The sequence below is a fragment of the Ranitomeya variabilis genome, chromosome 2 (assembly GCF_051348905.1).
Source record: "Ranitomeya variabilis isolate aRanVar5 chromosome 2, aRanVar5.hap1, whole genome shotgun sequence".
Taxonomy (NCBI): domain Eukaryota; kingdom Metazoa; phylum Chordata; class Amphibia; order Anura; family Dendrobatidae; genus Ranitomeya; species Ranitomeya variabilis.
Genome location: NC_135233.1, coordinates 1,080,554,839 through 1,080,694,140, shown reverse-complemented (window position 1 = coordinate 1,080,694,140; position 139,302 = coordinate 1,080,554,839). Strand labels below are relative to the sequence as shown.

At 45.5% G+C, this 139,302-nt stretch overlaps 1 protein-coding gene across 1 annotated transcript; it reads left to right on the top strand.

Annotated features, from left to right (window-relative positions):
* The first annotated feature begins 23,360 nt into the window (after window positions 1-23,360).
* LOC143808728 (cytochrome P450 2K4-like) lies at window positions 23,361-135,213 on the top strand. Its single transcript, XM_077291670.1, has 9 exons — window positions 23,361-23,552; window positions 34,630-34,792; window positions 39,919-40,068; window positions 80,855-81,015; window positions 90,740-90,913; window positions 121,684-121,825; window positions 123,977-124,161; window positions 133,932-134,073; window positions 134,624-135,213. The coding sequence occupies exons 1-9, from the start codon at window positions 23,379-23,381 to the stop codon at window positions 134,815-134,817; spliced, it is 1,485 nt and encodes a 494-aa protein (XP_077147785.1). The 5' UTR covers window positions 23,361-23,378; the 3' UTR covers window positions 134,818-135,213.
* The last annotated feature ends 4,089 nt before the right edge of the window (window positions 135,214-139,302 follow it).

Sequence of the window (139,302 nt, the reverse complement as noted above, 5' to 3'; positions counted from 1 at the left end):
ATGATGAATTTTAAGGGTGGTTGGAGTAAATGATGTATTTAATGTGAGGGAGAGCAGTTTATAATGAATAGTGGGTGGGGGTGGGAGAGAGAGAAGACGTGACAATGAATTGGGGCAGAAGGGGCATGTAAATATAATGAATCGGGGAGCTGGAGGCACATAGTGGGGGGCGTTGAGGATGCAGTGACTGGTAATGAATTGGGGGAAAGAGTACAGGGGCTAATTAATGTATATGTTTATTAAGTGGGGAAAATGGCTATTTATTGTTGGTGGGGGTGCAGTGGTGGGTTAATAATAACTAGTTATATATTAATGGTGGGTGCACATCTGTATTCAGATGTGTAGTGTAGAAGAAAGGGAAAAGTGGGGAATGTGCTCTGGAAGCGGTGCTCTAGATAACTGTTATTTTATGCAGAGATGAGTCCTGGCTTGAAGAAATGATGGCAGTCTGCGATGCATGAAAAAGAAAAGCAAAGATGAAGGACTTCAGCTAGACACGTCACTGGTGAGTCAGTGTGTTACCTGACACTATATACTGTACAGAGCTCCTGTGTATAATGTCACTGATGATCACTGTATTACCTATACACTAACACTATATGCAGAGCTCCTGTGTACAATGTCACCAGTGATCACTGTGTTACCTGCACATTAACATTATATACAGAGTTCCTGCATATAATGGCATTAGTGTTGTGTTTTTTTTATGAATGATCAGTATTGTAGTATTCGGTCACTATGTGGTGGTAGTATGTGATCTGTTTATGGTGGGGCAGTATTTCTCCCTGCATGTGTGTGGTATTATCTGGTCACTATATGATGGTAATATGTGATCTGGTCACGGTATGGAGGTATTTGTTCCTTGTATGTGGTATTATTCTGTCACTATGTGGTGGTAATATGTCGTCATTGCTCTATATTATTGTTAATTTTGATTATTTATTTTCACCACGTTTTTGAAGATAAGCAAGAAAGAAAGTTTACAATTGCACTAGTTCTTGTTGTATACACTCCCTGACAGAAGTTATGTCGCTTATCCATGTTATGTACATAAAAGTTTATAACCTGTTGTTAAATTCATCCATTAGTTGTATAAATTATTCTTTTGAAAGCTGAAACCCTCCGAAATGCAATTTAGGTTAAGAAAATAAATTTGGATCAATGCAGAAATATTGATCATTTAATGGACACAGAATGGTCAGATTTGAACAACCCCTTCTCATTTCCCAGGTTTGTTCCCATTAAAAGGAAAATGCCTATGCTGGCCCCTTGTGTTGGCTGCTGGATCTGCCGCTGATGTGAAAGTAGCCTAAGTCACTGCCGACAGTGTCTGCATTAGTCATACTCACCAATGGGAGAGGCAGCACTAAAAGTGCCTATGGCAGCATAAACTCTAAATACGACTGGAAGACCCATGATCTATGCTGCAAACCTAGCTTTATTACACTGGGCACTACATTGTGACCCAGTATCTGTTGGTATTTTTCCGATTTTATGATGCCTTACACACAATCAATGCACTCATTGCCAGAGGCAGCAAAACAACCTGAAAACATCTTGGAAAATTCACCATGCTTAACTGAAGGTACTCTGTTATTTTCTTTGTAGGCCTCATTGTGTTTCCTGTAAACAGTGGAATGATGTGATTTACCAAAAGGCTCTATCTATGTCTCTACTGTCCAAAAGATGCTTTCTCAGAAGGATTTTAGCTTACTCACATACTGTACAATTAGCAGTCTAGCTTTTTTATGTCTCTGTGTCAGCAGTGGAGTCCTCCTGAATCTCTTCCTATGGTGTTTCATTTCATTCAATATCGATGGATAGTTTGTGCTGACACTGATGCACCCTGAGCAGGCCCAGATTTAGGGAGGGGCCCATGGAGTCCGGGCCCTGGGCCACCCACCAAGTGGTGGCCTCCCACCAATATAGGGATAAATATCTCAAAATATGTAAAATACACATCTGTTTGCTGTGAACTGTTTCTTATGGTAAGGAACATTTAGCAAAAGAGAAACTATTGTAGGGACCTGGCTTTGGTCCTACATCTCAGTGGCTGACGAAGAGCGGCAGAGTCATGGCACCTGACCTGTGTCAGCATCCACTGACCTGGCTAGCCAGACTTCCTTAGTACCCTTCCTGTACCTAATGCTTAGCTTATGGCATGTAGCAGCCTTCTCCGATCCCAACAGAAGCTTCTAGGCGCTACCTATTCAGCTATATGATCGCTCCCTCAGATTGGATAAGATAAGAGTTTGTTCAGCTACCTTCTAGGAAGGAGGCCGAGCCACGATGTTGGTGCGAGAAGAGGATTCTCCACCGCGGAGCGCGGCAGGACTTCACTCTGGATCTTCAGTCACTGAAGATCCAGAGGTGAAGTGGTTCAGTCTTCAAAGTGTCGCAGGTGGGTGAGTATGATCTCTGCCTGTCTGTCTGTGTGTGTGTCTGTCAGTGTGGTGTGTCTGTGTATGTCTGTCTGTCTGTGCATCTTTCTTGCAGCTCCTGTCTTACACAGTACCATACTGTATACACAGGTCCACACTATATCCTGCATTGCAGTGTGTCTGTGTATACTGTATGTATATAGTGTGGACCTGTTTAGAGTATAGTGCTGTGTATACTCTTTATACAGCCCCTCAGCCTCTATTCTATATACAGCCATCACATCAACAGCCTTTGATATATACAGGTAAACAGCCTCTTATATATACAGCCCGGCAGCAGCCCCTCATATATATATACAGCCCAGCTGCAGCTTCTAATATATACAGCCCAGCAGCAGCCCCTCTTATATATATATATATATATATATATATATATATATATATATATAGCCCAGCAGCAGCCCCTCATATACTGTATATACAGCCCAGCAAAAGCCTCTCATGCATATACAGCCCAGCAGTACCCTCTGACTTATAGAGCCCAGCAGCAGTCTTTGATATAGACTGCCCAAATTTCTACAATAAACATACAGACATATGTACATATTTTATTCTTTAATTCTCTTTCAGGACTTTAAGGGTTGACAAGGTAATTTTGTTACATTTAGATTAACATCATGGAAAATCATGAAGGAGATAGGCACAGACATCGCACAAGAATTTGGGAGTCTGGTGCTTCTAAAAGACGTAAGGCAAAAGAAGCAACAATGAAATCAACAGAAGAAATAGCGAAGACAAGAAAATTGGACGAGTTCTTCACTGTTCATTCAAGGCAAGTATCGGAAAGGAGTAATGACCTTGTAGACTTTGATCAACCTGGCAATGCTTCAGTGGAAAAGGTTGTTGATGCTGGCAAAGAAAAGGCTGAAGTAGTAATGTGTACAACTGAAGAACACAAAGAAAAGGAGAATGATAGTGGCACATCTTATGAAGAAGGTGAAGTTGAGGGCTCACCAGGGAGCGATGACATTGGACTTTGGCCATCTATTATTTCGGAACCGATGCGAGATTACTGGCTGAAAGGGGTTGTAGCAACAATCCAGCACTGTGATGAAAGTTTGTTCATTGCACGCTCGGTTCAGCAACCTAGAAAGAACCGCAATATTCCAAGAATGTGCACACTTGGGCTTTTCCATCCTGAAAATCATAATGGAGAAGTCATAATGAGGAATTTATATGCTTCTCTCCCTCTAAATGACGCATTTAGTGCTTCAAAGGCTTTATTTATTACAGCATCTGAGTCTTCTCAGCTTTCGTCTAATGGATTCTGTGATTGGAAACATTCACAAGAACGTATAAAAAGTGATGAGCGGTCAGCGGAACTCTACAATTGCTTTCAAATATGAGGCTAAAAGCGATTGGGCAAATTGATGAGGAGCAAATGCAACAGGTCGAGGCTCAGGAGCATTATTGGAGGTCATTATTGAAACGAGTAGTAAATGTTATTCAGTTTATTGCCGAGCGTGGCTTAGCATTTAGAGGAGATAACGAATTGGTTGGATCACCTAGAAAAGGAAACTTTCTGGGCATTCTTGAACTCATCACCCAGTACAACGACTTTCTTTCACATCATACCAAAACTCAAGTCCTCAGAGAAATTGTTTCTCGAGTTAATAAATCAAAATACTACTCCATCTCTTTGGACTCCACACCCAATGGAGCTCACGTTGACTAACTAACCCTTGTATTGTGATATATGGAGAAAGATGGCCCTGTGGAACGTTTTGTAGCATTTATGGCAAATAAAGGCCATGGCGCTCAAGACATGTTCAATGCCTTGTTGGAATTTTTGAAGAGACATGACCTAGACCTGGTAAATTGCCACGGTCAAAGTTATGACAATGCATCTGCAATGAGGGGCAAATACAACGGCCTGCAAGACAAAGTGTGAGAGAGGAACAATCTTGTATCCTGGATTCCTTGTACGACACTCTTTAAATCTGGTTGCTAAAAATGCTGTAGTAAGATGCTCTAGTGCTGTACATTTTTTTTACCTCCTTGAAAAGCTGTTCCTCTTCTTCACAGTTTCAACGCATCGGCATCAGCTCCTGACAGAGGCTTTGAAAAAAATTGGCTCAGCAACAGCATTGACTCTCAAACGTGTCACAACAACTCGTTGATTCTGCAGAGATGAAGATACTAAGGCCCTTAAGCAGGACAATCAGCTGATTAAAGATGTACTTAAACAGATTGCTGATTACTTTGAATAAAAAAGCTGGTGTGAAGCAGAAGGACTGTTAAGACAAATGAATCAGCTTGAAATTGGTATTCACACCACCTTCTGGAATGATATCCTGCAAAGAACAGATGCTACTAGTAAAAATCTACAACACGCAAAACTCGATCTAAACACTGCTGTGGCATCACTGACCAGCTTAAGAAACTATATCGCATCAAAGCGTGAATCCTTCAAAATTTATGAGAAGCAAGGCGAAGAGCTGTCTGGTTTATCTGAGTATGTTTAGATGATAACTGGACACAGGCACACAGGCGCCGAAACGTGTGTCTCAATCCATTGGATTGTCGCCATACGGAAGAAGTACAACTCAGCCCTTCTGAAAAATACAGAACAGAAACTTTCTTGCCTATCATTGATCAGCTTATCGCTTCTCTTGACCAACGTCTTCAAGCATATAAAGATATATCAAGCAAAGATATATCAAGCAAATTTAGCTTTTTTAGCCATATGAAAGAACTGTCTTCAGACGAGCTTATGGCCACAGCAGAGCAATTCGTCTTATTCAGATGACTTGAACATTACATTTATCGATGAACTGTGTCTGTTTGTTACTAGTGTTGAGCGATACCGTCCGATACTTGAAAGTATCGGTATCGGAAAGTATCGGCCGATACCGGCAAAGTATTGGATCTAATCCGATACCGATACCCGATACCAATACAAGTCAATGGGACTCAACTATCGGACGGTATCCCTGATGGTTCCCAGGGTCTGAAGGAGAGGAAACTCTCCTTCAGGCCCTGGGATCCTTATTAATGTGTAAAATAAAGAATTAAAATAAAAAAATATTGCTATACTCACCTCTCCGACGCAGCCTGCACCTTACCGAGGAAACCGGCAGCCTTGTTTGCTTAAAATGCGCGCGTTTACTGCCTTCTGTGACGTCACGGCTTCTGATTGGTCGCGTGCCGCCCATGTGACCGCGACGCGACCAATCGCAACAAGCCGTGACGTAATTTTCAGGTCCTGAATGCCTAGAATTAGGCATTCAGGACCTGAAAATTACGTCACGGCTTGTGATTGGTCGCGTCGCGGTCACATGGGCGGCACGCGACCAATCAGAAGCCGTGACGTCACGGAAGGCAGTAAACACGCGCATTTTAAGCAAACAAGGCTGCCAGTTTCCTCGGTAAGGTGTAGGCTGCGTCAGAGAGGTGAGTATAGCAATATTTTTTATTTTAATTCTTTATTTTACACATTATATCGATCCCGATACAACAAAAGTATCGGATCTCGGTATCGGAATTCCGATACCACTAAGTATCGGCCGATACCTGATACTTGCGGTATCGGAATGCTCAACACTATTTGTAACATTTGCCAATTTATTCATAGACAAGGAGCCAAAAGATATCAGCACTGAACTTTTCATGTACAAGCTTATCATGGAAAAGGGTGTGCAGGACACTTTCCCAAATATTGAGATAGTTCTAAGGATGTATCTAATTTTGATGGTAACAAACTGCAGTGGTGAGCGTTCCTGCTCAAAACTCAAATTAGTTGAAAACCGATTAAGGACATCCAAGAAGCAGTAACGACTTGTAAATTTGGCTATCATGAGCATCAAGTAAGATATACTGGCTGAATTGGACTTTAGTGACATCATTAGTGATTTTGCAGCATGAAAATCAAGGAAAGTGCTTGGATTGTAAAAAATGAATCATTTTACCTGAATTACTCTGCGTAAATGATTTTTGTAAATAAAGTTGCATTTGCTTCATTTTGTGTTTTTGCATAACATATTGCAACACCTTGAAAAATGGGCCTCCCTCCAAAATGGGCCCCAGGCCACCCACCTCTTAATTCCAGCCCTGATCCTCTATATATCTATAGTCCCAAACCAAAAATTGATGGACAGCACTAACCCAGGGAAGAAAAGATGGAAAATTTCCTTTGTTACACAACCCACATAACAAATCAACATTTTGACCATTAAGGTTTTTTTTACATAGTTACATAGTTATTAAGGTTGAAGGAAGACTTTAAGTCCATCTAGTTCAACCCATAGCCTAACCTAACATGCCCTAACATGTTGATCCAGAGGAAGGCAAAAAAAACCCATGTGGCAAAGAGTAAGCTCCACCTTGGGGAAAAAATTTCCTTCCCGACTCCACATACGGCAATCAGACTAGTTCCCTGGATCAACGCCCTATCAAGGAATCTAGTGTATATACCCTGTAACATTATACTTTTCAAGAAAGGCATCCAGTCCCCTGTTAAATTTAAGTAATGAATCACTCATTACAACATCATACGGCAGAGAGTTCCATAGTCTCACTGCTCTTACAGTAAAGAACCCACGTCTGTTATTATGCTTAAACCTTTTTTCCTCCAGATGTAGAGGATGCCCCCTTGTCTGTCAGTCTTTCTCCAGTTGACTTGAAAGTTCTGAACAGTTGAAATGTTACATTGTTATGTGCAGGGCTGCCATCAGGGCATTACAGCCCTGACTGGCATATGGGGCCCTATGAGCAGAGGGGGCCCGCACGAGGCCCCATGTCTTCTGCTCATCGGGCCCAGAGGCAGGCTTCTGCTGGTGCAGAAACTGAACCTGAGTCCGAGACCCAGGTTCAGTTAAACTTTACTGCTGTGCGGGCCCGCACGGTGATAGTTAAAAGCCGCCAGCTAATCGGAGGCTGGCAGCTGATGTCAGCATGCACGTCACTGGCGTATGACATCATTATCATTCTCCGATGAGTCTGCGCTTGAAATGCCTGCAGGGAACATCACCGCAGGAATGCGGCCAGGTAAGGAGAAAGTTTTTGTTTTTATTTTTATTGAAAGCGGCAAGCCCGGGGCAGAATGTAGACATGGGGCAGATTAGAGACACGGGTAGGATGGGAGACATGGAGCAGGATGGGAGACACAGGGGCAGGATGTAACACATGGTGCAGAATTGAGATATGGTGGAGAGTGGCAATACGGGGCAGAATGTAGACAGGGGGCATATTGGAGACATGGGGCAGGATGGGAGAGACGGGGTAAGATGGGAGACACGGGGCAGGATGGGAGACATGGTGCAGAATGGAGGCAGAATAGAGACATGGGGCGGAATAGAGACATGGGGCAGAATAGAGACATGGGGGCAGGATGGGAGACATGGGGGCAGGATGGGAGACACGAGGACAGGATGGGAGACACGGGGCAGATGTAAACGCATGCTACAGAATGGAGACATGGGACAGAATGGAGACACGAGAAAGGATGGGAGACATGGGGCAGGATGGGAGACACGGGGGTAGGATGGGAGTGTCACGTTAATGTATAAACTGGTGTATAAGTTTCCCTTGCTATCACACACACTCTGGATCTGGCCCCCCTCGCAGCCCACTGCACTAGGGATATCTGTCCCTCGCTCTTGCAACTTGAAACTCTCTTCTGCTCTTTTCCCCCTCCTCCTCCTCCAAGCCAGGAATGTTAATTAGCCAGGAATGTGTGCAAGTTTGTATTGTCTAAACCGATGTGCTTGCTGAAAAGGGGAGTTACTAAATAAGCCCTAATGTACCACCAGTGTATGATAGAGATATGCCAGAAACATATTCAAAACGTGCATTAATAGAGCTTCACTGTGACACCTGTCGCTAAACATTAGCTCCAACAGAACCTGAGAAATGGATTTCTCCTACACCGTGTGGAATAGCTAGCCTGAGTCTGGACTCCTCAGAAAGCTAAATTCAGTATAAGATGAGGGATGTATGTGCTGTTACTCTGCTAGGTTCTCAAGCCAAGATATGATAACTATAAGCTTTGCAAGCAAATCTGTAGCTCTAAGGAAAGGTGTCATGAATCCCAATGGCTAGGGATAGCAAGGGACAAGCAAAGTAATACAAAATATCGGACGAGCTCTAGGGTGATGGAACCTGGGCTGACCGCTGCCCTACGCCTGACAAACGCAACTAGAGATAGCCAGGGAGCGTGCCTACGTTGGTTCTAGACGCCACGCACCAGCCTAAGAGCTAACTAGTACTGCAGAGAAAATAAAGACCTCACTTGCCTCCAGAGGAATGAACCCCAAAAGGTATAGTTGCCCCCCACATGTATTGACGGTGAAATGAGAGGAAGGCACACACATAGAGATGATATATATAGGTTCAGCAAATTGAGGCCCGCTGTAAACTAGAAAGCAGAACGATACAAAAGGGGTCTGAGCGGTCAGCAAAAAACCCTAATCAAAAAAACCATCCTGAGATTACAAGAACCCATGTGCCAACTCATGGCACATGGGGAGAACCTCAGTCCACTAGAGCTACCAGCTAGCATAGAGACATAATAAGCAAGCTGGACAAAAAAACCAACAACTGAAAATCAGCACTTAGCTTATCCTGAAAGATCTGGGAGCAGGTAGGCAGGAACCAAACAGAGCACATCTGAATACATTGATAGCCGGCAAGGGAATGACAGAAAGGCCAGGTAAAATAGGAACCACCCAGCCTCTGATGGACAGGTGGAAACCAAAGGCCGCAACCCACCAAAGTCACCCAGTACCAGCAGTAACCACCAGAGGGAGCCCACAAACAGAATCCACAACAGTACCCCCCCCTTGAGGAGGGGTCACCGAACCCTCACGAGAACCCCCAGGGCGATCAGGGTGAGCTCTATGGAAGGCGCGGACCAAATCAGTTGCATGAACATCGGAGGCGACCACCCAGGAATTATCCTCCTGACCATAACCCTTCCACTTAACCAAATACTGGAGTTTGCGTCTGGAAACACGAGAATCCAAGATCTTCTCAACAACATACTCCAATTCTCCCTCCACCAGCACCGGAGCAGGAGGCTCAACCGAAGGAACAACGGGCACCTCATACCTCCGCAACAACGACCGATGGAACACATTATGAATAGCAAACGATGCTGGGAGATCCAAACGAAAAGATACAGGGTTAAGAATCTCCGAGATCCTATAAGGACCGATGAACTGAGGCTTGAACTTAGGAGAAGAGACCTTCATAGGGACAAAACGAGAAGACAACCACACCAAATCCCCAACAAGAAGTCGGGGACCCACGCGGCGACGGCGATTAGCAAACTGCTGAGTCTTCTCCTGAGATAACTTCAAATTGTCCACCACCTGATTCCAAATCTGATGTAGCCTGTCCACCACCACGTCCACTCCAGGACAATCCGAAGACTCCACCTGACCAGAGGAAAAACGAGGATGAAACCCCGAATTACAAAAAAAAGGAGAGACCAACGTGGCAGAACTAGCCCGATTATTAAGAGCAAATTCGGCCAGTGGCAAAAAAGCAACCCAGTCATCTTGATCAGCAGAAACAAAACACCTCAAATAAGTTTCCAAGGTCTGATTAGTTCGCTCCGTCTGGCCATTCGTCTGAGGATGGAATGCAGACGAGAAAGACAAATCAATGCCCATCTTGGCACAAAACGTCCGCCAAAATCTAGACACAAACTGGGATCCCCTGTCAGAAACGATATTCTCCGGAATCCCATGCAAACGAACCACGTTCTGAAAAAATAAAGGGACCAACTCAGAGGAGGAAGGCAACTTAGGCAAGGGCACCAAATGAACCATCTTAGAAAAGCGGTCACACACAACCCAGATAACGGACATTTTCTGTGAAACCGGGAGATCAGAAATAAAATCCATGGAAATGTGCGTCCAAGGCCTCTTCGGGATGGGCAAGGATAACAACAACCCACTGGCCCGAGAACAGCAAGGCTTAGCTCGAGCACACACTTCACAAGACTGCACAAAGGTACGCACATCCCTAGACAAGGAAGGCCACCAAAAAGACCTGGCCACCAAGTCTCTAGTACCAAATATTCCAGGATGACCAGCCAACACAGAAGAATGGACCTCGGAGATGACTCTACTGGTCCAATCATCCGGAACAAACAGTCTTTCTGGCGGACAACGATCCGGTTTATCCACCTGAAACTCCTGCAATGCACGTCGCAAGTCTGGGGATACGGCGGACAATATTACCCCATCCCTAAGGATACCAGTAGGCCCAGAGTCTCCAGGAGAGTCAGGCACAAAACTCCTGGAAAGAGCATCTGCCTTCACATTCTTAGAACCTGGCAGGTATGAAACCACGAAATTGAAACGAGAAAAAAACAACGACCAACGAGCCTGTCTAGGATTCAAACGCCTGGCAGACTCAAGGTAAATTAGATTCTTGTGATCAGTCAAGACCACCACACGATGTTTAGCACCCTCAAGCCAATGATGCCACTCCTCAAATGCCCACTTCATGGCCAAAAGCTCCCGATTACCCACATCATAATTGCGCTCGGCGGGCGAGAATTTTCTAGAGAAGAATGCACATGGCTTCATCACCGAGCCATTAGAACTTCTCTGTGACAAAACCGCCCCCGCTCCAATCTCGGAAGCATCAACCTCAACCTGAAAAGGAAGTGAAACATCTGGTTGACACAACACAGGAGCAGAAGAAAACCGGCGCTTAAGTTCCCGAAAGGCCTCCACGGCTGCAGGAGACCAATCAGCAACATCAGCACCCTTTTAGTCAAATCAGTCAAAGGTTTAACAATACTGGAAAAATTAGCAATGAACCGACGATAAAAATTAGCAAACCCCAAGAACTTCTGAAGGCTCTTAACAGATGTAGGTTGTGTCCAGTCACAAATCGCCTGAACCTTGACGGGATCCATCTCAATAGTAGAAGGAGAAAAAATGTACCCCAAAAAAGAAATCTTCTGGACTCCGAAGAGACACTTTGAGCCCTTCACAAACAGAGAATTGGCCCGCAGAACCTGAAACACCTTCCTGACCTGTAAAACATGAGACTCCCAGTCATCAGAAAACACCAAAATATCATCCAAATACACAATCATAAACTTATCCAGATATTCACGGAAAATATTGTGCATAAAGGACTGAAAGACTGACGGAGCATTGGAGAGTCCAAAAGGCATTACTAAATACTCAAAATGGCCCTCAGGCGTATTAAATGCGGTTTTCCACTCGTCACCCTGTTTTATCCGCACCAGATTATACGCACCGCGAAGATCTATCTTAGTGAACCACCTAGCCCCCTTAATGCGAGCAAACAAATCAGTCAATAATGGCAGTGGATACTGATATTTGACTGTAATCTTATTCAGAAGGCGATAATCTATACAAGGCCTCAGGGAACCATCTTTTTTGGCCACGAAAAAAAAACCTGCTCCCAGAGGGGACGAAGATGGACGAATCTGTCCCTTTTCCAAGGACTCCTTAATATAATTCCGCATAGCAGTATGCTCTGGCAGTGACAGATTAAATAAACGACCCTTAGGGAACTTACTGCCAGGAATCAATTCTATAGCACAGTCACACTCTCTATGAGGAGGGAGCGAATTGAGCTTAGGCTCCTCAAAAACATCCCTATAGTCAGACAAAAACGCAGGGATCTCAGAAGGAGTAGATGAAGCGATTGAAATCGGAGGTGCATCATCATGAACCCCCTGACATCCCCAGCTTAACACAGACATTGTTTTCCAGTCCAGGACAGGATTATGAGTTTGTAACCATGGCAGACCAAGCACTAGTACATCATGTAAATTATACAGTACAAGGAAGCGAATCACCTCCTGATGAACGGGAGTCATGCGCATGGTCACTTGTGTCCAATACTGCGGCTTATTCATAGCCAATGGTGTAGAGTCAATTCCCTTCAGAGGGATAGGAACTTCCAGAGGCTCCAGACTAAAACCGCAGCGTTTAGCAAATGACCAATCCATAAGACTCAGGGCAGCCCCTGAATCCACATAGGCATCGACGGAAATAAAAGACAGTGAAAAAATCAGAGTCACAGACAAAATGAACTTAGGCTGCAGAGTACCAATGGCAAAAGATTTATCAACCCTTTTTGTGCGTTTAGAGCATGCTGATATTACATGAGCTGAATCACCACAATAAAAACACAATCCATTTTTCCGCCTATAATTTTGCCGTTCACTTCTGGACTGAATTCTTTCACATTGCATAGTCTCAGGTGCCTGTTCAGAAGACACCGCCAAGTGGTGCACGGGTTTGCGCTCCCGATCAATCTGAATGGCCATAGCCATCGACTCATTCAGACCTGTAGGCGTAGGGAACCCCACCATAATATCCTTAATGGCCTCGGAAAGACCATTTCTGAAGTTTGCAGCCAGGGCGCACTCATTCCACTGAGTAAGCACCGACCATTTCCGAAATTTTTGACAATATATTTCCGCTTCATCATACCCCTGAGAGAGGGCTAATAAAGCCTTTTCAGCCTGAATCTCCAGGTTGGGTTCCTCATAGAGCAATCCCAATGCCAGAAAAAACGCATCCACATTGAGCAATGCAGGATCCCCTGGTGCCAATGCAAATGCCCAATTCTGAGGGTCGCCCCGCAGGAAAGATATTACAATCTTAACCTGTTGAGCAGGGTCTCCAGAGGAGCGAGATTTTAAAGAAAGAAACAATTTACAATTGTTCCTGAAATTCAGGAAGGTAGATCTATCTCCAGAAAAGAACTCTGGAATAGGAATTCTAGGTTCAGACATGGAAGTGTGAACAACAAAATCCTGTATGTTTTGAACTTTTGCCGCGAGATTACTCAGGCTGGAAGCCAAACTCTGGACATCCATGTTAAACAGCTAATATCAGAGCCATTCAAGGGTTAAGAGGAGGTAAGAAGCAGCTAGACAGCAATTAAGGGCTAGGCAGCAAAACTCTGAAGGAAAAAAAAAAAATTTCCCTTAAACACTTCTTTTTCTCCTGCTTCAGCCCAAACAATTAACACTTTGTGGGCCGGCTATACTGTCATGAATCCCAATGGCTAGGGATAGCAAGGGACAAGCAAAGTAATACAAAATATCGGACGAGCTCTAGGGTGATGGAACCTGGGCTGACCGCTGCCCTACGCCTGACAAACGCAACTAGAGATAGCCAGGGAGCGTGCCTACGTTGGTTCTAGACGCCACGCACCAGCCTAAGAGCTAACTAGTACTGCAGAGAAAATAAAGACCTCACTTGCCTCCAGAGGAATGAACCCCAAAAGGTATAGTTGCCCCCCACATGTATTGACGGTGAAATGAGAGGAAGGCACACACATAGAGATGATATATATAGGTTCAGCAAATTGAGGCCCGCTGTAAACTAGAAAGCAGAACGATACAAAAGGGGTCTGAGCGGTCAGCAAAAAACCCTAATCAAAAAAACCATCCTGAGATTACAAGAACCCATGTGCCAACTCATGGCACATGGGGAGAACCTCAGTCCACTAGAGCTACCAGCTAGCATAGAGACATAATAAGCAAGCTGGACAAAAAAAACAACAACTGAAAATCAGCACTTAGCTTATCCTGAAAGATCTGGGAGCAGGTAGGCAGGAACCAAACAGAGCACATCTGAATACATTGATAGCCGGCAAGGGAATGACAGAAAGGCCAGGTAAAATAGGAACCACCCAGCCTCTGATGGACAGGTGGAAACTAAAGGCCGCAACCCACCAAAGTCACCCAGTACCAGCAGTAACCACCAGAGGGAGCCCACAAACAGAATCCACAACAGAAAGGGGCGGGTGATGGGAACTCAACCCTCTTTAGTGATGTCACAAGCTCAGAAGTATAAGTCACGGCACTCAACCCAGCCTTCATTCTTGCATGGGCCTCACTGCAGCAAGACTCCCTGATGAACTGGGATAATTTGTTATGAAGTAAAATATAATATTTACTAGCTTTGTTTTACTTGCTCTAAAACCCTAAGTCCGCTGAAGTTAATTATGCTACTAATTTGGGTTGGCTCGAATCCCTCTGTCGAGAAATCTGAGCTGGTGGCAGCGAAGTGTGCTCTGGGATAGGTGGGTACAGCTGGCAGCAACAGAATGGGGTTTTATAAGCTATTGTCTGGCTTCGGCCTGAGCATTTATAATTCCCTCGCTGCAGCATGCCTGCTAGCCAGTCCCCAGTGAAGCGGCCCATCCGGCGACTAATTATCCCGGGTTTAGTTTACTGACTGACCTGAGGGTAAGGGGGGTGCCGGAGAGCTGAAAGTTCTTAAGCAGAACTGGAAAGCGGAGTATACATAAATCCCTGCAGTTCGAGACATATTGTAGCAGCAGTGGGATAACTAAAATAAGCCCCTGCGTAAATTGTTAGGTCAATAGCCTTGTTTCTGTTTTCATCACATTGTAGCAGTGGTGGGATAGCTAAGATAAGCCCCCCTGCACATGTGATAGCTGTGTGCTGGCCAAAGGTCACCCCCGATCCATGACAGGGAGACACAGAGGGTAGGATGTAAACACATGGTGCAGAATGGAGACATGGGACAGAATAGAGACATGGTGAAGAATGGAGACACAGGGCAGGATGGGAGATGGAGGCAGGATAAGAGATGGGCAGGATGGGAGACATGAGGCAGAATGGGATACATGGGGGCAGAATGGGAGACACATGGTGCAGAATAGAGACATGGGACAGAATCGTGACATGGGGCAGAATGGAGAAAGGGGCTGAATGAGAGACATGGGGCAGGATGGAAACATGCTGCAGGATGTAAACATGCTGCAGAAAGGAGACATGGGGCAGAATGGAAACACAGGGGCAGGATAGAGACATGGGGGCAGGAAGGGAGACATGGGGTAGGATGGGAGACATGGGGCAGGATGGAAACACATGCTGCAGGATGTAAACATGCTGCAGAAAGGAGACATGGGGCAGAATGGAGACACACAGGGGCAGGATAGAGACATGGGGGCAGGATAGAGACATGAGACAGAATGGAGACATGGGGCAGGATAGAGACACAGGGCAGGATGGAGACAAATGGGGCAGTAATATAGGGCAGGATGGAGACTGTTGTGAATTCTGCTCTTGGGTTCCCTCCGGTGGTTGTTGGTGGTAATGCAGTTATCCCTGGGTTGCAATCCTGGGCAGGTGTCCCTGCTGATTGCAGTTCTGATTGGGGTATTTAAGGTTGCAGGATTCATTAGTCCTTGCCAGTTGTCCATTGTTCTTGGAGGGTTTGGATTTCTGTCTGTTCCTCCTGCCCTGCCGCCAAATCTACAAAGATAAGTGTCTGGTTTTTGTTTCTGCAGCACACATGCTGTGTGCTTTACAGATCAGTGCTATTCATTGTTTTTTCTTGTCCAGCTTAGACTGTGTCAGGAGTTTTTCAGTCAAGTTGGATTCTCAGGAGATGCAGATATACTTTCCATGTCTTTAGTTAGATGGTGGAATTTTTGTATTTTCTGCTGTGGATATTTTTAGGGTTTTCATACTGACCGCTTAGCATTCTGTCCTATCCGTTCCTATTTAGCTAGAGTGGCCTCTTTTGCTAAATCCTGTTTTCTGCCTGCGTGTGTCTTTCCTCTAATACTCACAGTCAATATTCGTGGGGGGCTGCCTATCCTTTTGGGGTCTGCTCTGAGGCAAGATAGGATTCCCCTTTCCATCTATAGGGGTATTTAGTCCTCCAGCTGTGTCGAGGTGTCTAGGATTTGTTAGGTACGCCCCACGGCTACTTCTAGTTGCGGTGTCAGTTTAGGGATTGCGGTCAGTACAGGTTCCACCTACTCCTGAGAAAGTCTCATGCAGCTCCAAGGTCACCGGATCATAACAGTACAACTGGCCAACAATGAGTTAAATGCATCTCAGAAGAAGGGAAGAAAGGTGTTGAGCCATTTTTTTTCTGTAGCCTGCTTTGTCTTTTCTTCCCTCTTTTTCTCTGGGTGGCTGAGTAGTCTGGTGCTAGCATGGATATTCAGGGATTAGCTTCTCGTGTAGACCAGCTTGCTGCTAGGGTACAGGCTATTTCTGATTATATTGTTCAGACTCCGGTTTTAGAGCCTAAGATTCCTATTCCTGATTTTTTTTTTGGTGACAGGTCCAAATTTTTGAGTTTTAAAAACAACTGTAAACTGTTTTTTGCTCTGAGAACTCGATCCTCTGGTGATTCCATTCAGCAGGTTAAAATTGTCATCTCCCTGCTGCGTGGCGATCCTCGGGATTGGGCATTTTCCCTGGAATCTGGGAATCCGGCCTTGCTTAATGTAGATGCCTTTTTTCATGCTTTAGGATTATTATATGATGAACCAAACTCTGTGGATCAAGCGGAGAATACCTTGTTGGCCCTGTCTCAGGGTCAGGAAGCGGCAGAATTGTATTGTCAGAAATTTAGAAAATGGTCTGTGTTGACTAAATGGAATGATGATGCTTTGGCGGCAATTTTCAGAAAGGGTCTTTCTGAATCCGTTAAAGATGTTATGGTGGGGTTTCCCACGCCTTTCGGTCCGAGTGATTCTATGTCTCTGGCCATTCAGATTGATCGGCGTTTGCGGGAGCGCAGAACTGTGCGCGCTGTGGTGTTGTCCTCAGAGCAGATGCCTGAGTCAATGTAGTGTGATAGGATTCTGTCTAGAACGGAACAACAAGGATTCAGACGTCAGAATAGGTTGTGTTTTTATTGTGGCAATGCTTCTCATGTAATTTCAGTCTGCCTTAAGCGTACAAAGAGGATTGCTAGTTCATTTACCATCAGTACTGTACAACCTAAATTTCTGTTATCTGTGTCCTTGATCTGCTCATTGTCATCATTTTCTGTCATGGCGTTTGTGGATTCAGGTGCCGCCTTGAACTTAATGGACTTTGAGTTTGCCTGGCGTTGTGGTTTTCCCTTGCAGTCTTTGCTGAACCCTATTCCTTTAAGGGGCATTGATGCTACACCTTTGGCTAAAAATAAGCCCCAGTTTTGGACACAGGTGACCATGTGCATGGCGCCAGCCCATCAGGAAGAGTGTCGATTTCTGGTGTTGCATAATTTGCATGATGATATCGTGCTGGGTTTTCCGTGGTTGCAGGTACATAATCCTGTGTTGGATTGGAAGTCTATGTCTGTGACTAGTTGGGGTTGTCAGGGGGTTCATAATAACGTTCCTTTGATGTCAATCTCTTCTTCTAACTCTTCTGAAATTCCAGAGTTTTTGTCTGATTTTCAGGATGTATTCGATGAGCCCAAGTCCAGTTCCCTTCCACCGCATAGGGACTGTGATTGTGCTATTGACTTGATTCCATGCTGTAAGTTTCCTAAGGGCCGATTTTTCAACTTGTCTGTGCCTGAACATACCGCTATGCGGAGTTATGTTAAGGAGTCTTTGGAGAAAGAGCATATTCAGACATCTTCTTCACTGTTGGGAGCGGGATTTTTTTTTGTTGCTAAGAAGGATGGCTCCTTGAGACCCTGTATTGATTATCGCCTCTTGAATAAGATCACGGTCAAGTTTCAATACCCTTTACCTCTGCTTTCCAATTTGTTTGCTAGGATTAAGGGGGCTAGTTGGTTTACTAAGATTGACCTTCGGGGGGCATATAATCTTGTTCGTATTAAGCAGGGTGATGAATGGAAAACTGCGTTTAATACGCCCGAAGGCCATTTTGAATACCTTGTGATGCCATTCGGGCTCTCTAATGCTCCATCTGTTTTTCAGTCATTCATGCATGATATCTTCCGGACTAATCTTGATAAATTCTTGATTATATATTTGGATGACATTTTGATTTTTTCCGATGATTGGGAGTCTCATGTGAAGCAGGACAGGATGGTATTTCAGATCCTTCGTGATAATGCTTTGTTTGTGAAGGGGTCTAAGTGTCTCTTTGGAGTGCAGAAGGTTTCTTTTTTGGGCTTCATTTTTTCTCCCTCATCTATAGAGATGGATCCGGTTAAGGTTCAGGCTATTCATGATTGGATTCAACCCACATCCGTGAAGAGCCTTTAGAAATTTTTGGGCTTTGCTAATTTTTATCGCCGTTTCATTGCTAACTTCTCCAGCGTGGTTAAACCCTTGACCGATTTGACGAAGAAAGGCACTGATGAGGCGAATTGGCCCTCTGCGGCTGTCTCTGCCTTTCAGGAGCTTAAACGCCGATTTACTTCTGCCCCGGTGTTGCGTCAACCGGATGTTTCTCTTCCGTTTCAGGTTGAGGTTGACACTTCTGAGATTGGCGCAGGGGCCGTTTTGTCCCAGAGGGATCCGGCTGGTTCCTTGATGAAACCGTGTGCCTTCTTTTCCCGTAAGTTTTCGCCTGCTGAACGCAATTATGATGTCGGAAATCGGGAATTGTTGGCTATGAAGTGGGCATTTGAGGAGTGGCGACATTGGCTTGAGGGAGCTAAGCACCGTATTGTGGTCTTGACCGATCATAAGAATCTGATTTACCTCGAGTCTGCCAGACGGCTGAATCCTAGACAGGCTCGATGGTCCTTGATTTTTTCTCATTTTGATTTTGTGGTCTCGTATCTTCCGGGTTCTAAGAATATTAAGGCTGATGCCCTCTCTAGGAGTTTTTTGCCTGATTCTCCTGAGGTCCTTGAACCGGTCGGCATTCTGAAAGAAGGGATGGTCCTTTCTGCCATTTCCCCTGATTTACGACGGGCTGTTCAGGAATTTCAGGCTGACAAACCTGACCGCTGTCCAGTGGGGAAACTGTTTGTTCCTGACAGATGGACTAGTAGAGTGATTTCTGAGGTTCACTGTTCTGTGTTGGCTGGCCATCCTGGTATTTTTGGTACCAGAGATTTGGTGGGTAGGTCTTTTTGGTGGCCTTCTTTGTCACGTGATGTGCTTTCTTTTGTGCAGTCCTGTGAGACTTGTGCGCGGGCCAAGCCTTGTTGTTCCCGTGCTAGTGGGTTGCTTTTGCCATTGCCGGTCCCTGAGAGGCCCTGGACGCATATTTCTATGGATTTTATTTCTGATCTTCCGGTTTCCCAGAGGATGTTGGTTATCTGGGTGGTTTGTGACCGGTTCTCTAAGATGGTTCATTTGGTGCCTTTGCCTAAATTGCCTTCCTCTTCAGATTTGGTTCCATTGTTTTTTCAGCATGTATTTCATTTGCATGGTATTCCGGAGAATATTGTGTCCGACAGAGGTTCCCAGTTTGTTTCTAGGTTTTGGCGGGCCTTTTGTGCTAAGCTGGGCATTGATTTGTCTTTCTTCCGCATTTCATCCTCAGACAAATGGCCAAACCGAGCAAACTAATCAGACCTTGGAGACTTATTTGAGATGCTTTGTGTCTGCTGATCAGGATGATTGGGTGGCTTTCTTGCCATTGGCCGAGTTTGCCCTTAATAATCGGGCTAGTTCGGCTACTTTGGTTTCGCCCTTCTTTTGTCATCTTGGTTTTCATCCTCGTTTTTCTTCAGGGCAGGTTGAGCCTTCTGACTGTCCTGGTGTGGTTTCTGTGGTTGACAGGTTGCAGCAGATTTGGGCTCATGTGGTGGACAATTTGGTGTTGTCTCAGGAGGAGGCTCAACGTTTTGCTAACCGTCGTCAGTGTGTTGGTTCCCGGCTTCGGGTTGGGGATCTGGTCTGGTTGTCTTCCCGTCATGTTGCTATGAAGGTTTCCTCCCCTAAGTTTAAGCCTCGGTTTATTGGTCCTAATAGGATTTCTGAGATTATTAATCCGGTGTCTTTACGATTGGCCCTTCCGGCCTCTTTTGCTATCCATAATGTCTTCCATAGATCTTTATTGCAGAAATATGTGGTGCCCGTTGTTCCCTCTGTTGATCCTCCGGCCCCTGTGTTGGTTGATGGGGAGTTGGAGTATGTGGTTGAGAAGATTTTGGATTCTCGCTTTTCGAGTCGGAGGCTTCAGTACCTTGTCAAATGGAAGGGTTATGGCCAGGAGGATAATTCTTGGGTCTTTGCCTCTGATGTCCATGCTGCTGATTTGGTTTGTGCCTTTCATCTGGCTCGTCCTGATCGGCCTGGGGCTCTGGTGAGGGTTCGGTGACCCCTCCTCAAGGGGGGGTACTGTTGTGAATTCTGCTCTTGGGTTCCCTCTGGTGGTTGTTGGTGGTAATGCAGTTATCCCTGGGTTGCAATCCTGGGCAGGTGTCCCTGCTGATTGCAGTTCTGATTGGGGTATTTAAGGTTGCAGGATTCATTAGTCCTTGCCAGTTGTCCATTGTTCTTAGAGGGTTTGGATCTCTGTTCCTCCTGCCCTGCCGCCAAATCTACAAAGATAAGTGTCTGGTTTTTGTTTCTGCAGCACACATGCAGTGTGCTTTACAGATCAGTGCTATTCATTGTTTTTTCTTGTCCAGCTTAGACTGTGTCAGGAGTTTTTCAGTCAAGTTGGATTCTCAGGAGATGCAGATATACTTTCCATGTCTTTAGTTAGATGGTGGAATTTTTGTATTTTCTGCTGTGGATATTTTTAGGGTTTTAATACTGACCGCTTAGCATTCTGTCCTATCCATTCCTATTTAGCTAGAGTGGCCTCTTTTGCTAAATCCTGTTTTCTGCCTGCATGTGTCTTTCCTCTAATACTCACAGTCAATATTCGTGGGGGGCTGCCTATCCTTTTGGGGTCTGCTCTGAGGCAAGATAGGATTCCCCTTTCCATCTATAGGGGTATTTAGTCCTCCGGCTGTGTCGAGGTGTCTAGGATTTGTTAGGTACACCCCACGGCTACTTCTAGTTGCGGTGTCAGTTTAGGGATTGCGGTCAGTACAGGTTCCACCTACTCCTGAGAAAGTCTCATGCAGCTCCAAGGTCACCGGATCATAACAGGAGACAGATTAGGCAGGGTCATAGGGCAGGATGGAGACAAATGGGGCAGGGTCATGGGGCAGGATGGAGACAGATGGGGTAGGATCATGGGGCAGGATGGAGACTGATGGGGCAGGATGATGGTGCAGGATGGAGACACATAATGCAATATCATGGGGCAGGATGGATATGACGGAGACAGATGGGGCAGGATCATGGGGCAGGATCATGTGACAGATGGGGCAGGATCATGGCACAGATGGGGCGGGATCATGGGACAGATGCGGCGGGATGGAGACAGATGGGGCAGGATGTGGAGATCATATGGGGCAGAATTTATACTCATGAGGGCAGGATGAAAGAACATATGGCTGGAGCCAGGAATGAGATGCACTGGGCCAGGACAGGGTATATTATTACCATAGGGGCTAATTAAGGGATATTATTACTGCAGTGATGTATTTATTTTATTTTTTGAGGATGCTGTTTTAAATGGGGGGCGGTCCTGTTACTGTGCAGAGCGATACTATGTCGCTTTTTTTCTTCATCTGGTGTAGTGTAGAAGTTGGGAAAAAATTAAGTAATGTGTTCTGCAAGTGGAGCTCTAGATAACTGTTATTTGCTGCAGAGACAAGCCCTGGCCGGAAGAAGTGATGGCGGTCTGTGCTGAATGAAGATGAACAGTGAAGATGAAGAACACCTAGAGACATCACTTGTGAGTCAGTGTGTTACCTATACACTGACACAAAACACTGTATACTATATGCAGAGGTCCTGTGTACAATGTCACCAGTGAACAATGTATTACCTTTACACTGATACTATATACAGAGCTTCTGTGTATAATGTCACCAGTGATCACTGTATTACCTGTACACAGACACTGCATACTAACTACAGATCTCCTGTAGATAATGGCATTTATGGTGAAAATATTGTGTTTTTTTTATTAATGATCAGTATTGTAGTATTCAGTCACTATGAGGTGGTAATATGTTTTCTGCCATGGTGTGGCGGTATTAGGCTACGTTCACATTTGCGTTGTGCGCCGCAGCGTCGGTGACGCAACGCACAACGCAAATGTGAACGCATGCACAACGCAGCGTTTTGTGACGCATGCGACCTTTTTTTGCTTGATTTTGGACACACAAAAAATGCAACTTGCTGCGTCCTGTGCGCCCTGACGCGTGCGCCGCAGCGACGCATGCGTCACAAAACGAAAATGCAACGCATGTCCATGCGCCCCCATGTTAAATATAGGGGTGCATGACGCATGCGGCGACGCAGCGGCACCCGACGCTGCGTCGCACAACGCTAATGTGAACGTAGCCTTTGATCCTTGTATGTGCTTTTATTTTCACTATGTGGGGGTAATATGTGGTCTTGTCATGGTGTGGCGGTAATATGGGGTCTGGATATGGTGTGGTGGTATTTGTCCCTTGTATGTGATATTATTCAGTCACTATGTTGTGGTAATATGTGGTCTGGACATGGTGTGGCGGTATTTGTTCCTTGTATGCAGAATTATTGGTCACAATGTATTGGTACTTTGATGTCTGGTCATGGTGATTTGTGAGAAGTGGAGTTTTTCCAAGACATAGCGGTGGGACTGTGGACAGTTCGAGGGGTGGAGGCTGGGGTGCAGTCTGAGTGGAGTCTCAAGGGGGCTCCGAATATTTTACCAGTATGGGGACACGAAATTCCTAGTGGCAGCCCTGGTTATGTGCATGGAGAAAAAAAATATTTTTTTTGCGGAAGCTATGTGAGTTAGAGAACATAAGTCTACACAATTTTGCATTTTTTACTAGTCACTTGCATCTGTCATTTTTTTGTTTCATGTTGGATAACCCCTTAAAATCCTTCACTATTTTGGCAGTGTATAGCAGTATAATTTTAAATTTGAATATCACGTTTATAACAATTTTATTTTGGTTAATCTGTAATACTAACCACAACCTGTGGGCATGGGTGGCATATTTTTGTGTAAGAAAGCAGCCTTGTGTAGTCTTATACAATTCCATTACCACCCCGCTATGGTAGTTCTAGTTGAACTCAACCTTTGGCATCAGTGTTTGCTCTCTTTCTATCTCAAAACAGATTTCAAAATGTTTACTAATGGCTCAAACTTTGACCTCTTTTAATTATTTATAGTCCTTAATTTATAATCCTTTTCAATCTCAAATCCCGAGTAAATTCATCCAGATAGAGTTACAAATGGAGGTCATAGCTATTGTGTTAATAACATTATTCACTCTCTATATTATACATTATTTATACAACTGGATGAATAACAAGAACAAAACATTTCCTCCGGGACCCAGAAAACTGCCACTGATTGGAAATCTGCATATTGTGTTCTTAAAGGGGCTTCATCAAACTTTATTAAAGGTAAGTGACAATCTTTTTTATATGACTTTTTATACAACTAACAAGGTAACTAAGGGATTTGTTGGAAGTGCTCGCCAATATTAAAGTGGAAAGTAAAGGTTGGGGGCACCCCTGGTCAAAACTACTGTTGTGCACAGTTAAGCAAGCAGAACATGAAATGATCTCTAAAAGGACTAAAGTTAAAGGTGACACATTTCCTTTGTATGTTAGACAAAAAAAATATATATTTTTTTCATCTTTTACATTTCTTAAAGTACAAAATGGAAAATTGGCCAATGCAAAAGTTTGGGCACCCTACATGGTTAGTATCTTGTAGCACCACCTTTTGATAGCACCACAGCTTGTAAATCCTATCTGTAGCCAGCTAGGAGTCTTTCACTTCTTTTTTTGAGGGATTTTCATCCAATCTTCCTTTTAAATTTCTTCCAGTTCTGTGAGATTCCTGGGTCGTCTTGCATGCACTGCTATTTTGAGGTATAGCCACATACTTTTATTTATGGTCAGATCAGTTGACTGCGAGGGCCATTGTAAAACCTTCAGCTTGCACCTTTTGTGGTAGTCTGTTGTGGATTTCATCTTTTAACCTTCAGATTTTCTTTATAGATAATGTTATGTTTGCATCAATAATTTGTTGAAATGTCATTAAATCCAGTCTTTCTTCTACTCATGAAAATTTCCTTGTGCCATTAGCTGCAACTAGTGTTGAGCGATACCTTCCGATACTTGAAAGTATCGGTATCGGATAGTATCAGCCGATACCCGAAAAATATCGGATATCGCCGATACCGATACCCGATACCAATACAAGTCAATGGGACACAAGTATCGGAAGCTATCCTGGATGGTTCCCAGGGTCTGAAGGAGAGGAAACTCTCCTTCAGGCCCTGGGATCCATATTCATGTAAAAAATAAAGAATTAAAATAAAAAATATGGATATATTCACCCGTCCGGTGGCCCCTGGACCTTACCGATGTAACCGGCAGCTTCCGTTCCTAAGAATGAGGAGTTTAGGACCTTCGATGACGTCGCGGCTTGTGATTGGTCACGTGACCACTCATGTGACCGCTCACGCGACCATTCACAAGCCGTAACATCATCGCAGGTCCTAAACTCCTCATTCTTAGAAACTGAGGCTGCCGGTTACATCGGTAAGGTCCAGGGGCCGCCGGACGGGTGAGTATATCCATATTTTTTATTTTAATTCTTTATTTTTTACATGAATATGGATCCCAGGGCCTGAAGGAGAGTCTCCTCTCCTCCAGACCCTGGGAACCATACGCTGGGAACTTCCGATTCCGATTTCCGATATCACAAAAATATCGGAACTCGGTATCAGAATTCCGATGCCGCAAGTATCGGCCGATACCCAATACTTGCGGTATCGGAATGCTCAACACTAGCTGCAACACAACTCCAAAACATGAAAACCCAATGCTTAATGGTTGGTGACATGTCCTTTAACTAATCTTCTGTGCCCTTTTTTCTTCATTAAAAACTGTTGGAGAGAAATAGCGCAATAAGGTTTTATCCGAGATTAAGTAGTCAATCCATGGTAATAGCCCTCACCAGATGTAGCTTAAGACAAGCATTGGAAAGATTCGCTGCCGCAGATCCATGAAGGACCGGCCGTTGAGAATACAATATAGGAGAACGTGGTCAAATTCTGCGCTGCTCAATCATTGTAGTCCAAAGGTATTATTAAAAGTGGTTTTTATTCAACTAGTTTCTGAGTACCAGATGAAGGAGTTCTTTGAAACTCAGAAATGTGTTGAATAAAAACCACTTTTAATAATACCTTTGGACTACGATGATTCAGCAATGCAGAATTTGACCACATTCTTCTATATTGTTTTCTTTTTTCTTCACACATACCTTTGATCATTGTGGCCAAAAGCGTTCTATTTTAACCTGATCGGTATACAGGGCTTGTTTCCAAAATGCATCAGGCTTGTTTAGATGTTTTTTTCATTATGGATTTTAGGGTGAGGATGCAGGAGAGGTTTTCTTCTGATGACTCTTCCATGAAGTTCATATTTGTATTTGTACAAGCATCTCTGAACATTAGAACAATGTACCACAACTCCAGAGTCTGCTAAATCTTTCCTTTCTGCTAAGTCTTTTGCAGTCAAGTGAGGGTTCTAATTTTTCTCTCTAGGAATCTTACAAGCATCTCTCACTGATATTTTGCTTGGTCTTCCAGACCTTATCTGGACCTCAACTGTTCCTCTTAATTTCTATTTCTTAATTCCATTTCAAACTAAGGAAAGGCAACTTGAAAACACTTTGCTATATGTATACAGTATATATGCATAACCTAAAATACAAAGGAAATGTGTCATCTTTACTTTAGTGCTTTTAGAGATCATTTAATCTTCAGTTTGCTTAACTGTTCAAAATAATTGTAGCTTTGACCAGGGGTGCCCAAACTTTTACATGACATTGTAGACTGTTCATCTGTGCTACCTCCTAAGTGATCAAGTGAATTAAGTAGAGGAAACCTATTTACAAATGTTCAATTGTCCCGAAGTTGCACTACAGGTAAAGTTCAGTTTTACACATTTCTCATAAAAATAAATAAGCTAAAGGTCATAATTGAAACTATAATTTAATCTCCAAATGATGTGCTTTAGTAATTATGACAGTTTAGGCACAAAGCATTTAGGCTTGTCATGTTTAATACAGGTAAGACAAAAAATAATTTGGCTTATGTAAATGGTCGTAGTTTGGTTTTCCCATTTTTTCAACATGAACAAGATAGCAGAAGAAGGTTACAACTGCTGGAGATTGATTCTAGAAATGTGTGAGTTTGCCAAAATATGATTTTGTCAGATTCAATCAAATTCAGCAAGCAAATTCAATTTGCATCAAATTTGTTTATATTTATTCAAATTTTCCATTTATCGATTCTTGTTATGCTCTGAGGTCCCTCCACTCCTTAGAGAGTAATAAAAGGGGTAAATAAAAGTGTAAAATTAACCTCTACCTTGCTCTTGACTAAGCCTCAAGATACTTTGACAAGGCCTCACGAAGTCTTGATAATCTGAGGGGTGATGCACATAATGACATTGCCTGAGTTCTAGGCTGTGACGCACATTATGACATGGCATATGAGCTAAAGTCCATTTACACTTCTTGACATGTAACACTTTAAGGCCTACTGATCAGCTACTTGTTTGCTGATTGACTGTTGTTTAATAGCCTCTTCAAACAGGCCAACCGAGCATCAGATGTGCAGTGAAAGAAGTGTAATAGTGCAGGTCTTAACACAGGATGATGTGCTGCTGAAAATGATGATCATATGTGCAACTCTAATGATCATTTCACAAGATGAATGGAGCTGTGAAACGAGCGTTCTTAAGAATGATACTTGTACAGTGTAAATTTACCTCTGCTTAGTGACAAATGTCATCATGTTGTGGGAAGCCTAGTCAGCAGCAGAATCCATTTTTTTTGGCAATTTGTTCTGTTGTTATCTAACAAAATAGTGGGCCAAAATTTTTCTGGATTTGTTTTAGAGATATAAAAGGGTGAAAAAAATATATATGTTAAGATTGGTGGATTGCGCTAAATAAAATAAATAATAAAGCATAATCAAAACCCGGGGTCCACCGTGCAGAGATGGAAAACTGCTGCTAGTGAATAATGATCGAATACACGGCAAATGATTACCCATACACACTGGGTTGAACACCACTCAATGTGAACAGCACATGAACTGAACTCGCACACAGAAATGAAACAGATGCTCTGCAACTGAGCTATGTCACTTGCACACAGAAACGAAAGAGATGCTCGGCAACTGAGCTGTTTCACTCATACACAGAAATGGAACAGATGCTCTGTATAATACCCTGACTAGAGTTGTGCCCTCTCTGGAACTCTACTGTGCTAACTGCACACATGTAGGAACCAGTTGCTAAGCCAACAGCTAATTGCCCCCACTGATGCTAGTTGCCTGCCTATGTATACAGTCCCAAGGCTACACAGGAACAAAACACATGCAGACAGAGTAGTAGAGTATCCACTGGAAAACGCCACGCATAAATGATACTAGCACACCGGCATGTGCCTCTGAGAGCCTTTTATAAACTAGACTCATGTCCAGATGGACAGGACCTTGTCCGTGGACTAATCCTGAGCTGCCACATCACCAGGGTAGCTGATGTCCATCTACAAATAAGAAGATGCCACCTTACAGACATGCTCAGTAAGGTAACTTCTGGACATAGACTCCAGAGCTTCAGGCTTTAGCTGCCTATCACTGATTGCTGTAGACTTGGCTGGAGAGCCAGCAGTAAGCAAACGAACACTGTGAGCTTGAGCAAGACATTGGGACCGATGTCTATGCTCAGCAGCACCCACAGTGGCCGAATCTGAATGGGAGACTGCAAAGGCAGATAAGGCTTTGGATCTATCCCATGCAGCGGGAAGATCCCAAGGCCTAACATTACCCCCCTTAACATCCCCTCCCTGGTGACGTTTGCCATGCTTGGTAGTCACCACAAGCTGGGAGGCGTGGATGTGCTCTTGCTCTTCGGCCAAAGCACTCCTTTGCTGCAACTGCTCAGTGGTCCTTTTAATACCACCTGGGGGCACCTAGGACTTAAGACACAGCGTCTCACAGAAACTGCCACATTCCTGTATGCTCCCTGTCACCCAATCAATCTGGGGAGAATGGCTGCACAGCCAAGGCATGCCCAGAAGTATCTAATTCATACCCTCAGGAATGACAAGAAACAAGACTGTCTCCTGATGTCTTTGAGACATATTGAGAGTAAGAGGTAGTCTGATGGAAAATCGGGGTGGGTAAAATAGACCCAATAGCCACTCGGATGGACATCGGCTTAGGAAGCATCACTACTGGGAATGCGTGCCATTGGGAGAAGGTAGCAGACATGAAATTTCCCTCTGCTCCGGAGTCCACGCAAGCCCTAGCATTGAGAGTTATCGACCCAAATGACAAAGAAACCCCAAAGGCCAATTTGCAAGACGCATCAGCTGGCACTAGTGAGCCTCTGCCTAAAGCCACCAGATGCTGTGATTGTCTCTGATGCTTGGGACATTCATTGGAAAAATGACTAGACTGCCTGCAGGCAAAAAATAGTACAGAGTGGGTGGTAGATTCCGCTCAAGAGACATCCATGGGCTCTACAGGATCATCTGCCTGAGTTGAGGCAATTATGGGTTTGGTAAAGTTCAGAGCCAACTGAATCCCAGAACTACTCTGAGCTCGCTCCAATCCCCATTCAACATGCCGGAAATTTATGTGAGAGGACACAGATGTTAATACCTCCAGAGTGGTGGGCATCTCTCTAGTGGCCAAAGCATCCCTGATATGAACCCTTCCAAAAGACAGGTATTAAAACCTTATCAGGCCACTCCACCTTTGAAGCCAGAGTATGGAATTGGATGGCAAATTGGCTAACGAAGGACGAACCCTGAGTTAATGCCAGGAGTTGGAGTGCGGTATCATGGGTTTCCTGTGGCCCAAAAAGAACTCTTTCAGGACACCCAAAAAATGAGAGGCATTAAGGATCAGTTGGTCACCTCCTTCCCATAACTGTGCAGTCCACTCCAATGCTCTGCCTGAAGAGAAGGAAATCACAAATCCCACCTTGGTTCATTCAGTTGGGAATCGCGCAGCCAGTAACTCCAAATAGATAGAGCACTGATTCACGAACCCTCTGCAGGCCTTGCTTTCCCCAGGAAATTTGTTGGGCAGCAAAAAACATGGCACAGAGGGAACAGGGACCACAGCAGAAACCATAGAAGCTGCTTTGCTAACTGCCTGATCTGCCACAGAAGCCAAATTGACAGCTGCAGCCGCCTGCTCAAGTGAGGACAACTTGCTCACCAGCTGTTGAATTGCTGGAGTTACTGCTCATCTGCCATCTCTAGCCAGACCCTGGCATTAGTATACTGTTAGGGTTGGCGGATTGTGCTAAATAAAATAAATAAAAAACCGCAATCGCAACCCGGGGTCCACCTTGCAGAGATGGAACACTGCTGCTAGTAAATAATGATGGAATACACAGCGAGCGATTACCTGTACACACTGGGTTGAACGCCACTCAATGTGAGCAGCACATGAACTGCACTCGCACACAGAAATGAAGCAAATGCTATGCAACTGAGCTGTGTCACTCGCACACAGAAATGAAAGAGATGGCTCAGCAACTGAGCTATGTCACTCGCACACAGAAACGGAACAGATGCTCTGCAACTGAGTTGTGTCACTCGCACACAGAAATGAAAGCGATGCTCTGCAACTGAGCTGTGTCACTCACACTCTGAAATCAAAGAGATGCTCTGCAACTGAGCTGTGTCACTCGCACACAGAAATGGAACAGATGCTCTGTATAATACCCTGACTAGGGTTGTACTTACTCTGGAACTCTACTGTGCTTACCGCATACATGTAGTAACCAGATGCTAAGCCAATGGCTAATTGCCCCCACTGACGCTAGCTTCCTGCCAATGTGTACAGTCCCTAGGCTAGGCAGACACACAACACATGCAGACAGAGTGGTAGAGTATCCACTGACAACAGCCACACATAAATTATACTATCACACCTGCAAGCGCCTCTGAGAGCCTTATATACACTAGACTCATAATCAGACGTACAGGAACGTGCCCGTGGACCAATTCAGAACTACCACATCACCAGTGCAGCTTACATCCATCCATAAATGAGAAGACGCCACCTCACAGACATGCTCAGTAAGGTGATTTCTGGACTTAGACTCCAGAGCTTCGGGCTTCAGCTGCCTATCACTCGTTGCTATAGATTTGGCTGGAGAGCCAGCAGTAACCAAACGAACACTGTGAGCCTGAGCAAGATGCTGGGACTAACGCTCTGACTGGGAGACCGCAGAGGCAGATAAGGCTTGGGATATATCCCATGCAGCGGGAAGATCCTGATGCCTTACTCTATATATATATATATATATATATATATATATATATATATATATATATACATATATATATATATATATATATATATATATATATGTACAGTGGGGGAAATAGGTATTTGATCCCTTGCTGAATTTGTAAGTTTGTCCACTGACAAACAACATGAACAGTCTATCATTTTAAGGGTAGGTTCATTTTAACATTGAGAGATAGAATATCAAAAATAAAATCCAGAAAATTACACTGTATAAATTATATAAATTTATTTGCATTTTGCAGTGAGAAATAAGTATTTGATCTCTCTGGCAAACAAGACTTAATACTTGTGGCAAAAACCCTTGTTGGCAAGCACAGCAGTCAGATGTTTTTTGTAGTTGATGATGAGGTTTGCGCACATGTCAGAAGGAATTTTGGTCCACTCCTCTTTGCAGATCTTCTCTAAATCAGTAACATTTTGAGGCTGTCGCTTGGATTAAGGTCTGTAGACTGGCTAAGCCACTCCATGACCTTAATGTGCTTCTGTTTGAGCCACTCCTTTGTTGCCTTGGCTGTATGTTTTTGGTCATTTTCTTGTTGGAAGAACAAGCCACGACCCTTTTTAATGTCCTGGAGGAGGGAAGGAGGTTGTCATACAGGATTTTATGGTACATGGCTCCATCTATTCTCCCATTGATGCAGAGAAGTAGTCCTGTGCCCTTAGCAGAGAAACACCCCAAAACATAATGTTTCCACCTCCATGATTGACAGTTCCTTTGATCAAAGGCAGGGTTTTTCTTCCTCCAAACAAGACGAGTTGAGTTAATGCCAAAGACCTCAATTTTTGTCTCATCTGTCCTCAGCACTTTCTCCCAATCACTCACAAAATCATCCATGTGTTCATTGGTAAACTTCAGATGGGCCTGTACATGTGCCTTCTTGAGCAGGGGGACTGTTGTGAATTCCGTTCTCGGGCTCCCTCCTGTGGTCGTGAATGGTACTTTGGTGAGTTCTGTCCTTGGACACCCTCTGGTGGCTTTAAGTGGAACTGCTGATCTCTGAGATTGGCTTTCTCAGCTGCCTCATTTATTGCTGCTGCTGGCTTCCCTATTTAACTCTGCCCAGGTCGTTAATTCATGCCAGCTGTCAATGTCTCAGTACTGGTTCAGATCTCTCTTGGATTTCTCTGATGACCTGTCTACTCCAGCAGAAGCTAAGTCCTTGCTAGTCCATTTGCTGTTCATTGGTTTTTTGAATATATTTCTTAGTGCATGCTATGTTTTTTTCCAGCTTGCTATTATGATATTTACTTGCTAGCTGGAAGCTCTGGGGTTGCAGAGCTGCACCTCCACACCGTGAGTCGGTGTGGAGGTCTTTTTGCACACTCTGCATGGTTTTTGTAGTTTTTAATACTGACCGCATAGTTCCCTTTCCTATCCTCTGTCTGTCTAGAGAAGATTCGGCCTCCTTTGCTAAAATCTGTTTCATTCCTGTGTTTGTTACTTCCTCTTAACTCACAGTCAATATTTGTGGGGGGCTACCTTTACTTTGGGGAATTTCTCTGAGGCAAGGTAGGCTACTATTTCTATCTTTAGGGGTAGTTAGCTCTTAGGCTGTGAAGAGGCGTCTAGGGAGGCTATTTCTAGTGTGTGTGATAGGATTAGGGATTGCGGTCAGTAGAGTTACCACGTCTTCAGAGCTTGTCCCAGGTTTTTCCATTTTAACCATCAGGTCATTTCGGGTGCTCCTAACCACCAGGATTATTACAGGGGACCTTGCGGGCACTGCAGGATTTTAAACATTTATGGTGTAATGTGTTACCATTGGTTTTCTTGGTGACTGTGGTCCCAGCTGCCTTGAGATCATTAACAAGCTCCCTTTGCATAGTTTTAGGCTGATCTCTCGTCTTCCTCATGATCAAGCATACCTCACGAGGTGAGATTTTGCATGGTGCTCCAGATCGATGCTGATTGACAGTCATTTTGCATTTCTTCCATTTTCTCACTATTGCACCAACAGTTGTCTCCTTCTCACCCAGCGTATTACTTATGGTTTTGTAGCCCTTTCCAGCTTTGAGCAGGTCTTTGATCTTGTCCTTTTAAAGCTGTTTGTTCTTGCCCATATTGTAGAGGTTAGAGTCTGACTGATTAATTGAGTCTGAGGACAGGAGTGTATTATAAAGGTGACTATGTACAGTAAGACAGCTGTCTTTGATGCAGGTAAGAAGTTGATTAGGAGAGTCTAACTGGTCTGTAGGAGCCAGAACTCTTAATGGTTACTAGGGGATCAGATACTTATTTATAACTGCAAAATACAAATACATTTATATAATCTATAAAGTGTGATTTTCTGGATTTTATTTTTGATATTCTATCTCTCAATGTTAATATTAACCTACCCTTAAAATTATAGACTGTTCATGTCTTTGTCAGTGGGCAAAATCAGCAAGGAATACTTATTCCCTCCCAATACTACTCAGTTGGGAGTGGAATGAGGTATCTCGGGAACCATTTCTTTAACAGTTATGCTGGTTTATTTCACTCCTCATAAACTACATGACAGGAAAACTTAACTACAGCCTTTGTTCTGCACAAAATTAAACATAGTAAAAATTCCATACAATATTGGGGGTTTGCCCACTTGGGTAACAGTTCAGCTTCTTAGTCCTTTAGCAACAGCACATAATCCTAGAGATCCGCACACCTCTATACACTGAACATGTGTGAGACAAACAGGCCCCATTTTACAATGAGAACCACACCAGGGGTTTTAATATTGTGAAAAGCTGTCCAACCAAATTCAGCTGCACACATTAACCCCTTTCCAACATCGGGTGTTAATGTGTGCGGATGTCGGACTCCCTCACTTTGTTGTGGGCTCCGTAGGTGAGCCCACATCTTTCCCAGCACATGTCAGCTGGGAAATCGCAATCCACCTATGGCTATTAACCCGTTAAATGCCACTCTCAAACTCTGACAGCAGCATTTAGCATTCGCTTCAGGAAATACGCCCATTGGTGACCCCCATCACATGATCATGGGTCACCGATGGGTTGACTTGACAACAGGTAGTCGGCCCTCATAGTAAGTCAGCAATTCTACATACAGGTGATCTGATCATCGCCTGTATGTATCAGAGCCGATCAGACAAGTGCAGCTTCTGGACCACCCTGGGAGACTATTGAAGCATGCAAAAAATAAAAAAAAGTTTTACAAAATATATATATATATTTTTTTTAAATATGAAAGTTCAAATCATCCCCCTTTTGCCCCATTCAAAATAAAACAATAAAAAAATCAAACTTACACATATTTGGCATCGCTGAGTTCAAAATCGCCCGATCTATCAATATAAAAAAATAACCCTATTGCTAAACGGCGAAATGAGAAAAAAACGCAAAATGCCAGAATCACGATTTTTGGTCACCGCAACTTTGCATTAAAATGCAATAACAGGCGATCAAAATATAGTATCTGCCCGTCAGCACGGCACACAAAAAATAAGCCCTTACTCAACCCGAGATCATGAAAAATGGAGATGCTATGGGTATCAGAAAATGGGGCAATTGATTTTTTTTTTATAAACTTGGGATTTTTCTTCACCACTTAAATAATTCATGTTTAGTGTTTATTAACTTGTAATCACCTGGAGAATCATAATGTCAGGTTAGTTTTAGCATTTAGTGAACATGGTGAAAAAAACCCAGTGGGATTGCACTGTTTTTGCAATTTCACCGCGCTTGGAATTTTATTCCTGTTGTCAAGTACATGACATGGTAAAACTAATGGTGTATTTCAAAATTACAACTCGTTCCGCAAAAAACAAGCCATCACATGGCCATTTTCACCCCAAAATAAAAAACTTATGACTCTGGGAAGAAGGATAGCAAAAAACGAAAATGCAAAACCAAAAATATCTCTGGTCGTTAAGGGGTTAAAACTAACCCTCTCATGGCCAATTAACCCCTCTTTGTACTTTATGTACTAGAGCATTACTCCAGGTTTACATCACAGAGGACATCCACATCTGTGATACATATCTCTCATACACTATGTGTTTGGCAGCCACCATATAAATATATATAATAGTCACGTCTTCATGGCCTGCTGTGTCTCATATCAGGAATTCAACATAATGAAGTTATCTAGTATTTATTTTACTATGATTGCCTTTTTGAAGCTCTCAAAGGTCTATGGTCCGGTGTTTAGTATTCAGATGGGCACGACGAAGATGGTGGTGTTAGCTGGATATGATGCTGTTAAAGATGCCCTGATAACGCATGCTGAAGATTTTGAAGAACGACCTAAAGTTCCAATATTTCAGAAAATGGATAATGGAATGGGTAAGATAGTAACAAGGAAAAAGTATCCTATACTATGACTTCTTCATACTTTACCATCATACTTTATTATCAGTTAATGACTGTTAAAAACTCAAAGGGACCTTCCAGAATTTTGCATTGACGACTTGTCCTCTGGAAATCAAAAAGAGAATCAGCCACACTCAAGTAGTTTGAAGATTATGCAAAAAATAGTATTTCCTTATTCATGCGTATAAACATCACCGGGGGCCCCTGATATATGCTGTAGTAGTTGTGGACAATAAGGTTAACATTTCCATTAGGGGCGGTCTTTGTCAAAACCTCACTGAAAAAATAAATACATAATTTAATATGCTGTACATATATACGTGAGCATACACATAAATCAAAATCAGGAACTCCATGTCAAATCAATAAATCCCAGTAGACAGAAATATAGACACTATATACAGTATTATATACAATTATCTGGTGTAGTGCAAAAGATATACAATTATACACTATCTCTGAAAAATACCATCACATATATGCAGGAGCAGCAGGAAAAACGCAAAAGAATCGCATACATTATGCAGAGGTTATATATATTCAGATAGCTCAGGTAAATTGATCAAGGTGTTAAAACAATGTACTGACCTTGTGACAAGAGAAAATGTAAGGGATAACGAAATGTAGGGGTAGGTCCCAACTGGGTTAAAAAAATGAAAAGAAATAGAGTATGTCAGGAAAAAAGCCATAAGTAAAGGAACAGGGGATAATGTAAGAGTCCAAGTTCAAGATAATAGGCTATCAATATTTTATTAGTAGGGGCTTGAACTATGGGACCTCTATGTTCCACTAAACAAGGAGGCAGTGGAAATTACTGAAGAGTCAACACCCCTGCAGAACCTGGAGCAGATGTGTTTGGTACTACAGCTCAACCCTTAAAGAGCACCAGAGCTCCAGATGTCACTATTTCCCTCTTGTTCTGCTAATTGATGGGGATCCAGTGGGTCTGGTCCTCTATGATTTTTCATATGAAAACCTTTAGGGAATTTTTTTTTTCACTTAAAGGGAACCGATCTAGTTATTCAGGGTAAAAATTATTTCAAGATCATTGGACCATAGCCAGAGATAAGACTCATCTGACTGTGCCCTCGTCTGGCTCTTCTCAACACTGCTAAAGGTTATTGACAGGTCTATTACTCATGTATACACATGGATCTTCAAATTTCTTTGCGATTTATACAGCCCGCGATTTGGACATCTTAAATCACCTGACAGATTCCCTTTAAATGCATGCATTTTTGGCCAGTAGAAAAATATTTAGAATTGAGAGTCCTCAGTGGTTGATGCCTTTTAATGGCTAACTGAAAATATGGTAACAAATTGGCCAACTTTGGTCAATAATCATTTTTGCATTTGGGTTTCGTTAAAACTTTTGCATCATTTTCCTTCAATCACCTTCAAGCTGCTCTGATTTGACATTGTTGGCTGCAGAATGAGTTTGCTAAGTATCCGATCATGTAGCTGGTCCGAACAGGAGAATTACTGACCCTTATTTTATGTCCTCTTGGCTGATTTATGATCTCAGTGTTCAGCTCAGCTTTCATCTGATCACAAATGAACTAAGGGTGTGTTTCCACGGTCAGGCAATGCTGCATGTTTGACACTGCGTAGAGCCGAAGCATCGAACCCGCAGTATCCAGATGTTACAGCATAGTGGAGGGGATTTCCTGAAATCCTGTCTCCACTATGCATTAAAAGACGCCTGCGGCAGACCCGAGTAAACGGACATGCGGCTCGTCTTTTTAGAACGCAGCATGTCTTACAATGCGGAGACGCTCCGTCGCCACACTGTAAATTACCCTTAGATAATCATTAGACGAAGTAGAACCGCATCTAATGATTAGTCACATGTGTAGTAACTGCGTAAAGCTTACTGCATATGTCTCCTAATTTAAATAAGGTGTTTCCTGTTCCACCGCCGGAAGTCCACGTCCACTGCAGTTCTCGCGATAACTTGGCTTACTGTGAGAACTGCCGTGCACGTGACCGGGGGTTTTCATCAGTCACTAGTCTGGTTCTCACGGTCAGCTGATCAGCTGATTGTGAGAACACTGCAGTGTAGGTGATCGCTGGAGAGTTATCTCCAGTGATCATCTACAGGCTCTGCTATGTCTGGATATCAGGTATCCAGAAGTAGCAGAGCTGGACTCATCGTGGGACACTCATTATTAAGGACTGCATTGGACACAAGGAGTATACTGTTAGTTTATTATTTTTTTCATTTTTTCCAGATGATCAATGGCTTCACTTGGATTACCAAAACAATAACGATGTCAAAACTGTGTGGTGTTTGATTTCTTTAAAATACTTTATTCTGCATGTGTGTGTGTGTGTGTGTGTGTGTGTGTGTGTGTGTGTGTTTTATTAACCCTTTCACTACTATATGATTAGTAATGATAGGTATCTTATTGATGCCTCTCCATTACTAAGCCAGCTTAATGTCACCTTACAAAGCTGACATTAACCCCTTATTACCCCATATCCAACCGCTACAGGGGAGTGGGAAGAGAGGGGCTAAGCGCCAGAATTGACGACATATCTGGGGCGGCTCCGGGCTGGTATTTGCAGCTAGGGGGGCAATATCCATGGCCCCTTTCTAGGCCATGAATTTCAGCCCGCAGCTGTCTGCGTAGCCTTTCTGGCTATAAATTATAGGGGGACCCCACGTCATTTTTTGGGGGTCCCCTAATTTATTAACCAGTAAAGCCTATATATACAGCTGCAGGCTGATATCCATAGACTGGGAAGCTTCATGGGTATTAACCCCTTTCCAAGCTACAACCATCTGCCCCCAGTCACTGGCTTTCCCTCTCTGGCGCAGAAAATTGCGTGCGAGCCCACACCATTTTTTTTCATTTTTTTTAATTAAACAGATATTGCGTTTAAGGCTGGGGTCACACTTACGAGAAACTCGCAAGAGTCTCTCACCTCAATACCCGGCACTGCCGCCGGCACTTGGACCGGAGCCTTCAGCTACATAGAAATACATGCAGCCGCACACTCTGGTCCCAAGTGCCGGGTATTGAGGTGCGAGACTCATGCGAGTTTCTTGCAAGGGTGACCCCGGTCTAACTCAAATTTCGTGTGTGTGTCTTTATTTAAGGCCGGGATCATACATGCGAAAAACTCAGACGAGTCTCGCAGCTTAAAACCCGGCACTGCCGCCATCACTGGGCTACATAGAAATACATGCAACAGCACGCTCCACTCCCTAGTGCCGGAGGCAGTGTCGGGTATTAAGATGTGAGACTCGTCCGAGTTTCTCGCATGTGTGATCCTGGCCTAACTCTTTATTACCATTATATTTATTACTAAACATCGGACTTGGTATTATCTATAGATCTATCTATCTATCTATCTATCTATCTATCTATCTATCTATCTATCTATCTATCTATCTATCTATCATCTATCAATTATCTTCTATCTATCTATCTATCTATCTATCTATCTATCTATCTATCTATCTATCTATCTATCAATTATCTTCTATCTATCTATCTATCTGTCTATCTATCTATCTATCTATCTATCTATCTATCTATCATCTATCAATTATCTTCTATCTATCTATCTATCTATCTATCTATCTATCTATCTATCTATCTATCTATCAATTATCTTCTATCTATCTATCTATCTGTCTATCTATCTATCTATCTATCTATCTATCTATCTATCTATCTATCTATCTATCTATCATCTATCAATTATCTTCTATCTATCTATCTATCTATCTATCTATCTATCTATCTATCTATCTGTCTATCTATCTATCAATTATCTTCTATCTATCTATCCATCCACCTACTGTATGTATCTATCTCTCTGTGTGTGTAAACATTATTCTTCAATGGAGTATGTAAAAGAGGTTGGGCAAGAAATGACATCACGAATCTTTTTTTTTTCTTATTTCTTTATTTAGTTTTCAAAATCACACACAAATCCACATGTAAAAATGCATAAAAAATGCAAGTGACCTGTCAGTGACCTCTGCTGCAGATTTTACCTGCGTCAAATCCTGATGCAATGCTGACCGTTCATACATACCCTAAGGGGAGCCTAGGTAGGGAACATTGCTGTTGCATAGTCTTCCACCAGAATGGGATCACTGATGGATTCTCAGTAAATTTATTCTGCAGCCTGGAATAGACAATACATAGCTTAGTCCATAAAAGGTACACGGTTTATAATTGTTAATGAAACCTACTTGTCTAACAACAGAAAAAAATTCATTAAAATAAAATAAAATTGACCCAGATGTTGTTTAAAAACATCCTGCAATTACTTTTCTTCTTAAATATAATTTTAATTGCCACACCATGATGGACACTATTTTATTTTTGCTGCCTCCATGTGCCGATGTGTCCACCTCTTTAACTTTCCAAAAGTTCAATAGAAGCCCTAATTTCTCACAATAAATACTCTCAATACATTTTCACGACATGCCAGCAAAACCCTATGCAGGCACCAAATCACATAAAAACTACTACACATATAACATAATCATCTCCCGACGGAGTATCACAAAGTCATTAACCTTGGAATTTATAACGGCAAAAGGAGTGATGAGGAAGGGCACCTCCATAATAACAGTTGGAATCAGAAAAATCTGATCTCAGCTGGTTAACTTAAAAAAAAACGTGATCTCTTTGACAAAAGAAGAGGCTGTCGCTTGGCAACTCAGAGCTTCAACGTCCTCCATAGGTTTTATATGGGATTGAGGTCTGGAGACTGGCTAGGCCACTCCATGATCTTAATGTGCTTCTTTTTGAGCCACTTCTTTGTTGCCTTGGCTGTAGGTTTTGGTTCATTGTCTTGCTGGAAGACCCAGCCACAACTTATTTTTAATGTCATGGCAGAGGGAAGGAGGCAGTCACTCAGAATTTTATGGAACATGACTCCATCCATTCTCCCACTGCTGCAGTGAAGTAGTCCTTTGCCCTTAGCAGATAAACACCACAAAACATAATGTTTGCCTGTTCGTGCTTGACAATGGGGATATTGTTCGTGGGGTCATAGGCAGCATTTTTCTTCCTCCAAACACGGCGAGTTGAGTTAATTCCAAAGTGAAATCTGATGGCTCCTTTGTTCTCCAGGTCTAAGTTTTTCTCATGGTGAAAACTGGAGGATCATGAGAAGATTCACCATTTCCACTCTACGAGACCTCGGGATGGGCAAGAGGAGCCTAGAGGAGAAAATAACTGAGGAGTGTTCACACTTAATAAAGAACATTAAAAATTTTAAAGGTTTGTAGTATAAATAAACAAATATTAAGTTTATTAAAAAGATTTATAGAATACTTTTTTGTAGCAGAAGGAAGATTTCAGAGTGGTCGCCCCAGGGCATACTTCACTATGGTAAGTATTAAATTTGTCAAGTAAAATGAATGGGTGTGATCATCAAAAGGAGACAAGACTGGGGCAGTTTTGGGAAAAAAAAATACACCAATTTTTTTATATAAATAGAAAAAATCTTTTATGATAACTTTGCATTTCAGTGCATTGAAAAGCCATAAATGACACCTGCAATATTAACGTTACTAAAACATTCTGTCCCATTTGTAGGATCTTCATTTTTTCTCATTCTGATTTATTGACCAAGTAAATACTTATAGGCAGCATGATTTAAAGTCTAGCTATAGTTTTAAATTACCGTACTTTACAGAATAAGCTGTGATGTGTATATATGAGGAGCAATCCCATGTTTGGTCATAGTATAGCTTGTACCCTGCATCTTTTCATTCTTTCATTTACAGTTTTCCTCTCTGTCAGGGGCGTAATGACCACAGTCGCAGCAGTCACTGCTGACACCTGGCCCAGAGGACCAGGGGCATGCCGATGTCAGCAGAGACTTCAACTGGATGTACATCCTTGGAAGCACATCCAGCTGAAGTGTATCGGGTACATGTGCAACAATACATGCCGCCATACGATCAAAGGCTAGCAGCTGACATCGGCATGTGACGGGCAAATGGCAGTGACGTCATACGCTCCTGTCGGACACCGAAGTCAATTGCTGACTTCACAAGAGGAAGCGTTTGGCAGGAAAGTGAAGAGAAGCTGAGTATTTATTTACTTCATGTTATTCACATAAAATATTATTCACATATAATATTACTAATATGTTTATTCCTTAGTCCCATACTCTCCCTTTGTCTCTGTTCTCTTCCAGTCAAACCTTCGTTCTCCTCTCCTTTCCAATTCCTTTCTCACCATGTCTAGGGGATCATTGCGCATACGCAGGTTCCGTATGTTTCCTCTTCTTCTTAATTCCCTTATCGCCATGTCCAGGAGATCATTGCGCACACCCAAGTTCTGTATGTTTCCTCTTCTTCTTAATTCCATTATCGCTGTGTCCAGGAGATCATTGCGCACGCGCAGGTTTCGTACACCCCCTCTGACTTCTGGAAGCGCAGACCCACCTGACCGCAGTGCGTTCCACTGTGTGTCACGATGCGCAATTTTGGAAGTCCCATTGGTAAGGTGGGACGACCCTGTAAGCGCGCCCTGATACGAACTCCTTGGAGACTTCCAGAGCTCAGCACCATAGCGTAAACAGTATAAAATTACCCCAAGCACCTTCCTAACCCGTCCACGCCCCTTTTGATGAAGCTATTGCGAAACGGCGCTCGTCGGGCGCTGGGGAGCAGCACCAACACTCCACACATAGCGCCCGGATTTGCTACATTAACAGCTGCATAGCAGGTAATTGACTTATTGCAGTGTATTTCTTTCATTCCCTTTTGACTTCTCAGGCGCTGTATAGGCGGTGTAGTGGTTGTATCACTCCCCAGTTCGAATAGCAATAAGCTTTGCATTGCTGGGCATACCTCCATCTGCCTCTCTGTTTTAGGGAATATAGTAAACCGCAACATATTAATATTCCAGTCGTCTTTTCCTGCGTTTACATTTATTGTCACTGTGCACTTTATCTATTTGTTGTAACTACAAATTTCAGCTGTATTGAGGTTTGAATATTTACAGTTACACAATTTGTTGGATTTGTGCCTGGAAATCTCGCCCTGTATTTGGAGGTTCTTTTTCCCCCCTTTTTTGTTGTGTATAAATATACAAACTTTTAACTATTTATAAGAAATATATAATTTTTAATTGTACCCTTTATCACTTCTTTTCTTTTGTGGCACCTACCATATCAGAATATGTTTTTGATGTATTGTCGAAGTGACTTTAGCCTCTACTACAGTAAATAGGACTTTGGGAATAAACACAGTATGATGGGCCCGCAGCTCCCCTATACATAGTATGATGGGCCCGCAGCTCCCCTATACATAGTATGATGGGCCCGCAGCTCCCCTATACATAGTATGATGGGCCCGCAGCTCCCCTATACATAGTATGATGGGCCCGCAGCTCCCCTATACATAGTATGATGGGCCCGCAGCTCCCCTATACATAGTATGATGGGCCCGCAGCTCCCCTATACATAGTATGACGGGCCCGCAGCTCCCCTATACATAGTATGATGGGCCCGCAGCTCCCCTATACATAGTATGATGGGCCCGCAGCTCCCCTATACATAGTATGATGGGCCCGCAGCTCCCCTATACATAGTATGATGGGCCTGCAGCTCCCTGTCATGATTTGGCAGTCTGCAGTTACTTAAAGTGACTGCAGACATTTATTCCAAGCCTTAATCAACTTTATAGTAATAAATTTCTTATTAATAAATTATTAAAGCACCACTCTAGGAGAGTTTTTTTTTCCACCGCTGGAGTGGTGTTTTAAGTGCAAGTCCCCTGCCATCGTCATATACTCATCCTCCGGCGTAGTCACTATTTGGTGGCACTGCTGCAGTGCCGCGGCTCTAACTTGTGAGTGCAGCTTCTGACTGGCCAGAAGTGAGAAGCTATGTCACAAGCGCTCAATGTAAGACTATGAGAGTGAGAAAGAGGCCAGAACGAGGCTCCCACAGACTCACACTGATTAGTGACCTCTGCGCTGCTCCATGAAACACTGGAGCCGCGGACAGGTCACAAACTGCAGGAGACAGAGCCGAGCGAAGACAAAAACAGATGAAAATGCCAGAAGGTACTCATCAGACAGGGAGCAGGGGACTTGGATTTTCAGCACTACTCCAGAGGTGAAATAAAAAAAAATACTGGAGTAGTGCTGTAAGTGGGATGCAGCTCTTGGTTACAGTATGGAGGCTTCTTATACTAATTTCCATAAAAGACCCAGGTGGTATGTATCAAAAGCCCCCTGCCCCCTCATCTCCAGCCTCCCCAGACAGCAAATTTTACATGTGATGGATATAATATCATAACAAAGCATTATAATATTCAGCCTCCAGTGCCCTATTCCCTTCCCCCACTTTAGCCCCAACAATACCCCCCATCATCTCACATCCACCCCCTCAGTGCCCTGTCCCACCTCAACCACTTTCAGCCCCCACAACACCCCCATGGTCTCACATTCACCCCCAGTGCCCTGTCTCCCCTCCCCCACAATACCCCCATGGTCTCACATTCACCCCCCAGTACCCTGTCCCCCTCACACACTTTCAGCCCCCACAATACCCCCATGGTCTCACATTCACCCCCCAGTACCCTGTCCCCCTCACACACTTTCAGCCCCCACAATACCCCAATGGTCTCACATTCACCTCACAGTGACATACCTGAATTTAGTAAACCTAATAAGTTCCATCCCCACTTACTGATGAAGTTTGCAGGCAGGACCAGGAAGTGTCTAAGTGAAATTAAAGGTGGGCACTAGGACCCAGCGTGCTTGAGCCAATCCCAGCATGCACATTGTAAAGAAAAGTTACAGCTGGGGAAAAGCATCATCATCAGGTCAGACAGGCAACACCATTCACTGCAGGAGGGAGACTGCAGCCGGCCACTGTGCTAGCAGCCTGCAGAGTCTCCGTCAGATGGAGCAGACATTATACTGCTCTGCTCCTATGCTGTGTTCTGCCTCCTCACAGATGTGGCCCCGCCCTGGCTCCCGGTGGGCCCCTTCATGTGACAGGGCCCGGGGCGACGGACCACTATGCCCCCCAGTACCTACACTACAGCGGTGGGGTTACTTTCCTTGGAGCCGCTGTGTACTCTGCACACCCCCACATGTGGGAGTACTGTCCTTTAAGCTGCTTTGTGTGCTGTGCACCCCATCCTGTAGGAATACTGTCCTTTGTGGGTAATTTATCTGGATTGGTGTCTGTTTTTCACTAGAATGTTAAATAAATAATTGCCATTAGCCATCTAGCTGCCCTTTCTAGGGTCAAAACCTAATGTTTGTGGACTGCTATCTGTTTTTACTAGTTTGTGAAAAAAATAATGCCATTAGTTGTCTAGTTGCCATTTCCAGGCCCAAAAACTAATTTTTCTGGACTGTTTTCACCTGTCTGTTTTTTACTAGTTCGTGAAATAATTATATGGCATCAGCCAACTAGTTGCCATTTCTAGGCCCAAAAACTATTGTTTCTGCCCTGGTGCCTGTTTTTTACTAGTCTGAAATAATTGACATTAGCCATCTAGGTGCCATTTCTAGGCCCAAAAAATAATGTATCTTTTGTCTGTTTTCTAATTCTGTTGCAAAAAAATAAATCTACTCTTCCGCCATCACTTTGAAAGTATCGTTTAAAAAATCCACTTGCAAAAATGAGAACATTAATTAAGGAATGTGGACGAGATCGCGGTGGTGCTGGTGTAGCTACTGATGGTTGTGGTGGTGTAGCTAATCCAGGGAGAGGACATGATCATTTTTTCCCTGCTACGTGCCCAAATATAACACCTTTTTCTGTTGCACGTTATGCGTCCTTTAAAAGGCTTGAATACCGCTGCATGAATGGCGAGGAAACAAGATGTTGAAATGTGTTAGATTGGATGGCTGAGAGTGAATCCAGCTCCTTTGCATTATCTTCCACTCGGTCCACAGTAGAAAGTGCACAGTTGGCATGTTAGGACCATGGTCATCTGGCTTTCACTTCACTCCTTTGCAAATCAGCCAAGCAGTCTGAACTACAAGTCACGCAGCAGTCTTTTCTGCTTTTGACTCCATCGGCTGGGGTTCCGTGGCTCATCCACCTACCACAGCCCCAGAAGTGGAAGAGACTAAGTGCACTGATGCTCAACCTCTTCATAGGTTGGAAGATGAGTGCATGGCATGGTTAGTACACATGGTGAGTGGACCATCATAGCACACATCAGAAGATGACAAAACTCAGTTGCCAACTGCAGTGTCTTTCTGCAGTGTGTTCAGACTGATAAGGAGGACAGAGTTGAGAAGTAGGTGGAAGATGATGCGGGAGATGATGAGTTATAATGATAATCTTTATTTTTTTATATAGCACTAACATATTTTGCAGCGCTTTACAGTTTTGCACACATTATCATCGCTGACCCCGATGGGGCTCACAATCTAAATTCCCTATCAGTATGTCTTTGGAATGTAGGAGGAAACCGGAGTACTGGAGGAAACCCACGCAAACACGGGGAGAACATACAAACTCCTTGCAGATGTTGCCCAAGGTGGATTTAGAACCCAGGACTCAAGAGCTGCAAGGCTGCAGTGCTATCCACTGAGCCACCGTCCTGCCTGCCCTGTTCCTAAACCCCATATGGAGCAGAGGCCATCTTTGTGATGTGCGCAGTTTGGAGGAATAGGAGATGGCCACGCTGCAACAGCAGCTCAGCAAAAAAGGGAGCAGGGTGAAAAGGCACAGTCAGCCGCTACCCCTGACCAAACCACTGAAATTAGCACACCAAAGTCAGCGTAAAGCCAGTCTCACACGTCCAGATTTTTCCGGTACATGAAGAAATGGTCCCGGAGCTATCCGTGTCCGTGTGTCCGGGTGTGCACGTAGGCCATCCATATGTCATCCGTGTGCTGTCCATGTATATGTGTTTCTCATCCATGTGCTGTCTGTGTGCTGTCCGTGTGTCCGTATCTTTAAACAATTTGTTTCAATTTTAACCCTATGACTTTAAAAAAGCACACGGACAGCACACGGCCGGCACACGGCCGGCATCCTTGTGCGGTACGTGTTTACACGCACCCATTGACTTGTATGGATCCGTGTGATCCGTGCTTTCCCAAGAACACTGACATGTCTCCGTGTTTTGCACACGAACACACGGTCCATGAAAACTCGCTGACATGTGCAGAGACACATTCATTTTAACGCGTCTATGTGTGTCAGTGTCTCCGGTACATGAGGAAACTGTCACCACCACACGTACCGGAGCCACTGACATGTGAAACCAGCCTAAAAGAGCTTCCAGGTGTGGCACTTCTTCAGGGTACATGCTGCCAACAAGCAACAGGTGGTTTGTACTCTGTTCCATCAGACCATGAAGCGAAGCATGAATGTTCTTAACCTGAGCACCACCTGTATGATGAGGCATCTGAATTCCAAGCACGAGGTGCAGTAGAGAACACACCTTAAAAATCATGACAGATTAGAGCCTCCTCCTGCTTCCTCTTCTGCTGCGGTCCCAGTCTCTTCCTCTCATTCACGATCAACAGGACCACCTGCCTCTCTGCATTAAGAGGATGTAACAGGATCAGCAGCACCAACACCACAGTGTCACCAAGCATCTCCACACCATCCCATGGAAGTGTTCAGCTATCCATCCCCTAAATACTCAAGAGAAAAAGGAGTTATCCCCCTTCCCACCCACTAGCTATGGTCCTGAATGAAAACACTTCCAAATTACTGGTCTCTGAAATGCTGCCATTCCAGCTGGTAGAGAAGGACAGTTTTAAAAAACTGATGGAGGTGGATGTCCCAAAGAAAGTTTTCCCCAGAAGACACTACTTTTCCAGGTGGGTTATCCCTGCCCTGCACAAACATGTTGTGCACCTATTCTGACTCTTCAAGGCAGTATGAGTCTCTAAATCCTTAGCAATCAATCCCTTAGATAACTGTATTATGTACTCACATGCCAGGCTTCCTCAGACAGTGCCAACTCAGCCATATTGACTTGCAATAAGAGTCCAGGAGAAAAAAGTTGATATTCTCTGAAATCTTGTATTAAGAACTAAGCAGCAAGTGGAAAGAGTAATCCCAAACAGAGGAGTATGCATGTGTATCCAAAGATGGCTACAGCAAACTGATAATGAAAAATAATGGAGGGGCAAGGGCTAACATAATCAACTACAGAAGAGACAAAAGGACTAACTTAGAGGGCAGAGCATCTCCATAGCAACAACAGAATGCAATGCATAATACAGAAAATACACACATTGTTCCCATTCATGGAACACAACACTCCCCATCTAAAATCTTCAGATTTCACAATGTCTCTGTATGACGTGACCAGTCATTGCTGTCCAACGCCAACATGGAACCTGAAAAGAGGAGAGAAAAGAAAACACTATGCAACAATAATGCAACAATTCAAGTCCATACTCAAGCGACGACGCGTAGTCCTTGAATAAAAGTAAAAAATATGAATATGAGTTCAGTAGAAAAAAACATCTTTGGGTTGGGGAAGCCGCAACAAGCCATCTATTCCTCCAACCCAACAATCCAATGATAACATTTAATCCAAGGAGAAGTGTTCCAGTCTGGTTTAGCACAGAGCATTTTATGTCCTAACATGGCTGGGGTATGAGGAAGTATGTTCCCTGCTGTGACGGAGTCCAGCAACAATGTTCAGTTCATGTGAAATCCTCCTTTGGTAGAAGTAGCATGAGTTCACTGACTGGGCGAAAGAAGATTCAAGTTGAACCTCCTTTTGTCACCTTGACATCTACCTTCCGAGTCTTTCTGTTATTGCTGGGCACAACCTTGGTGATAAGACCCATCAGCCAGTGGTTATGATGAGCTACTTTGTCTTTTAAAAGGACGAGATCTCCTCCTTGTAGGTTAGGAGTTGGCCTAATTTCCTTGTCAGATTCTGGATCCACCAGCTTATTGGTGTTGCTGATGTATTTATCGTAGGTATCCTCATAAAAGATACTTGGAGGTGTCAGCCACATGTTGTCACCGAGCTTGGATGCAGCTGTGAGTCTCGTTCCTCAGTCAGCTGGGTTTAGATCAGAGGGGATGTGATGTCACTGCTCAGGAGTAGCAAATAGTGTTGAGCGATACTTTCCGATATCGGAAAGTATCGGTATCGGAAAGTATCGGCCGATACCGTCAAAATATCGGATCTAATCCGATACCGATACCCGATCCCAATGCAAGTCAATGGGACGAAAATATCGGAATTAAAAAAAACCCTTTATAAACTTGTAGGTTCATTCTACATGAAGGAAAACAACTAAGAATAATGTAGGATGTATTGGGGGACGTGGCGGAGACATTAAAGGCACAGAGGTTTAGCCCAATGTAATAGAACAGCAGGATTTTGTTTTTTTTTATGACGTTCGGCGGTAGAAAGATTTTGACTATGTTAATTTTTTTTTTATTTTGTCAGATATTGATGTTTCACTACTTCCACGCCCTTCACCTTCCTTTTTACTTCTCCCACACTTTCTTCTTCATTATCCTCATCATCAGCTTCTTTGACATCAACTATCTTCACCTTATTCATCTTCTTCTTCATCTTCTACCTATTATTTTTTTTGGTTACATTGTTCATATTCTTTTTATTTTACTATTATCTTCATCATTTTCTACTTCTTCATCATATTCTTATTTGTGACAGGCATTCCCGTAGTTGTTATCTATAAAAGTTTGAAGATTACACCTTCCGTTCTGCCTTGGTCCCGAACCTTGCCCGGACTATACCTGTAACCTAGGACCATTTGGACGGTAGCTGACTGAGTGACGGTATAGGGTGAAGTATGGACGGTGTTTAAAACCAAACAATATGCCTCTGCATGTGGCTGTCTTATTCAGGCAAAGGGGAATGGATATACATATTTAATTATATCCTTGGATTTGTATACGAATTGGGACACCTGATGTTGGTGGATTTTGTCCCCTGTGAGACTTTGCATAATATACTGAGCCTCTCTGCCACAGGTCAAATGTGGATTTCCCCTTGACGTTTTGACCACTCTAGTCTGCACCCAATGGTCTAAATATATATGTATGGATAAATATGAGATACAGCATTGGTTTCTCCACCATACAATGATATCTGTGTAGTTGGGCAATAAGGTATACTGCATATAATCTACCTTATACATATATATTTGTGTACCTTGTTATTGGAACATGTTATTGTTTGGATCTAACAAATATTTTCCAATGTGGAATAAGTTTTAAATGTTTTTAATAGTGTGTAATGTCTGTTTTTCTTGTTTTGGGTGTGCTAAATAAAATCTATATTTTTTGAAATTATTGGAGTTTTGTGTGGTGATCCTACAAATATATGCATGTTTCTGCTTTTCTTATATGGTTGTTACTATTGTGTTTTACATGCATGGTGGTGATCCCAGACAAGTAGTATTCTTATAAGATTTTGTGATGGTGCCCACTTAAACAAATATAGTATATAACCTTCCGTTCTGCCTGTCACAAAAGAGTTACATTTGTCCGCGTTCAGTTTGGCCTGCAGCATCAGGCTTTATCCAGGGGCACCACGAGGAGGAACGGACTCACCCCCATACACTGCTTAGTCTTCTTCTGCTTATAATTTAGATAATATTTTTTGCTCTCATATTTAGTGTTATGCTTAATGTTCTTCTGCTCTTTGTTCTGCAGCCTCTTGTTCTTCTGCTTCTCGGTCTTCCAGGTCGTCGTCGTCTCCAGGGTCGTCGTCTCCTGAGTCGTCGTCATCGGGGTGGTCTTCAGGGTCATCGTCTCCAGGGTCGTCGTCATCACGGTGGTTGTCGTCTCTGGTGTCGTCGTCATCTTAGGGGTGGTCTTCCGGGTCATCGTGTTTAGTCTCTTGAACTTGGAAATGTAGCAGAAGGTACAAGAAGGCTGAGAAAATGCCGAGAACCAGCTGATGGAACTGGAACTCGGATGGCTACCCGAAGGTCCAAGAGCCAATGGAACTACCGAGGACCAGCTGACGTTACTGGAACCCGGTTACTAAGCAGGAGGTACCCGTGCCTGAAAGCACTACCAAGGACCACCTGACGTTGGTGGAACTCGGATACCCAGAGGGAGGCACCTAAGCCAAAGGCTCTGCCCGGAACCAGCTGACGGTACTGGAACCAGGATGGGGAGCAGAAGGTACAAGAGCAAAAGACACTGCCGAGAACCAGCTGACGGTGCTGGAACCCGGATGGGTAGCCGAAGGTCCAAGAGCCAATGGAACTACCGAGGACCAGCTGACGTTACTGGAACCCGGTTACTAAGCAGGAGGTACCCGTGCCTGAAAGCACTACCAAGGACCACCTGACGTTGGTGGAACTCGGATACCCAGAGGGAGGCACCTAAGCCAAAGGCTCTGCCCGGAACCAGCTGACGGTACTGGAACCAGGATGGGGAGCAGAAGGTACAAGAGCAAAAGACACTGCCGAGAACCAGCTGATGGTGCTGGAACCCGGATGGGTAGCCGAAGGTCCAAGAGCCAATGGAACTACCGAGGACCAGCTGACGTTACTGGAACCCGGTTACTAAGCAGGAGGTACCCGTGCCTGAAAGCACTACCAAGGACCACCTGACGTTGGTGGAACTCGGATAGCCAGAGGGAGGCACCTAAGCCAAAGGCTCTGCCCAGAACCAGCTGACGGTACTGGAACCAGGATGGGGAGCAGAAGGTACAAGAGCAAGTGTCTGCGTGGCTTTTGCAGGACACGATGCCGGCTGCACAGCAGGGGAACAGCTGGCGGTGCTGAACCCCACTGACACATTGGCTGGTGTTTTTCTCTGTGCAGCTAGCAGTACCGGGCCCCAACTGGCGGTGTTAGAGCCCGGGGTCAGCAGGAGGAGGAGATGGAGCAGAGTGTAGGCTGAAGCCTGCACTGGCGGCAGCTTTGGGTCTGTTGTGCCTGCGTGGCGGTCGCAGGACACGTTGCCGGCTACACAGCAGGGGAACAGCTGGTGGTGCTGGACCCCACTGACACATTGGCGAGGTGTTTGGCTCTGTGCAGCCAGCACTTCCGGACAGCAACTAGCGTTGTTGGAGCCCGGGCTCTGCCGGTGGAGCAGAGTGTAGGCCGAAGCCTAATTGAACCGATTTCAAAGGTAACCTTTAACCCCCCCTCAGGGGTTACAAACTAGAAGAGCCACAGCTTAGGCAGCAGTAGTGCCGCACAAGTCAAAGGTTGCTCTTTTAATTTTTCTCCTTGCACACGCCGAATGAAACACGTATTACATTTAGCCCTTTATACAGTCAAACTGTGTTGGAGGCGCAAGTTCCCTTCGTAATGAGACGCAGCACAGATGTCAAGAATCCCACCTTGGTGCTGGGTGCAGCCTCCTGAGCGTTGTTATTTGCTGTACAGGAGTCTGCGCTGTCGTGTTATCCCCCGGCCTAGCGCTGTTAGCGCTGCCCATCTTCTGACCTCATGTAATGTCGGCCGGTGTGGTTCGCGATGACCATGAATCCCAGCCCCGCAGTGTCTTAACATTGTTAAAACACTGCGGGGCTGGGATTCATGGCCTGGCGCAGCACATATGTTCGCCTCTGACACTCGGGTCCTTACACCCGCTTCAGACTGTGCGGCGTCAGCTGATCCCTTATCGCATGCCGCGGCCATGAAGCCGCACAGTCTGAAGAAGGCGGAAGGAGATGAGGGACAGGCGAAGATATGCACCGCTCCTGCCCATCAATCACACCCTCGCAGTCCCAAGAAATAAGACACCGAGGGGCGTTGTGTGGGTCAGGGCGGCCGCAGAGGCGCAGGCAGCCAAACAATGATGCCAGAAGACGGGCAGCGCTACCAAGGGGGTTGCAGCGTGTCATTACAAAGGAAAGTCACACCACCGGGACGGTTAAATGGTCACACAGGGGACACATTTTAGACGTGTTTTCAGTTCCACATGTGCGAGGAGAATACGTTTATGAGCCACCTTGCACACATGCAGCATTCCCGCTGTACAAGGTGGCCTTAAAAACGTACAAACGCCTGGGGGAGGGGGGACAGGTTCTCTTCAATTTCAGTTCTTGTGTCTGCGTGGCTTTTGCAGGACACGATGCCGGCTGCACAGCAGGGGAACAGCTGGCGGTGCTGGACCCCACTGACACATTGGCTGGTGTTTTTCTCTGTGCAGCTAGCAGTACCGGGCCCCAACTGGCGGTGTTAGAGCCCGGGGTCAGCAGGAGGAGGAGCAGGAGGAGGAGCAAGGGGGAGGGGAGTGTAGGCCGAAGCCTGCACTGGCGGCAGCTTTGGGTCTGTTGTGCCTGCGTGGCGGTCGCAGGACACGTTGCCGGCTACACAGCAGGGGAACAGCTGGCGGTGCTGGACCCCACTGACACATTGGCTGGTGTTTTTCTCTGTGCAGCTAGCAGTACCGGGCCCCAACTGGCGGTGTTAGAGCCCGGGGTCAGCAGGAGGAGGAGATGGAGCAGAGTGTAGGCCGAAGCCTGCACTGGCGGCAGCTTTGGGTCTGTTGTGCCTGCGTGGCGGTCGCAGGACACGTTGCTGGCTACACAGCAGGGGAACAGCTGGCGGTGCTGGACCCCACTGACACATTGGCGAGGTGTTTGGCTCTGTGCAGCCAGCACTTCCGGACAGCAACTAGCGTTGTTGGAGCCCGGGCTCTGCCGGTGGAGCAGAGTGTAGGCCGAAGCCTAATTGAACCGATTTCAAAGGTAACCTTTAACCCCCCCTCAGGGGTTACAAACTAGAAGAGCCACAGCTTAGGCAGCAGTAGTGCCGCACAAGTCAAAGGTTGCTCTTTTAATTTTTCTCCTTGCACACGCCGAATGAAACACGTATAACATTTAGCCCTTTATACAGTCAAACTGTGTTGGAGGCGCGAGTTCCCTTCGTAATGAGACGCAGCACAGATGTCAAGAATCCCACCTTGGTGCTGGGTGCAGCCTCCTGAGCGTTGTTATTTGCTGTACAGGAGTCTGCGCTGTCGTGTTATCCCCCGGCCTAGCGCTGTTAGCGCTGCCCATCTTCTGACCTCATGTAATGTCGGCCGGTGCGGTTCGCGATGACCATGAATCCCAGCCCCGCAGTGTCTTAACATTGTTAAAACACTGCGGGGCTGGGATTCATGGCCTGGCGCAGCACATATGTTCGCCTCTGACACTCGGGTCCTTACACCCGCTTCAGACTGTGCGGCGTCAGCTGATCCCTTATCGCATGCCGCGGCCATGAAGCCGCACAGTCTGAAGAAGGCGGAAGGAGATGAGGGACAGGCGAAGATATGCACCGCTCCTGCCCATCAATCACACCCTCGCAGTCCCAAGAAATAAGACACCGAGGGGCGTTGTGTGGGTCAGGGCGGCCGCAGAGGCGCAGGCAGCCAAACAATGATGCCAGAAGACGGGCAGCGCTACCAAGGGGGTTGCAGCGTGTCATTACAAAGGAAAGTCACACCACCGGGACGGTTAAATGGTCACACAGAGGACACATTTTAGACGTGTTTTCAGTTCCACATGTGCGAGGAGAATACGTTTATGAGCCACCTTGCACACATGCAGCATTCCCGCTGTACAAGGTGGCCTTAAAAACGTACAAACGCCTGGGGGAGGGGGGACAGGTTCCCTTCAATTTCAGTTCTTGTGTCTGCGTGGCTTTTGCAGGACACGATGCCGGCTGCACAGCAGGGGAACAGCTGGCGGTGCTGGACCCCACTGACACATTGGCTGGTGTTTTTCTCTGTGCAGCTAGCAGTACCGGGCCCCAACTGGCGGTGTTAGAGCCCGGGGTCAGCAGGAGGAGGAGCAGGAGGAGGAGCAAGGGGGAGGGGAGTGTAGGCCGAAGCCTGCACTGGCGGCAGCTTTGGGTCTGTTGTGCCTGCGTGGCGGTCGCAGGACACGTTGCCGGCTACACAGCAGGGGAACAGCTGGCGGTGCTGGACCTCACTGACACATTGGCGAGGTGTTTGGCTCTGTGCAGCCAGCACTTCCGGACAGCAACTAGCGTTGTTGGAGCCCGGGCTCTGCCGGTGGAGCAGAGTGTAGGCCGAAGCCAAATTGAACCGATTTCAAAGGTAACCTTTAACCCCCCCTCAGGGGTTACAAACTAGAAGAGCCACAGCTTAGGCAGCAGTAGTGCCGCACAAGTCAAAGGTTGCTCTTTTAATTTTTCTCCTTGCACACGTCGAATGAAACACGTATAACATTTAGCCCTTTATACAGTCAAACTGTGTTGGAGGCGCGAGTTCCCTTCGTAATGAGACGCAGCACAGATGTCAAAAATCCCACCTTGGTGCTGGGTGCAGCCTCCTGAGCGTTGTTATTTGCTGTACAGGAGTCTGCGCTGTCGTGTTATCCCCCGGCCTAGCGCTGTTAGCGCTGCCCATCTTCTGACCTCATGTAATGTCGGCCGGTGCGGTTCGCGATGACCATGAATCCCAGCCCCGCAGTGTCTTAACATTGTTAAAACACTGCGGGGCTGGGATTCATGGCCTGGCGCAGCACATATGTTCACCTCTGACACTCGGGTCCTTACACCCGCTTCAGACTGTGCGGCGTCAGCTGATCCCTTATCGCATGCCGCGGCCATGAAGCCGCACAGTCTGAAGAAGGTGGAAGGAGATGAGGGACAGGCGAAGATATGCACCGCTCCTGCCCATCAATCACACCCTCGCAGTCCCAAGAAATAAGACACCGAGGGGCGTTGTGTGGGTCAGGGCGGCCGCAGAGGCGCAGGCAGCCAAACAATGATGCCAGAAGACGGGCAGCGCTACCAAGGGGGTTGCAGCGTGTCATTACAAAGGAAAGTCACACCACCGGGACGGTTAAATGGTCACACAGAGGACACATTTTAGACGTGTTTTCAGTTCCACATGTGCGAGGAGAATACGTTTATGAGCCACCTTGCACACATGCAGCATTCCCGCTGTACGAGGTGGCTGTAAAACGTACAAACGCCTGGGGGAGGGGGGACAGGTTCCCTTCAATTTCAGTTCTTGTGTCTGCGTGGCTTTTGCAGGACACGTTGCCGGCTACACAGCAGGGGAACAGCTGGCGGTGCTGGACCCCACTGACACATTGGCTGGTGTTTTTCTCTGTGCAGCTAGCAGTACCGGGCCCCAACTGGCGGTGTTAGAGCCCAGGGTCAGCAGGAGGAGGAGCAGGAGGAGGAGCAAGGGGGAGGGGAGTGTAGGCCGAAGACTGCACTGGCGGCAGCTTTGGGTCTGTTGTGCCTGCGTGGCGGTCGCAGGACACGTTGCCGGCTGCACAGCAGGGGAACAGCTGGCAGTGCTGAACCCCACTGACACATTGGCTGGTGTTTTTCTCTGTGCAGCTAGCAGTACCGGGCCCCAACTGGCGGTGTTAGAGCCCGGGGTCAGCAGGAGGAGGAGATGGAGCAGAGTGTAGGCCGAAGCCTGCACTGGCGGCAGCTTTGGGTCTGTTGTGCCTGCGTGGCAGTTGCAGGACACGTTGCCGGCTGCACAGCAGGGGAACAGCTGGCGGTGCTGAACCCCACTGACACATTGGCTGGTGTTTGGCTCTGTGCAGCTAGCAGTACCGGGCCCCAACTGGCGGTGTTGGAGCCCGGGCTCTGCAGGGGGAGCAGAGTGTAGGTTGAAGCCTACTTGAACCAATTTCAAAGGTAACCTTTAACCCCCCCTCAGGGGTTACAAAGTAGAAGAGCCACAGCTTATGCAGCAGTAGTGCCGCACAAGTCAAAGGTTGCTCTTTTAATTTTGCTCCTTGCACACGCTGAATGAAACACGTATAACATTTAGCCCTTTATACAGTCAAACTGTGTTGGAGGCGCGAGTTCCCTTTGTAATGAGACGCAGCACAGATGTCAAGAATCCCACCTTGGTGCTGGGTGCAGCCTCCTGAGCGTTGTTATTTGCTGTACAGGAGTCTGCGCTGTCGTGTTATCCCCTGGCCTAGCGCTGTTAGCGCTGCCCATCTTCTGACCTCATTTAATGTCGGCCGGTGCGGTTCGCGATGACCATGAATCCCAGCCCCGCAGTGTCTTAACATTGTTAAAACACTGCGGGGCTGGGATTCATGGCCTGGCGCAGCACATATGTTCGCCTCTCGCACTCGGGTCCTTACACCCGCTTCAGACTGTGCGGCGTCAGCTGATCCCTTATCGCATGCCACGGCCATGAAGCCGCACAGTCTGAGGAAGGCGGAAGGAGATGAGGGACAGGCGAAGTGATGCACCGCTCATGCCCATCAATCACACCCTCGCAGTCCCAAGAAATAAGACACCGAGGGGCGTTGTGTGGGTCAGGGCGGCCGCAGAGGCGCAGGCAGCCAAACAATGATATCAGAAGACGGGCAGCGCTACCAAGGTGCTTGTTGCGTGTCAATACAAAGGAAAATCACACCTGAGGGACGTTTTAATGGTCGCAGAGGACTCATTTTTAGACGTGTTCACTTCAACATGGGCAAGGAGATTAAGTTTCTGAGCCACCTTGCACACATGCAGCATTACTGTCGTACAAGGTGGCTGTAAAACGTAAAAACGCCTGGGGGAGGGGGGACAGGTTTCCTTCAATTTCAGTTCTTGTGTCTGCGTGGCTGTTGCAGGACACGTTGCCGGCTACACAGCAGGGGAACAGCTGGCGGTGCTGAACCCCACTGACACATTGGCTGGTGTTTGGCTCTGTGCAGCTAGCACATCTGGGCCCCAACTGGCGGTGTTAGAGCCCAGGGTCAGCAGGAGGAGGAGAGGGAGCAGAGTGTAGGCCGAAGCCTGCACTGGAGCAAGTTGAAAGGGAAACTTTAACCCCCCCCCAGGCGTTTGTAGCTGAAAGAGCCATCGTGTACAGCACTAATGCTGGAAAAGGTAAACTTAGCTCTTTTAATTATGGTCCTTGCACATGCTGAACCTAACACTTATAAAAAGTGTCCCCTCCTACCGTGATACCGTCCGGTAGGTGGAACTTTCCTTTGTGATGTGACGCAGCACAGCCGTCATTCCTACCCCCTTGGCGCCGTGCGCCGCCTCCTCAGCGTTGTTTGAATCAGTCCCGGAGCCTGCGCTGTTAGGTTAGCCCTTGGCCATGCACACATTTTGCGCTGCCCGTCTTCTGACATCATTTGGTGTCAGGCTGGCTGCGCCTGTGCGGCCGCGCTGGCCGAGAGCCCGCCTCGTACTGTCTTCTGATTTAATCCCACTGGGGGCCTGAGATCCATGGACATGCGCAGTGCATATTTGAACCTCCACCTCTCACTCATCTCCCTACGGCTTCTTCTGACTGTGCGGTGTCACGGCCGTGGCATGCTATTAGGGACCAGCTGACACCGAACAGTCTGAAGAAGCCATAGGGAGATGAGTGAGAGGTGGAGGTTCAGATATGCACTGCGCATGTCCATGGATCTCAGGCCCCCAGTGGGATTAAATCAGAAGACAGTACGAGGCGGGCTCTCGGCCAGCGCGGCCGCACAGGCGCAGCCAGCCTGACACCAAATGATGTCAGAAGACGGGCAGCACAAAATGTGTGCATGGCCAAGGGCTAACCTAACAGCGCAGGCTCCGGGACTGATTCAAACAACGCTGAGGAGGCGGCGCACGGCTCCAAGGGGGTAAGAATGACGGCTGTGCTGCGTCACATCACAAAGGAAAGTTCCACCAACCGTACGGTATCACGGTAGGAGGGGGCACTTTTCATAAGTGTTTGGATCAGCATGTGCAAGGAGCACCACGAAAAGAGGCACTTTTGTCCCTTTGCATCATTACTGCTGCACAAGGTGGCTCCTTCAGTAACAAACGCCTGGGGGGGGGGGCAGGTTCCCTTAAATTTAACTTGTTGTGCCTGCGTGGCGGTCGCAGTACACGTTGCCGGCTGCACAGCAGGGGAACAGCTGGCGGTGCTGAACCCCACTAACACATTGGCGAGGTGTTTGGCTCTGTGCGGACAGCACTTCTGGATGGCAACTGGCGGTGTTGGAGCCCAGGGACAGGTGGAGGAGGAGGAGGTGGAGGAGGTAGGAGGGATTGCCACACACACAGCAGGGGAACAGCTGACGTTACTGAACCCCAATAGCAGAGGAGGGACTGTTGGGACTGTGCGGACAGCACTTCTGGACGGCAACTGGCGGTGTTGGAGCCCAGGGACAGGTGGAGGAGGAGGAGGTAGGAGGGATTGCCACACACACAGCAGGGGAACAGCTGACGTTACTGAACCCCAATAACAGAGGAGGGACTGTTGGGACTGTGCGGACAGCACTTCTGGACGGCAACTGGCGGTGTTGGAGCCCAGGGACAGGTGGAGGAGGAGGAGGTGGAGGAGGTAGGAGGGATTGCCACACACACAGCAGGGGAACAGCTGACGTTACTGAACCCCAATAACAGAGGAGGGACTGTTGGGACTGTGCGGACAGCACTTCTGGATGGCAACTGGCGGTGTTGGAGCCCAGTGACATGTGGAGGAGGAGGAGGTGGAGGAGGTAGGAGGGATTGCCACACACCACACACAGCAGGGGAACAGCTGACATTACTGAACCCCAATAACAGAGGAGGGACTGTTGAGACTGTGCGGACAGCACTTCTGGATGGCAACTGGCAGTGTTGGAGCCCAGGGACAGGTGGAGGAGGAGGAGGTGGAGGAGGTAGGAGGGATTGCCACACACACAGCAGGGGAACAGCTGACGTTACTGAACCCCAATAACAGAGGAGGGACTGTTGGGACTGTGCGGACAGCACTTCTGGACGGCAACTGGCGGTGTTGGAGCCCAGGGACAGGTGGAGGAGGAGGAGGTAGGAGGGATTGCCACACACACAGCAGGGGAACAGCTGACGTTACTGAACCCCAATAACAGAGGAGGGACTGTTGGGACTGTGCGGACAGCACTTCTGGACGGCAACTGGCGGTGTTGGAGCCCAGGGACAGGTGGAGGAGGAGGAGGTGGAGGAGGTAGGAGGGATTGCCACACACACAGCAGGGGAACAGCTGACGTTACTGAACCCCAATAACAGAGGAGGGACCGTTGGGACTGTGCGGACAGCACTTCTGGACGGCAACTGGCGGTGTTGGAGCCCAGGGACAGGTGGAGGTGGAGGAGGTAGGAGGGATTGCCACACACACAGCAGGGGAACAGCTGACGTTACTGAACCCCAATAACAGAGGAGGGACTGTTGGGACTGTGCGGACAGCACTTCTGGACGGCAACTGGCGGTGTTGGAGCCCAGGGACAGGTGGAGGAGGAGGAGGTAGGACGGATTGCCACACACACAGCAGGGGAACAGCTGACGTTACTGAACCCCAATAACAGAGGAGGGACTGTTGGGACTGTGCGGACAGCACTTCTGGATGGCAACTGGCGGTGTTGGAGCCCAGGGACAGGTGGAGGAGGAGGAGGTGGAGGAGGTAGGAGGGATTGCCACACACACAGCAGGGGAACAGCTGACGTTACTGAACCCCAATAACAGAGGAGGGACTGTTGGGACTGTGCGGACAGCACTTCTGGACGGCAACTGGCGGTGTTGGAGCCCAGGGACAGGTGGAGGAGGAGGAGGTAGGAGGAGGTAGGAGGGATTGCCACACACACAGCAGGGGAACAGCTGACGTTACTGAACCCCAATAACAGAGGAGGGACTGTTGGGACTGTGCGTACAGCACTTCTGGACGGCAACTGGTGGTGTTGGAGCCCAGGGACAGGTGGAAAAGCAGAGGAACACAATGTAGGCCGAAGCCTGAGAAAGTCGAAAGGGAACCTTTAACCCCCCCCAAGGCGTTTGTAGCTGAAAGAGCCAGCTTGTGCAGCACAAAAGATGCAAAAGGAAAAGGTGGCTCTTTTCATCATGCTCCTTGCAAACACAGAACTAAACACTTATAAAATGTGTCCCCTGAAACCGTGAAACCGTCCCAGAGGTGGGACTTTCCTTCGTAATATGACGCAGCACAGCCGTCATTCCTCCCCCCCGGGCGCCGCGCCCCGGCTCCTCAGCGTAGTTTGATTCCGTCCCGGAGCCTGCGCTGTTATGTTATCCCTTGGCCAGGCACACTTAGCGCTGCCCATCTTCTGACATCATTTGGTGTCAGGCTGGCTGCGCCTGTGCGGCCGCACTGGCCGAGAGCCCGCCTCGCAGTGTCGTCTAATGTAATCCCACCGCGGGCCTGGGATCCGTGGCCATGCGCAGTGCATATCCTCGCCTCTCACTCCCCTCCCTACGGCTTCTTCAGACTGTGCGGTGTCACGGCCGTGGCATGCTATTAGGGACCAGCTGACACCGAACAGTCTGAAGAAGCCATAGGGAGATGAGTGAGAGGTGGAGGTTCAGATATGCACTGCGCATGTCCATGGATCCCAGGCCCCCAGTGGGATTAAATCAGAAGACACTGTGAGGCGGGCTCTCGGCCAGCGCGGCCGCACAGGCGCAGCCATCCTGACACCAAATGATGCCAGAAGACGGGCAGCGCTAAGTGTGCCTGGCCACGGGATAACATAGCAGCGCAGGCTCCGGGACGGAATCAAACAACGCTGAGGAGCAGGGGCGCGGCGCTGGGGGGGGAGGAATGACGGCTGTGCTGCGTCATATTACGAAGGAAAGTCCCACCTCCGGGACGGTTTTACGGTATCAGTGGACACATTTTATAAGTGTTAAGTTCTGCGTGTGCAAGGACCTAAACCAAAATAGCTACCTTTTCCTTGTGCAGCATTACTGCTGCACAAGGAGGCTCTTTCAGTAACAAACGCCTTGGGGGGGGGGGACAGATTCCCTTACATTTCAGTTGTTGTGTCAGCGTGGCGGTTGCATGACACATTGCCGGCTACACAGCTGGGGATCAGCTGACGTTACTGAAACCCAATAACACTGGGTCGTATGTTTTGACTGTGCAGACGGCACTTCTGAGCCTCAACTGGCGGTGTTGGAGCCCAGGATTTTAAGTTCAGGTGGTAGAAAGATGAACACAACAGGAGACCTGGATAACGTATACAGTGACCTAATTATTTAATCAGGAGGAGGAGTGGCAAATTCCTGCGAGATCCAGGCCTTGTTCATTTTCAGGAAAGTAAGCCGGTCAACGTTATCGGAGGATAGTCGCATGCGACGGTCAGTTAGTACACCACCTGCAGCACTAAAGACACGTTCCGATAATACACTGGCCGCAGGGCAAGACAGCACCTCCAATGCATACTGGCTTAGCTCTGGCCATGTATCCAGCTTTGAGACCCAAAACTTGAAAGGGGAAGAGCCGTCTGGGAGTACAGCAAGAGGGCAAGACATGTAGTCTGTCACCATCTGACGGAACCGTTGCCTCCTGCTGACTGGAGCCGTCTGTGATGGTGTAGACTTTTGTGGGGGGCACAGAAAACTGTGCCACAGTTGGGCCATACTGGTCTTGCCTTGGGCAGAGGCACTGCTTCTGCTCCCTCTTTGTGCAGAGCCTCCACCACTGCCTGGACGCACTGAGCTGCTTTGGAATGCACTAGCAGCACTTCTCTCAGTTGGAATGGAGAAGATGATGGAATTGACCAGTGTGTCTTGGTACTCCCGCATTTTTCGCTCCCGGTTCAACGGTGTGATGAGGCTTTCTACGTTGTCCCGGTAGCGAGGATCGAGGAGGGTGAACACCCAATAATCAGACATGTTGAGAATGTGGGCGATGCGGCGGTCGTTTCTCAGGCACTGCAGCATGTAATCCACCATGTGCTGCAGACTGCCAACTGCCCAAGAAACGCTGTCCCCTGCTGGAGGCGTGATATCTGCCCGCTCGTCATCACCCCACCCTCGCTGTACACACTGAGTACTGGACAATTCGGTAACTCCCTCCTCTGGACGGATGTCTTCCTCCTCCATTGACTCCTCCTCATCCTCCTCACAAACTGTCCCCTGCCTACGCGTTTGTGAGGAACCACGTGGCGCTGACTGTCCAGAAGATGATGGAAATGGTGAATCCTCATCCTCCACCTCTTCCACAACATCATCCCTTAGCGCTTGCAGTGATTTTTCAAGCAGGCAGATAAGGGGGACAGTCATGCTGACTAGTGCATCATCTGCACTCGCCATCCGCGTGGAATAATCAAAGGGACGCAAAACCTGGCAGACGTCATTCATAGTGGCCCACTCTGTGTTTGTGAAGTCTGTACGGCGCTGAGTGCGACTTCTTTGCGCCTGAAGCAGCTGGTACTCCATTACAGCTTGATGCTGCTCACACAACCGCTCCAACATATGTAATGTGGAATTCCACCTGGTAGGTAGGTCACATATGATGCGATGTTCCGGCAGGCGGTGTCGGCGCTGCAGAGCCGCAATGCGCGCTTTTGCCGTGCTGGAACGCCGCAAGTGAGCACACTCTAGGCGGACCTTGTGCAGCAGTGCATCAAGATCCGGATAGTCCCTCAAAAAGCTCTGCACGACCAAATTGAGCACATGTGCCAGACATGGGATGTGAGTGAGGTTGCCGAGGCCCAGAGCTGCCACCAGATTTCGGCCATTATCACACACTACCATGCCTGGCTGGAGATTCGCTGGCACAAACCACACATCGCTCTCCTGCTTGATGGCATTCCAGAGCTCCTGCGCTGTGTGGCTACGATTCCCCAAAAAAATTAATTTCAAGACGGCCTGTTGACGTTTGGCCACGGCTGTGCTCATGTCGGTCGTAACAGGTACACGTTCATCACGGGTCCATGTGGAGGTGGACTGTGACGGCTCCTGCAGCGATGATTCTGAGGAACTGGTGTAAGAGGAGGAGTCAATGCGTACAGAATGGATTCCTGCAATCCTTGGAGTGGGCAGGACACGTCCTGCGCCACTCGCACGGTCTGTACCCGGCTCAACAACATTAACCCAATGGGCAGTGAGGGAAAGGTATCGCCCCTGTCCATGTTGACTGGTCCACGCATCGGTGGTGACGTGGACCTTGCTACTGACGGCGTTCAGTAGCGCGTGTTTTATGTGTCCCTCCACATGCTTGTGCAGGGCAGTGTTGTGAATTTGGATTCTGGGCTCCCCCGGTGGCTACTGGTGGAATTGAACTTGTGACATCATCTTCCCTGTTCACCTGTTCTGATTAGATCTGGGTGTCGCTATATAACCTGGCTTCTCTGTTAGATGCTTGCCGGTCAACAATGTTATCAGAAGCCTCTCTGTGCTTGTTCCTGCTCCCAGACATCTACTAGATAAGTTGGACATTCGTCCATGTTTTGTTTTTGTATTTTGGTTCCAATTCACAGCTGCAGTTTCGTTACTGTGTCTGGAAAGCTCTTGTTGATCAGGAATTGCCACTCTGGTATTATGAGTTAATGCCAGAGTCCTAAAGTAATTTCTGGATGTGTTTTGTTAGGGTTTTCTACTGACCATGAAAGTATGCTTTCTGTCTTCTGCTATCTAGAAAGTGGACCTCAAATTTGCTAAAACTATTTTCCTGCTGCGTTTGTTGTTTCATCTCATATCACCGCCAATATATGTGGGGGGCTTCTGTCTCCTTTTTGGGCATTTCTCTAGAGGTGAGTCAGGTCTTATATTTCCCTCTGCTAGCATTATTTAGTTCTCCGGCCGGCGCTGGGCATATAGGGATAAAAAGTAGGACATGCTACCTGGCTACTTCTAGATGATGCGGTAGGTTTAGTTCATGGTCAGTACAGTTACATCTTCCAAGAGCTTGTTCCTATTGAGGCTCATGCTAGTTCTCTGGCCATGGAGATCATGACAGTTTGACCGGCCCACTAAAGGGTTAAAATCCTTGGCTGAGAAAGGAGAGAAATAAGAAGTCTGCTGAAAATTTTTTTTTTTTTTTTTTTTTTTTTTTTCTTCTCTAGTAGTTAGTGTGCTCTTAATTGGATCACTTGCCAGTCTGTCTATGCTGCAGTCTTTCTTTTTTTTCTCTCTCCTTCTAATCTTTGAATGGCTCTATGTTCACCTGTCTATAATGGATCTACAGAGTGTAACTGCAGGTTTGAATAATCTCGCCACGAAAGTACAAAGTTTGCAAGATTTTGTTGTTCATGCTCCGGTATCAGAGCCGAGAATTCCTTTGCCGGAATTCTTCTCAGGGAATAGATCTAGCTTTCAGAATTTTAGAAATAATTGTAAGTTATTTTTGTCCCTGAAATCTCGTTCTGCTGGAGACCCTGCACAGCAGGTTGGGATTGTGATTTCCTTGCTCCGCGGCGACCCTCAAGATTGGGCTTTTGCATTGGCACCAGGGGATCCTGCGTTGCGCAATGTGGATGCGTTTTTTCTGGCCTTGGGCTTGCTTTATGAGGAACCTCATTTGGAACTTCAGGCAGAAAAAACTTTGATGTCCCTATCGCAGGGGCAAGATGAAGCTGAAATTTACTGCCAAAGATTCCGTAAATGGTCTGTGCTTACTCAGTGGAATGAGTGCGCCTTGGCGGCTACTTTCAGAGAGGGTCTTTCTGATGCCATTAAGGATGTTATGGTGGGGTTCCCTGTGCCTGCAAGTCTGAATGAGTCCATGACAATGGCCATTCAGATCGATAGGCGTCTGCGGGAGCGCAAACCAGTGCACCATCTGGCGGTGTCCACTGAGAAGACGCCAGAAAACATGCAGTGTGATAGAATTCTGTCCAGAAGCGAGCGGCAGAATTTTAGACGGAAAAATGGGTTGTGTTTCTATTGTGGGGATTCTACTCATGTTATATCAGCATGCTCTAAGCGTACTAAAAAGCTTGATAAATCCGTTCCCATTGGCACTTTACAGTCTAAATTTATTTTGTCTGTGACCCTGATTTGCTCTTTGTCATCTATTACTACGGACGCCTATATCGACTCTGGCGCCGCTTTGAGTCTTATGGATTGGTCCTTTGCCAATCGTTGTGGGTATGATTTAGAGCCTTTGGAGACTCTTATTCCTCTGAAGGGGATTGACTCCACCCCATTGGCTAATAATAAACCACAATACTGGACACAAGTGACTATGTGTATTAATCCGGATCACCAGGAGACTATTCGTTTTCTGGTGCTGTATAATCTACATGATGATTTGGTGCTAGGATTGCCATGGCTGCAGTCTCACAACCCAGTCCTTGACTGGAGAGCTATGTCTGTGTTGAGCTGGGGATGTAAGGGGACTCATGGGGACGTACCTTTGGTGTCCATTTCATCATCTATTCCCTCTGAAATCCCTGAGTTCCTGTCTGATTATCGTGACGTCTTTGAAGAACCCAAGCTGGGTTCGCTACCTCCGCACCGTGAGTGCGATTGTGCTATAGATTTAATTCCGGGTAGTAAATACCCAAAGGGTCGTTTATTTAATCTGTCTGTGCCTGAACATACTGCTATGCGAGAATATATAAAGGAGTCCTTGGAAAAGGGACATATTCGTCCATCGTCATCTCCCTTAGGAGCCGGTTTTTTCTTTGTGTCAAAAAAAGACGGCTCTTTGAGACCATGTATTGATTATCGGCTTTTGAATAAAATCACGGTTAAATATCAATACCCATTGCCGTTGCTGACTGATTTGTTTGCTCGCATAAAGGGGGCCAAGTGGTTCTCTAAGATTGATCTCCGTGGGGCGTATAATTTGGTGCGGATCAGGCAGGGGGATGAGTGGAAAACCGCATTTAATACGCCCGAGGGCCACTTTGAGTATTTGGTGATGCCTTTTGGTGCCCCTTCAGTCTTCCAGTCCTTTATGCATGATATTTTCCGCGATTTTTTGGATAAATTTATGATAGTGTATCTGGATGATATTCTGATTTTTTCGGATGATTGGGACTCTCATGTCCGGCAAGTTAAGAGGGTTTTTCAGGTTTTGCGGTCTAATTCTCTGTGTGTCAAGGGTTCTAAGTGCGTTTTTGGGGTTCAGAGAATTTCCTTTTTGGGATATATTTTTTCTCCCTCTTCCATTGAGATGGATCCTGTCAAGGTTCAAGCTATTTGTGATTGGACGCAGCCCTCTTCTCTTAAAAGTCTTCAGAAATTTTTGGGCTTTGCCAACTTTTATCGTCGATTTATTTCTGGTTTTTCGGATGTCGTTAAGCCATTGACCGATTTGACTAGACAGGGTGCTGATGTTGCTAATTGGTCCCCTGATGCTGTGGAGGCCTTTCAGGAGCTTAAGTGCCGTTTTTCTTCTGCCCCTGTGTTGCGTCAGCCTGATGTGACTCTTCCTTTTCAGGTTGAGGTCGACGCTTCTGAGATCGGGGCTGGGGCAGTGTTGTCGCAGAAAAGTTCTGACGGCGCCGTGATGAGGCCTTGTGCCTTCTTTTCCCGTAAATTTTCGCCCGCTGAGCGGAATTATGATGTTGGGAATCGGGAGCTTTTGGCCATGAAGTGGGCGTTTGAGGAGTGGCGCCATTGGCTCGAGGGGGCCAGACATCAGGTGGTGGTATTGACTGACCACAAAAATTTGATCTATCTTGAGACCGCCAGGCGCCTGAATCCTAGACAGGCGCGCTGGTCATTATTTTTCTCTCGGTTTAATTTTGTGGTATCGTACCTACCGGGTTCTAAGAATGTTAAGGCGGATGCCCTTTCTAGGAGTTTTGAGCCTGATTCACCCGGCAACTCTGACCCCACAGGTATTCTTAAGGAGGGAGTTATCTTGTCAGCCGTTTCTCCAGACCTGCGGCGGGCCTTGCAGGAGTTTCAGGCGGATAGACCGGATCGTTGTCCGCCTGATAGGTTGTTTGTTCCTGATGATTGGACCAGTAGAGTCATCTCTGAGGTACATTCTTCTGCATTGGCAGGTCATCCTGGAATTTTTGGTACCAGGGATTTGGTGGCAAGATCCTTCTGGTGGCCTTCCCTGTCACGAGATGTGCGAGGCTTTGTGCAGTCTTGTGACGTTTGTGCTCGGGCCAAGCCTTGTTGTTCTCGGGCTAGTGGATTATTGTTGCCCTTGCCTATTCCTAAGAGGCCTTGGACACACATCTCGATGGATTTTATTTCAGATCTGCCTGTTTCTCAGAAGATGTCTGTCATCTGGGTGGTGTGTGACCGTTTTTCTAAGATGGTCCATTTGGTTCCCCTGCCCAAATTGCCTTCTTCTTCCGAGTTGGTGCCCCTGTTTTTTCAAAATGTTGTTCGTTTGCATGGTATTCCTGAGAATATCGTTTCTGACAGAGGAACCCAATTTGTGTCTAGATTTTGGCGGGCATTCTGTGCTAGGATGGGCATAGATTTGTCTTTTTCGTCTGCTTTTCACCCTCAGACTAATGGCCAGACCGAGCGGACTAATCAGACCCTGGAGACATATCTGAGGTGTTTTGTGTCTGCTGACCAGGATGATTGGGTTGCTTTTTTGCCATTGGCGGAGTTCGCCCTCAATAATCGGGCCAGCTCTGCCACTTTGGTGTCCCCGTTTTTCTGTAATTCGGGGTTCCACCCTCGATTTTCCTCCGGTCAGATGGAATCCTCGGATTGTCCTGGAGTGGATGCGGTGGTGGAGAGATTGCATCATATCTGGGGGCAGGTGATGGACAATTTAAAGTTGTCCCAGGAGAAGACTCAGCTTTTTGCCAACCGTCACCGTCGTGTTGGTCCTCGGCTTTGTGTTGGAGATTTGGTGTGGTTGTCTTCTCGTTTTGTCCCTATGAGGGTCTCATCTCCTAAGTTTAAGCCTCGGTTCATCGGTCCGTATAAAATATTGGAGATTCTTAACCCTGTTTCCTTCCGTTTGGACCTCCCTGCATCCTTTTCTATTCATAACGTTTTTCATCGGTCGTTATTGCGCAGGTATGAGGCACCGGTTGTGCCTTCCGTTGAGCCTCCTGCTCCGGTGTTGGTTGAGGGTGAGTTGGAGTACGTTGTGGAAAAAATCCTAGACTCCCGTGTTTCCAGACGGAGACTCCAGTATCTGGTCAAGTGGAAGGGATACGGCCAGGAGGATAATTCTTGGGTCACTGCATCTGATGTTCATGCCTCTGATCTGGTTCGTGCCTTTCATAGGGCCCATCCTGATCGCCCTGGTGGTTCTGGTGAGGGTTCGGTGCCCCCTCCTTGAGGGGGGGGTACTGTTGTGAATTTGGATTCTGGGCTCCCCCGGTGGCTACTGGTGGAATTGAACTTGTGACATCATCTTCCCTGTTCACCTGTTCTGATTAGATCTGGGTGTCGCTATATAACCTGGCTTCTCTGTTAGATGCTTGCCGGTCAACAATGTTATCAGAAGCCTCTCTGTGCTTGTTCCTGCTCCCAGACATCTACTAGATAAGTTGGACATTCGTCCATGTTTTGTTTTTGTATTTTGGTTCCAGTTCACAGCTGCAGTTTCGTTACTGTGTCTGGAAAGCTCTTGTTGATCAGGAATTGCCACTCTGGTATTATGAGTTAATGCCAGAGTCCTAAAGTAATTTCTGGATGTGTTTTGTTAGGGTTTTCTACTGACCATGAAAGTATGCTTTCTGTCTTCTGCTATCTAGAAAGCGGACCTCAAATTTGCTAAAACTATTTTCCTGCTGCGTTTGTTGTTTCATCTCATATCACCGCCAATATATGTGGGGGGCTTCTGTCTCCTTTTTGGGCATTTCTCTAGAGGTGAGTCAGGTCTTATATTTCCCTCTGCTAGCATTATTTAGTTCTCCGGCCGGCGCTGGGCATATAGGGATAAAAAGTAGGACATGCTACCTGGCTACTTCTAGATGATGCGGTAGGTTTAGTTCATGGTCAGTACAGTTACATCTTCCAAGAGCTTGTTCCTATTGAGGCTCATGCTAGTTCTCTGGCCATGGAGATCATGACAGGGCAGGGACGGCTTGCCTGCTGAAGTAAAAGCGGCTAGGCACATTGTACTGTGGGACTGCCAATGACATCAAGTCACGGAAGCTGTCAGTCTCCACCAGCCTGAATGACAGCATTTCCAGTGACAGAAGTTTGGCAATGCCTGCAGTCAGAGCCTGTGCTCGTGGGTGGTTTGACGAGAAAGGCCGCCTTTTCTCCCATGCCTGTACTACCGATGGCTGTAGACTGGGCTGGGAGTGTGTGGATGACTGGGAAAGTGGTGCTACGGGTGGAATTACAGCGGGTCTCTGGACAACAGGGCCAGAGGTTCTTCCACGGCGATCCTGGGAGGAAGCCGAACCAGCTGCGTGTGAGCTAGAGGAAGAGGCAACACGAGCTGAAGAGGTGGTAGCTGCCGCTGTTGGTTGGCCTAGCTCTTCAGTGTGTTTTTCTAACTCCGCCGGGTGCCTGTTGCGCACATGTTTCCACATGTTGGAGGTATTGAGGTTGCTGACATTTCGACCTCTTTTGACTTTTTGATGACACACCTTACATCTGACATAGCAAATGTCATCTGCAACTGTGTCAAAAAAGGATCAGGCACTGCAAGTCTTGGGAGCGCCCTTTTTGGCTTTTGGAAGAGACATGCTCCTAACGGGTGCCAAAGCGGAGGCTGCAGGATCCGCAGTCTTCCCCCTCCCTCTCCCTCTTTGGGCCGTACGGGGAATCTCTTCCTCAGAGCTGCTCCCACCACCTTCCTGTCCCTCACGCCAAGATGGGTCAAGGACCTCATCATCTACACTACCCTCTGCCCCCAACTGCTCCTCCTGGGTAGTCTCAGCAGCAGAGCACGCACCAGTAAGTGGCACCTGAGTGTCATCATCAGCTGATGCGGCCTGCGATGTGGTGACCGGAGCCACTGGCCCACCTGCCTCTTCAGAGGAAGAGAGAAAAAGCTGTTGGGCATCACTGCACCCTGCCTCTTCTTCCATTTCTCCAATGCTGCTTGGCTGGCCCCCTGTTTCCAAGCCAAGAGATTCAGAGAACAGAAGTAGAGACGGCTCCTGTCCTGGGCTCTCTGTCTGCCTGGGCAATTTGGCAGGTGGTGAAGAGACAGATGGCTGCTCTCCAGTGCTCTGTGTCTGAGAGGATGTGGCACTAATTGAAGTTGATGCATTAGCTGCCATCCATCCGACAACGGCTTCAATTTGGTCTTCACGCAGCAGCGGTGTACGGCGCTCTGACACAAAGCTGCGCATGAACGACTGTTGCCTGGTGAAAGTGGGTGCTGATGAGTCACCGGTGCCCGCAGCAGGCACAGAATCCCCACGTCCCCTCCCTGCTCCGCGCCCACGCCCACGTGCCTTACTCACTGCCTTCTTCATCTTGGTTGACTGATAAAGATAAGCAGAAAAGTACTAATGGCTTTGTGTGCTTATTCCTGTGCAACTCCTCCTAACAGGTATAAGAAACACTAATTTTCTAAAGTGTGGACTAGACTTTAATATGAGCTAATGTGGCCTACACAAATGTAAAGTGGTGTAACTGGTGTGTTTGGTGAACTTTATTATTTATTTATTTTTTGGGGGCTGAACTGACAACGGATAGAGCTGCAGTCACACGGAGACCGTGCAGACAGACGTAAACGGCGCTGCAAGGCCCAAAAACCCTCCTCTACGTTATCCTATGTAGTGTTTTTCCACAAGTTAGCTGGAGACGGGTGGAAAGACACTAATAGGATTTTTTTGAAAAAATGTGCAGCAGCCTGCACTACTTAAAACAAAATGAAAATTGATTTGGCGGTATGACGCAGTGAACAACCCTGAGCTGGAGACAACCAGGCTATGGCTGCTCACAGACTACAGGGCGAGCTGCAGTCACACGGAGACCGTGCAGACAGCCGTAAACGGCGCTGCAAGGCCCAAAAACCCTCCTCTATGTTATCCTATGTAGTGTTTTTCCACAAATTAGCTGGAGACGGGTGGAAAGACACTAATAGGAATTTTTGGAAAAAATGTGCAGCAGCCTGCACTACTTAAAACAAAATGAAAATTGATTTGGCGGTATGACGCAGTGAACAACCCTGAGCTGGAGACAACCAGGCTATGGCTGCTCACAGACTACAGGGCGAGCTGCAGTCACACGGAGACCGTGCAGACAGCCGTAAACGGCGCTGCAAGGCCCAAAAACCCTCCTCTACGTTATCCTATGTAGTGTTTTTCCACAAATTAGCTGGAGACGGGTGGAAAGACACTAATAGGAATTTTTGGAAAAAATGTGCAGCAGCCTGCACTACTTAAAACTAAATGAAAATTGATTTGGCGGTATGACGCAGTGAACAACCCTGAGCTGGAGACAACCAGGCTATGGCTGCTCACAGACTACAGGGCGAGCTGCAGTCACACGGAGACCGTGCAGACAGCCGTAAACGGCGCTGCAAGGCCCAAAAACCCTCCTCTACGTTATCCTATGTAGTGTTTTTCCACAAGTTAGCTGGAGACGGGTGGAAAGACACTAATAGGAATTTTTGGAAAAAATGTGCAGCAGCCTGCACTACTTAAAACTAAATGAAAATTGATTTGGTGGTATGACGCAGTGAACAACCCTGAGCTGGAGACAACCAGGCTATGGCTGCTCACAGACTACAGGGCGAGCTGCAGTCACACGGAGACCGTGCAGACAGCCGTAAACGGCGCTGCAAGGCCCAAAAACCCTCCTCTACGTTATCCTATGTAGTGTTTTTCCACAAGTTAGCTGGAGACGGGTGGAAAGACACTAATAGGAATTTTTGGAAAAAATGTGCAGCAGCCTGCACTACTTAAAACTAAATGAAAATTGATTTGGTGGTATGACGCAGTGAACAACCCTGAGCTGGAGACAACCAGGCTATGGCTGCTCACAGACTACAGGGCGAGCTGCAGTCACACGGAGACCGTGCAGACAGCCGTAAACGGCGCTGCAAGGCCCAAAAACCCTCCTCTACGTTATCCTATGTAGTGTTTTTCCACAAATTAGCTGGAGACGGGTGGAAAGACACTAATAGGATTTTTTTGAATAAATTAGCAGCAGACTACACTACTTGAAAAAAAAAAAAAAAAGAACAGTATGAGGCAATGAACCACCCTCCCTGAACTGAATACAACCAGCTATGGATGGCCTATGTGGCTGCACTCAGACTAGAGAGTGGGCTGCACTCACACACACACACACACAGACCTTGCAGATCGCTGTGAAAACAGCGCTACAAGGCAAAAGCAAGGTGAATAGTAGGTGAACACAGCGGTTGCTAAATTAGCCTTTGAAAGCACAAAGAAGCAAATCGCTATCTCTAAACTGTCCCTCAGTCAGCAAACAGCGTCCTGTCACTAACTGAATTCACAGCAGAGTGATCGCAAAATGGCGCCAGCGACTTTTAAACTGCATCATGACATCATTTCAGCAGCCAATCACAACCTTGCCAGTAGTTTCATGCCCTCCATGCTAAACAGGATGTGCCCACACTTGGAATCATTCTCAATGGCTGAATTTCTGCATTTTGAATCTTGGAACTTCCGATTCCGGTGTCCGATACGCGGCAAGTATCGGAATCCCGGTATCGGAATTCCGATACCGCAAGTATCGGCCGATACCCGATACTTGCGGTATCGGAATGCTCAACACTAGTAGCAAAACATCTGATGCGCTCTAATCTATTACTCATGTAGATGTAGAATTGATTCATTTGGCTATATACAGTGCCTACAAGTAGTATTCAACCCCCTGCAGATTTAGCAGGTTTAATAAGATGCAAATAAGTTAGAGCCTTCAAACTTCAAACAAGAGCAGGATTTATTAACAGATGCATAAATCTTACAAACCAAAAAGTTTTGTTACTCAGTTAAATTTTTATAAATTTTAAACATAAAAGTGTGGGTCAATTATTATTCAACCCCTAGGTTTAATATTTTGTGGAATAACCTTTGTTTGCAATTACAGCTAATAATCATCTTTTATAAGACCTGATCAGGCTGGCACAGGTCTCTGGAGTTATCTTGGCCCACTCCTCCATGCAGATCTTCTCCAAGTTATCTAGGTTCTTTGGGTGTCTCATGTGGACTTTAATCTTGAGCTCCTTCCACAAGTTTTCAATTGGGTTAAGGTCAGGAGACTGACTAGGCCACTGCAACACCTTGATTTTTTGCCTCTTGAACCAGGCCTTGGTTTTCTTGGCTGTGTGCTTTGGGTCGTTGTCTTGTTGGAAGATGAAATGATGACCCATCTTAAGATCCTTGATGGAGGAGCGGAGGTTCTTGGCCAAAATCTCCAGGTAGGCCGTGCTATCCATCTTCTCATGGATGCGGACCAGATGGCCAGGCCCCTTGGCTGAGAAACAGCCCCACAGCATGATGCTGCCACCACCATGATTGACTGTAGGGATGGTATTCTTGGGGTCGTATGCAGTGCCATCCAGTCTCCAAACGTCACGTGTGTGGTTGGTACCAAAGATCTCGATCTTGGTCTCATCAGACCAGAGAACCTTGAACCAGTCAGTCTCATAGTCCTCCAAGTGATCATGAGCAAACTGTAGACGAGCCTTGACATGACGCTTTGAAAGTAAAGGTACCTTACGGGCTCTTCTGGAATGGAGACCATTGCAATGGAGTACGTTACTTATGGTATTGACTGAAACCAATGTCCCCACTGCCATGAGATCTTCCCGGAGCTCCTTCCTTGTTGTCCTTGGGTTAGCCTTGACTCTTCGGACAAGCCTGGCCTCGGCACGGGAGGAAACTTTCAAGGCTGTCCAGGCCGTGGAAGGCTAACATTAGTTCCATAAGCCTTCCACTTCCGGATGATGCTCCCAACAGTGGAGACAGGTAGGCCCAACTCCTTGGAAAGGGTTTTGTACCCCTTGCCAGCCTTGTGACCCTCCACGATCTTGTCTCTGATGGCCTTGGAATGCTCCTTTGTCTTTCCCATGTTAACCATGTTTGAGTGCTGTTCACAAGTTTGGGGAGGGTCTTAAATAGTCAGAAAAGGCTGGAAAAAGAGATAATTAATCCAAACAGGTGAAGCTCATTGTTCTTTGTGCCTGAACTACTTCTTAATACTTTAGGGGAACCAAACAGAATTCTGGTGGGTTGAGGGGTTGAATAGTAAATGACCCTCTGAAAAAACTTTTCCCAATTTAAAAAAAAAAATAAACAAAGAAATAACATTCTTTTTTGCTGCAGTGCATTTCACACTTCCAGGCTGATCTACAGTCCAAATGTCACAATGCCAAGTTAATTCCAAATGTGTAAACCTGCTAAATCTGCAGGGGGTTTAATACTACTTGTAGGCACTGTATATATTTAAAATAATATATATATATCCGAGTGCCACTCTACTATCTGTGTAGAATGTAAAGGAATCAATTGCAATGTCCATTTAATTTCTCACTACTTCAGTGATTTCTACCGCCAATACTGCGGCACAAAGTTCAAGTCTTGGCACTGGGTGTGCAGGTTTAGGGGTTAATTTGGCCTTACCCAGAATAAAACCACAGTGCACTTCATTGTGCACTCCCAAAGTCTTCAGATAGGCTACTGCGGCTATGACTTCTATAGATGCATCGGAAAAAATGTGGACTTCTCTTCTGGTGGCAAGTGAAGAAGAATTTACAGAGTAACAACGTGGTACTTGGAGTTATTCTAAGACCTTTAGTGACTTCTTCCCGGCCTCCCATCATTGCTGTTTCTGGGATGGTATTGGAGCATCCCAATCGGTACAGTTGTAAGCTGTCTTACAGAATCTTGCCTTGAATACTGATGGGTGTGATGAATCCAAGAGGATCGTAGATACTGTTTATGATAGATAGGACTCCTCGTTTAGTGAATGGTTTGTCGCAGGGTGACACTTGAAAAGAAAATGTGCCCTGTTTAATATCCCATAGCAGGCTGAGGCTGCGTTGCATGGGAGGGATGTTGAAACCTAAATCGAGGTCTCTTAAGCTCATGGCATAGTCTTCAGATGAAAACACCTCCATTACCTCTTGACTGTTGGAAATATTCTTGTGGAGCCTGAGATTTGATGAAGAGAGCATTTCTTGAGTCCTGGAGAGCAGATCGATAGCCTCTTCACTCGAGGTTAAAGACTTGAACCCGTCATCCATGTAGAAGTTCTTCTCTACAAACTGATTAGCATCGCGTCCATATTCTCTCTCACCTTCCTGGTCTGCCCGTCTCAGTCTATAGATTGCTACAGCAGGTGAAGGGCTGTTGCTGAAAATGTGTACCTTCATCTGGTAGTCCATGACCTCATTGTGGATATCATTGCCCTTGTGCCATAGGAACCTGAGAAAGTTTCTACTGTCTTCCCTCACGATGATGCAATGAATTATCTCCTGGATGTCAGCCATTATCGCCACGGGTTCCTGCCTGAAGCAAATCAACACTCCTATCAGGCTATTATTCATGTTGAGTCCAGTAAGAAGCAAGCTTTTGATGGAGGCGCCTTCGTGCTGAGCACTGGAGTCAAATACCACCCTCATCTGGTTAGGTTTCCGAGGGTGGTAGACCCTGAAGTAAGGAAAGTACCAGCATTCTTCTCGTTCCTTCAGTTGTAGCGTGGGTTCTGCATGATCTCTATCAAAGATGTTTTGCATGAAATCGATGAAATGTCTTTCCATCTCTGGCCTTCTTTTTAAAGTGCGCTGTAGAGAAGAGAACCTTGCTGTTGCTTGCTGCAGATTGTTTTGCAACCTTGGTCTTGAAGAATGAAAGGGTAACAGAGCCACCGAGCTGTTGTAGTCATCTTGAGAGAATTCCTTGTCCATAACCCTTATAAATTCTTTATCTTCTCTTGTGGGGGCCAACTTGTTGTCTTCACTTGTGGAATTGAACACTGTTGACCCGAGGTCATCGTCCAAGGGACTGTCCATTTTTGTGCTGTCAAAATGGTGACAATGGCCACTTGGTGTCGCTCAGTTTCTCTTTCACCCAGTAATGATGTGGGCACGGCTGGAAATGAGTGCTGCAACCATTTGGCAGGATGTGTGTCTTGTGGGAGAAGATAGTGTTAGGTCTCTTCATTTTGTCTACGCAGGCATTCCCTATGATCACCCAGCCTAGGTTGAAGCACTGAGGAAAATGGTGCGTCGTGTGGACCGTTGATTTGCTGACGTACCTTGTGTAAGGGGAGGATGTCTCTCCCAAGTAGAATCAGGATTTCTGCATTGTGATCAAGAGCTTAGAATGTTGTTGGCTATAGTCTTCAGGTGACGGGATCTCTTCCTTGTTAGATGGTATCTGATTGCACTCGACGAGTGTGGGTAGAGATATTTCTGCATTATTTTCAAGAGATGTTACCATGAGACCACTGGCCCTTCTTCTGAAGACTTCTGAAATGCTCCTGCAGGTGCCACAGGTGTAAGGTTAGGCACTTCCCTTTACATCGAACAGATCAAAGAGTTCTGACCTTGCTAGTGATCGGTTGCTCTGATCATCCAGGATGCTATACACCTTCACAGCCTTCTCTGGGACCCTTGGGATATACCTTTACCAGGCAAATCTTCGCACAAGACTTCTCCAAAAGACCTTCTCCACAGACTTCTGTGCATGAAGATGATACTGTGAGAAGACTTGCTGCTAGGCCTGTACTCTCCCCGCCATGGCTTGTGGTGGGAGAGGGCATGGGCATAGGGTTAAGCTGGGATGGATGAAGTGCTTGTACGTGGACCTCTCTGTCACACTCCATACACTTGATTGTAACCTTACAGTCCTTAGCAAGGTGTTCGGTAGAAGCACAACATCTGAAGCATACTCAAAACTTCTTTAGAAGCTCCTTGTGTTCTTGGAGTGGTTTCTTTCTGAAGCTGATACATTTCTTCAGCGGATGTGGCTTCTTGTGGATGGGATGCTGATGGTATGGATTCTCAACTCTTTCACCCTCATCAGGAACCAATGCTGGTGTGGGAAGAACGTCAGTCTTTTTTACTTATACTGAGCCTCTACGTTTTTGTCAATTTGACAATGGCTCTCATTATTGGGAGTGGATTAAGCAGTGTCAGTGGGTTCTCCACAGGTGAAGCTTGGGTCGACTTTACGCTCTGCAATGTCTTTGATGAACTCGCAGAAGTAGAACAGAGGAAAGGACACCAGGTGTTCCTTTTTGTATCTTGTCCCTAGTGTAGTCCACCTTTCTTGCACGTTATAAGGCAGCTTCGTGATTATGGGTTTCACCCAACATGTGATGTCCAGGTAGCTGAGGCTAGGTAGATGTGTATCTGTCTTGGTCAACTGGAGTTCAAACAGCAGGTCGTTGAGTTCCTGTAATTTTGAAGCGTCCTTGCCGGATATTTTAGGAAAATCATGTAATTGTTTGAGCAGTAGGTCTTCTATAGCTTCAGGACTGCCAAAACTTTTCTCTAGTCTGTCCCATGCGGTCGTGAGACCAGCCGCTGGATCGCTGATGTAAACGGATCTGAGTGTCTTGATTCGCTCAGTGCATCTTGGTCCCAGCCACCTGATCAGCAGGTCCAACTGTTCAGCAGCAGAAATGCAGCGGTCACTAGTTGTGGTTTTAAAAGCACACTTCAACCCCTGTAGTTTTCGAGTTGGTGGCTGAACCTTGTGAGACCGGTGTTGGAGAATTCTCGGCAAAACAAATACCTCGCAAAGTCGAACATGTCTGTTCTTTCTTACTTTGGGAGCACACTTACTGGCTGAGTAATGCTGTTCACTTTGTTTGTAGTTTTTGCTATCATATGCTGGGGCAGTAGTGTGCAAGTATCTGACGCTAATAAGCTCAACAAACTTACCAAGAAGGCGGCTGTTGGCCTCCATCTGGACTCTTTTGAGGAAGTATTGGAGGAGAGAATTCAGAAGAAGTGTAGGGCTATAATGATCAATAATACTCACCCCCTATATGAGCTGTTCTTGAAGCAGAAGAGCACATTCAGCAGCCGCCTAATCCTACTAAGGAGTAAGAAGGAGAAATTCAGGAAATCGTTTGTACCTACTGCTATGGGGATGTATAATAATTTCCTAAGGGTGGTAGACAACAATGACTGATTTCTGGTGTACTAATGTCAATTAACAGTGACTTATATACCTGAACTACCCACATTTATTTGTTATGTAATGTTGGTATACTTGGCAAGATTTGTGTTCTAATATTTTATGTACTGCTGTTTGTATTGCTGCTGTAATACCGCAATTTCCCCTGTGATCAAGAAAGTGTATCGTATCATATCGTACATAGTCTGAGCTTTCCTTTGATGCACGGAGGTACTGGACTGCCCATGCAGTAGGTGTACTGTCGGAAAGTGTATTTAGCACTGCAGGGGGTATGATCACAGCAGACGCATCCACCTGTTCATATACAACGTGGGGAAACATTCCTTAAAATGAACCAGTCTTGGATCCGACAAGACTTGCTCATACTTTTGGATAACTGGACAACTAGAACAGCCACACTCAGCCAATCTTTGACTCTTATTGCTACTTGTTCCATTTGGGTGCCTCCTCCCCAATAAACTATGCAGACTATCTCCTCCTCCTCCTCTTACACCTACACTACCATGTCCACCTACTCCTCTAGTTGGACCTCTGCCGCCTGGTGGTAGCTTGTTAATTTATTTTGTGATCATTCTGTATTCTTTGTTCCATTTTTATTTATTGATCTGACTTCATTGTTGGTTTACCTCTCCCTTCTAGGTTGTTTTAAGTGTGCTACATAAAAAAAAGAAAAGCAAGGAAAAAAAATACAAAACATACAAAAAAAGTTGGATTACTACTACCTTGCTTCTTCCACCCATATAGACACCTTCACCTCTTCCTCCACTTGGAATTAAGCCTCGTTGTTCGATATAGCTAATTTTGTTTTATAAGTTGTAGGTTGTTTTAAGTCAGTTCTAAAACAAAAAGAACAGTGTTGGGTTACAGTATCACTGTAAGTAAAGCAATGTAGAGTGCATTTTCAGCAATGACTGTATTGGGGAGCAGCAGTAGCATGAAAAATATTATACAGCAGTACTGAGAAGTGTACTTGGAAATCCAGCTCTGGGCTGGAATAAAGAACATTTTGCAGCACTACTGAGCAGTGTAGCTGGGAATCCAGCTACAGGGGTGAGAAAAATAAATTACTATATACCGCTATCATTTGATCTGCATGTCTGTCTGCTGCTCACTCTTATTCTGATACAACTTCCCCTTTCTATAATCTTGAATAGACATCAATAGTATGATCCCACAGTGAGCTAAAAGTTCCTCTTGTCTTGAGAAGTGCAAGTTTTTGCTGCTTTTCAGAGTGATTGATAAGTTTAAGGGAAAGAGGGAGCAGAAAAAATGACTCATAAGTGGGGAAAGAAATAATTCTCTGATGAAATATTTTATAACGTTTCTTATGTTTGATTGTGTTATTGAGTTACACAAAGATGGTCGAAACAAAAAAAAACACTTTAATATTGTATAGCTGCAAAGTTTACATAAGAGACAATAGTTGGATATTGCAGTAGATAAGAAAGACTACTATAGTCTTCAAAAAGCAGCAAAACTAATTGACTTATTATAAATTCCAATGAGAAAAGTGAAGTCCTAGAGTGGAGCTACAGAACCAGTTTGGTTTTCAACTGAAAAGATACTCATTAAGGTGTTCACAGCCATGATAAATCAAGATAAAGGCAAAAAAACTATTTTCCAGTAATTGTTTATGATTTCAATGCAGTTTTTAAAAACAAGGCTTGCAATAGGTGAAGCATTTGTGTTCTGTGACATACTTTGCCAGCTGATGAAGACGGTTTACAGTCGAAACGCGTTGTGGGCTTAAGAAATTACTACCTTGTCCTTGTGTTCTTTGCGCTCCTTTGACCGTTTTCTACATTGTCCCCTATGGCATACCTTAGCACATTCTGGCCATTTTTGATGCACTATGAGCCATCTCTACCTTTTGCATACACTATACAAAAATCTCTAATAAAGCTAAGATAATAGTATCTGAAACACAAAATTGGATACAGAATTAGTAGTAAACTCTGCACTCAAGAGGATATGTTGTAGAATATTTATTTACAATGTATCAATCCAGTAGATATAACATTTCAGTCCCCACAGGCCTTCATCAGATACATGCTGAATTATTGTGGTGAAGAGGGTATGGTGGGAAGGGCCACTGTCAGGAAGCACTTCCTCTTAGGGGATCTTGCCACCATACTCCAGCACAGACATACCTACGCATTTTTCTAGCTTTACTCCATGTAATTTTCACTGGCCCCAGTGAGTATCTATTAAGGCCCCGTCTCACATAGCGAGATCGCTAGCGAGATCGCTGCTGAGTCACAAGTTTTGTGACGCAACAGCGACCTCAGTAGCGATCCCGCTATGTGTGACACGTACCAGCGATCAGGCCCCTGCTGTGAGATCGCTGGTCGTGTCGGAATGGCCTGGACCTTTTTTTGGTCGTTGAGGTCCCGCTGACATCGCTGAATCGGTGTGTGTGACACCGATCCAGCGATGTCTTCACTGGTAAACAGGGTAAACATCGGGTTACTAAGCGCAGGGCCACGCTTAGTAACCTGATGTTTACCCTGGTTACCAAAAAAAACAAACAGTACATACTCACCATCTGATGTCCGTCAGGTCCCTTGCCGTCTGCTTCCCACACTGACTGAGCGCCGCAAAGTGAAAGTGAAAGTACAGCACAGCGGTGACATCACCGCTGCGCTCTGCTCTCACTGTACGGCGGCTCTCAGTCAGAGCAGGAAGCGGACGGCAAGGGACCTGACGGACATCAGATGGTGAGTATGTACTGTTTGTTTTTTTTTGGTAACCAGGGTAAACATCAGGTTACTAAGCGCGGCCCTGCGCTTAGTAACCCGATGTTTACCCTGGTTACCAGTGAAGACATCGCTGGATCGGTGTCACACACACCTATTCAGCGATGTCAGCGGGACCTCAACGACCAAAAAAAGGTCCAGGCCATTCTGACACGACCAGCGATCTCACAGCAGGGGCCTGATCGCTGGTACGTGTCACACATAGCGAGATCGCTACTGAGGTCGCTGTTGCGTCACAAAACTTGTGACTCAGCAGCGATCTCGCTAGCGATCTCGCTATGTGAGACGGGGCCTTTACTCACTCTCCATCACAACAATACAGCATTTATCTGATGAAGATCCATGCGGTCCGAAAGATTGTATCTACCAGGTGTTATCTACAGACTGATTCATTGTAAATCAATTCACCATGTTTAGCAACATATCCTCTTGAGTGCCAAATTTTACTACTGCTACTCGTACGGATTGGGTCAGGAACCTCATCTATCTACACCAGAGTGCCTTTTATGAGTTTTCTACTCGAAACTGGACACAGATATGTTTTTCATTTTTCTTACAACAGTTGAGCTAAAATTCTGACGCATTTAGCTTAGACAATTTTCCCAACTTTGATAATTAAAAAAAGGTAATTCGTCTAATCTTCAATATGTTTTATAGAGGGATGAACAAATTTTATAACTTGGATTTCTGTATTTCCAGGAGAGCCATTTGATAACACCAGGATCATATCCTCAGCAGTTTCCAATATCATCGTCTCAATGTTATTTGGGAATCGTATGGATTATGAAGATCCACAATTTAACAGGCTCTTGGATTTAATTAATGAAAATATTCGGCTTCTGGCAGACAAAATGGTTTTAGTTAGGTTACTCTTATTATTTTTCTTGTTTTATTTTCTTATGCAGTAGTATAATATTTCTAATATAAATGTCACTATATAATGGCAATGGACAGTTCTACCTATGAATAATTTAACTTGGTTTGCTCAAAAACTACCAAGTAGGGTTAGCAACAAAGAATTTGTGGTTATCCAAACACTTGAACCCCTACCAATTCTGTGATGGAAGATTTGAAATGCCTTGTTGGAATGGAGACTTGTTCTCAGGATTGACCTTTACAAGTTATATCTTACACTGTGAATATTTCATAACTTTGGGTATATATAGACATGAGCAAGTTTATTTGATGTGAATCAGGTCTATTTTTTTACAAATAAACCAAAGCTGTGAAATTTAAACAATCTGTAAATTCCCATAATACTTTGCAGCTACCTCTGTTATGATCCTTAGTGGTTGAGGATCACAAATTACTCCAGCAAGGTGACTAAACATAGGACAAGCTCTAGGGAGGTGGAAAACTGGACTGACCGCAAAACTGAACCTATCCAACCACACTAGAGGCAGCCGGTGAACGTGTCTAAAATCCTAGATGTCTCGAGCCAGCCTGAGGAACTAACTACCCCTAGAGAGAAAGAAAGACCTCTCTTGCCTCCAGAGAAATAATCCCCAAAAGATATAGAAGCCCCCAACAGATAATAACGGTGAGGTAAGAGGAAAGCACATACACAGGGGTGAAAGCAGATTCAGCAAAAGAGGCCCACTAATTCTAGATAGCAGAAAATAGAAAAGGGGTCTATGTGGACAGTAAAAAACCCTTACAAAATATCCACACTGAGATTTCAAGAACCCCCACACCAACTAACGGTGTGAGGGGAGAAACTCGGTCCCCTAGAGAAACCAGCAAGTAAGAAATCACATTTTAACAAGCTGGACAAAAAACATGATGAATGCTGATAATCAGAAACTGAACAAACAAAAACTTAGCTTGTCTTGGAGAGACTGGGAGCAAGGTAGTCACCAGGAATCTGAAGAGCACTGAATACATTGATAGCAGGCAAGGAACTGAGTATCCAGGTGAGCTAAATAGGAAACCAACCAAGGATAACAAACCAGGTGATGAAGCCAACCTGCAGAAAGACAACACTACACAGTACCGCTTGTGACCACTAGAGGGAGCCCAAAAATAGAGTTCACAAAAGTACCCCCCCTTGAGGAGGGGTCACCGAACCCTCATCAAGACCCCCAGGGCGATCAGGACGAGCTGCGTGGAAGGCACGAACCAAATCGGCCGCATGAACATCAGAGGCGACAACCAAGGAATTATCCTCCTGACCATAGCCCTTCCACTTAACCAGATACTGAAGTCTCCGTCTAGAGATATGAGAATCCAAAATCTTCTCCACCACGTACTCCAATTCGCCCTTGACCAGCACCGGAGCAGGAGGCTCAACAGAAGGAACCACAGGTACCACATACCTCCGCAACAAAGACCTATGGAACACATTATGGATGGCAAACGATGCCGGGAGATCCAAACGAAAAGACACCGGGTTAAGGATTTCCAAGATCTTATAAGGACCGATGAAGCGAGGCTTAAACTTAGGAGATGAAACCTTCATAGGAACATACCGAGAAGACAGCCACACCAAATCCCCAACACGAAGTCGGGGACCCTCACCGCGGCGGCAGTTGGCAAAGCGCTGAGCCCTCTCCTGTGACAATTTCAGATTGTCCACCACATGGCTCCAAATCTGCTGCAACCTATCCACCACAGAATCCACCCCAGGACAGTCAGAAGACTCAACCTGACCCAAGGAAAAACGAGGATGGAAACCAGAATTGCAGAAAAAAGGCGAAACCAAGGTAGCAGAACTAGCCCGATTATTAAGGGCAAACTCGGCCAATGGCAAAAAATTCACCCAATCATCCTGATCAGCAGAAACAAAACATCTCAAATAAGTCTCCAACGTCTGATTAGTTCGCTTGGTTTGGCCATTAGTCTGAGGATGGAAGGCCGACGAAAAAAAACAAATCAATGCCCATCTTAGCACAAAGAGTTCGCCGAAACCTGGACACAAACTGGGATCCTCTATCAGACACAATATTTTCAGGAATGCCGTGCAAGTGAACCACATTCTGAAAAAATAGAGGAACCAAATTGGAGGAGGAAGGCAGCTTAGGCAAGGGCACCAAATGGACCATCTTGGAAAAACGATCACACACTACCCAGATGACAGACATTTTCTGAGATACTGGCAGATCCGAAATAAAATCCATGGAAATGTGCATCCAAGGCCTTTTCGGGACAGGCAAAGGCAAAAGCAAACCGCTGGCATGAGAACAGCAAGGCTTAGCCCGAGCACAAATCCCACAAGACTGCACAAAGGAACGCACATCCCGCGACAAGGAAGGCCACCAGAAGGACCTAGCCACCAAATCTCTGGTACCAATAATCCCAGGATGACCCGCCAACACCGAAGAATGAACCTCGGAAATAACTCTGCTGGTCCATCTATCCGGGACAAACAGTCTCTCTGGTGGACAACGGTCAGGTCTATCCGCCTGAAATTTCTGCAGCACTCGTCGCAAATCTGGAGAAATGGCAGACAAAATCACTCCCTCTCTGAGAATACCAGCCGGCTCAGAAACTCCCGGAGAGTCAGGCACAAAACTCCTAGAAAGTGCATCACCTTTCACGTTCTTCGAACCAGGCAGGTACGAGACCATGAAGTTGAAACGGGAGAAAAACAATGACCAACGAGCCTGTCTAGGATTCAGGCGCTTGGCAGACTCGAGGTAAATCAGATTTTTGTGATCAGTCAGGACAACCACACGATGTTTAGCTCCTTCGAGCCAATGTCGCTACTCCTCAAATGCCCACTTCATAGCCAACAACTCCCGATTACCAACATCATAATTTCGCTCGGCAGGCGAAAACTTTCTTGAAAAGAAAGCACACGGCTTCATCACAGAGCCCTCAGAGCTTCTCTGCGACAAAACAGCCCCTGCTCCAATCTCGGAAGCATCAACCTCGACCTGGAAGGGGAGAGAGACATCTGGCTGACATAAGACTGGAGCTGAAGAAAACCGGTGCTTAAGCTCCCAAAAGGCCTCCACGGCCCAGGAGACCATTTAGTCACATCAGAGCCCTTCTTGGTCAAATCCATCAAAGGTTTAACCACACTAGAAAAATTAGCGATGAAACGACGGTAAAAATTAGCAAAACCCAAGAACTTCTGAAGACTCTTAACAGACGTGGGCTGAGTCCAGTCATGAATAGCCTGGACCTTGACTGGGTCCATCTCCACAGTAGAAGGAGAAAAAATAAAACCCAAAAAGGAGACCTTCTGTACTCCGAAGAGACATTTTGAGCCCTTCACAAATAAAGCATTAGCACGCAGGACCTGAAACACCATCCTGACCTGCTTCACATGGGACTCCCAATCATCAGAAAAAACCAAAATGTCATCCAGATAAACAATCATAAATTTATCCAGATATTCTCGGAAAATGTCATGCATGAAGGACTGAAACACAGAAGGAGCATTAGAGAGTCCAAAAGGCATCACCAAGTACTCAAAATGGCCTTCGGGCGTATTAAATGATGTTTTCCATTCATCTCCCTGCTTAATGCGCACAAGATTATACGCACCACGGAGATCTATCTTGGTGAACCAACTGGCACCCTTAATCCGAGCAAACAAATCAGACAATAGTGGCAAAGGATACTGAAATTTGACTGTGATTTTATTCAGAAGGCGATAATCTATACACGGTCTCAAAGAACCGTCCTTCTTGGCCACAAAAAAGAATCCTGCACCAAGAGAGAAAGAGGATGGGCGAATATGTCCCTTCTCCAAAGACTCCTTTATATAACTCCGCATCGCGGCATGCTCTGGTGTCATGATCTCTGCAGGCAGAGATCATAGCAAGCCTATAGAGGGACAAGCTCTCGGAAGATGGAACTATACTGACCATGAACTAAGCCTGCCGCGCAACTAGAAATAGCCAGGTAGCATTTCCTATTTATCGCTAGATGCCCAGCTCTGGCCTAAGACCTAAATAGCTAGCAGAGGGAAATATAAGACCTGGCTCACCTCTAGAGAAATATTCCAAAGAAGACAGTAGCCCCCCACATATAATGACGGTGAGTTCAGATGAAACAACAAACGCAGCAGGAAAATAGTCTTAGCAAATTTGAGGTCCGCTTACTAGATAGCAGAAGACAGATAGTATACTTTCATGGTCAGCAGAAAAACACTAACAAAACACCATCCAGAGATTACCTTAAACTCTGGCATTAACTCATAACGCCAGAGTAGCAATCCCTGATCAACGAGAGCTTTCCAGACACAGTAACAAAACTTCAGCTGTGAACTGGAACAAATAGGCAAAACAAAACATGGACAAAAGTCCAACTTATCTAGTAGTAGTCTTGAAGCAGGAACAAGCACTGAGAGGCATCAGATAACATTGTTGACCGGCAAGAAACCACCAGAGAAATGAGCTTAAATAGCGACACCCACTACTGATGGAATCAGGTGAAACAGGAAAGAGGATGACAAGTCCAATTCCACAAGCGGCCACCGGGGGAGCCCAGAATCCAAATTCACAACAGTACCCCCCCCTCAAGGAGGGGGCACCGAACCCTCACCAGATCCACCAGGGCGACCAGGATGAGCCCTATGGAAGGCACGAACAAGATCAGAAGCATGAACATCAGATGCATTGACCCAAGAATTATCCTCCTGGCCGTAACCCTTCCAGTTGACCAGATACTGGAGTTTCCGTCTGGAAACACGAGAGTCCAAAATTTTCTCCACAACGTACTCCAACTCACCCTCAACCAACACCGGAGCAGGAGGCTCAACTGAAGGTACAACAGGTACCTCATACCTGCGCAATAACGACCGATGAAAAACGTTATGAATGGAAAAGGACGCAGGGAGGTCCAAACGGAAAGAAACAGGATTAAGAATCTCCAATATTCTATAAGGGCCGATGAACCGAGGTTTAAACTTAGGAGAAGAGACCCTCATAGGGACAAAACGAGAAGACAACCACACTAAATCTCCAACACAAAGCCGAGAACCAACACGACGATGACGGTTGGCAAAACGCTGAGTCTTCTCCTGGGACAACTTCAAATTGTCCATAACCTGCCCCCAAATGTGATGCAATCTCTCTACCACCGCATCCACTCCAGGACAATCCGAGGATTCCACCTGACCGGAGGAAAATCGAGGGTGAAACCCCGAATTACAGAAAAACGGGGACACCAAGGTGGAAGAACTGGCCCGATTATTGAGGGCGAACTCTGCCAATGGCAAAAAAGCAACCCAATCATCCTGGTCAGCAGAGACAAAACACCTCAGATATGTCTCAAGGGTCTGATTAGTCCGCTCGGTCTGGCCATTAGTCTGAGGGTGAAAAGCAGACGAAAAAGACAAATCTATGCCCATCCTAGCACAGAATGCCCGCCAAAATCTAGACACAAATTGGGTACCTCTGTCAGAAACAATATTCTCAGGAATACCGTGCAATCGGACAACACTCTGAAAAAACAGAGGAACCAACTCAGAAGAAGAAGGCAACTTGGGCAGAGGAACCAAATGGACCATTTTAGAGAAACGGTCACAGACCACCCAGATGACAGACATCTTCTGGGAAACAGGCAGATCTGAAATAAAATCCATCGAGATGTGTGTCCAAGGCCTCTTAGGAATAGGCAAGGGCAACAGCAGTCCGCTAGCCCGAGAACTACAAGACTTGGCCCGAGCACAAACGTCACATGACTGCACAAAGACTCGCACATCTCGTGACAGAGAAGGCCACCAGAAGGATCTTGCCACCAAATCCCTGGTACCAAAAATTCCGGGATGACCTGCCAATGCAGAAGAATGTACCTCAGAGATGACTCTGCTGGTCCAATCATCCGGAACAAACAGTCTATCAGGCGGACAACGATCCGGTCTATCCGCCTGAAACTCTTGCAAGGACCGCCGCAGATCAGGAGAAACGGCCGGTCAAACTGTCATGATCTCTGCAGGCAGAGATCATAGCAAGCCTATAGAGGGACAAGCTCTCGGAAGATGGAACTATACTGACCATGAACTAAGCCTGCCGCGCAACTAGAAATAGCCAGGTAGCATTTCCTATTTATCGCTAGATGCCCAGCTCTGGCCTAAGACCTAAATAGCTAGCAGAGGGAAATATAAGACCTGGCTCACCTCTAGAGAAATATTCCAAAGAAGACAGTAGCCCCCCACATATAATGACGGTGAGTTCAGATGAAACAACAAACGCAGCAGGAAAATAGTCTTAGCAAATTTGAGGTCCGCTTACTAGATAGCAGAAGACAGATAGTATACTTTCATGGTCAGCAGAAAAACACTAACAAAACACCATCCAGAGATTACCTTAAACTCTGGCATTAACTCATAACGCCAGAGTAGCAATCCCTGATCAACGAGAGCTTTCCAGACACAGTAACAAAACTACAGCTGTGAACTGGAACAAATAGGCAAAACAAAACATGGACAAAAGTCCAACTTATCTAGTAGTAGTCTTGAAGCAGGAACAAGCACTGAGAGGCATCAGATAACATTGTTGACCGGCAAGAAACCACCAGAGAAATGAGCTTAAATAGCGACACCCACTACTGATGGAATCAGGTGAAACAGGAAAGAGGATGACAAGTCCAATTCCACAAGCGGCCACCGGGGGAGCCCAGAATCCAAATTCACAACACTCTGGTATAGACAAATTAAAAAGTCGTCCCTTAGGGAATTTACTACCAGGAATTAAATTTATAGCACAGTCACAATCCCTATGAGGGGGCAGGACACTGGACCTGGGCTCATCAAATACATCCTGGTAGTCAGACAAAAACTCAGGGACCACAGAAGGAGTGGAAGAAGCAATAGACACCAATGGAGTATCGCCATGAATTCCCTGACAACCCCAACTAGACACAGACATTGCTTTCCAATCTAAAACTGGATTATGAGCCTGCAGCCATGGCAGACCCAAAACGACAACATCATGTAAATTATGCAGAACAAGAAAGCAAATCACCTCCTGATGAACGCGAGTCATGCACATGGTCATTTGCGTCCAATACTGAGGTTTATTCTCAGCCAATGGCATAGCATCAATTCCCCTCAGAGGAATAGGAAATTCCAAAGGCTCCAGGACAAAACCACAGCGCCTGGCAAATGACAAATCCATCAGATTCAGGGCAGCACCCGAATCCACAAAGGCCATAACCGGCCATAGGACGACAAAGAACAAATCAAAGTAACAGACAAAATAAATTTAGGCTGTATATTACCAATGGTGACAGGTTTAGCAACCTTTTTTAAGCGTTTAGAGCATGCTGAGATAACATGAGCAGAATCACCACAGTAAAAGCACAACCCATTTTGACGTCTATGACTTTGTCGCTCAATTCTGGTCAGAGTTCGATCACATTGCATAGACTCAGGTCCCTGTTCAGAAAATACCGCCAAAGGATGAGCAGATTTGCGCTCCCGCAAACGCCGATCAACCTGAATGGCTAAAGCCATAGAATCACTCAGACTTGTAGGGGTGGGGAACCCCACCATAACATCCTTAATGGCTTCAGAAAGACCTTCTCTGAAATTTGCAGCCAGGGCACACTCATTCCATTGAGTAAGCATTGACCATTTCCGAAATTTTTGACAATACACCTCTGCTTCATCCTGCCCTTGAGAGAGGGCCAGCAACGCTTTTTCTGCCTGATTCTCAAGATTAGGCTCCTCATAAAGCAATCCAAGAGCGAGAAAAAACGCATCCACATTAAGCAATGCAGGATCTCCTGGCGCCAGAGAGAAAGCCCAATCCTGCGGGTCGCCACGCAACAAGGAGATAACAATTTTTACTTGCTGAGCGGAATCACCAGAGGAACGAGGTCTCAGAGATAGAAATAACTTACAATTATTCTTAAAATTCTGAAACCTAGATCTATCTCCAGAAAACAACTCAGGAATGGGTATCTTTGGTTCTGACATAGGGCTATGAATAACAAAATCCTGAATACTTTGCACCCATGCAGCAAGATGATCCACACTAGAAGTCAGAGTCTGAACATCCATGTCTGCAGCTGAGCTCAAAACCACTCAGAGTTCAAGGGGATGAAAGAAGCTAAACAGACTGCAGCACAAAAAAAAAAAAAAAAAAAAAAATGTACTCAGGTCTTCTTTTAATCCCACTTCTGCGATGCATAAAACACTTTTTGGCCTGCTATACTGTTATGATCCTTAGTGCTTGAGGATCACAAATTACTCCAGCAAGGTGACTAAACATAGGACTAGCTCTAGGGAGGTGGAAAACTGGACTGACCGCAAAACTGAACCTATCCAACCACACTAGAGGCAGCCGGTGAACGTGTCTAAAATCCTAGACGTCTCGAGCCAGCCTGAGGAACTAACTACCCCTAGAGAGAAAGAAAGACCTCTCTTGCCTCCAGAGAAATAATCCCCAAAAGATATAGAAGCCCCCAACAGATAATAACGGTGAGGTAAGAGGAAGGCACATACACAGGGGTGAAAGCAGATTCAGCAAAAGAGGCCCACTAATTCTAGATAGCAGAAAATAGAAAAGGGGTCTATGCGGTCAGTAAAAAACCCTTACAAAATATCCACACTGAGATTTCAAGAACCCCCACACCAACTAACGGTGTGAGGGGAGAAACTCGGTCCCCTAGAGCAACCAGCAAGTAAGAAATCACATTTTAACAAGCTGGACAAAAAACATGATGAACGCTGATAATCAGAAACTGAACAAACAAAAACTTAGCTTGTCTTGGAGAGACTGGGAGCAAGGTAGTCACCAGGAATCTGAAGAGCACTGAATACATTGATAGCAGGCAAGGAACTGAGTATCCAGGTGAGCTAAATAGGAAACCAACCAAGGATAACGAACCAGGTGATGAAGCCAACCTGCAGAAAGACAACACTACACAGTACCGCTTGTGACCACTAGAGGGAGCCCAAAAATAGAGTTCACAACATACCTCATCACATGTTAAAGCCCATATATACAGCAGTTAGTATCATAGCCTGTGTAAAAGCTAAAGCAGGGAATGCAGCATCCATTCTGTGGTGAATCTGGATAGTAAAGCAACATCACAACTCACAGCTTAGCCATAACTATGGGGAGAAAAAGCCATAAATCACTAAAAACTGTAAAAATCATGTGTGACCGCAGAAAAGTAAAGAAGATTAGGGTGTGAGGAAAGAGAATAACACAGATTTAATTGTAAGGGTGAGACATTGCAAAGTTTTTTTGCCTGTGAAGCATGACCATGGAGGAAAACAAAGTTGCTGCTTGCTTTACCAGTGAGGTTATAGTGCTGCTGCAATTCAGTAACACTGTATCTATGCATTTAAGTTGAAGCAAGCCACCAATATTGTGGATATAAAAATAAATAAATATGTTGAGCATCACTTTGGCATTACTAAGATTGTAATTGCTCTAACTAACTTGAAAAGGGATGGATACAGTCGTAAGAGACCTCAGAGTGTCTGAACACTAGAAACAACCATTTCAACTGTTGTTACTACTAAACACTTCACAATAATAACACTTACAGGTGACCAGGGCAGATCTAGCAGATATGTAATTCCAATATACATATATTAGGAGAGGTGTCCATGTTGTTTTACACTATCATGTACAGTTAACTTTATACATTTTTTTTTTCTACATTTTATCATTCCAGTTATACAATTTATATCCAGTTCTGGGAATTTTACCAGGAAGCCACAAAAGATTTCAGAAGAATGTCACGGAGCTGCATACATTCATTCAGTGCACATTTATGAAAAATCTTAAAGAGTTGGACATGAATGATCAGCGAAGCTTCATTGATGCATTTCTTGCAAAACAGAGCATGGTACACTATTTTTTTTGTCTAGGACTGCTGACACACTTGTCAATTCATTGTTATTTTCCTTAACATAGGGACTAGAGATATGCGAACCCGAACAGTAAAGTTTGGCGTCCTTACCGGATACCTACTTATGGAGAAACCGGGTCAGTGAATGCTCACGTCTGCTGGCCCGGCTGTCTTTAGCAAGACTGCATTGACCAGAGCTCTTACCACTGAACTCCCGCTCTATCTCCCGGTGGGCAATGCACTACACAGACAAAACAGGGTTAAGGTAAAACAGTGTGGCAATACTTTATTGAACCACAACACACAATAGCAAACAGAACAATCTCAGCAACTACACCAAGATGGTGCACATTACAGGGCCTCACCCTTCCGCTGACTCGCCGAGATAATGGTAGATGTTATGTCGGAGCTCCCAGGGTCGCTACTATATCTGTGGTATGCACGCAGAGAAGAGGTAACGACAAGCGTAGGGTGATATCCGAGAGCAGTACTGTGTTCTTTCAGCCAGGTCTGATGTACCCTCAGCTGAGATCCTGAAGAGCTTTATTTAACCAGAATAAAAGAAGTCTCTTTTATACCCCAGGCCTGTAAGCTATGTACAGACATAAAGGCATCATCGCCTGAAGTATAATGGATAGTCAATAATTCAACCTTAGTGTGCACATTAAATATTCAAATAGAAATGTTAGATAGCTAGTAGTCATAAATCCATTTAGGTAGTCACAAGGTATAGTCCTACATGTATAATGGGGCCCATTGTATATACCACAGGTGTAGACCACCTAATTAGAAAGGATCAAACAATTATAGAAAAAGACAGCCAATCTAGCAGCACAAGTGCAAAACCCTAATTAAGAACATGATGGAACAAACTTATCTTGAGGAATTGGTGTCCCATCCTATCCCGACGCGTTTCCCCTGCTTGACAATCCAGAGGGGTTCATCAAGGGAATGCCGGTAATAGTCGACGGGCAGCTCTAAATGAGAGGACGCTGCACAGTTTGCAAGTCTGTCTTCTTGACCCATCAGACATAAACACTTCAATCCACAAGCCAATATACAGATAAAAAGTCAGTTCTTTTTGGTTTGCAAAAACATGGCTCTCTGGGAAATTAAGATACAATCTGGTTTCTTCACACTGCTGTTTGGGAACGGACACTGAACACGGACTTCACCAGAAAATCTATGCTACAGTTCTGATTTGGCCCCCAAACACTGGGTATTTGTCACACTGTCATGTGCATAACAGTGTAGCAAACACTGCTTCTAATCGGCAGTAAAATGATTACTGCAAGACAGCGATCTGCGGTTCCCACGCTGTCAAATGACAGTGTGAGCCCGCAGCTGTGATTGGAGGTATAAAGTTTGCCACCAGTCACTGGTGTTAGCTGATGGGACTACTGCTGTGAATATAACACAAGTTATAGTGAATAGTGTTGAGCGATACCTTCTGATATTGGGAAATATTGGATTGGATTGGATTGGACCGATACCCAAAAAATATCGGGTATCGCCGATTCCGATACCTGAAACCAATGCAAGTCAATGCGACACACATATCGGAATTAAAATAAACCCTTTCTTTCCTTGTAGGTTAACTCTACATGAAGGAAAACAACTTAGAATAATGTAGAATGTATTGGGGGAGGTGGAGGAGACATTAAAGGCATAGAGGTTTAGCCCAATCAAATGGAATAGCAGGAATTAATTTTTTTTTAAGATGTTCGGAGTTACAAAGATACTGACTATATTAAGCATTCTTATATTTTGTCAGATATTTATGTTTCACTACTTCAGTTCTCTTCACCTTCTTTTTTACTTCTCCCACACTTTCTCCTTCATCATCCTCAGCAGCAGCATCTTTTTCATCAACTTCTTCACCTAATTCATCTTCTTCTTCACCTTCTTCCAATTATTCTTTTTTTTACATTCTTCATATTCTTCTTATTCAACTATTATTCTTCTTCATATTCTGCTTCTTCATCTAATTCATATTCTTCTTCTTTATCATATTCTTATTTGTGACAGACATTCCTGTAGTTGTTATCTATAAAAGTTTGAAGATTACACCTTCCGTTCTGCCTGTCACAAAAGATTTACAACAGGATTTGTCCGCGTTCAGTTTCGCCTGGAGCAGCAGGTTTTTTCCAGGGGCACCACGAGGAGGAACTGACTCACCCCATACACTGCTTAGTCTTCTTCTGCTTATAATTTAGATAATATCTTTTGCTCTGATTTTTAGTCTTATGTGTAATGTTCTTCTGCTTTTTGTTCTGCAGCTTCTTGTTCTTCTGCTTCTTGGTCTTCTGTCTCTTGTTCTTCTGTATCTTGGTGGTTGTCTTTTTGCTCTTTGTCCTTTTGGTCATCTTCTCTGGGGTCGTCGTCTTCTTCGGGGTGGTCTTCAGGGTTGTCGTCTTTAGGGTCGTCGTCAGGGAGATCCAGAGTGATTACCAAAAACCATTTCAAAAAGCTTGAACTTGGAAATGTAACAGAAGGTACAAGAAGGCTGAGGAACTGCCGAGAACCAGCTGACGGTACTGGAACCCGGATGGGTAGCCAAAGGTACAAGAGCCAATGGAACTACCGAGGACCAGCTGATGGTACTGGAACCCGGTTACTAAGCAGGAAGTACCCGTGCCAGAAAGCACTAACAAGGACCACCAGACGTTGGTGGAACTCAGATACCGAGAAGGAGGCATCTAAGCCAAAGGCTCTGCCTGGAACCAGCTGATGGTACTGGAACCAGGATGGGTACCAGAAGGTACAAGAGCCAAAGACAGTGCCGAGAACCAGCTGAGGGTACTGGAACCCAGATGGGTAGCCAAAGGTATAAGAGCCAATGGAACTACCGAGGACCAGCTGATGGTACTGGAACCCGGTTACTAAGCAGGAAGTACCCGTGCCAGAAAGCACTAACAAGGACCACCAGAAGTTGGTGGAACTCAGATACCGAGAAGGAGGCATCTAAGCCAAAGGCTCTGCCTGGAACCAGCTGATGGTACTGGAACCCGGATGGGTAGCAGAAGGTACAAGAGCCAATGGAACTACCAAGGACCAGCTGATGGTACTGGAACCCAGATTGGTAGCAGAAGGTACAAGAGCCAATGGAACTACCGAGGACCAGCTGACGGTACTGGAACCCGGTCACTAAGCAGGAGGAACCCGTGCCAGAAAGCACTACCAAGGACCACCAGACGTTGGTTGAACTCGGATACCAAGAAGGAGGCACCTAAGCCAAAGGCTCTGCCTGGAGCCAGCTGATGGTATTGGAATCTGGATGGAAGCAGAAGGTACAAGAGCCAAAGACACTGCCGAGAACCAGCTGACAGTACTGGAACCCGGATGGGTAGCAGAAGTTACAAGAGCCAATGGAACTACCGAGGACCAGCTGATGGTACTGGAACCTGGTTACTAAGCAGGAAGTACCTGTGCCAGAAAGCACTACCAAGGACCAGCAGATGTTGCTGGAACTCGGATACCGAGAAGGAGGCACCTAAGCCAAAGGCTCTGCAAGGAACCAGCTGACGGTACTGGAACCCAGGGAGACCTATTCAAGATTGACTTCCAAAGAACCAGATAATGGTGCTGGAACTCAGATAGGCAGCAGGAGGTCCACATGAAAAAAAAGTAGCAAGACCGCGAGCCGGCCGCAGTTACCGAAACTGACAGTCCTACAGGGGGAGCTTGTCCTATTGGCACTATGGAACAAGCCTTGATTGCCAGATCCCGCAGCCCACATAGGAAGCACCTAAACTGCATGCACCATAGAGTCGGCTAACCCGACCGCAACCCGAAAGGACAACGTATTGGAGGCAAAGTGACATTGACACTACCCAGAAACAGCTGGCGTGCTGGAACCAGGCTGGGCAGGAGGGAGTACCCGTGCCAAAGACATTGCCAAGAACCAGCTGGCGGTGCTGGAACCCGGATGGGTAGCAGAAGGTACAAGATCCAATTGAACTACTGAGGACCAGCTGACGGTACTGGAACCCGGTTACTAAGCAGGAAGTATCCGTGCCAGAAATCACTACCAAGGACCACCAGATGTTGCTGGAACTCAGATACTGTGAAGGAGGCACCTAAGCCAATGGCTCTGCCGAGAAACAGCTGACGGTACTGGAACTCAGATAGGCAGCAGAAGGTCCACATGAAAAAAAAATTGCAAGGCCGCGAGCTGGCCGCAGTTACCGAAACCCACAGTCCTACATGGGGAGCTTGTCCTATTGGCACTATGGAATCAGCCTTGATTGCCAGATTCCGCAGCCCACATAGGCAGCACCTAAACTGCAGGCACCATAGAGTCAGCTTACCAGACCGCAACACGACAGGACAACGTATTGGAGGCAAAGTGACGTTGACACTCCCCGGAAACAGCTGGCTTGCTGGAACCAGGCTAGGCAGGAGGGAGTACCCATGACAGAGACACTGCTGGGAAACAGCTGGCGGTGCTGGAACCCAGGGTAAAAACTAGAAACAGAGTGTAGCCAGAGGCCTAATTGGAGCAAGTTTTAAATCAGTAGTAGTGTGAATGTGGAAAGAACAGGAGAAATTGCCAGACACACAGCTGGGGATCAACTGACGTTACTGGACCCAAATAACATGGCAGTAAGTGTTGACTGTCCAGACGGCACTTCTGAGCAGCAACTGGCAGTGTTGGAGCCCAGGGATTACAGGAGAAACAGAGTGTAGGCAGAGGCCTAAATGGAGCAAGTTTAATATCTGTAGTAATGTGAGTGTGAGTGTGGACGGAGCAGGAGCAATTGACAGATACACAGCAGGGGATCAGCTGACATTACTGAACCCAAATAACACAGGAGCAGGTGTTGACTGTGCAAACGGCACTTCTGAGCAGCAACTGGCAGTTTTGGAGCCCAGGGTCAATGCTAGAAACAGAGTGTAGCCAGAGGCCTAATTGGAGCAAGTTTAATATCTGTTGTAGTGTGAGTGTAGATGGAGCAGGAGAAATTGCCAGATACACAGCAGGGGATCAGCTGACGTTACTGAACCCCAATAACACGGCAGCAAGTGTTGACTGTGCAGACAGCACTTCTGAGCAGCAACTGACAGTGTTTAGGATTAAAGGAGAAACAGTGTAGGCAGAGGCCTAACTGGAGCAAGTTTAATATCTGTAGTAGTGTGAGTGTGGACGGAGCAGGAGAAATTGCCGGATACACAGCAGGGGATCAGCTGACGTTATTGAACCCCAATAACACTGGAGCATGTGTTGGCTGTGCAGACGGCACTTCTGAGTAGCAATTGGTGGTGTTGGAGCCCAGGTATTACAGTTCAGATGGTAGAAACATGAACACAACAGGAGACCTGGATACTGTTGCCAACCAATTATTTAATCTGGAAGAGGACTGGCAAATTCCTGCGAGATCCAGGCCTTGTTCATTTTCAGAAATGTAAGCCGGTCAACGTTATCGGAGGATAGTCGCAAGCGACGGTCTGTTAGTACACCACCTGTGGCTCTAAAGACGCGTTCTCATAATACACTAGCAGCAGGGCAAGCCAGCACCTCCAATGCATACTGGCTAAGCTCTGGCCATGTATCTAGCTTAGAGACCCAAAACTTGAAGGGGGAAGAGCCGTGTGGGAGAACACTGAGAGGGCAAGACATGTAGTCTGTCACCATCTGACGGAAACGTTGCCTCCTGCTGACTGGAGCCGTCTGTGATGGTGTAGACATTTGTGGCGGGGACACAAAACTTTGCCACATTTGGGCCATACTGGTCTTGCCTTGTGCTGAGGCGCTACTTCTGCTCCCTCTTTGTGCAGACCTTCCTCCACTGCCTCGACGCACTGAGCTGCTTTGTAAAGCACTAGCAGCACTGCACTCGGTTGGAATGGAGAACATGATGGAATGCACCAGTGTGCCTTGATACTCCCGCATTTTACGCTCCCAGTTCAACGGTGTTATGAGGCTTTGTAAGTTGTCCCGGTAGCGAGAATCTAGGAGGGTGTACACCCAATAATCAGCCGTGTTGAAAATGTTGGCGATGCGGCGGTTGTTTCTCAGGCACTGCAGCATGAAATCAACCATGTGCTGCAGACTGCCAACTGGCCAAGAAATGCTGTCCCCTGCTTGATACGTCATCTCTGCCTGCTCTGCAGCACCCCACCCTTGCTCTACATACTGACTACTAGAGCATTGTGTACCTCCCTCCTCTGGACAGATGTTTTCCTCCTCCATTGACTCCTACTCATCCTCCTCACAAAGTATCTCCTGCCTAGGCCTTTGTGAGGAACCACGTTGCGCAGACTGTCCAGAAGCAGATGGCATTTGTGACTCCTCATCCTCTACCTCTTCCACAACCTCATCCCTTAGTGCTTGCAGTGTTTTTTCAATCAGGCAGATAAGGGGGATAGTCATGCTGACTAGTGCATCATCTGCACTCGCCATCCGCGTGGAATCATCGAAGGCACGCAAAATGTGGCAGATGTCATTCATAGAGGCCCACTCAGTGGTGGTGAAGTGTGAACGGCGCGCAGTGCGACTTGTTTGTGCCTGATGCAGCTGGTACTCCATTATTGCTGGAACGCCGCAAGTGAGCGCACTCTAGGAGGACCTTGTGCAGCAGTGCATCAAGATCCGGATAGTCCCTCAAAAAACTCTGCACGACCAAGTTAAGCACGTGTGCCAGACATGGGATGTGAGTGAGGTTGGCTAGGCCCAGAGCGGCCACCACATTTCGGCCATTGTCACACATTACCATGCCTGGCTGGAGATTCGCTGGCACAAACCACACGTCGCTGTGCTGCTTGATGGCATTCCAGAGCTCCTGCGCTGTGTGGCTTCGATTCCCCAAAGAAATTAATTTCAATACGGCCTGTTGATGTTTGGCCATGGCTGTGCTCATATCGGTCGTAACAGGTAAACGTTCACGGGTCCATGTGGAGGTAGACTGTGACGGCTCCTGCATCGCTAATTCAGAGGAACTGGAGTATGAGGAGTAGTGTTGAGCGATACCTTCCGATATTTGAAAGTATCGGTATTGGATTGGATCGGCCGATATCCAAAAAATATCGGATATCGCCAATACCGACACCCGATACCAATACAAGTCAATGGGACACAAATATCGAAACGTAATAGGTAGCGATCCTGGATGGTTCCCAGGGTCTGAAGGAGAGGAAAGTCTCCTTCAGGCCCTGGGATCCATATTCATGTAAAAACTAAAGAATAAAAATAAAAAATATGGATATACTCACCCTCGGACAGCCCCTGGCTCTCAGCGGTGCAACCGGCAGCCTCCGTTCCTAACAATGCAGTGAGTGAAGGACCTTCGATGACATCGCGATCACATGAGAGGTTATATGAGCGGTCACGCAACCAATCACAAGACCGCGACGTCATCGCAGGTCCTACACTCACTGCATTCTTAGGAACGGAGGCTGCCGGTTGCACCGCTGAGAGCCAGGGGCCGTCGGTGGGTGAGTATATCCATATTTTTTATTTTTATTCTTTATTTTTTACATGAATATGGATCCTGATTCCGATTTCCGATATCGCAAAAATATCGGAACTCGGTATCGGAATTCCGATACAGCGAATATCAGCTGATACCCGATATTTGCAGTATCAGAATGCTCAACACTAATGAGGAGGCGTCAATGTGTACAGACTGGATTCCTGCAATCCTTGGAGTTGGCAGAACACGTGCAGCGCCACTCTCAAGATCTGTACCTGATTTCACAACATTTACCCAAAGGGCAGTGAGGGACAGGTATTGTTCCTGTCCATGGTTACTGGTCCACGCATCGGTGGTCAGGTGGACCTTGCTACTGACGGTGTTTAGTAGCGCATGTTTAGTTTTTCCCTCCACATGCTTTTGCAGGGCAGGGACGGCTTGCCTGCTGAAATAAAAGCGGCTGGGCACGTTGTATTGTGGGACTGCCAATGCCATGAAGTTACGGAAGGTGTCAGTCTCCACCAGCCTGAATGAGAGCATTTCAAGGGACAGTAGTTTTGTAATGCCAGCATTCAGAGCCTGTGCTCGGGGGTGGTTTTCCGAGTATGGACGTCTTTTCTCCCATGCCTGTGCTACTGATGGCTGTAGACTGGCATGGGAGTGTGAGGATGACAGGGAACATGGTGCTGTTGGTGGAATTACACTGTGTCTCTGCCAACAGTGCCAGAGGTTCTTCCATGGTGATCCTGTGAAAAAGCCGAACCAGCTGTGTGTGAGCTGGAGAAAGAGGCTACAACATGAGCTGAAGAGGTGGTAGGTGGTGCTATAGGTTGGACTAGGTCTTCAGTGTGTCTTTGTAACTCCACCACGTGCTTGGTCCGCACATGTTTCCACATATTTGTGGTTTTGAGGTTGCTGACACTTTTCCCTCTTTTCACTTTCTGATGACACAGCTTGCATTTGACAAAGCAAATGTCATCTGCAACTGTGTCAAAAAAGGACCAGTCACTGCAAGTTTTGGGAGTGCCCGTTTTGGGTTTTGGAAGAGGCATGCTCCTAATGGGTGACAAAGTGGAGGCTACAGGCAAACCAGTCTGCCTCCTCCCTCTCCCTCCTTTTTGGGCCATTCTGGGAATCTCTTCCTCAGAGCTGCTCCCACCACCCTCCTGTACCTCACGCCATGATGGGTCAAAGACCTCATCATCTACACTACCCTCTTCAAACAACTGCTTCTCCTGGGTAGTCTCGGCAGCACAGTATGCACCAAAAAGTGGCACCTGAGTCTCTTCATCAGATGCGCATTGAGGTGTGCTGACAGTAGGCACTGGCCTCTTCAGATTCAGAGAGACAAAGCATTTGCACATCACTGTATACTGCCTCTTCTTCAATTTGTCGAATGCTGCTTGGCTGGCCCCCTCTTTCCAAGCCAAGAGATTCAGAGAAAAGAAGTAGAGACGGCTCCTTTCCAGAGCTCTGACTGCCTGGGCAATTTGGCAGGTGGTGAAGAGACAGATGGGTGTACTTCAGTGCTCTGGACCTAAGCGGATGTGGCACTAATTGAAGTTGATGCATTAGCTGCCATCCATCCAACAACGGCTTCAATTTGTTCGTCCCGCAGCAGTGGGGTACGGCGAGCTCCTACAAAGCTGCGCATAAAGGACTGTTCCCTGGTAAAACTGTGGGATGCTGAGTCACTGGTGCCCGCAGTAGGCACAGAATCCCCATGTCCTCTCCCTGCAGAAACTCCACGCAAACGACCACGTGCTTTACTCCATGCCTTCTTCATCTTGGTAGACTGATAAAGATAGGCAGAAAAGTACTAAGGGCTTAGTGTGCTTATTCCTGAACTGCTAACAGGTATAAGAAACACTAATTTTATAAAGTGTGGACTACACTTTAATATGAGCTAATGTGGCCTACACAACTGTAAAGTGGAGTTTTTGGTAAACTTTATTTAGGTTTTTTTTTAACAAAAAGACACTGGATGTGCCCAAAGATGTCAAACCGATAGTATCACAAACGTTTTGTAGCTATTACAAAGCAGGATGGTAACCTACAATGCAATAGATGAGGCTCCAAAAAATAGGATAATACTAATCTGGCTGGGGCTGCAGGGCACAAGTCTGCAGAAAGGCTCCTCTCTCTACTACTATATAGTGTTTGCACGCAGCAGCACTAATGCAAAAAAGGACAATGGAACAGTATGAGGCAGTGACGCACGCTGAGCGGACTACAACCAGATGTGGCTGCAGAACAGACTACAGCGTGAGCTGCACTCATACACAGAGACCTCGCAGACAGCCGTGAACAGCGCTGCAAGGCTGCAGAAAAGCTCCTCTATCTACTCCTATATAGTGTTTGCATGCAATCTAGCTAGATACGGATGGAACCACACTAATAGGAGAATTCAGGAAAAATGTGCAGCAGCAGTAATGCAAAAAAAGACAATGGAACAGTATGAGGCAGTGACGCACGCTGAGCAGACTACAACTAGATGTGGCTGCAGAACAGACTACAGCGTGAGCTGCACTCACACACAGAGACCTCGCAGACATCCGTGAACAGCGCAGCAAGTCTGCAGAAAAGTCCCTCTATCTACTCCTATATAGTGTGTGCACGTAATCTAGCTAGATACGGATGGAACCACACTAAAGGGAGAAATCAGTAGTGTTGAGCATTCCGATACTGCAAATATCGGGTATCGGCCGATATTCGCTGTATCGGAATTCTGATACCGAGTTACGATATATTTGCGATATCGGATACCGGAATCAGAAGTTCCCACAGTATAACTGAGTGTGGGCAGTGCGTGGGCGGAGACTGCATCTCTCTCTGCGGGTAGGGACTGTGCGTGACCGTGGGTGGTCTGTGTGTGCCTGCTGGGGGTCTGTGTGGCCTGCCGGGGGGGGGGGTCTGTGCAGCCTGCCGGGGGGTCTGTGTGGCCTCTCGGGTGTCTGTGCAGGACCGTGGGTGGTCTGCGCGTGCCTGCCGCGGGGTCTGTGCGGCCTGCCGGGGTGTGTGTGCTGCCTCTCTGGGGTCTGTGCGGCTTGTCGGGGGGTCTGTGCGGCATGCCGGGGGGTCTGTGCAGCCTGCCGGGGATCTTTTTGTCTGTGCAGGCATCGTCCAATGGGACTACAAGTCCCATCGGGCTATGCCTGCTACAATGACAGTGATTGACACATTAGCCAATGATGGGACAGTACTAGTCCCATCATACGGCTAATGTGTTGAATGTAAAAAAAATACTAGATACATGCTACATACATATTACATGCATACTACATACATACTATATACAACAAACATGCTACATACATGCTATATACATACTACATACATACTACATACATACTACATACGTGCTACATACATTCTACACACATACTAAATACATACCACATACATGCTACATACATGCTACATACTACATACATGCTACATATATGCTACATACTACATACATGCTACATACATGCTACAAACTACATACATGCTACATACATGCTACATACTACATACATAATACATACATGCTACATACATGATACAAACATACTACATACTACATACATGCTACATACATGCCACATACATGCTACATACATTCTGCATACATACTACATACATACAACATGCTACATACATGCTACACATATGCTAGATACATGCTACATACTACATACATACTACATACATGCTACATACATACTACATGCCACATACATACTACATACTACATACATGCTACATACATGCTACATACATACTACAAGCTACATACATGCTGCATACATGCTACATTCTACATACGTACTACATACATATTACACACATTACATACATACTACATGCATACATACATACTACATACATACTACATACAATACATTCATACATTACATACAATACATACATATAGACATATAGTACATTAAACATATTTCATACTCACCATTACTTGTCACTTTGTTATTTTAACCTTTTTTACAGATGACACTGGCTTCGGGGAACAAACAACCAATATACTCCCTGTCTGCAGAAATCCACGAGAGTCCCAAGACGATCTCCCGTGAAGAATGGCAGCATCAACTGATGCGACCACTGTCTTGGGGCTCCAGGAACACAATGACGGGAGGAAGGTATCCTTCCGCACTGTATTCCTCCGCCGCTGTAAAAAAAATAGTCCCTAGTCTCACTTTATGCCATTGCTGTGTGAGAAATTTTCCCACGCAGCAATTGCCATAAAGTAAGACTTTGAACTCAAGTAACCTCTCAGTGATGCACTGCAGGAGCCATTGTCTCCAGTCAGTGTGTCACTGAAGGTCCTATAGAGCAGTGACATCACCCAATGTCACTTTTCTATAGGGGAGATCGTCGTGGGACACTCAATATTAATTGGACTACGGCAGACAGGTAGCATACGGTTTATTATTTTATGTTTTTTGCAGGCGCTGAAGTATGGTAAGTGTTATGAACTGGTGGCCTAGGAGCAGCATGAGATGTACTCTGGAGAAGGTGGTACCTGTACTGACTGCAGACCCTGAACTTAACACCGCAAATTGAAGTAGCCGTGGAATGTACCTGTCACTCCCTAGACATCTCGACACAGCCGGAGGACTAATTACCCCTAGAGATAGAAAGGGGAAAACTATCTTGCCTCAGAGAAAATCCTCCCAAAGGATAGACAGCCCCCCACAAATATTGACTGTGAGAAGAGAGGGAAACAACATACGCAGACTGAAATCAGGATTTAGCAAAGGAGGCCAATTCTAGCTAAATAGAAAGGATAGGACAGAGTACTATGCGGTCAGTATTAAAACACTAGAAAATATCCACCACAGAAAATACAAAAACTCCACATCTAACTAAAGGCATGGATGGTATATCTGCATCTCCAGAGATACCAGCTTGGCTAAACAAATCCTTATACAGACCAAGCTGGACAAGACAAAACATGGAAGGTAACTAGAACGAACAGATCCACAGCATGTGGACTGCAGAAAACAAAGCCAGCACTTATCTTTGTTGAAATGATCAGCAAGTAAGAGAGACCAGGCAGGGAAGTGAATCCTCCAGGAAACAATGGACAACTGGCACTAACCAAAGGGTCAGCAAGAATAAATAGCCCAGTCAGAATTGCAAAAAGTGGAAACACCTGATGATTGCTGCGATCCAAAGACAGCAGCACTACCACTTATAACCACCGGAGGGAGCCCAAGAGCAGAATTCACAACAGTACCCCCCCTTGAAGAGGGGTCACCGAACCCTCACCAGAGCCCCCAGGCCGATTAGGATGAGCCAGATGAAAGGCCCGAACCAAATCAGTAGCATGGACATCCGAGGCAAAAACCGAAGAATTATCCTCCTGGCCGTAACCCTTCCATTTGACAAGATACTGAAGTTTCCATCTCGAAAAACGAGAATCCAAAATCTTCTCAACCATCAACCATCTTCTCAACCACATACTCCAACTCCCCATCTACCAACACCGGGGCAGGAGGATCAACAGAGGGAACAACAGGCACCACATATTTCCGCAACAAAGATCTATGAAAAACATTATGGATGGAAAAAGAGGCCGGAAGGGCCAAACGAAAAGACACCGGATTGACAATCTCAGAAATCCTATAAGGACCAATAAACCGAGGCTTAAACTTAGGGGAAGAAACCTTCATAGGAACATGACGGGAAGACAATCAAACCAAATCCCCAACCCAAAGCCGGGAACCAACACACCGACAACGGTTAGCAAAACGCTGAGCCTCCTCCTGAGACAACACCAAATTGTCCACAACATGAGCCCAAATCTGCTGCAACCTGTCAACCACAGAGTCCACCCCAGGACAATCAGAAGGCTCTACCTGCCCTGAAGAAAAACGAGGATGAAAACCAGAATTACAAAAGAAGGGTGAAACCAAGGTAGCAGAACTAGCCCGATTATTAAGGGCAAACTCGGCCAATGGCAAGAAGGCCACCCAATCGTCCTGATCAGCAGACACAAAGCATCTCAAATAAGTTTCCAAGGTCTGATTAGTTCGCTCGGTTTGGCCATTTGTCTGAGGATGAAACACGGAAGAAAAAGACAAATCAATGACGAGTCTAGCACAAAAGGCTTGCCAAAACCTAGAAACAAACTGAGACCCTCTGTTGGACACAATATTCTCCGGAATGCCATGCAAACGAACCACATGCTGAAAACAACGGAACCAAATCAGAAGAGGAAGGCAATTTAGGCAAAGGTACCAAATGAACCATCTTAGAAAACCGGTCACAAACCACCCAGATAACCAACATCCTCTGGGAAACTGGAAGATCTGAAATAAAATCCATAGAAATATGCATCCAAGGCCTCTCAGGGACCGGCAAAGGCAAAAGCAACCCACTAGCGCGGGAACAGCAAGGCTTGGCCCGCGCACAAGTCCCACAGGTCTGCACAAATGAACGCACATCCCGTGACAAAGAAGGCCACCAAAAGGACCTACCAACCAGATCTCTGGTACCAAAAATCCCAGGATGGCCAGCCAACACAGAACAATGAATCTCAGAAATCACTTTGCTAGTCCATCTGTCAGGAACAAACAATTTCCCCACTGGACAGCGATCAGGCTTGTCGGCCTGAAACTCCTGAAGAGCCCGACGTAAATCAGGGGAGATGGCAGAAAGAATCACCCCTTCCTTCAGAATGCCGACCGGCTCAAGGACCCCAGGAGAATCAGGCAAAAAACTCCAAGAGAGGGCATCCGCCTTAACATTCTTAGAACCCGGAAGATACGAGACCACAAAATCAAAACGAAAAAAAAACAAGAATTATCGAGCCTGTCTAGGATTCAGCCGTCTGGCAGACTCGAGGTAAATCAGATTCTTATGATCGGTCAAGACCACAATACGGTGCTTGGCCCCCTCAAGCCAATGACGCCACTCCTCGAATGCCCACTTCATAGCCAACAACTCACGATTGCCGACATCATAATTGCGTTCCGCAGGCGAAAACTTTCGAGAAAAGAAGGCACACGGTTTCAACAAGGAACCATCAGAATTCCTCTGAGACAAAACGGCCCCTGCCCCAATCTCAAAAGCGTCAACCTCAACCTGAAATGGAAGGGAGACATCCGGCTGAAGCAACACAGGGGCAGAAGTAAATCAGCGTTTAAGCTCCTGAAAGGCAGAAACAGCCGCAGAGGACCAATTCGCCACATCAGCGCCCTTCTTCGTCAAATCGGTCAGGGGTTTAACCACACTGGAGAAGTTGGTAATAAAGCGGCGATAAAAATTAGCAAGCCCAGAAATTTCTGAAGGCTCTTCACAGAAGTGGGCTGGATCCAATCATGAATGGCCTGAACCTTAACCGGATCCATTTCTATAGATGAGGGAGAAAAAACTAAGCCCAAAAAAGAAACCTTCTGTACGCCAAAAAGGCACTTAGACCCCTTCACGAACAAAGCATTCTCACGAAGGATCTGAAATACCATCCTGACTTGTTTCACCTGAGACTCCCAATCATCTGAAAAAATCAAAATATCATCCAAATATACAATCATGAATTTATCAAGATAATTCCAAAATATATCATGCATAAAGGACTGAAACACAGATGGGGCATTAGAGAGCCCGAATGGCATCACAAGATATTCAAAATGGCCTTCGGGTGTATTAAATGCAGTTTTCCATTCGTCACCCTGCTTAATACGAACAAGATTATATGCCCCTCGAAGGTCAATCTTAGTAAACCAACTAGCCCCCTTAATCCTAGCAAACAAATCAGAAAGCAAAGGCAAAGGGTATTGGAATTTGACCGTGATCTTATTCAAGAGGCGATAATCAATACAGGGTCTCAAAGAGCCATCCTTCTTGGCAACAAAAAAGAAACCTGCTCCCAATAATGAAGAAGATGGCCGAATATGCCCCTTCTCCAAAGATTCCTTTACATAGCTCCGCATGGCGGTATGTTCTTTCACAGACAGGTTAAAAAGTCGGCCCTTAGGGAACTTACAACCTGGAATCAAGTCGATAGCACAATCACAGTCCCTATGCGGTGGAAGGGAACTGGACTTGGGCTCATCAAATACATCCTGGAAATCTGACAAAAACTCAGGAATTTCAGAAGAGGGGGAGGAGGTAATTGACATCAAATGGACGTCACCTTGAACCCCCTGACAACCCCTACTAGTCACAGACATAGATTTCCAATCTAATACCGGATTATGCACCTGTAACCATGGGAAACCCAGCACAATAGCATCATGCAAATTATGCAACACCAGAAAACGACAATCTTCCTGATGAGCTGGCGCCATACACATGGTCAGCTGTGTCCAAAACTGAGGTTTATTTTTTGCCAGCGGTGTAGCATCAATGCCCCTCAAAGGAATCGGATTCTGCAAAGGTTGCAAAGGGAACCCACAACGTCTGGCAAATTCTAAGTCCATTAAGTTTAAAGCGGTGCCTGAATCCACAAATGCCATGACAGAAAATGACGATAATGAGCAGATCAGGGTCACAGATAACAGAAATTTAGGTTGTACAGTACTGATGGTAACAGAACTAGCGATTCTCTTAGCACGCTTAGGGCAATCAGAAATAACATGAGCAGAATCGCCACAGTAAAAACACAACCCATTCTGATGTCTGAATCCTTGTCGTTCCGCTCTAGACACAATCCTATCACATTGCATAGGCTCAGGACTCCACTCGGAAGACAACGCCACAGCGCGCACAACTCTGCGCTCGCGTAAGCGCCGATCAATCTGAATGGCCAAAGACATAGAATCACTCAGACCAGCAGGCGTGGGAAACCCCACCATAACATCTTTAACAGATTCCGAAAGACCCTTTCTGAAAATTGCAGCCAAGGCATCCTCATTCCACTTAGTCAGCACAGACCATTTTCTAAATTTCTGGCAATATAATTCTGCCGCTTCTTGACCCTGAGACTGGGCCAACAAGGTCTTCTCAGCATGATCCACCGAATTAGGTTCATCATACAATAACCCTAGCGCAGGATTTCCAGCTTCCAGGGAGAACGCCCAATCCTGAGGGTCATGCGCAGCAGAGAAATGATTATTTTAACCTGCTGGATGGGATCACCAGAGGAACGGAGTTTCAGTGCTACAAACAGTTTACAGTTATTTTTAAAGCTCAGAAATTTGGACCTGTCTCCAAAGAACAAATCAGGAGTTGGAATTCTAGGCTCTAAAACCGGAGTCTGAACGATATAATCGGAAATACCCTGTATTCTAGCAGCAAGCTGATCCACACGAGAAGCCAATCCCTGAACATCCATACCAGCGCCAAACTCCTGAACCACCCAGAGGTAAAGAGGAAAGAAAAGGCACAACAGACTGCAGAAAAAAAAATGGCTCAGCACTTTCCTTTCCTTCTTCTGAGATGCAATTAACTCATTGTCGGCCAGTTGTACTGTTATGAACTGGTGGCCTAGGAGCAGCATGAGACGTACTCTGGAGAAGGTGGTACCTGTACTGACCGCAGACCCTGAACTTAACACCGCAACTAGAAGTAGCCGTGGAATGTACCTGTCACTCCCTAGACATCTCGACACAGCCGGAGGACTAATTACCCCTAGAGATAGAAAGGGGAAAACTATCTTGCCTCAGAGAAAATCCCCCCAAAGGATAGACAGCCCCCCACAAATATTGACTGTGAGAAGAGAGGGAAATAACATATGCAGACTGAAATCAGGATTTAGCAAAGGAGGTCAATTCTAGCTAAATAGAAAGGATAGGACAGAGTACTATGCGGTCAGTATTAAAACACTAGAAAATATCCACCACAGAAAATACAAAAACTCCACATCTAACTAAAGGCATGGAGGGTATATCTGCATCTCCAGAGATACCAGCTTGGCTAAACAAATCCTTATACAGACCAAGCTGGACAAGACAAAACATGGAAGGTAACTAGAACGATCAGATCCACAGCATGTGGACTGCAAAAAACAAAGCCAGCACTTATCTTTGTTGAAATGATCAGCAAGTACGAGAGACCAGGCAGGGAAGTGAATCCTCCAGGAAACAATGGACAACTGGCACTAACCAAAGGGTCAAGCAAGACTAAATAGCCCAGTCAGAATTGAAAAAAGTGGAAACACCTGATGATTGCTGCGATCCAAAGACAGCAGCACTACCACTTATAACGACCGGAGGGAGCCCAAGAGCAGAATTCACAACAGGTAAGTATGGTGAAATGAAGAATATTAAAATACTTTTTTCCTATTGTGTGTGTGTTTTATTAACCCTTTACTAGTATTGGATTAATAACGGATAGGCGTCTGATTGACACCTCTCCGTTATTAACCTTTCTAAATGTCACCTTACAATAGCAAGGTGACATTAACCCCTTATTACCCCATATCCCACCGCTACACGAGAGTGGGAAGAGAGGGGCTAAGTGCCGGAATTGGCACATCTTTCAGATGCGCCATTTCCGGGGCAGCTGCGGACTGGTATTTGTAGCCGGGGGGCCAATATCCATGGCCCCTCTCTAGGCTATGAATGTGAGCCCATAGCTGTCTGCGTAGCCTTTCTGGCTATAAAATATAGGGGGACCCCACGCCATTTTTTTTGGCTTCCCCAATTTTAATAGCCAGTAAAGGCTACGCAGACAGCTGTGGGCTGATATTCATAGCAGGCTACAAATATTGGCCCCCGGCCGTCGGCTTTCCGCCTCTGGCGTAGAAAATTGCACAGGAGCCCATGCCTTTTTTTCTGGTTTTTTTTAATTAAACGCTCATTAAGGCCTCTTTCACCCTTGTGTCGGTACGGGTTCGTCGCTGTGCGTCAGGCCAACGTACTAACGCACGTTGTGAAATTTATGCATGACATTCTGAAGTCCGGGGAGGAGGGGGCAGAGTTTCGGCCGCGCATGCGTGGTAGAAAATGGTGGACGTGAAGGACAAAAAACGTTCACTTGAACGTTTTTTCGTGCCGACGGTCCGACAAAGCATGACGGATCCATTGCACGACGGACGTGACGTGTGGCCTGTTATGATCCTAGTGGCTAAGGATCACAAATCTAACCAGCTAAGTAGAAAATAATAGGATGAGCTCTGGGGATGTGGTAACTGGACTAACCGCAAACCTGATCCTAACCGCACACACTATAGGCAGCCGTGGAACGTTTCCTGAAATCCTAGACGTCTCTTCACGGCCTGAGAAACTGACTACCCCTAAAGAGAAAGTAAAGACCTCACTTGCCTCAGAGAAATCCCCCAGAGATATAGAAGCCCCCCACAAATAATAACGGTGAGTTAAGAGGAAAAGACAAACGCAGAGATGAAACAGGTTAAGCAAATGAGGCCCGCTAACGCTAGATAGCAGAAAATAGCAAGGGATCTGTGCGGTCAGTAAAAAACCCTATGCAAAAATATCCACGCAGAGAATGCGAGAACCCCCACACCAACTAACGATGTGGGGGGAGCAACTCAGCACCCCAGAGCACCAGCAAGCAGGGAAATCACATATTAGAAAGCTGGACAAAAACTCATCATATACTAGGAAACATCTTGAACACAGATGAGAAAAAATAAGCAAACAGAACTTAGCTTCTCTTGGAGAGACTGATAACGGATGTAGACAGGAGCAATCAGAATAGCACTGAATACAACGGCAACAGGCAAGGAATGAAGGACCAGGTGGATTAAATAGGAAACCTAACTAGCAGATGACGAGACAGCTGATCCTGCCAGAAACCTGCAAAATAACAAAAAGAGCCACCAGGAGGAGCCCAAAGAAAGAACTCACACAGTACCACTCATGACCACAGGAGGGAGCCCGGAAACAGAGTTCACAACAGTACCCCCCCTTGAGGAGGGGTCACCGAACCCTCACCAGAACCCCCAGGGCGAGCCACATGGAAGGCATGAACCAAATCGGCCGCATGAACATCAGAGGCGACAACCCAGGAATTATCCTCCTGACCATAGCCCTTCCACTTAACCAAATACTGAAGCCTCCGTCTAGAAATACGAGAATCCAAGATCTTCTCCACCACGTATTCCAATTCTCCCTCAACCAGCACTGGAGCAGGAGGCTCAACAGAAGGAACCACAGGCACCACATACCTCCGCAACAAAGACCTATGGAACACATTATGGATGGTAAACGATACCGGGAGGTCCAAGCAAAATGACACAGGGTTGAGGATTTCCAAAATTTTATAAGGACAGATAAAAAGAGGTTTAAACTTAGGAGAAGAAACCTTCATAGGAACATAACGAGAAGACAACCACACCAAATCCCCCACACGAAGTCGGGGACCCACACAGCGACGACGGTTAGCAAAGCGCTGAGCCTTCTCTTGTGACAACATCAAATTGTCCACCACATGGTTCCAAATCTGCTGCAACCTATCCACCACAGAATCCACCCCAGGACAGTCTGAAGATTCAACCTGACCCGAGGAAAAACGAGGATGAAAACCAGAATTACAAAAAAAAGGCGAAACCAAAGTAGCCGAACTAGCCCGATTATTAAGGGCAAACTCGGCCAATGGCAAAAAAGTCACCCAATCATCCTGGTCAGCAGAAACAAAACATCTCAAATAAGTTTCCAAGGTCTGGTTAGTTCGCTCGGTTTGGCCATTCGTCTGAGGATGGAAGGCCGACGAAAAAGACAAATCAATGCCCATCTTAGCACAAAAGGACCACCAAAATCTGGACACAAACTGGGATCCTCTGTCAGACACAATGTTTTCAGGGATGCCGTGCAGACGAACCACATTCTGAAAAAATAACGTAACCAAATCGGAGGAAGAAGGCAACTTAGGCAAGGGCACCAAATGGACCATTTTAGAAAAACGATCACAAACCACCCAGATGACAGACATTCTCTGAGAGACCGGAAGATCCGAAATAAAATCCATGGAAATATGCATCCAAGGCCTCTTAGGAACCGGCAAAGGCAAAAGCAAACCACTGGCACGAGAACAGCAAGGCTTAGCCCGAGCACAAATCCCACAGGACTGCACAAAGGAACACACATCCCACGACAAGGAAGGCCACCAGAAGGATCTAGCCACCAAATCTCTGGTACCAAAAATCCCAGGATGACCCGCCAACACTGAAGAATGGACCTCGGAAATAACTCTGCTGGTCCATCTATCTGGGACAAACAGTCTCTCTGATGGACAACGGTCAGGTCTATCCACCTGAAATTCCTGTAACACCCGTCGCAAATCTGGGGAAATGGCAGACAAAATTACCCCCTCTTTGAGGATACCAACCGGCTCAGAAACTCCAGGGGAGTCAGGCACAAAACTCCTAGAAAGAGCAGCAGCCTTCACGTTCTTCGAACCAGGAAGGTACGAGACCACGAAATCGAAACGTGAGAAAAACAACGACCAACGAGCCTGTCTAGGACTCAACCGCTTGGCCGACTCAAGATAAATCAAATTTTTATGATCAGTCAAGACCACCACACGATGCTTAGCTCCCTCTAGCCAGTGTTGCCACTCCTCAAATGCCCACTTCATTGCCAACAACTCCCGATTACCAACATCATAATTTCGTTCGGCCGGCGAAAATTTTCTTGAAAAGAAGGCACATGGCTTCATCACAGAGCAATCAGAGCTTCTCTGTGACAAAACAGCCCCTGCTCCAATTTCAGAAGCATCAACCTCGACCTGGAAGGGAAGAGAGACATCTGGCTGACATAAAACTGGAGCCGAAGAAAACCGGCGCTTCAGCTCCTGAAAGGCCTCAACGGCCGCAGGAGACCAGTTAGTCACATCAGAACCCTTCTTGGTCAAATCCGTCAAAGGTTTAACCACACCAGAAAAATTAGCAATGAAGCGATGGTAAAAATTAGCAAAACCCAAGAACTTCTGAAGACTCTTAACTGATGTAGGTTGAGTCCAATCATGAATAGCCTGGACCTTGACTGGGTCCATCTCAATAGAAGAAGAAAAAATAAAGCCCAAAAAGGAAACTTTCTGGACTCCGAAGAGACATTTGGAACCCTTCACAAGCAAGGCATTGGCACGCAGGACCTGAAATACCATCCTGACCTGCTTCACATGGGATTCCCAATCATCTAAAAAGACCAAAATATCATCCAGATACACAATCATAAATTTAACCAGATATTCTCGGAAGATATCGTGCATGAAGGACTGAAACACAGAAGGGGCATTAGAAAGTCCAAAAGGCATCACCAAGTACTCAAAATGGCCTTCGGGCGTATTAAATGCTGTTTTCCATTCATCGCCCTGTTTTATACGCACAAGATTATACGCGCCACTAAGATCTATCTTGGTGAACCAACTAGACCCCCTAATCCGAGCAAACAGATCAGACAACAATGGCAAGGGATACTGGAATTTGACCGTGATTTTATTTAGAAGGCGATAATCTATACAGGGTCTCAAAGAACCATCCTTCTTGGCCACAAAAAAGAATCCCGCACCAAGAGGGGACGAGGAGGGGCGAATATGTCCCTTCTCCAATGACTCCTTTACATAGCTCCGCATAGCGGCATGCTCTGGTACAGACAAATTAAACAGTCGTCCCTTAGGGAACTTTTTACCAGGAATCAAATTTATAGCACAATCACAATCCCTATGAGGAGGTATTGCACTGGATTTGGGCTCATCAAATACATCCAGGTAGTCCGACAAAAACTCAGGGACTTCAGAAGGAGTAGAGGAAGCAATTGATACCAAGGGAGCATCGCCATGAATTCCCTGGCAACCCCAACTCAACACAGACATAGCTTTCCAATCCAGGACTGGATTATGAGCCTGCAACCATGGCAGATCCAACACGACAACGTCATGCAAATTATATAACACAAGAAAGCGAATCACCTCCTGATGTGCAGGAGTCATACACATGGTCACTTGAGTCCAGTATTGAGGTTTATTCTTGGCCAATGGTGTAGCATCAATTCCCTTCAATGGAATAGGGAACTGTAATGGCTCAAGGATAAAACCACAGCGCTTGGCAAATGACAAATCCATCAGATTCAGGGCGGCACCTGAATCTACAAAAGCCATAACTGAGTAGGATGACAGAGAGCAAATCAAAGTAACAGACAAAATGAATTTAGGCTGTACAGTACCAATGGTGACAGATCTAGCAAAGTTTTTTGTGCGCTTAGAGCATGCTGAGATAACATGAGCTGAATCACCACAGTAAAAGCACAACCCATTCTGACGTTTATGATTTTGCCGTTCCATTCTGGTCAGAATCCTATCACATTGCATAGACTCAGGTTTCTGTTCAGAAAAACACCGCCAGATGGTGCGCAGGTTTGCGCTCCCGCAAACGCCGATCAATCTGAATGGCCAAAGACATTGACTCATTCAGACTCGCAGGCGTGGGGAACCCCACCATAACATTCTTAATGGCTTCAGAAAGATCTTCTCTGAAATTTGCAGCCAGGGCACACTCATTCCATTGAGTAAGCACCGACCATTTCCGAAATTTGTGACAATACACCTCAGCTTCATCCTGACCCTGAGAGAGAGCCAGCAAGGCCTTTTCTGCCTGGTTCTCCAGATTAGGTTCCTCATAAAGCAATCCAAGCGCCAGAAAAAACGCATCCACATTCAGCAATGCAGGATCTCCTGGCGCCAGGGAGAAGGCCCAATCTTGAGGGTCGCCGCATAACAGAGAGATAACAATTCTAACTTGCTGAGTGCAATCACCAGAGGAACGAGGTCTCAAAGAAAGAAATAATTTACAATTATTCTTAAAATTCAGAAACCTAGATCTATCTCCAGAAAAAAAATCAGGAATAGGTACTTTTGGCTCAGACATAGGACTGTGAACAACAAAATCCTGAATGCTTTGTACCCTTGCAGCAAGATGATCCACACTAGAAGTCAGACTCTGAATATTCATGTCTGCAGCAGAACTCAAAGCCACCCAGAGATTAAGGGGAGGAGAGAAGCAGGACAGACTGCAGAGCAGAAAAAAAAATTGAACTCAGGATTTCTCTTATCCCACTTTTGCGATGCAATTAACACTTTTGGCCTGTTGCACTGTTATGATCCTAGTGGCTAGGGATCACAAATCTAACCAGCTAAGTAGAAAATAATAGGACGAGCTCTGGGGATGTGGTAACTGGACTAACCGCAAACCTGATCCTAACCGCACACACTATAGGCAGCCGTGGAACGTTTCCTGAAATCCTAGACGTCTCTTCACAGCCTGAGAAACTGACTACCCCTAAAGAGAAAGTAAAGACCTCACTTGCCTCAGAGAAATCCCCCAGAGATATAGAAGCCCCCCACAAATAATAACGGTGAGTTAAGAGGAAAAGACAAATGCAGAGATGAAACAGGTTAAGCAAATGAGGCCCGCTAACGCTAGATAGCAGAAAATAGCAAGGGATCTGTGCGGTCAGTAAAAAACCCTATGCAAAAATATCCACGCAGAGAATGCGAGAACCCCCACACCAACTAACGATGTGGGGGGAGCAACTCAGCACCCCAGAGCACCAGCAAGCAGGGAAATCACATATTAGCAAGCTGGACAAAAACTCATCATATACTAGGAAACATCTTGAACACAGATGAGCAAAAATAAGCAAACAGGACTTAGCTTCTCTTGGAGAGACTGATAACGGATGTAGACAGGAGCAATCAGAATAGCACTGAATACAACGGCAACAGGCAAGGAATGAAGGACCAGGTGGATTAAATAGGAAACCTAACTAGCAGATGACGAGACAGCTGATCCTGCCACAAACCTGCAAAATAACAAAAAGAGCCACCAGGAGAAGCCCAAAGAGAGAACTCACACAGTACCACTCATGACCACAGGAGGGAGCCTGGAAACAGAGTTCACAACAGTGGCCATCTTTCGTGATCCGTCGCTAATACAAGTCTATGGGAAAAAAAACGCATTCTGCAAGCACATTTGTAGGATCCATTTTTTTCCGCCGGATCTGTTTTTTTCCGCTGGATCCGGTTTTTATCACCGGATCTGTTTTTTCTCATAGAGTTGTATTAACGCCAGATTGCCCCTGATGTCCACACGTTTCATCCATTTTTTGCCGTTTTTCGTCAAAAAAGCTGTTTCCACCGGACAGAAAACACATACAGAGGAACGTTTTTTATGTGCGATGAAAAAACACACAGTGACGGATCCGGCAAAAAACGTATGAAACTGAGATGTGACATGATGAATCCGGCCTCCGAATACATTTTTTCATGCATGTTTCCATTCAAATCATGCACATTTTCCATTAATTTTTTTTTTCCAAAAACCACATCAAAAACTGCATCAAAAACTGCATCAAAACTGCACCAAAAACTGCATCAAAAACCGCATAAAAAAACACACCAATAACCTGCATAAAAAAGCACCAAAAGCTGCACCAAAACCTGTATCAAAAACAGCATCAAAAACCACACCAAAAACAGCACCAAAAATTGCATCAAAAATCGCACCAAAAACGTATCATAAACAGCATCAAAAACTGCACCAAAAACCTGCACCAAAAACTGCATCAAAAACAGCAACAAAAACAGCATCATAAACAGCATCAAAAACCGCGCCAAAAACCTGCAACAGAAACTGCATCAAAGACAGCATCAAAAACCGAGCCAAAAACCTGCAACAAAAACTGCATCAAAAACAGCATAAAAACAGCATCAAAAATGACATCAAAACTGCACCAGTTTTTGATGCATGTTTTGATGCCGTTTTTGGTGCAGATTTTTATGCAGATTTTGATGCTTTTTTTGGTGCTGTTTTTGATGCTGTTTTGGTGCAGTTTTTGATGCAAGTTTTTTGTGTGGTTTTTGATACTGTTTTTGATGCAGTTTTTGGTGCAGTTTTTGGTGCTGTGTTTGGTGCTTTTTTGATGTAGGTTTTTGGTGCAGTTTTTGGTGATGTTTTTGATGTAGGTTTTTGGTGCGGTTATTGATGCTGTTTTTTGTGCTTTTTTAATGCAGGTTTTCGTGCGGTTTTTGAAGCAGTTTTTGATGCAGTTTTTGGTGCAGTTTTGATGCAGTTTTTGATGCAGGTTTTGATGCGGTTTTTGGAAAATAAATAAATAAATGGAAAATGTGCATGATTTGAATGGAAACATACCTGAAAAAAACTGATTCGGAGGCCGGATTCATCATTTCACATCTCAGTTTCATACGTTTTTTGCCGGATCCGTCACTGTGCGTGTTTTTGCCGGACAGAAAGAAACGTTCCACTGTATATGTTTTCCGTCAGGCGGAAACAGCTTTTTTGATGGATCCGGCAAAAAATCGATGAAACGTGTGGCCATCAGTCTCAATCCGGCACTAATACAGCGAGAAAGAACGGATCTGGCAAAAAAAAACTGATCCAGCGGTAAAAAACTGATCCGGCTGAAAAAAACAGATCCTGCAAATATGCTCGCAGGATGCGTTTTTTTACCCATAGACTTGTATTAGCGATGGATCGCGATGGATGGCCACACGTCGCGTCCATCATGCAACAGATCCATCGTGTTTTGCCGGACCGTTGGTACGAAAAAACATTCAAGTGAACGTTTTTTTGTCCGTCGCGTCCGCCATTTTCTACCACACATTCGCTGCCGAAACCCCTCCCCCTCCTCCCCGGACTTCAGAATGGGCAGCAGGTGCATTGAAACACTGCATCCACTGCCCACGTCGTGCACAAATTTCACAATGTGCATCGGTACATTGGCCTGACGCATGGCGACGGACCGGTACCGACGCAAAGGTGAAATGAGCATTGAATTTAAAAAAAACGGCGTGGGCTCCCGTGCTATTTTTTGCACCAGAGGCAGAAAGCCAATGCCGGGGGCCAATATTTGTAGCCTGCTATGAATATCAGCCCACAGCTGTCTGCGTAGCCTTTACTGGCTATTATAATAGGGGGACCCCCCCAAAAAATGACGTGGTGTCTCCCTATATTTTGTAGCCAGAAAGGCCAAACAGACTGCTGCGGACTGATATTCATAGCCTACAGAGGGGCCATGGATATTGCGCCCCCCTGGCTACAAATACCAGTCCGCAGCCGCCCCGGAAATGGTGCATCTGTAAGGTGCACCAATTCAGGCACTTAGCCTCTCTCTTCCCACTCCCGTGTAGCGGTGGGATATGGGGTAATAAGGGGTTAATGTCACCTTGCTATTGTAAGGTGACATTAAGCTGGGTAAATAACGGAGAGGCGTCAATAAGACGCCTATCCGTTATTAATCCAATACTAGTAAAGGGTTAATAAAACACACACACATTAGAAAAAAAGTATTTTACTATTCTTCATTTCACCATACTTCAGCTCCTGCAAAAAACGTAAAATAATAAACCGTATGCTACCTGTCCGCCGTAGTCCAATTAATATTGAGTGTCCCACAACGATCTCCCCTATAGAACAGTGACATTGGGTGATGTCACTGCTCTATAGGACCTTCAGTGACACACTGACAGGAGACAATGGCTCCTGCAGTGCATCACTGAGAGGTTACTTGAGTTCAAAGTCTTACTTTATGGCAATTGCTGCGTGGGAAAATTTCTCACACAGCAATGGCATAAAGTGAGACTAGGGACTATTTTTTTTACAGCGGCAGAGGAATACAGTGCGGAAGGATACCTTCCTCCCGTCATTGTGTTCCTGGAGCCCCTGGTGAGCGGTCGCATCAGCTGATGCTGCTGTTCTCCATGGGAGATCGTCATGGGACTCTCGTGGATTTCTGTGGACAGGGAGTATATTGGTTGTTTGTTATTTTAATCTTTTTTACAGATGACACTGGCTTCGGGGAACAAAGTGACAAATAATGGTGAGTATGTACTCTATGTTATATGTTGTATGTCTGTATGTATGTATTGTATGTAATGTATGAATGTATTGTATGTATGTGGTATGTATGTAGCATGTAGTATGTATGTGGTGTGTATGTAGTATGTATGTAGCATGTAGTATGTATGTAGCCTTTATGTAGTATGTATGTAGCGTGTGTGTAGCATGTATGTAGATTGTAGTATGTATGTAGTATGTATGTAGCATGTATGTAGCATGTAGTATGTATGTAGGATGTATGTAGCATGTATGTAGTATGTATGTAGTATGTAGCATGTATGTAGCATCTATGTAGCATGTATGTAGCATGTATGTATGTATGTAGTATGCATGTAGCACGTATGTAGCATGTATGTAGTATGTAGTATGTATGTAGTATGTACGTAGCATGTATGTAGTATGTATGTAGCATGTATGTAGTATTTTTTTTACATTCAACACATTAGCCGTTTGATGGGACTACTACTGTCCCATCATTGGCTAGTGTGTCAATCACTGTCACTGTAGCAGGCATCATCTGATGGGACTTTTAGTCCCATCGGATGATGCCTGCACACCGCACAGAGCCCCAGCAACCCATACAGGGCCCCGGGAGGCCCGCACAGACCACCGGCAGCCCATACAGAGCACCGGGAGGCCCATATAGAACCACCAACAGCCCATACAGAGCCCGGGGAGGCCCGCACAGACCACCGGCAGCCCATGCAGAGCCCCGGGAGGCCCGCACAGACCACCAGCAGCCCATACAGAGCCCCGGAAGGCCCGAACAGACCCCACCCGCACACACAGACACGCACAGTGTCCACTTACGCACCGCCCACACTCTTCCCCCCTCCGGAAAAGGATGTAGAAGGACAGAAAGGGCTTATTTACATTCCGATATTTGTGTCCCATTGACTTGCATTGGCATCGGGTATTGGTATCGGCGATATCCGATATTTTTTGGATATCGGCCGATCCAATCCGATACCGATACTTCTGGATATCGGAAGGTATCGCTTCCACATTAGAAATTAGCAAAAAAAAGTGCAGCAGCAGTAATGCAAAAAAGTACAATGTAACAGTATGAGGCAGTGATGCACGCTGAGCAGACTACAACCAGATGTGGCTGCAGAACAGACTACAGCGTGAGCTGCACTCACACACAGAGACCTTGCAGACAGCCATGAACAGCGCTGCAAGGCAAAAAAAAGCTTCTCACACAGCGTTTGCTAAAGTAGCCTGCGTAAAGCACAATAAAGCAAATCGCTATCTCAAACTATCCCTCAGTCAGAACAGCAGCATCCTGTCCCTAACTGAATTCATAGCAAAGTGAACTCAAAACGGCGGCAGCAGCTTTTATAGTGCATCATGACATCATTTCAGTAGCCAATCACAGCCATACCATTACTTACATGCCTAACATGCATAACAGGATGTGCCCACACTTCTTAGGATTCCCCATTGGCTGAATTAAATCAAACTGGGTCATTGCATTATGGGAACTTCCGATTCCGGTATTCGATATACTGAAAGTATCGGAACTCAGTATCGGAACTCCGATACCGCGAATATCGGCTGATACCCGATATTGCAGTATTGGAATGCTCAACACTAATAGTGAATCTTCCCCCACAAATATATAACATGCTCTTTAGCTTTGCACTCAAAGTCTCTTCACAGATTAAAAATCCATTTTGTAAGAATTTTCACCTCAAAATGACTCTTATGTACATAATATGGTGTCCCTGTTAGAGATGGGTGGACCTCTGGATGTTTGGGTCTGGCGGGTTTGGCCAAACAGTTTAAAAAAAGTTCAGGTTCGGGTACCAGAACAGTACCCGGGCCCAAACCTGAACCCCATTCGCTTGAATGGGGGGTCCGAACATCCAATGTTTGCCATGCAGTCATGTACGTGACAGCGCAGTAAACACTCCTTCTTATTGGCGGTAAAATCATTACTGCCAGTCAGACAGCCACGGTTCCCACGCTGTCAAATGACAGTGTGAACCCGCATGGGTGATTGGAGGTATAAAGTTTACCTCCAGTCATTGGTGTTGGCTGATGGGACTACTGCTCCCATTAACCAAGGCCTTCTGCCGCAACTAACAGCGAAAGCAGACGGCAGCTGATGGGAATATTCATTACCTGGCGCCTGCGTTCTAAATAAATAATGATAAAAAAAAATGTAGGTTCCCCTGTGTTTTTGATAATAAGCCAGGCAAAACTGACAGCTGCGGGCTGCAACCCTCAGCTGTCAGTGTCAGCAAGGTTGGTTTTCAGGAATAGAGGATTCCCCAAGCTTTTTTAAAATTATTTAAATAAACAATTTAAAAAAAACGGCGTAGGGTCCCCCGATTCTTGACAACCAGCCTTGCTAAAGCAGAAGGCTTGAGGCTGGTATTCTCAGCTGGTAATGAACCATGGATATTGACCCTCCCACCTAAAAATAGCAGCCCACAGCTGCCTCAGAAAAGGCACATCTATTAGATGCGCCAATTTTTGTGCTTTGCCCTGCTCTTCCTACTTGGCCTGTAGTGGTGGCAGGAGAGGTTCATATTTGTGGGGTTGGTGTCACCTTTGCATTTTCTGGTTACATCAAGCCCACGGATTAGTAGTGGAGAGGTGTCTATATCCATAAGTAATCCTATAGTTACCTGGTAAATAGTGATGAGAGAGTATACTCATTGCTCTAGTTTTCCTGAGCATGCTCGGGTGGTCTCCGAGTCTCCAAGGAATTCCCACATGTATTCAGGCTGTCCAGCAGCCATAAATCATGCAGCTGAGGGGAGGAAAACTAAATCTCCGAGCACTAATAAATACTCGGAGATCACCCAAGCCTGGTCGGGAAAACCCCAGCAACGAGTATACTTTCTCATCACTAATGGTATATTAAGACACAGCCAGAATAATGTCTTTCATTTGAAATAAAAACAAGCCACACTTTTCCTTTTTTATTTAAAAATAACAAACGCAGTTTTATTCATCTAACGTCCATTCCATTGAAACCCTTGTCTCCTGTAATAAATAAATACAAATAAAAAAACAGTATCCCTCACCTATCCGACGTTCCGCCCCATGTTGTAATCCATGTCTTGGGGACAAATAGTTTACAACATGGAGGGTGACAAGATTTGACCATCCAGCCTGAGAACCACTGATGAATGAGCTGCTGCAAGAGCAGCATTAATGAGCAGCGGTGTCCTCATCGAGGTTACCGCAGGTCACTGAGGCTGCATTCACAGCTGGACCAAATTCACAGCAGTGAAATTCTCTACATCTGTTAATTATTCTTTGGGTCAGGATGCTTTAGTGTATTAAAAAGCAGCTTTTGTAATGGCAATAAGGACACATTCGATTTACATTTCATCTAAAAAAAACTGGTGGAAATCCAATGATGAATTAGGATCTGCATCTTCAACCTCTCCACTCTAACCTGAAAAACATAATTGGCTACTTTCTTTTTTGTTTTTCAATTCTTCCATTTAAAGTTCCAAGATTATCTAGTTTACAATGATGTGTCTTAATAAGTAATTACTAAAAGACACATTAGAAATTTTCAAATGGAAATATAAGAAAAAAAAATCTAAAACTTTTATTTTTGGATATTTTAGGAAAAGGCAAATGCCCAGTCCTATTTTCATAATGACAACCTGACCGCTTTGATAAGATCTCTTTTTACAGCGGGGACAGAGACCACATCTACCACAATCCGCTGGTGTATACTGATGATGATTAAATATCCTCTTTATCAAGGTAATTTATTTATGACAGCATGGTTTGTGCAATAATTTTATACAAACTAGGAAAAACAACTTATGGACAGGGTAAGGGTTAATGAATTGGGCTTAGGGCAAGAAAATGTACTTGTGATTGTTTTCCAGTCTTTTGCAAAAAGTTTTCTGAATGCTTGCAGATTGCACACTGTACGCTGTCAGGATTCTCCGGCATTTTTGACGGAACAGGGTGCTGACCACAAGTGTGCAATTTGTATGCTATTTCCAACTAGAAGACTGTGGCTTAGCTCAATTCATTAGTATTGAGTGAGGCCTAGCAAGTCTAGTTGCAATCTATCTAAATCACAGTGTGCATTCTGTAAGGATTCATAAGTCTGAAGTCACATAGAGTGACTGCAGATATTAAGCAGAAGACCGGACAACTCATTTATTATGGAAAATTCATTAACACTGTTGTATTTCACAGGAGTTAAGATGCACCAAAAGTTAATATTTATTCTGCTTGCTTATACAATGTAAACATTTTCTGCAGCACTGTACAGATATTATCATCACTGTCTACATCCCCTATCAGTAGGTAGTGTAGGAAAAAACTGGGATATCTGGAGGAAACTTAATTTTGCGACAAAAAACTGAGAACTTAAGGACTTGAGTATAAGCCTGGTATGCATGGCCCCCTCATCCCTATCCTGGTATACACGCCCCCTCATCCCTATCCTGGTATGCATGGCCTCCTCATCCCCATCCTGGTATTCCTGGCCCCCTCATCCTCATCCCGGTATGCATGGCCTCCTCATCCCTATCCTGGTATGCATGGCCTCCTCATCCCTATCCTGGTATGCATGGCCTCCTCATCCCTATCCCGGTATGCATGGCCTCCTCATCCCCATCCTGGTATTCCTGGCCCCCTCATCCCCATCCCGGTATGCATGGCCTCCTCATCCCTATCCTGGTATGCATGGCCTCCTCATCCCTATCCTGGTATGCATGGCCTCCTCATCCCTATCCCGGTATGCATGGCCTCCTCATCCCCATCCTGGTATTCCTGGCCCCCTCATCCCCATCCCGGTATGCATGGCCTCCTCATCCCTATCCTGGTATGCATGGCCTCCTCATCCCTATCCTGGTATGCATGGCCTCCTCATCCCTATCCCGGTATGCATGGCCTCCTCATCCCCATCCTGGTATTCCTGGCCCCCTCATCCCCATCCTGGTATGCATGGCCTCCTCATCCCTATCCTGGTATGCATGGCCTCCTCATCCCTATCCTGGTATGCATGGCCTCCTCATCCCTATCCCGGTATGCATGGCCTCCTCATCCCCATCCTGGTATTCCTGGCCCCCTCATCCCCATCCTAGTATGCATGGCCTCCTAATCCCTATCCTGATATGCATGGCCTCCTCATCCCAATCCTTGGATGCATGGTCTCCTCATCCTTATCCTAGTATGCATGGCCACCATATCCCTATCCTCTCCTGGAAAACATGGCCTGCATCAGAAAAGCTTAAAAAAATCCTGCTTACCTTCCTGTGCTCCCTCGCAGTGTCTTGTTCCAATACCAGCAACTGATTTATGGTTGTAAGCAGCGCATGGCAGTGATGTCATGCACTGCTTACAAGCCGAGGACAGCTACCGAAATACTCACTGCTCCCCCCGCCGAGACAATGTGCATGAAGGGCAGTGAATATTCATTGCCTTTTAATAGCAAGCACAGTAACCTTAGCCGCTGGCTTGCTGCAGCTCTCAGGCAATGATGTGTGCCCACTACTAAAGGGAATGAATATTCACTGCTCTCCACGCCCATGGGAGTAGAGGGCAGTGAATACTCATTCCCTTAATTAGCAGACACACGTGACTGCCCGTCAGCAGCAGCCAGAGGCTGCGACTACTGTAATAAAGAGCAGTGAATAGTCATTTCTATTTAGCAGTGGGCACAGGCATTAAACGCAGCAGCCGACTCCTGCCTCCTGTGAACCGATACTCCGCCACTGCCGCTCCCCCTCTGTCTTGTGGGACCCTCACTCAAGCATAACATATTGGGGGCTTTTTCAGCACAAAAAATGTGCTAAAAAATTTGGCTTATACTCGAGTATATATGGTAGTTGAGTGTTCTCAATGTTTTTTTGTGCCAATCAGTATCCAATGAATCACTTAATTCTATTTTTTTAGAGAAAGTACAAGAAGAAATTTCAAAAGTAATTGGAGCAGCTGAACCCAATTGTAGCCATCGTCTACAAATGCCCTTCACCAATGCAGTCATACACGAGACCCAGAGATTCACAGACATTGCACCATTGAGCTTGCCACATGAAACAACAAGAGATGTCAACTTTAGAGGCTACCATCTTCCAAAAGTAAGTGAAGCATCAAAAAAACTATAATTTTCCCATTTCTTTGGGTCTACCATCCAAAATATTATTTATTTAAAACATTTCCATAGTCATAGACATTTGCATCTCATTAAGGTACTTATATACAGGTGCTTCTCACAAAATAAGAATATCATCAAAAAACTAATTTATTTCAGTTCTTCAATACAAAAAGTGAAACTCATTTATTATACAGCTCTGGCAAAAATTAAGAGACCACTGCAAAATGTTCAGTTTGTCTGATTTTTCTCTTTATAGGTATATTTTTGAGTAAAATGCAAATTGTTCATTTACTCTATAAACTTCTGGCAACATGTCTCCGAATTTCCAAGCAATACATTTTGTATTTTTTTTCTGAAAAGGAGAAATGGTCAAAATTAAAAACAAACACCCAGTGCTTTCAGAACTCAAGTAATGCAAATAAAGCAAGTTCATTATCATTTAGAAGCAACAATACTAATATTTAGAATTGAGATTCCTCAGTGGTGGATACCTTTTAATGGCTAGCTGAAAAGATGGTAACAAATTGCAAGCTTTGGAGACTACACAGGTCTCTTCATCAGGCAAAGACTTCTAAATATTTTTCTATTTACTGGCTAACACGGTACCATGATATATATCTGTCCTGTATCAATATTAATGTTTTAACTCAAGAAGAGTTCAGAAATCAATATTTTGTGGAATAACCATGATTTTTAATCACAGCTTTCATGCGTTTTGGCATACTTTCCACCAATCTTTCACACTGCTTCTTGCACAAAAATGTAAGCAGTTCTTCTTTGTTTGATGGCTTGTGACTACCCATCATCCTCTTGATTACATTCAAGAGGTTTTCAATGGGGTTCAGGTCTGTAGATTGGGCTGCCCAAGACATGGTTTTGATGTGGTGAGTCTGACCTCTTAAATTTTGACAGAGCTGTATTATCTATAGTCATTACAATCAGAATGATCTATTTCAAGTGTTTATTTAATATTATTATTATTATTATTCATTATTATTATAGCACCATTTAGTCCATGGTGCTTTACATGTGAGGAGGGGTATACATAATAAAAACAAGTACAATAATCTTAAACAATACAAGTCACAACTGGTACAGGAGGAGAGAGGACCCTGCCCGCGACGACTCGCAATTTTATTATTATTTATATAGCAATCTACAAGGGATGTGTGAGGATACAATAGGTGAGGGTAGAGCTGGTTGTGCAGCGAGTTGGTCGATTGGTGGTTACTGCAGGTTGTAGGCTTGTCAGAAGAGGTAGGTCTTCAGGTTCTTTTGAAGGTTTCGACGATAGGCAAGAGTCTGATATGTTGTGGTGGAGGGTTCCAGAGTAGGGGTGATGGGCAAGAGAAATCTTGTATGCGACTGTGGGAAGAGGAGATAAGAGGCGAGTAGAGAATGAGATCTTGTGAGGATCGGAGGTTGCATGCAGGTAAGTAACGGAGATGAGGTCACAGATGTATGGAGGAGACAGGTTGTGGATGGCTTTGTATGTCATAGTTAAAGGTTTTGTACTGGAGTCTCTGGGCAATGGGGAGCCAGTGAAGGAATTGGCAGAGGGAAGAGGCTGGGGAACAGTCGGGGGACAGGTGGATTATTAGGGCATTAGAGTTTAGAATAGTTTGGAGGTATGCGAGAGTGTTCGAGGGGAAGCCACAGAGCAGGAGGCTGCAGTAGTCAAATCGGGAGATGATGTGGGCATGGACTAGGGTTTTTGCAGATTCTTGGTTGAGGAATGTACGGATCCATTAAATATTTTTTAGTTGAATGCAGCAGGAAGTGGAAAGGGCTTGGACATGTGGTTTGGAGGAGAGATCAGTGTCAAGGATTACCCCGAGGCAGTGAGCATGTGGGACAGGGGAGAGTGGGCAGCTGTTTACTGTAATGAATAGGTTCGTTGGGGGGGTTGCGTGAGATGGGGGAAAGATGATGAATTCTGTTTTCTCCATGTTAAGTTTTAGAAATCTAGTGGAGAAGAAGGATGAAATAGCGGACAGACATTGAGGGATTCTGGTTAGTAGGGTGGTGATATCTGGTCCAGAGATGTAGATCTGTGTGTCATCAGCATAGAGGTGATACTGAAAGCCGTGAGATTCTATGAGCTATCCCAGGCCAAAGGTGCAAATAGAGAAGAGCAGTGGCCCTAGCACTGAACCTTGCGGGACTCCAACAGATGGGGGCGAGGTAAGGAGGTCGTGTGTGAGTGGGAAATGCTGAATGTCCAGTCTGTTAGGCATGATGAGATCCAGGATAGGGCCAAGTCTGTGATGCCAAGGGATGAGAGGGTCTGTAATAATAGGGAATTGTCCACTGTGTCAAAGGCAGAGGACAGGTCCAGGAGGAGGAGGACAGAGTAGTGTCGCTTGCTTTTGGCGGTTAATAGGTCATTGGTGACCTTAGTTAGGGCAGTTTCAGTGGAGTGGTGTTGCCAGAAGCCAGATTCTAAGCGGTCGAAGTGGGAGCAGGAAGAGAGATGGGAGGACAGTTCAAGATGGATGTTGTAATAATTATAGGGGATAACTCAGGAGACTCTGCGTGGAACAAGACAACTACAGGACACAGTTTCATAAGTGGTAAAGTCTTTATTATCACACGGTGATTAAAACAGGTGCAGATAGAAACTCAAGTCCACAACACTTGGTGCAAATATCAAATGCAGCTCAGCAGTCTATAGGAAACTTCAGAGGAAAATGCAATCACACAGAAAGTCTATGAAGCACAATTATTCTTGAGGATACTTGACACGAATAAGTCCTTGCTTAGTCCAAAACACAGATAGATATGCTTATAAGGCAGTTCAAATAATATCTTAGCTCAACCAGGAAGGTCTGGTTAATAGTCTCAGGTTCTTGCAGAGCAGCAACAGCTTACATGTCCAGCAAATGCAGATGGAAGTAAACATGAGCAGCAGATGAAGGAGGATTACTGGAACTGGTGTATGCAGCAGGAACTCAGAGCAGAGTAGCAGGATCACCACACAGGTTCACAGGAGCAGGTATATAGCCAGGGAGTCACCAGAGGTCAGGAGCTGGATGCACGGCAGAATACTCTAGCACAGACTGAAGGCTGGGGTGGAGTTTTATAGCAGGAAGACACAGTGCACATGAGACCAAAGACGCCATCTTGGAAAAGGGCAGTAATGCACAAAAAGGTAATAAAAAATGTTCAGAGTCCTGACAGACGTGTTGTTCCAGTAGTTTTGAGACATAGGGGAGATGTGATATAGGGTAATAGCTAGATACAGAGGATGGGTCAAGAGAGGGATTTTTGAGGATAGGTGTGATTGAGGCATGTTTAAAGCTTGAGGTGAAAACACCACTTGTTAGTGATAGGTTGAAGAGATGGGTTAGGGTTGGGATGGAGACTTAATGTTGATGATTATGGCTTACAGCCAATGAAAACCCAAGAGCATTATCCCAGTAAATTAGAATAATTAACAAAAAACATCTGCAAAGGCTTCCTAAGCATTTAAAAAGGTCCTTTAGTCTGTTTCAGTAGGCTCCACAATCATGGGGAAGACTGCTGGCTTGACAGATGTTCCTAATGCAGTCATTGACAAACCCCAAAAGGAGGGTAAGCTACTAAAGGTCATTGCTAAAGAAGCTGGCTGTTCACAGAGGGCTGTATCCAAGCATATTAATGGAAAGTTGAGTGGAAGGAAAAAGTGTGGTAGAAAAAGGTGCACAAGCAACTGGGATAACCGCAGCCTTGAAAGGATTGTTAAGAAAAGGCCTTTCAAAAATTGGAGGAGATTCATAAGGAGTGGACTGCTGCTAGAGTCATTGTTCCAAGAGCCACCACACACAGACGTATCCAGGACATGGGCTGCAAGGGTCTCATTCCTTGTGTCAAGCCACTCATAACTAATAGACAAGGTCAGAAGTTTGTTACCTGGGCCAAGGAGAAAAAGAACTGGACTGTTGATCAGTGGTCCAAGGTGTTGTTTTCAGATGAAAGTACATTTTGCATTTCATTTGTAAATCAAGGTCCCAGAGTCTGGAGGAAGAGTGTAAAGGCCACAATCCAAGCTGCTGGAGGTCTAGTGTGAAGTTTCCACAATCAGTAATGGTTTGGTGAGACATGTCATCTGCTGGTGTAGGTCCACTGTGTTTTATCAAGACAACAAGTCAGCACAGCCGTCTATCAGGAAATTTTAGATCAATTTATGCTTCCCTCTGCCAACAAGCTTTACGGAGATAGAAATTTGATTCTCCAGCAGGACTTGGCACCTGTCCTCACTGCCAAAAATATCAATACCTGGTTTAAAAACAACAGTATCACTGTGCTTGATTGGCCAGCAAACTCACCTGACCTTAAACCCATAGAGAATCTATGGGGTATTGGCAAGAGGAAGATGAAACACCAGACCCCACAATGCATGAACACCAGACCCAACAATGCAGACGAGCTGAAGGCTGATATCATAGCAACCTGGGCTTCCATAACACCTTAGCAGTGTCATAGGCTGTTCGCCTCCATGCCACAACGCATTGATGCAGTAATTGATGCAAAAGCAGCCCCGACCAAGTATTTAGTGCATTTACTGAACATGCATTTCAGTAGGCCAACATTTCGGATTTTAAAATAATTTTTCAAGCTAGTGTTATAAAGTATTCTATAAAGTATTCATAACTTATTATGACTTTTGTGCTTTCATTGGCTGTAAGCTATAATCATCAACATTAACAGAAATAAACACTTGAAATAGATCGCTCTGTTTGTAATGACTCTATATAATATATGAGTTTCACTTTTTGTATTGAAAAACTGAAATAAATTAACTTTTTGATGATATTCTAATTTTGTGAGAGGCACCTGTATGTGCACTGAAAGCGGCTGGATGAACAATGATATGGCATTTAAGCAGCAAAGTAATTTGGAAGGTACAGATTATTTTTTTATTTTATTACCATTTCTTGCTTTGGGTAGGTTCTCTTCATAACACAGAAAATCTTCTTATGGCAAGGACTGATATCTTGCCGAGTAGTGGTAAAAAAGAAACAAAAATAGAAAAGTACAACAAGACTACTGGGTGTCTCCTTAGTCTTAGGCCGCCGTCACACATGCGTGTTTTACGGACGTAAGAGCGCAGAAACTACGTGCGTAAAACTCGCATTACATACGGCACAATGATTCTCAATGGGTCTAGTCCTATCAGCCGTATATTACGGATCCGTAATATACAGTGTTCTACGGGCGCAGAAAATCGCAGCATGCTGCGTTTGTCAGCGTATCGCGCAAAAAATACGCCAATGCAAGTCTATGGGAGAGCGTATAATACTGAATGCTTACGGACCATGCGTGTGCCTTGCGAGAAATACGCAACTTACTGGCAGATGTCCTGAAATGTCCAAAGGCCTCAATTAGGCAGGTGAGACATGCTAATTAGCTGAAAAAGCCAGACAGTGAACCCGGAAGTCTGCTGCACGCCTCCACGGAGTGATATTCAGCATGGCAAACATTGTGAACGCGGACATGCTGATCATTTTGGTACAAGAGAGGCCTGTCATCTGGGACCAAAGAGACCCAAATTATGCCAACAGGGCACAAAAAGAGGCAGCATGGAGGAGCGTGTGTGGCCCTCTTCCCACATTATGACCACCAGCCACGTGCGGCACAGCGACAGATAAGTAAGTACACCCATGTTTTAAATTTAATGTTATTGTGAATCATCAGGCGCTTACTACGTTGAATTTCTCATCAAGAATTTCTAAAATATTCATGAAGGAAATAGAAAGCACACCAGTAGATACATGGTGTTGTACATGATAAACGGATTTCATTAATGATTACAATCGGTGTCCCTTTTACTAACAGTGTTTCCCATTATTTGTCCTTTCTGTGATAGAGGTTAGGGGACTCTGTCCTTGTGGCCTTGCTTGATAATTGTGTGTGTTTTTTAGTTTTAATATTAAATGTGCTCCACAAATGCCTATTTGGATGCTACACTTAAATCTGTGTAGTCATTTACACCTTTTGTGAGCTCTCTGCTTAATGGACTAAATAATGTGTGTATTTTTTGTTGTTTCAGTGGGTGATGTTACAACAAGGTGGCGGAGTATCCGCGATCAGTACAGGAGGGAGAGGCAGCAGCGGGAGAGAAGTGGAGCCGGGGGACCTCCAAAAAAAATATATATATATTTTGACCGCCTAAACTTTCTGAATCCCAGCATGGACCTCAGGCCGTAAGTTACAACATCAATAACTTTTGATACTTTCTTTTTTGGAGCAAATTTTTATTTAGAAATTTGGAACATAAAACATTGTTCTTTTTCAGAACTCAGTCTAACCTCACTGACAGGGAGACAGGGTCTGACTCGGAATTGGTCATTGACCCAGTTGGGGAAGGTGAAGAGGTGGCTGGTCCATCTGCTGCTCCCTCAGGCTCCACCCCTCCTGGATCCTCCTCATCTGGTCAGGCAGCTCCATCTGCATCCGAACCACACCAAGAGGACCCACAGTTTGCATCTTCCGCTGCAGCATCATCAGCAGCACCACCATCTAGCCAGGATGACCCTGGAAATAGCAGCAGCCCAACTGTTGCCCTGGATCCATCCCCACAGGCTGCAGTCAGACCACAGCGTGCACGCCGCAGAAGAGAGCTGATCCAAAGCCGGCGAAACGTGGATGCTGGGGTCATGAGCTATTTGGCACGTGTTCGAGAGGATGATGGGGAGGAGGGCTTTACCAGGAGCCTTGCCCAGTACTTAAGGTCCATAGAGCGGGAGTTAAGGCTTCGTGTGAGAGGCTGTTTTCAGATCCTTGTTGATGCATGCACCCCCCCAAATAACCCATACAATCTCATGCAGATGATTGAACAGTGGCAGATGTCACCTGAAAATATTCTGCGGCCTCAGAGATTACAAGGCCTGGCTGCTCAACAAGGATCTGAAGCACCCCCTCCACGTCAGCCAACACCTCAGCCCCAACCGACAACGAACACACAATGGCCACCTCAGCAACATATGGCGGGATATCATCAACCACCCCAATATGGCCACTTGTCCAAACCCAGTGCTGGAGGCTGGTCCCAACCTGGGTATGGACAATATGGTCATTTTGGGTTGGGTTATGATTCCCGGCCATATGGTCATCAACAGCAGGGGTATCTCCCAAATCCTCGTCCCACTCTTCCAAGTTCCCAGCATCATAGCTGGGCTAATGTCCCTCAGGCCACTACAACATCTGCACAGGGTGCTGGACAATTGGGCCTACAAAGGCCACCTGATGCTGACCCTGAGCAAGCTACATCTCCTGCACCAACCTACCAGGACTTGTAATTTTTTTATTTTCATTTTTTTTTGTTTTTTTATGTTTCTTTTACCATTTTTTTTTTTAATATGATTTTTAACCACAATTTTCGTTTGTATTGTCCCTACAGAGCAGTGTTTATTGTGGATGTTGTAACAAATTTTTGGGGCCCACAAAAATAGGCCATTTAGAGGCCAAAAATTGGTTATGTCAAAAAAATAACCTAGACATTTAAAAAATGTATACAGTAAAACGTTATATTAATAACAAACAACGTCTGGATGCGCTGTATTCATTCTTCCATCACACACACATGATATGCTGATAACCATATGTGAAATAATAAAATACAACAGACCGAGTTTTTAACTTGGTTAACACATATTTTATACATCTAATTAATTACACATGCAAAAATGCATAGTCCTGCCAGGGAGTAGCACCTTGAGGAGTCAAAAAATAATTTGTAAAGATATCACGAACTTTAAGACCAGAAAGTGGACGACGCGGAGGAGGGACATATGGGGTAGGCCTACTAACATTGTTCATGAGGTTATCTTCAAAATTTGGAGAGGAACAATCATGTATTCTTGTGAAATTATGTAGAATTACACAGGCTTTTATCACTTCGTTGATTGTAGCCTCACTCAGCTGGAGGGCAGACTGAAGAACACGCCATTTGGCAACAAGAATCCCAAAGGCACACTCAACCAGTCTCCGTGCCCTGGCAAGTCTCAAATTAAACACCCTCCGCCGGTGGTCAAGATTGCGCCTGGGGTAAGGCCTCATGACATGCCTCGACAGTTGGAAGGCCTCATCTCCAACCAAAACAAAAGGCACTGCTTCCGCATTGGAGCCTGGGAGTTGTTGTGGTGGTGGGAGGTTCAACTGGTTGTCACGTAGCCGCCGACCCATTATGGACGAATTGAAGACCCTAGAGTCTCCAGTTCGCCCATAGGCCCCAATGTCTACAATTATAAACCTGTAGTTACTGTCAGCAACTGCTAACAGAACTACAGAGAAAAACTGCTTGTAATTGTAGAATTGGGAACCAGAGTTCGGCGGCTTACGCACCCTGATATGTTTCCCATCCACAGCTCCAATGCAATTTGGGAAGTCACAATTATTTTTGAAACCTGTGGCGATTTTAAGCCAATCGTCCTGTTTTGGCTCAGGCAACACAACTTCATGTAGTTTCTGCCAGATTTGTGAACAGGTTGTCCTAACAATGCCTGAAATGGTCGACCGCCCAATCAGAAACTCCAGGTGTAGACCCACATAGGACAAGCCTGTGGACAGGAAGCTGCAATACAACAAAAAGGGAAAAACAAAATAAACATGAGGACTACGAAAACAGGAATAAGCACAAGTGTATATTTCATTTACTATTACATTATTTACAATAGAAAAAGTTTCATTTGAAAATCTTAATATACTAGAATATTTACACCATTCTTTTATATGTGCTTGTGGCTTCATGTCCAAGTGAAGCTAATGAAACATAGTAGGACACCACACATTTTGACAGAAAACAAAATAACAAAACAGTATGTGCGAATGTGGAATACATACCGTAAGGTTAGGAGCAGACGCTCCTCAGCAGAGATGGCTTTTCTCATCCAGGTGTCCTGAAAGGTGAGGCCAGGACGTAAGATCTCCAACAACATGTCAAAAGTCCTGATGGACATGCGAGTATACAGGTAAAACTTCTCTGGATGTGCCCTCAAAGCTGAATATAGTCTCTGGAAATGGCCTTTACTCTGGCGTTGGGACAATATAGGATGTACCCACAATCTTCATCTCCTCCTTCGCGGATCCACATTGATCTGATATGGCTGGCCAAAGCGACGAGACAACACCCAGTGAAGCAACACCCGCTGAGTTGTGCTTAAATACACAGGGCCAGACATGTTTGTAATCTCAAAGCAACACAGCCAAAATATGCTAGAGAACATATAGGGCAGATGGGAGGGCTCCACCTGTTGTAGAGGTCTTAAATAGTGTGGTTAATGATGGTTTAAATGATTTGCAGGCCTGAAAACCGTTAAATGTCCATTTTGTGATGGTGCGTGAAAAATATGCCATACGGATCACATACGGATTACACACGCACAAGCACATGCGCAAAATACGCGACCACACCTAAGCAACGCATTACCTACGGAAGTCGATTACGGAGACATTTTGGCGTATTGAACGCGTAATACGGACGTATAATACGTGGCGTATTGTCTTACGCCAAGTGTGACACCGGCCTTAGAGATTTAGGTTAAAGATAACAAAGACTTTGGCATGGGAAGGCTACATTATCCTAAACATAACACAGCCGGCATCTGCCACAAATAAACCAGACTTACTGTAGCTCCTGGGCTGGCTCCATACTTTCCTTAATGACTTATCATGAAAATTTATGTCAATGAGTTAATGTAAATAAAAAATATCATAGTCATAAATGTTAGCAAGTATGAGAGATATATCATATATGTCATGCCTTTTTTATAGGGTACATACATCATTCCATTGCTGACATCTGTCTTACATGACAAGAAACAATTCAAAGTCCCAAAAGAATTTGACCCAAATAATTTCCTCGACTCAAATGGGCAGTTCGTGAAGAATGAAGCCTTCTTGGCATTTTCAGCAGGTATTCGCTTCATACATTTCTTTAATTCCAGTCACAATTAGGTGCCATTAGCCAAATGGAAGTCTAGAGGAGGACATCACAACCAGACATGAGATTTACATTGTATAGATGGAATTTTTCATAGGTAACCTCACCAATATCTTGACACCACTACCTTTTCTATTTTGTCTCACATATCTCACTACAAAAAAGACACATCGTAAGGGGGAATTTTTATATAGGATGAAAGAGTATATGTAAAGCATGGCAGCAGTGGGTTCCTGAACATTAAAATTCATAAGCTTCTAATTCATTGTTTCTCCAGATTGGGAAGTCTCTATAGTTTTTGAACTGTATAAGAGGTCCTTAATAGCTTTAAGAGTAACCTAGACAAAGAAAGTCTATCTATCTATCTATCTATCTATCTATCTATCTATCTATCTATCTATCTCATATTTATCTTTCGCATCTCTCCATCTTTTACTTTTAAATGATTCACTGTATCTGCAAAGCAATGCAATCATGTCTTTGCTGTTAACTTCATATTTATTGCCTTTGCTTTATTCTGCAGGTCGTAGAGTATGTGCAGGAGAAAATTTGGCAAGAATGGAGCTTTTCCTCTTTTTTACCAGCCTTTTACAGAAATTTACTTTCCGGCTTCCTCCTGGGGTCAGTGAGGCAAATCTAACCACAACTGTTGGACTTACTCGACCTCCAGTTCCTCAAAAGATTTGTGCTATTCCACGGATCCAAGAAGATGCATAGAAAGCTAGTTATAGAATACATGGGAATATTTGTGAATGATACAGTATCTAGAAAAATTGAACTTTTCTGTAATATATGTGTGATGTACAGTTGTACAGCAAAATGAATGTCATGCTGTGTCAGCCATTAAACATTATTGTGTGATCGCTTTATAAATGCTAAATTAGCCCCTTAGTGACAGAGCCAATTTGGTACTTAATGACCGAGCCAATTTTTACAATTCTGACCACTGTCAATTTAAGAGGTTATAAGTCTGGAACGCTTTAACGGATCCCGCTGATTCTGAGACTGTTTTTTCATGACATACTGTTCTTCATGATAGTGGTAACATTTCTTCGATATTACTTGCGAATATTTATGAAAAAAATGGAAATATGTCAAAAAATTTTAAAATTTTGCAATTTTCAAAATGTGTATTTTTATTCCCTTAAATCACAGAGATATGTCGCAAAAAAATAGTTAATAAATAACATTTCCCACAAGTTTTCTTTACATCAGCACAATTTTGGAACCAAAATTTTTTTTTGTTAGGGAGTTATAAGGGTTAAAATCTGACCAGCAATTTCTCATTTTTACAACACCATTTTTTTTTTAGGGACCACATCACATTTGAAGTCATTTTGAGGGGTCTATATGATAGAAAATAACCAAGTGTGACACCATTCTTAAAACTGCACCCCTCAAGGTGTTCAAAACCACATTCAAGAAGTTAATTAACCCTTTACGTGCTTCACAGGAACTGAAACAATGTGGAAGGAAAAAATGAACATTTAACTTTTTTTTGCAAACATTTTATTTCAGAACCATTTTTTTTATTTTCACAAGTGTAAAAACAAAAATTTAACCACAAATTTTGTTGTGCAATTTCTGCTGAATACGCCGATACCCCATATGTGGGGGTAAACCACTGTTTGGGCGCACCGCAGAGCTTGGAAGTGAAGGAGCGCCGTTTGACTTTTTCAATGCAGAATTGGCTGGAATTGAGATTGGATGCCATGTCACGTTTAGAGAGCCCCCGATGTGCCTAAACAGTGGAAACCCCCCACAAGTGACACCATTTTGGAAACTTGACCCCTTAAGGAACTTATCTAGATGTGTGTTGAGCACTTTGAACTCCCAAGTGCTTCACAGAAGTTTATAACGTAGAGCCGTGAAAATAAAAAATCGCATTTGTTTACACAAAAATGAATTTTCGCCCACAAATTCTTATTTTTACAAGGGTAACAGGAGAAATTAGACCACAAACCTTGTTATCCAATTTCTCCTGAGTACGTCGATACCCCATATGTGGGGGTAAACCACTGTTTGGGCGCACCACAGAGCTTGGAAGAGAAGGAGTGCCGTTTTACTTTTTCAATGTAGAATTGGCTGGAATTGAGATCGGACGCCATGTCGCGTTTGGAGAGCCCCTGATGTGCCTAAACAGTAGAAAACCCCCAAGTGACCCCATTTTGGAAACTAGAACCCCCAAGGAACTTATCTAGATATGTGGTGAGAACTTTGAATGCCCAAGTGCTTCACAGAAGTTTATAATGCAGAGTCGTGAAAATAAAAATTATTTTTTTTTTCCACAAAAAAGATTTTTTAGCCCCCAATTTTTTATTTTCACAAGGGTACCAAGAGAAATTGGACCCCAAAAGTTGTTGTCCAATTTGTCCTGAGTATGGTGGTACCCCATATGTTGGGGTAAACCACTGTTTGGGTGCATGGCAGAGCTTGGAAGGGAAGGAGCGCCGTTTTGGAATGCAGACTTTGATAGAATGGTCTGCGGGCATTATGTTGCATTTGCAGAGCCCCTGATGTACCTAAACAGTAGAAACCCCACAAGTGACCCCATTTTGGAAGCTAGACCCCCCAAGGAACTTATCTAGATATGTGGTGAGAACTTTGAATGCACAAGTGCTTCACAGAAGATTATAATGCAGAGTCGTGAAAATAAAAAATATATTTTTTTCCACAAAAAAGATTTTTTAGCCCCCAAGTTTTTATTTTCACAAGGGTAACAAGAGAAATCAGACCCCATAAGTTGTCCAATTTGTCCTGAGTATGCTGGTACCCCATATGTGGGGGTAAACCACTGTTTGGGTGCACGGCAGAGCTCGGAAGGGAAGGAGCGCCATTTTCGAATGCAGACTTTGATATAATGATCTGCGGGCGTTATGTTGCGTTTGCAGAGCGCCTGATGTACCTAAACAGTAGAGACCCCCCACAATTGACCCCATTTTGCAAACTAGACCCCCCAAGGAACTTATCTAGATATGTGGTGAGAACTTTGAATGCCCAAGAGCTTCACAGAAGTTTATAAAGCAGAGTCGTGAAAAATAAAAAATATATTTTTTTCCACAAGAAAGATTTTTTAGCCCCCAAGTTTTTATTTTCACAAGAATAACAGGAGAAATTGGACCCCAAAAGTTGTTGTCCAATTTATCCCGAGTACGCTGATGCCCCATAGTGGGGGTAAACCACTGTTTAGGCGCACGGCAGAGCTCAGAAGGGAGGGAGCACCATTTGACTTTTTGAGAACAAAATTGGCTGTCGTTTTTGGAGACCCCCTGATGTACCTAAACAGTGGAAACCCCCCAATTCTAACTCCAACCCTAACCCCAACACACCCCTAACCCTAATCCCAACCCGATCCATAATCCTAATCACAACCCTCACGATAATCACAACCCTAGCCCCAAAACAACCCTAATCTCAACCCTAACCATAACCCTAATCAAAACCCTAAACCAACACACCCCTAATCCTAATCTCAATCTTAAACCTCAAACCTAACCCTAATCCCAATACACCCCTAACCCTAATCCCAACCCTAACCTTAAACCTAATCCCAAACCTAACCGTAATCCCAAACATAACCCTAATGCCAACCCTAACCCTAATACCAACCCCAATCCAAACCCTAATCCCAACTCTAACCCTAACTTTAGTCCCAAACCTAACCCTAGCCCTAACCCTAATTTTAGCCCCAACCCTAGCCCTAACCCTAACTTTATCCCTAACCCTAACCCTAAATTTAGCCCCAACCCTAACCTTAAATTTAACCCTAACTCTAGCCCTAACTTTAGCCCCAACCCTAACCCTAGCCCTAAGGCTACTTTCACACTTGCATCATGTGGCATCTGTCGCAATACGTCATTTTAGACAAAAAAACGGATCCTGCAAATGTGCCCGCAGGATGCCTTTTTTGCCCATAGACTTGTATTGTCGACGGACGGCCACATGTTGCGTCCGTCTTGCACTGGATCCGTTGTGTTTTGGCGGACCGTCGTCACAAAAAAAAGTTCAATGTAACCTTTTTTTTGTACATCTTGTCCACCATTTCCACTCATGCGTGGCTGTAACTCTGCCCCCTCCTCCCCAGGACATAGACTGGGCAGCGGATGCATTGAAAAACTGCATCCGCTGCCCACGTTGTGCACAATTTTCACAAGGTGTGTCGGTACGTCGGGACGACACATTGCAACGGCCCCGTACCGACGCAAGTGTGAAAGAAGCCTAACCCTAGCCCTAACCCTAACCCTAGCCCTAACCTTAGCCCTAACCCTAACCCTAAATTTAGCCCCAACCCTAACCCTAAATTAGCCCCAACCCTAACCCTAGCCCTAACCCTAAATTTAGCCCCAACCCTAACCCTAAATTAGCTCCAACCCTAACCCTAGCCTTAACCCTAAATTTAGCCCCAACCCTAACCCTAAATTAGCCCCAACCCTAACCCTAATTTTATCCCCAACTCCTCTCTCCTGCCGGCCGGCAGATGGCAGCAGAGAGCGGGAGCACTGCGCATGCGCCCGCCATTTTCTTTCCATAGGAAGAAGCCGGCGGGCAGGACAGGATGCAGGAGGACCCAGGGACACCAGTAAGTATAGCAGGGTCCCGAAACCCCCTATTTCTCTGTCCTCTGATGTCCAATCACATCAGAGGACAGAGAATTACCGATCACTTTTTCTTTTATTTTTTTTGGCGACCGCCGGTAAACAGTTAATTACCGGCGATCGCAAAACAGGGGTCGGTAAGAACTGACCCCGATCATGTTCTTTGGGGTCTCGGCTACCCCCAGCAGCCGAGACCCCAAAGATCCTCCTGGTACCGGCCGGCGGGCGCACTGCGCATGCAACCGCCATTTTTTTGCAGGAGGAAGATGGCGGCGCCCATCGGAAGCCACGAGGAGCACAGGGGGAGACAGATGAGTATCGGGGGGCTATCGGGGACCCCATTTCTCTGTCCTCTGATGTGCGATCACATCGGAGGACAGAGAAATTAAAAGGGAGATCACGTTTTTTTTTGCAATCGCCGGTAAACGGTTAATCACCGGCGATCGCAACTCGGGGGTCGGTAAAAAACCCCCGAATCATATTCACTTTGTGATTTAAGTACCCTTAGCGGCTGCCATTAAAAGGCGTATCGGCGGTCGTTAAGGGGTTAAGCAAATTTCTAAATTATCTTCATTTGCATGGATCTTTCAGTGGAGATGGTTCAGTG

What these genes read in the sequence shown, in the direction of transcription:
- LOC143808728 (XM_077291670.1), top strand. Translation starts at nt 23,379, where the DNA reads ATGGAGGTCATAGCTATTGTGTTAATAACATTATTCACTCTCTATATT. An exon ending in GAAAATGGATAATGGAATGG is followed by an intron (nt 34,793 to 39,918) that starts GTAAGATAGTAA and finishes TTTGTTCTCCAG; the next exon opens with GTCTAAGTTTTTCTCATGGT. An exon ending in TTCTTGCAAAACAGAGCATG is followed by an intron (nt 90,914 to 121,683) that starts GTACACTATTTT and finishes TGGATATTTTAG; the next exon opens with GAAAAGGCAAATGCCCAGTC.